This window comes from Eucalyptus grandis, chromosome 3 (genome assembly GCF_016545825.1).
Source record: "Eucalyptus grandis isolate ANBG69807.140 chromosome 3, ASM1654582v1, whole genome shotgun sequence".
NCBI classification, from domain to species: domain Eukaryota; kingdom Viridiplantae; phylum Streptophyta; class Magnoliopsida; order Myrtales; family Myrtaceae; genus Eucalyptus; species Eucalyptus grandis.
Genome location: NC_052614.1, coordinates 43,199,526 through 43,343,704, shown reverse-complemented (window position 1 = coordinate 43,343,704; position 144,179 = coordinate 43,199,526). Strand labels below are relative to the sequence as shown.

Sequence of the window (144,179 nt, the reverse complement as noted above, 5' to 3'; positions counted from 1 at the left end):
TTCTAAGAATTTGTTCCTTTCGATCCAATATTTGTACCGGCTCTTCAATGTACCTCACTTTCTCATCCACTTTGTTGGCTTCATGATCGAGTATGTGACTAGGATCCGGCTGGTACTTCCTCAACATCGATACATGAAACACATCATGCAAATTTCCCAACTTAGGAGGTAGCGCTAAGCGATAAGCTACATCCCCTATCTTTTCGAGTATTTCAAAAGGTCCTACAAATCTAGGGCTTAACTTACCCTTCATCCCAAATCAAGATATCCCTTTCATTGGAGATACCTTAAGGAATACATGGTCTCCCACACTAAATTCCAAAGACCTTCTACGCCTATCTGCGTAGTCTTTGTGCTTACTCTAAGCTGTTTTAAGTCTTGTCCTGATAATTTCAACAGCTTCAGTGGTAACTTGTGCCAGTTTAGGTCCTGTCAATTTCCTTTCACCTACTTCATTCCAACAGACAAGAGTCCTACATCTCCTTCCATATAATGCTTCATAGAGAGCCATGCCTATACTTTTCTGAAAACTATTATTATAGGCAAATTCCACCAAATGCAACATTTCATCCCAATTTCCTTTGAAATCAATTACACAAGCCCTCAATATATCCTTTAATGTCTGGATTACTCTTTCTGATTGTCCATCTGTCTGGGGATGAAAAGCAGTACTAAACTGAAGCTTAGTCCCAAATGCAATTTGAAGATTTCGCCAAAAGTTTGAAGTAAATCTTGAATCCCGATCTGAGGTAATAGTCACTAGAACACCAATGCAGGCGTACTACTTGACCTACATATATATCCGCATATTTATCCATCGGATAATCTACGCGAACTACTAGGACATGGGCAGACTTAGTCAAGCGGTCTACTATCACCTAGATAGAGTCGTGACCACTTAATGTCCTTGGTAATCCTTGCACAAAATCCATCATCACATGATCTCATTTCCATTCTGGTATATCTAACGATCTCAATCGAACACACCATTTAGCCGAATTATCCCTATACCTTTGTCACCATCAATTCAAGCCTAGAACCATCAAAATCGACACCATTAACAACTCATTTGGTTCAGTCCAACAAAGGCATTCACTACGCTTTCACTGCAACATAGATTCAAGCCTAAAATATAGCATCATTCATTCGATTCAAATATTGATAGTCCACCAAGACTTATTCAATTTCAAAGATCGACAATCCTCCAAATTAAAACTTGTCTAGTTTCCATCGAGTATATCTCATGTCTCATCCTAAAGGATCATCACTTAGACTAATCACTCATCAAATCCACAATTTGAACTTCCACCATTTCACCTTGGAAAGACTATAACCACAAATGATCATATCCAATAATTCCACCAAACCTTTTCAAACTGAGATCATCACCTAAAATTAAAAGTTGACCACTACCGATTAAACCTATTATTCCGACATATAAACCACAAATAATTTCATGTCTCATATGACCACTCAAACTCATGACTTCCATGATCATTCTATTCATACTAAATGCTTCCATGTAATGCATCAAGACTCCCAATGAGATCCTCTAATAGGAAGTCATTACTTAGCTCAAACGATCATAACTTAATCCTTAAATTCATAACTCACTCTCCATAATTCACTTCTTAAGCCTTGTTTGCAGCACTACGCTTAGATGCTGTGCATGTTCTTCAGGTCCTTTAGAATATATCAAGATATCATCAAATGAAGACAATCACAATTTAATCCAAATAAGGCCTAAATATCCTATTCATTAAATCCATGAATGCAGCTAAGGCATTCGTCAATTCAAATAGCATAACTAGGAACTCATAGTGTCCATAGCGATTCCTAAATGCGATCTTAGGAATGTCTTCTTTCTTAATCCTTAACTGATGGTATCCTGACCTTAAGTCAATTTTAGAAAAGACTGAACTTCCTTGCAACTAATCAAATAAATCATCAATTCTAAGTAATGAGTACTTACTCTTAACAATTACATGATTCAATTGCCTATTATCAATGCACAAATGCATCGACCTGTCATTCTTTTTCACAAACAAGAGTTCTACAAGCTTAACCATGCTTCCGCTGCACCACTATGATAAAATTATCCCAAAAACACTACCTTCCCAGTTCAATTCATAGTTCGGTTCATTCCTGCCCTCTTTTTGCCATCCTAGAAGCCTGCCAGGAGCCGCTCCATGTTCAGGTCCTCTGACCTCGGCGTCCACTCCTCACCCTCATCAGATCGGGTTGTTACAGGTACACCAGCTTTTGCCTGGTTCGAACCCAAACTATACATCCATTGAAGGGTCTTGTTTTGATAGGGACTAACTTACAAAGATATTATCCACTTTGGCCTATCACATTCTTAGCCTCACGGTCTTATCCTTAGCGCATGGGTAAGTACTATCTTAGGAGATCATTCATCCTAGTCCATTGCTTACGGAGCTAGTCCATTCCTATGATGACATCAAAGTCATACATAACTATCACTATCAAGTCCATTTCTAGATCTCATTCCCCTAGGATCTCACAAGCTAACATAGCTAACAACATGTCTTTCAGTGATGTAGAAATATGAAGAGGCATATCTAAAAATTCGGTTCCTACTTCTCACAATCATCTATATTTTACAGACCAAATAAATGCGTGTCACTCATATCAAATAACGCATATGCCTTCTTATCCATCTATCGAAATCGTTCCTGAGATAACGCTTTCAGAAGCTTTCGCCTCCTCTTGGGTGATCGCATACACCCTTTCTTGTGCTGGTAGCCTCTGTGGACTCCTTGGTAGGTTTGGTTTAGCAGTGCGTTGTTGCACTTGTTGCACAGAGTTGACATTCGACTGCGACCCATTGCGTGGACAATTTCTCTTAAAGTGTCCTATTTGCCCACATCCATTACATCTCAGTTGGTTATTACAAGGTCCTGGCCCATGTTGTCTACCACATCTCTGGCAAAAATTACCCTGGTAGGGTGCTCTTCCTAAAATCGGGTCATTCCAAGCTCTTCTAAAATTTCCAAAGTAACTCTTTTTCTTAACATCCCAGGTTTGACCTTGATCAGAATAGGGTCTCTTACCTCTCCTCACATCATTAAAGTTCAGCGGTTTCTTAAACTCTGACCGCTCTCTTAACATTTCCTGCTCCACTAACTGTGCCCTTTCATAAATCTCATTATAATCTCTTATGTTCAAAGGCACTAGTTGCTTTCTAATATCAGTTCTCAGCCCTTTCAGGAATCTCTTAGCATTTTCTTCCTAATCCTCAATCAGTCTAGGAGCATATCTAGACAGTTCAGAAAATCTAGCCTCATACTGGTCCACTGTCAGCTCCTTTTGTTCTAGTTGGACAAATTCTGTAATCTTCCTATCCTTAGCACAGTCAGAAAAATGATTTCTATTGAAAGCCCTCACAAACTCCTCCCAGTTAACATCAATACCTGTTGGAAAGATTATGTCCTTCGAAGTTCTCCACCAAAACTTTGCATTTCCCTCCAGCTAAAAATTTCCGCCAAAGTTATTTTCTCAGCATTATTGCAGTGCAACAGCTGAAAAATTCGTTCCATCCCATCAATCCATTGTTCCGCCTCCTCAGGACTTCCCATTCCATTGAACTTAGGTGGCTTCAGCTTCAGAAATTGCTCCACCAATCCTTGAGTACGGCGTTCTGCTCCAGGTTGCTGTTGCGCTTGCCTTTCCATCAGATTTCCACTATTGGCTAATGCCTGCAGGATGTCTTCCATTCGGGGTTCAGCCCTTGTAGCAGAGGCTTCAGCCCTCGATGGATGAGCACTTTCAGCTCGCACCATGACTTTCCTGCAATTTCCAAGCATTGCCTCAGGAATAATCTGAGACTCATTGCCTCCATTCAAAGCAACTACTACTACCACATAAGTAACATATACATCTTACTGGTACCTAAAGATAACTTGAAATAAACCACTAAGGATCTACGAGTGAATACTCATCACCCGTTATTCAATTATTTCATTTTATATCCTATGGTGTGCATTGTCATCATGTTCCTCAATTTCCAAATGAGGCTCCTTATCACTCCACCTATAACCACTCGCTCTGATACTAAAAACAAGGATATGGCACCCCTCGACGGCCCCCTAATTCGATTAGGGTCGCCACAGTTTGCTTACCATTCACTTTTCCTAATAACATGTCGCTTTGATACCAAAAAGGGGCGTTGTGACACCCCAAGCCACCTAGGGTCGCCACAGGCACCTAACATTACACCTAATGGAACACTAACTACTTCTTTTAGAAGAAGCATTGAAGTTCGTAGACTTTTTTTTTTAAAGCGGTCCTAGCACGACTCATTAGCAGAAGCAAAATACAATATCTCTATCTCTCCCTCCAACAACCATGATACAATTGCACACCACTAATCATCATGAGAAAAGACAAAGCCACGACACTTTATTTACATATTTTCAAGATGGGTTTCCTTGGGTCGGTACATCAAAAGAAGGGCCAGGACATGAAGCTACACTTGGCCATAACCCAAAAAGAAACACTCGACCCACTACAACTAACGTGCAAGATCCCCCATCACTAGTGTCGGCTAACCATCCCAAAAAGTTTTAGCTCCTACTTGACACGCACGGGCCCTCACACCCATCCCGGTGCATCAGGCAGTGGCGGCGGCAACATCCCACGCATCGCTCTATCTCGACGAACATGGACAGATATGAACTCCTGGACAACAGGGCTCCCAGCTAGGCCCACATCATACATAACTAAACAGCACACTCGGATGAAAGTCAATCTAGGAATGGTGGGACGGTCGATCTCCACACACTCGACCTCTATATCGGAAGGTAGGCCGTAAAATACGCCCTGCGTGACAGCAGGGAGCGGCATCCTGCTAATCTCTAGACCGATGAGAACGACGGCGCACGGCGGACGAACGGACGGGCGGTGTGCGGCGGCGACGGGCAACTCCTCCTCCCTCTCGGCCTCACTCTCTCCGTCTCTCGCACGATTCTCTCTCTCTTTCTCTCACTTGGCCGAACAACACAACCGGCCACCCTCTCTCTCTCTCCTCTTCCTTTTATTTTCCCCAATTTCTCATCATTAGCAATCATCACCATGCCACTCAAATTGGCCAATGCATGCAAGTCCTCCTTGCCACTTGGCAAGGCCCATGCAATGGGCTTGGGCTTGGAAGAAGTGGGCCGGCCACTCCTTCCCCCCCTTGGTTGACGGCCACCTTTCCTTGGGCCTAATTGGGCTGGCCATTCGGCCCACCAAAGGCTCAAGCTATTGGGCCTAAGGCCCAACCTAATTCAAATCAATTTTACCCATTTTTCTATCCTTTATTTTAAGAATTAAATTACTAAATTCTACATGGCCAAAATCTTGTAACATTTTATTTATAGAAACTTAGTCTATAAAGTGCATAGCCAAGCATAGATTATTAAAATCTCATGAACACAAGCATATATCACTTAGCCTTAAGAAAACTAATGGCTAAAGCATAAACCATAGGTAATTTCATTACCTAATTATGAGTCTTAATACACCTTAGAGCTTGTCTTGAATTTTTGGGATGCCACAGTTTTGTCCAATCATTTGGTTTTGGTTGGTCCTGTGGAGATGAAGGTCCTGTAGAATCTTTTCAATTCTATCTCTGGCAGTCTATTGGGGAACTGGTGCTGGTTGGCAAACTATAACTACTCTCATAGGGGAAGGATTTTGGTTGGTTGGGATCCTTTAGTTGTGTCGTTCAAAGCTTTCTTTATGACAGACCAGGTAGTTCATGGGAATCTTAAGTGTTTGGTTTCGGGGGTTGTTTACTGTGTCACTATTGTTTATGCTAAGCACACCTTCACTTCCCGAAGACATCTTTGGGAGGACCTTATGCTTAGGAGTTCCTTTTTACAGAATGTGCATTGGCGTGTTATGGGAGACTTCAATGCTATAAAGGACCCCTCGGACATGTTAGGTGGTTTTGACAATTGGTTGCTGTGCTTTAACGATTTCTGCCATTGCTTAGATCACTCAGAGCTAAAGGACCTCAGGTATGTGGGCTTTAGGTACACCTGGTCTACATCTACTGAAACTTCTTGTAAGGCAAGGAAAATTGATAGGGTACTGGTGAATTTTTGTTGGAGCCAAACTTTTTCCTTCTCGGAAGTGTCCTTCCTAGCGCCTGGGATTTCGGATCACTCACCTATGGTGGTTAAGGTGGTGAACCCGGTGCCTAGGAGGAAGCCTTTTAAATTTTTTTGATTTTTGGATGAAGCATCCGGATTTTAAGGCAATCGTTAATCAAATTTGGGAGGATCCGTGGGAGGGTGTGCCCATGTACAAGCTTGTTTGCAAACTTAAATCCCTTAAAAGTCAGCTCAAGCAGTTGAATAGGGAGTCATTCTCCAACATCTCCGCCAGGACTTCAGAAGCGAGAGGAGCTTTAAAGATGACTCAGGCTAGCCTCTAGCCGGATCCTACCAATGTTGAGCTTGCTGAGGTGGAGAAGATTTGGCGCCGAACCTTCTTGGACCTTCGCTCTAAAGAGGAGTCGTTTTTTAGAAAGAAAGCTAGAATCAAATGGCTTAAGGAGGGGGATTGTAATATAAGGTTCTTCCACCATTATGTCAAGAAGAGACAGATGAGAAACAGAATCCTCTCTCGTTGTGGATACCTTGGGCAATTAAATCTCGATCCTTAGTTGGTCTAGCAGCATTTTGTCGAGTATTTCCAACCTCCTCACGTCTTAGGTGGTGCAAGGAACACCTTGGGTTGGAGAGATTCGGGAGGTTATCCGCTCTCCGTTAAATGAAGACTAGATCACCTCTCTTGCGCAGCCTGTCTCTAATCTAGAGATTTGGGACACTCTCTTTTCTTTAGCTTGGGGTAAGGCCTTGAGACTGGATAGTTTCATGGTTGAATTCTTCAAGGAGAACTGGGGGATTGGGGGATGGTTGGATAGCTTGTCACGGTAGCCGCGAGAGATTTCTTCACCACGGGGAGACTCTTGAGGGAGATCAACAATACCATTTTGGTTTTGGTGCCGGGGGTTCCCAATGCGACTTTTGTCAATGATTATAAGCTAATTACCAAAGTCTTAGCGAATCGGGTTGCTGTGGTACTGAAAGATCTTGTGAGCTCTTCTCAAATAACGTTTGTTAAGGGGAGGCGGATAAAGGACAATATCCTTTTGGTTCAGGAACTCTTCTCTAGCTTCCACTTGGAGCCTTATTCACCTAAGTGTGAAATCAAGATCGACTTCAGGAAAGCCTATGACACAGTCAATTGGCACTTTCTTGAGAGTGTTCTTCTTGCTTTTCAATTCCATGATCACCCGGTGCAGCTCATTATGACCTGTGTGAGGACACTGAGGTTTTCCATCACTTTGAATGGAGAGCTACATGGCTTCTTTCCTAGTGGACGAGGCCTTCGACAAGGGGATCCCATGTCTCCGTACTTATTTACATTGGTTATGGAGGTGCTCTCCGGGATCCTAGTAAAGTGCTTCTTGCAGTCGGAGTTTAGGTTCTTTTGGAGATGCAAGGCCACCAACCTCTCGCATTTGTTCTTTGCGGATGATGTATTCCTATTTTGTGAAGCAAACTTGCCTTCTATGACGCTCCTCAAAGAAGGCCTTCATATGATCTCAGCTTGGAGTGGTTTACACCCAAATATGAGGAAAATCAAGGTGTTCTTGTCTGGGGGCTCACCATCCTTAAGGAATCAAATCCCGGTTGGCCTAGGCTTCATGGAAGGGAACCTCCCGGTCTGTTATCTAGGGGTGCCTATCATGTCAAGGCTAGGGAAGGTGGATTGTGCGGCTCTCATTAGTCACATCATGGCGAGGGTTCAATCTTGGACACATCGTTTTATTTCCTTTGCTGACCATCTTCAGTTGATTAGGTCAGTGCTTCATGCTATCCAGGCTTATTGGACGAGTGTTTCTTTTCTTCCTACGGCTGTGTTGGACTAGATTGAGCATATCCTTAGACAATTCCTTTGAAAAGACCCAGAGTTGGGCAGAGGGGGCGCCAAGGTGACCTGGGATGATGTTTGCCTCCCAAAAGAGGAGGGAGGCCTTGGTATCTGGAGACTTCGTGATTGTAACAAGGCTGCTATGTTGAAGCATATCTGAATCTTGTTTTCAAACAAGGAGTCACTGTGGTGCAAGTGGATCCACTTGACCTTCTTAAAAAGGAGAAATTTCTGGGTCATGAAGAAGCCAACTTGCTGTTCCTGGGTGTGGAAGAAGATACTACAACTCAGGATGGAAATCCAACATAGCTTATGTTAGAGAATAGGGGATGGCCTATCTTTGTCACTTTGGTTTGATAATTGGTACCCTAAAGACCCGTTGAACTTATTTTTCTCAAATTTGCTCATCTATAGTTCCAGTCTTTCTAGGCAGGCTACAGTGGCAAACCTCTTTTCGAATGAAGGCTAGGCTATCAAGGCGGTGTTGGAGTCATGGGAGCACCCCCTTCCCTCCCTATCTCCGAACCAAGATTGCTTTTATTGAAGGGAAAACTCAATGGGCAAGTTCACGGTTGCGACGACTTGGGAGGCCATTAGGCAGAAGAAGTCCCGAGTTTTTTGGCATCCGTTTGTTTGGAACAACACCATCACTTCTCGGTACCAATTTGACCTTTGGCTCATCACTAAGCATAGGCTTCCCACCCAAGCTCTTCTTCTATTTTATGGTAGGATAGATCTTGGTTCTTGCCCTTTTTGCAATGATTTGCCTAACTCTATTGATAATCTATTTTTTGAGTGTCGCATTATGGCTAGTATTGCTTTCTTTTGGGCTGCCAAATGCAATCTTTCTTGGCGAAACAGATCTTGGGGTGAGAATCTATATTGGGCCATAACCTTGTTCTCAGGCAAAGATTTTTATAAGTGCATTGCTCAGTTTTCGTTTGGTGCACTTTGCCATATTATTTGGAAGAACATAAACAATATACTCTTCAAAGAGGAGCTGCTCATCGTCTCGGCCATGAAGAAGCGTCTTCTTAAAGTTGTAAAAGATAAGGCTCTCGCCTTCAAAAATGTTGAGGACACTACTAGGATTAGAAGGTTACAGCACAGCTGGGACATTGACCCGCTCGTTTTCGCATCTGTAAATCTATCACTCTAATCTGCCCGATGACCGTTGGCTCTTGCTTTTCCTGTACCTCACTTTAAGGTTGTTAGATCTTGCAATGGGAGGCGGATGATTCTTGCCTCTTCTGTTTTGCTTTTGTGTTGGTTGTTTCTGGTTGGCGATTGTTCATGCCGTTCTTGTGCTTTCTTGTTTTTCGAGTTTTCTTGTTTTAGCCTATTAGCTTTTCCTCCCGGCTTCCTTCCACTCTTAATGACCCGTTCATCTAGAGTGCAAGTTTTTTTAAGCCATGTGCGTCTGTACAGTTTGGCATTTTCCCCAATATATTGCTTACTTTTACCAAAAAAAAAAAGAAAAAAGAAATCCCTTACCGTATTGTGTGGCTATGGTCAACGGAGACAATTAAAGCAAAACGCCCATCCTTCTATTTTTCTTTTCCCTTAAAAAAAAAAAAATCCTCCGACCTCAAGAAACCCTCTAACCCACTACTCTCTCTCTCTCTACTCTTTTACTCGTATTTAAAAATTTATGGCCTTGATCGGTCAAACCCTTGAGTAATAAGTCGCCAACAACTTTTCTTGTTGAAGTTCTCTTCTTTATTTGAATCCACCGCCCAAGTAAATTCAAGATTATCTTTTGAAAGAAAGGCAAGAAAAATCAAAGTCCAATTAGGACTCTTTCTCTTACCCTCATCTAATACAGAGCTGTCTATATCCTCTAATTGGATGGGGTCTCGTACATGGCTCAAATTCAAGATATTAATTTAATATTTATCATTAAATAATATAGTGTGTTCCCTTTATTCTTCTTCAATGAATGAAAACGAGCTTTAAGGTTATAATTTTTAAAAAAAAAAAATGTGTCTATCTCGGATTGACCGAGACACACTAGAAATAAACTACATTATTTATTAAGCAAAGTAAATGTACCAAACACTGAACTTACTTTTTAGTGAGTGATTTGACAATTATCAATTGAGTATTGAAATAAACTAATAATGTAATATAATATAATCCTATTCTTGATTATCTAATTAATACTTGCTACATCACTTGATAAGTAAGTTTTAATAAGATGTCTTAGAATATCCGACATTTTTCGTATTTAATCTATCATTTCTAGGGTCACGTATGACATTAGTGCAATTCAAGAGTCCTTTGCACTGGTAATTTCATATGCTATATGATTTGCGAAGTTTGTTCATCACCTACTCCATTTATGTGGAAACTGAAAGATCAACCTTGTATGATAAGAAGTATTAATTATACAATCGGATGTATTCAAGTTGGTCTCACGTTTGTATTCCCATATCCAGTGACCTTGCTCATGTCAATTAGTCTTCTGACTTGGCTTGGGAATGGGCTGTGGGCTTCTAGTACTACGGTGGTGTCCCGGTCCTGGGTCGCCTACCTTTATAGTGATGAGTAGCAGAGGCTCGTCCTCACCTAAATTGAACATTTTGTGATGGGTGCGATACTTTCTTAAGGTAACATCAAGTGGGTATAGTCACCACTACTCGCCCCTCCTTGTCCTCTTGGTTTAGTAAAAACAAAATAGAAGCATCGATTAAGTTTTCTAATGTGCATCAACAGTTGCTCTTTCTACATCTTTTGGTTTTTAGCAAGCGCCTTTCGGTGCTCGTTAACCCGATCCATTTCCAAATAGGCCTTGATTTCCTATATCTAAGCAACATGCCTGTGATTTTGGTCTTAGTCACTATTGGGGAAATCATGAGAGAAGCAACACTGCAATTCATGCAATAGCACTTAATGTGTTTTAAATGTGACTTTTTTTTTATACAGGACAATTATAAAAAACAAAAAAGAATGTTATAAATCTATTACATTTGTGTCAATTCAATCATAAACCTTCCATTATACTAATTTAATTCTAAATCTTTTCAAGTTTTGTTAGTTAAGTTCATCCAGTCAATTTTGATAGGGAATTACTGACATGGATACCAGTCATCTTATATAGCATGATTGGCACAAACCTAATCATTTTTTAATAATATTTTCATATTTTTTTTGAATTTTTTTTTATAGTTTTTATGTTTTTATTATTATTATTTTACTTTACCTTACTTTTCTTTTTCTTTTTTGACCGAGGACCGACAACTCTTGTTGGCATTGGGTGAGGGTGTTGTAGTGCTTATTTGCTCTGGGTAAGGGCCACCACGTCCTCATTGGCCACTATGTGAGGGCTCGTGGGCCCTCATTGTGGCAGGTGAGGGCTAGGCAAGGGTTGAGACGTCCTCATCGGCCAAAGTGAGGGTCTATTGTCCTCGCCCTTGTGGTCGGTGAGAATTGGCTAGAGACTCCTGTGGCCCTAAGTCCCCCCCTCCCCCCCAAAAAGAAGAAACATAACGAAAAGAAAAGAAAACCGATATAATTCAAAATATTTTTAAATATTATTAAAAGTCAAAGCAGAAATAGGGGAAAGAAAATGGCCTCATTGAGAAAGAAGAAAAAGGAGAAAGAAGAAAGAAGGGAGGGGAAAATCTTCGTGCACTTGTTATTCGTATGAATTGCTAAGCTGACTTAAATCCGTTTTGCAACGTTGGTAAGTGATCGAGGCCCCTAATCGTCTATTCAAAGGAATTGTCAAAATTAGGGTTGGAAATTCGGTTTTAGGTCGATTATGACTTGTTGCGTTTCACTGGGGAGTTTTCGGGTGGTGTATTTTTATAGAAATGATATTTTAGGATATTGTGAAGCTATAGCATTTTATGGATCTCAATTTGAGCTTGTGATTTGCCTAGAACAGAATTTTCAAGTTCAGCGTGCATTCTGGACAGAGTTTTGAATAGTAAATTTTGAGCCAAATTTCAATCATTTTCGGCAAGGTCTTGGGGTGGCTAAGTTGGGGTTCTTATAGTATGTCAAAATGGCTTTCAATGGATTATAAGTTCGCTTGAAATGGAATTCTATGGAGGAAGTTATGGTGCAATGAAATTTAACGTGGCTTGCGACAACAATAGGTTTCTGCTAGAGGTAAGCTTTTCGTTGGCGTGTAGGTATCGTTTTATTGACAAATAGGCATAGTATAGTTTGAGTCGTTCATTAGAATATTGTGTTACTTGGTCTTTTGATATTGTTTTTCGGTTATTTGTTAGGAATTTGAGTATGTTGACTCGAGTGATCGCTATGGTTGATTTTCGACTTTCCCAGATGAATGATACTATTTATTCTATGAGTTTGAAAACTCATGTCTTGAAAGTTATGGAGATTTGATGTATCATAAGTAATTGAAAGCATGTTTTGTTGCATAGAATCTGGATCGAGCATTTACTACGATTTGGTACTTGTGAATGATTTGCCAAATGTTTTTGGAAAGTTATTGCGAAAGGTTATATGTGTATATATATATGTTGATTTGTGAACTTGATTTATGAAATGTGCTATGAAAATGTATATGAAATTTATTTCAATTTAAGAAACGAGTTTTGAAATGACATGAGAAATGCTTTACGAAAGTAGTTGTGGTGAATGAGCCGGGTTGTAGAAAGACTATGTGTTTTGATTTGTGAAATCGATTTATGATATATATTTTGTTTTGGCTTTGTGAATTGTGGAGGTTGTTGTGGATCAAGATTGATGTTCAATATCGCTGTGAGCCTGAAGAGGAGAAACATGAAGGAAACGTCAAAATGTAGCGAGTTTGGACGAATCGGTTGTATCGGCTAGGGTGAAAAAAATTGTTTGAAAGTGATGTAGGTGAGTTTTTCTTTTAATAAAATTGAAAAAAAATAAAAAAATAAAGGGATAATATAGTTAATTTAATGTGATAGCGGGCGTCAAGAGCCAATAATAAATGGTGAAAAAGACAAGTGATAATTTTCAATTAAGAGTGGGACTTGCAATGATTAATGTAGTCAATTATAGGAAGTGTCGGGAACCAATAAGGGGGTGGAAATAGGGTGGGCCTAATTTAATAGCTAAATTAATCTATGCATTCATCTTTTAGAATGAGAAATTAAAGCGAGCTTTCCTCCAACGCTAGATCATGCGTAGATGACTAGATCATAAGTTGGCCTAGTCCTTGGTAGTATACATAAATATTAAACCATGTTTTTCTCCGACTATATAACTATTTAAAAAGTAGATAATGGTGCCAAACAATCTTTACAAGGTATGAGAGCATTAGATTCTGACTTCAAATCTTTCCCGGTCCTTAAGGATATAAACACTTGCCTTGATCTGACACCTTAAAATTTCAGAACAGGTGACCATGGTCCTCTAAAATCTTTACGGTCCTTTGTACTAATCTTCATTAATTTAGTGGGAATCAGATACTCAACTACAAGGTTGCCAACTTGCCTTAAAGAGTGCAGGGACCTTAGACTGCAGCTGTTTATGTATTCTCAGCAAAGCTGCTGACTCCATATTTAAGAACTGCGAATCCCATTCCGATGGATTGCCCACTTCGGATTTGGCTCTTAAAGAGATTAATTCGTATAATAAGAATAGAATGGCATGACCATGAAGCGGGCGGTTTCTTTTGCAGCGATCCATTCTCTCGTGATGTGTTGGTCGAGAGCCAAAAGACTACAACCGACTATGTCTTTCGTCTACAGCTTCCACAACTAAGGAAGGACGAATTGAAGGTTGAGATCATCGATGGCGAGTCGCTTTGTATCTCATGCGATCGGAGCGAAGTGGCAAACAATAAGATCCAGATGGTCCTTCCTAAGAATGTTAGGGCTAGCGACTCTACTGTTGCCATGAGCGGAGATGCGCTCACTATCACAGCACCCAAGCAACAATGGTTCCAACTCCGGACCAGAAAGCGTAGCGACAGGATGTCTGTCACGATCTCCATTTGATTTATTCGAAGTATCTGTTGCCCTACTTAAGCCTCATATTTTGTTGCTTCGTGATCGCCTTAACAAGGCTGGACTTGCATGGCGTAGACTACTTTATTTTCGCTCACCTTCTTCTTCTTATTCTTCTTCTTTTTTAGGTCATATGTCACTCCCCGAACTCCAAGTGCGTGCCCATCCCTCTCCGGTTGATCAAATTTGCAACTTCCCAGGACAAGTCGTCGACCATTTTCATTTTAATGCACATGCGGAAGCGAATAATAAATCCCTTGACAGTAATCATCTCGGGATAGAAAAGTAGGACAAAGATTCACAAACAAAACACACGTCATGTACAAGGTCTATAACCAAAATACTACAAAGACTGGCTTTCCAAAAAGAAGCGGTCCTAACTGACCTACACTTCCGATCATCTCCTCTCAGCTCTAGGTCGTCCACTTGACGACCCTAAAAATTTAAGCCCACGACGGGGTGAGATATAAATCTCAGCGAGTTCACGCTCTAAACCCCGATTATGAAGGAAATACGCCAAGAAGCGTCCTGACCACATAATCAAACAAACAATGAGACTTACCTCGTCTCAAATCTACCATGCAGGTCAGTGCAATTCATATCACAAACCAGAGCAACATTCAAGCTTAATTAATTAGAACGCAATACTCAATCTCAAATAAGTACATGGGTCCTGATTATAGGGCTAAATCATTATGACACGTCCCATACCGTGCCACACAATTTTGTCCTATAATCCGACACATTCAACTCAATTTATCATGCGTTCCAAATTTGATCTCGGCATATAGCACGGCCTAATCTCAGTTCGGCGGTCTTCTGACATAGCCAAGTATCGTCACACCCTATTGAGCACAACACGTCTCCATCATACGGCTTTCTCGAAGGAGCATAGAGTCCAAAATCTACCGTGGCCGACTTCCCGTTGTCTAAGGGCATCCCATATAAGGGTTACCGTCCAACTTAACAGCCCAGGACGAGTTCTCTTAACCAACACACGATCACTCAATTATGGCCCAAGCATCGTGCATTACACTCGGATGCCTCAATTAAAATGGTGAACCTGGCATTTTTCTTCATATTAGAAATACATGGTAAAATAGTCGTGTGTGAGTACACAGTCAACTCGAACTAGAAAAATTGATATCATCCAATTTAAAATCCCACTATTTTATATAGTATATAAAACCATTTTTTCAGTGTTAAAATCCAACACCCGGGATTTTCTGAATAAATATTGAAAAGTCATAAATTCTGGAATTAAACACTTAAATTTCCAATCAATACTCAATTTGCGCAATTTAACACTCAATTGCAGAAATTAACCACACCATTGCAATCAGCACGAAATTTCGATTACCAACCTAAGCCAAAATCACTAAATTAAATACCAATACTGGCTCGGAAAATTACCAAACCCTTCTAGATAAATAATACAATTTATCTAGGCCTCGCTTATTCTAATTAAACCACCTAACATGCATAAACGCATAATTAAATCACTAATTTAATCTAACTAACCATCTAATTCCTAATTAAATTAAACTAAACACCCCTTAAATGTCATTAGCCTACTAAGAAGAGTTTAGTGCATAAACTCACCGGTTTATTGTGGAAATTGGTTCACCGCAACAACGATGGGACGACGGCCGAAACCCAAACTTTCAGCGGCGTCAGCAAACACTTGGATCTGGCCAAAAAGCGTTGAAAGCCCACAGCAAATTGCTGGGCTTGGCTTGGGCTTGAGCTGTTTCGCGGGCTTCAAGACTGGGCTGAGATGTGTGCTGGAAATGGGCCGATCTGAATTTGTATGGGCTGAAGACACGGGCTGAAATCCACTAGGCTGAGCAAGAAAAATTCGTGGGCTGGCTTGCGTGAAGATGGGCCGAATTCTGCTAGGTTGGGCTTCAAATGGGCTTGCGGGCTGGATCGCTGAAAATGCGTGGGCTGATGAATTGGGGGAATCAACTTCGTGGCTGCTCGGTTGACAGTGGAAGACGCCTGGCAGCAAGATGCCGCTTCGATGTTGATGTTGGAAGCAAAAAAAAAATCAGTGGAGAGGGTCAACGATGGGGGCTTCTGGTTGCTGCTGGGCTGACTGGATGCGGCAGCGGGACTTCGAGGCCGCGTGAAGCAGCTGCAGGGAAATGAAACGCGGGCGTGGAAACACGTGAAAGAGGAAGATGCAGGGGACGGTTGATTCGGTGGTCTTCGTGGATTGAAGATCAGAGGCAACGTTGGAGAGGGGCTGTTCGGCTGATGGGAACTTCGGTGGATGGTGGCAGGTCTCTTCGAAGGAAACACGTGCAAAGAGAGGAAGCTGCAGGCGTGAGGATGGGTCAACAAATTGACCAAGGGACAAATGATGGTGGGGAGCAGGCAGCTTCGAACGGTGCTGGTGGAGAGAGAGAGGGATGGCCTGCTTCGGTGGTGAGGTGAATGAATCAAAATGAAAAGCAAGGTAGAGACAGAGGAGATAAGGGCAAGCGGATGAGCTGAAGGGGATGATGAAAGCGACGCAAGGCAGTTGGCAAATCTTGGCGAAGAAGCTGCGGTTGAAGGAAGAAAATTCAGCAAGCCTTAGCCATCTAATTAAATGCAATGTTCCCCTAATACTTTCTTGAACTAATTTCCCATAAATAATCCTACTTAAACCAAATGTTGCACCCCCAAATGTCCCCATGTTTATCCTCTTTGTCCCCAATTCTTTCTTGAATTAGAATTTTCCCAATTAATCCAAATTGAAGCCAAAATTCCAGCCCCTTGCCAAAACCGAATTTCATCACTTTAGGTTCCATTTCATCACTCAATTCCCCAAATTAAGGTCCAATTTCAATGAAGAAAAATCCCATACAATTTTCTGCAAGTCCCCAACATTCAAAGGCTTGGCTTGAAGTCCAAATTTCCTTTAATTTGACCTATCCAAATTTTCGTTATTTTTTCGCAACGTCCGAATCAATTATCCGTAAAAATCCTGAAATCTCCAAAAATTCTTCGAAGAATGAGTTGACATTCCTAAACTAAATCGTGACACAACAGAACTTTCAATCTCTGAAATTGAGTTCAATTTCACGGTTAATTTCAATCTGACATGATTTAGCGCGTTCTAATTTACTGGGTAGCTTTTAGGAATTTTTAATGCAATTGACCCATAGTCGATTATTTTCGAGCCACAACGTACATTTTCGACATTAGTGATTTTCGATTGTCGTGAAAATCTCAAGATTTCAAATATGGACACCATGTACAAAAATGATAGAAAAATTGGTCTAGTGCCGTTCGACGAGAATTTTGCAATTAGGTGGAATTACCCACACACTAATCACATCTCTCCATCAAATCGACGTATCTCTGGTCTTTGATCGATTTTTGACGGTGCCGTAATGACCCTTGCAGATTAACACAGTCAAGCGGTTGATTCCTAGTCAAATTCTCAAGTCCATTACATTTAGATTCCTTAATTGCTTCTTCAGATAGTCAAGTTATCTCGTGAGTGATCAGCTCAAAGAATAGCACTATTGGTGTGTCAATAAATGCCCCATTTATTTAATTGAAAACAAATTCTGAAAATTCTTCTTTTCACCATAAAGGTCCTTTAGAGCTTTTAAAGCCTCATTTGCCGTAAGCTCTTCTTGTGTTCTGTTTGATTGCAAGATTATTAGTAGACCCACATCTAGACTTGACATTATAAGAAAGACTCGCTTTACTAAGTCAACTGTACCGTCTGCACTGAAAAACATTACGGATCTCATAGACCAGTTGTCGACGAGAGCAGAAAATTTCATGTGCGAACTTACATGTACGTGTTAGTGTAGCTGCAATTCACAACCCGACTCCACATCAAGTATATGAAATGACACGGCCATCCTACTACTCGAACGACGAATTTGTAGGAAGTTAGTTTCTACGGGAACAGAAACTATGAGTCGCTGATATCTTGGTCCAATGGAGGCTTTTAGTCACTTGATTATTTTCCCAGCCGTGCTGATAAACACTTATGTCAATCAAATATGCGCTTCTTCTGCAGACAGAATTCTGCAGACAGTGTCCTCTGGGAATGAAACAACGGATCCATTCAACACTTATTCAGTTCACTCTCCACTGCAAGCAAATTAAGAACCTGTGATACAGGAAAGGACGCGATCTCATGTATTTCACATTATTCCAATCGGTACCATTGAACCCACAACATAAGCTCATTTATTTCAATTCCTTCTCACTTAGTGATTTTCACGTGCTTTAAGTTCAGAAACAAGAAGAAGCGCTAGAAATTCAAACAAGAAGAGAGCCCCTCATTACAGTTACAGCTTTCCCGCGCAATGACACTCTCTGGTTCTGCTCGTCCAAGTGCACCTTCACTACTCCACCTCTGGGCGATGCCTGCAAGACGTGAAAATGATGATGCCATCGAAAATCATTCATTTACATACCATTTGAGAGACGAGAGAAGCAAAAGACATGGGCATTCACAAGGGCAGAGACATGGGCACAAGCATGTGTGGATGAACACAGAGAGAGAGAGAGAGAGAGAGAGATTACAGCATAGGCAACGAGATCCTTTTTCCCCAGCTTTTCACTCCAATAAGGTGCCAAAGCACAATGTGCACTGCCACATACATGATCCTGGAAAGTAGATCATTCATTCAGAGGTTTGCGGTAAGAGCATAAAATTGGTTGATAGAACACAGCTTTCGACATATGACCAGTGAATCGGACAATTGAATAACTAATTATGATTGATACTTTAAGAAACTTTCCAATGTATGAACTTTAATACCTCATTCAGTCCAAGTTTTGGGTAAAAGAATCGACTGACAAAATCGAATCCCGAGTCTGGCTGAGCTGATCCTGTGATGATAATACCCCTCCCAGGACATCTCTGTATCTCCTCAAACTGGGGCTGAATTTCTTCAACTTCTTTCCCCGACGGGATAACAATCTGCGAAAATAAGCAGAAGAAAGTAGAAATGAAGGAATTAAATACTCTCTTCCTAATGAAAATCAGCTCAATGCCAGCTGCTGCTGTACAAATCCTGGAATCAACAGAATGAAAACGATTGCCTCAAAGAGGAAGCAAGGGGTTCAATGTACTCAAAACAGTATTTATGGGGAAAAGAAAAGATCAGGTCGCAGTTGAGGAATTACGAAATGGTCGCCCTTTGCTGTCTTCTTGATTTCAACAATGGAAGTGCCATTGAGAACTTTGGAGACACATGAAATCCGCTCGGCATCATCTTCAGCGATCGGGACTACAGGAAAATCCAATTCAATCCATACCCCGGGCAAATCACCATCTTGAACCTTCAAAATGTGGGATGACTTCGTTTCGGGAACCCTTTTGGCAGTCAGAATTCCGGATAATGTCATAAACTCGATGGTGTCAGAATCTACCATCCCAGATGTGAAGAGAGTGTGCGCAGCAGCTAGAGTCGCATGACCGCAGAGATCAAACTGAAAGGTCAAGTTTGTGATTAGATAATATGAACACAGAGGTTAACCTAAAAGGAGATTCGTATTTATATGGTATCCAGGTGCCACCATCCAATGATTTGCATGAAAATTGCGAAAATTCAACTTGATATTGACGAGTAAAGGGAGCTATCCAATTGTTTCGATCCCAATCAGATCGATAAACGACTCAGAAAACTGGAGAACGATGCGTTTATTCCGCGCTCAAAGACGCTAGAATCCACCAATACACTTAAACAGCCTAATCTCATGTGAGCGAGCCGATCTTCTTCATGCTGTTACCAATCTCATACAAAGAATTAATTACTGAAAAAGGGGAAAGAAGACTTTCCAAGCAGCAGAAATTTATTGTGTGCCTGAAAATATGGATATTTTTTCCCATATTGATTACTCAATATGCGCCAAGAAACTTTAAGTCAAAAAATGACTAAAAACATTTTTTTTCCCACATAAGTAATCTACATACTTTTATGAAATTACAATTTTTTTAATAGTTTGTAAAACTTACTAATTTTCATTTGCATAAGCTACCAATCGTCTAAGTTTACTAACTCTTGTATAAAATTACCAATCCACGTTGAAGTGACTTCCCAAACTTTTGTTGGATTAAATTACCAACTTTGTGACTTCCCAACTTCTCCGAACTTTTGTCAAATTATTCTGACAAAAAAGAAAAACACTTTTGTCATATTAAATTAGCAACTAATATTCGAATGCTGACTCTCATATGAGTAACTTATCAACATTTAATAGTTTTCTTCTAACATATTTTTGTATTGAGCTATGAATTTTCGTTTGCCATATTTTTTTAATTTGCCAAAAAGATTTCCAATCCATTGGGGAAAACAATACTATATTCAGGCAATAATTTTTGGAAAGCTAAACAAGTGAAAACATATACAGTCACGTGCTTTTGGGCAATGAGGGAGGGACCATCCAGGCGTTTGAAAAGTACCGAGCAAGTCCATCATGCTGATAAGCGGACAGAGATTCGGAACTCACCTCGGTGACGGGAGAGAACCATCTGAGGCGGAACCTCGGGCTCGAGTCCTCCGTCCCCGAGGCAGCTACTTTAGTCAGGAAGCAAGTTATGGAGATGTTGAACTCCCTGGCCACTGCCTGTAGCCACTCCACGTCCTTCTCTTCATCCTCCTCCAGGAAGCACACCGCCGCGGGGTTCCCCTTGAACACGGTCTCAGTGAATGCGTCGACCTGCAAAAGGGATCGACAATGAGCTACGGACGAGTAAACGATGCCACCTCAATCCCGGAAGAGCTGATCTTCACGACCACAACCGTAAGCCTCACGTTCAATCGACGTTCATCTCTATAGACTGACAGAAACCATATGAGAGAGAGAGAGAGAGAGAGAGAGAGAGAGAGAGAGAGAGAAGATATGTCGATACCACTACGTAGTGCACGAGCTTCTTTGCCATGGGAGAAAGAGCGAGAGCGAGAGCTGGAGGTGCGAGCCCAAGCAAGGAGATGAGAGGAAGACGGGAGGAGAAGATCGAAAGATCGACCAACACCGAGTCCCAGCTGAAAGTCAACCTCCAGCCTCCCCGCTGTGATGGTGGGGACGCCTTGCATGGGTCCTCCCAGCTAGCCAACCGCGGGCCCACCGTAGATCAGGTGAGGTCCATGTGAATCTGGCTTCGGTCGATCAACGGCGCATGTGAATTGGGCTCGCGTGTACTCGCAACAGGCGATAGTCTCTCTTGCCAATCGAGGCCGGAGAAAATCAGCTAAACGACGGGAAGCCAAACAACCACCGCGGACCTCCCACGTGGTTACTGTGCCTGCGCGTACCACTTTACTTTCCTCTATTTTACTACTTTGTCCCGACGTATGTTAGGAATCTCTAGACTTTTAACTCAAATAAGGGATGAGATGTGTACTGTGTAGCGACCATGCATCTGATTCGTATAATTGTGGAGCCCAGTCGACCAAAGTATGTTCTAACTAGTGACAAGACAACTTGGGACAAGGATGACTCCTTTCTTTCATGTGAGGACACTGAATTTTTGTTGCATATGCAATTTGACATCTAAAATTTTGTCTACTTTATCGATTTGATCAATAAAAAATCGAAAAATATTCATATTATATTTATGTTAAAAGAGAGTAATAAAGGCATTGGAGGCCTTTAAAATGTTTCAAATTGTTCAATAAGATCTTTTAACATTTTCTTGTGAGCACTAAGATCCCTAAATATTATGTTTTTATTTCTAATTCATTCTATCCTAACATTGCTGTTAAAATACTGTTAAGTGTCTTGCTAGCATCCCATGTCACATCCTATTTGGCCAACATAATCTTGAAAAGCAAAACAAGTACTTTTTTATGATAAAAGATAAGGGCTTGAATAAAAAAATGAAAATCTGAAAGAAGAACAATAAGAAAGCTTGGGAGGAAGAAGACCATTGAATCGCAAAAAAGTTGAGCAACCTGAAGTAAAATAGTGGGAGGAAGAAGACCACTAATTGAGAGATTTACGTAATTCAATCCCAATGTCGATACCTATTTCACAAGGAAAGTCGGAAGTAAATAATCCACGAATCAATCGGACAAGTATAGAGTTACAATTACTCACACATTTCACTTGAGTGTTGCCTATTATCCAAACCCATAATCTTTAGCCTCACATAGAATTATCTCACTGCTCAAAATACTTACGTTTTCACAAAGAAAATGCCATATCATTTGCACAAATCATCATTCGAAACTTCCTTATGAGCAGCTCAAAGAAATCCCCTACTGTATTGTATGGCTATGGCCGATGGAGACAATAAGGGCGTGTTTGGTAATGCTCCTGTTATCGGGAGCAATTTCTTATCGAAATTATTCTTTTTTATTTTGTTCACGAGAAGAATTTCTAAGCATTTTAAGCCTTTTGGTAAGTGTCCAAAATTTCAATTCCCGAATAAAATTGCATTTGGTATCGTGCTCAAAATTTCTACTCCAAATCATTTTTAAAATTTTTAAATAATTTTATTACTTTTTTTCCTTTTTATTTATTTTTTCTTCTTTTCTTTTTTTCCTTTCTTTCTCCTATTCTTCTTCTTCAAGTGGTCGATTGCTGGCCTTGGGATGATCGGCGACCGGCCGACGAGGGCCGACGACCTCACCGGAGCATCGCTGGCCGAGCCTCGCGATGAGGGGCTAGGCGAGGCCGCCCGGTCACCGGTGAGATTGGGTGAGCCTCACCGGTGGTTGGGCTTGCCTCCGGCGAGCTCACGGACCTCGCCCTAGCCTAGCAAGCCTCGGCGAGCTCACGCACCGATTGCCAACGACCGATGCCGGTGGGCGACGGATGGCGGATGGCGGCGGACGGCAATTGCGGCGATGGTAGTAGATGAAGAAGAAGGAAAAAAAAGAAGAGAAAATATGGGCTTGATTTTAGAATTGTTCCGAGAACAAGAATCAACTTTTTTTTTCTTTTTATTCTTGATTTTATTCCAAATCTACTTTCGGGAACAAAAAAATAGAAATTTGTCCCCAGGAATAAAATTTTACCAAACACGATTATGTTCCAAAACTATTCCTAGGAACAAAATAATAGAAAATTTTATTATTTGGTCAGTTACCAAATAGGGCCTAAAAGCAAAACTTCCATGCTTGTATTTCTCTTTTCCCTTAAAAAAAAAAATCCTCCGACCTCAAGTAACCCTCTAACCCACTACTCTCTCTCTCTCTACTCCTTTAATGTATGAAAAATTTCTAGCCTTGATCGGTCAAAACCTTGAGTAATAAGTCGCCAACAACTTTTCTTGTTTAAGTTCTCTTCTTTATTTGAATCCACCGCCCAAGTAAATTCAAGATTATCTTTTGAAAGAAAGGCAAGAAAAATCAAAGTCCAATTAGGACTCTTTCTCTTACACCTCATCTAATATAGAGCGGTCTATATCCTCCAATTGGATGGGGTCTCATACATGGCTCAAATTCAAGATATTAATTTAATAGTTATCATTAAATAATATAGTGTGTTCCCTTTATTCTTCTTCTTGTCTTTACTCTTTCTACCAATTTTTGCCAGAGAAGTAACCTTTAAATTTCGGTTGATGGGGGTTCACTGAAAGAAAACGAGCTTTAAGATTATAAAAAAAAATTTCAAAAAAATGTGTCTATCTGGATTGACCGAGACACACTAGAAATAAACTACATTATTTATTAAGCAAAGTAAATGTACCAAACACGGAACTTACTTTTTAGTGAGTGATTCGACAATTATCAATTGTGTATTGAAAGAAACTAATAATGTAATATAATATAATCCTATTCCTTATTATCTAATTAATACTTGCTACATCACTTGATAAGAAAATTTTAATAAGATGTCTTAGAATATCCGACATTTTTCGTATTTAATCTATCATTTCTAGGTCCGTGTATGACATTAGTGCAATTCAAGAGTCCTTTGTCCAGGTAATTTCATATGCTATATGATTTGCGAAGTTTGTTCATCACCTACTCCGTTTATGTGGAAACTGAAAGATCAACCTTGTATGATAAAAAGTATTAATTATACCATCGGATGTATTCAAGTTGGTCTCGCGCTTGTATTCCCATATCTAGTGACCTTGCTCGTGTCGATTAGTCTTCTAACTTGGCTTGGGAATGGGCTTTGGGCTTCTAGTACTACAGTGGTGTCCCGAATCTCGGGTCGCCTACCTTTATAGTGTTGAGTACAGAGGCTCGTCCTCACCTAAATTGAACATTTTGTGATGGGTGCGATACTTTCTTAAGGTAACATCAAGTGGGTATAGTCACCGCTACTCGCCCCTCCTTGTCCTCTTGGTTCGGCAAAAACAAAAAAGAAGTATCGAATAATTTTTCTAATGTGCATCGACAATTGCTCTTTCTACATCTTTTGGTTTTTAGCAAGCGCCTTTCGGCGCTCGTTAACCCGATCCATTTCCAAATATGCCTTGATTTCCTAAAGATAAATAGCATGCCTGTGATTTTGGTCTTAGTCACTATTCGGGAAATCATGAGAGAAGCAACAATGCAATCCGTGCAATAGCACTTAATGTGTTTTAAATGTGACTGTTTTTATACGGGACAATTATAGAAAAATGTTATAAATCTATTACGTTTGTGTGAATTCAATCATAAACCTTCAATTATACTAATTTAGTTCTAAATATTTTCAAGTTTTGTCAGTTAAGTTCATCGAGTCAATTTTGATAGAGAATTACTGACATAGACACTAACCATCCTATATAGCACGATTGGCACAGACCTAAACATTTTTAAATGATATTTTCATTTTTTTGAATTTTTTATAGTTTTTATGGTTTTTTTTTTTTAAATTATTTTACTTTACCTTACTTTTCTTTTTCTTTTTTGACCGAGGGCCGACAACCCTTGTTGGCATTGGGTGAGGGCGTTGCAGTGCTTATCTGCTCTGGGCAAGGGCCACGACCTCCTCATTGGCCACTATGTGAGGGCTCGTGGGCCCTCATTGTGGCAGGTGAGGGCTAGGCAAGGGTTGAGACGTCCTCATCGGCCAAACCGAGGGTGTGCGGTCCTCGCCCTTGTGGTTAGTGAGAATTGGCTAGAGACTCTTGTGGCCCTAAGTCCCCCCCCCAAAAAAAAAAAAAAAAGAAAACATAACGAAAAGAAAAAAAAAAAAACTGATATAATTCAAAATATTTTTTAAAAATTATTAAAAGTCGAATTAGAAACAAGGGAAAGAAAAGGGGCTCATTGAGAAAGAAGAAAGATGGAAGGGGAAAATTGTGGCATCCGAAAATTTTGACAACCCTTGGATATGTGACGGCCGCTAATCGATCGATGGAGGTATCGTTGGACTGTGTCATCGATATCATGTATGGACATTGTTTTGTTACCACCATCGGACCGATGAGTCACGATTAGAAATGGTTCGACCGTGAGTGAGTTATAGCTTCATTCCTATGTACCATTACTAGCAAGGTCGAGGTTTATTCCGAGTAACGTGCTGACAAGATATTTCCTATACTAAATTTGGCCATCTAGTTGTTGATGGGAGAACGGTAACAATTCGAACAATATCGAATCAACGCAGCGGAATAAAATAATCTCCCCTCTTGTGTAAACCTAATAGGAATCGATATAGTAGAGTAAAATAAATACCAAGCACGCGAACACAAGACAATTTTTTACGTGGAAAACCTCATCGATGTGAGGAGATAAAAAACCACGGGACCGGAGTCCACCCGAAAATCTTTATTTTCAACAAAATTGTTCTTCTCTAGCAAATACTAGAGGTGCATAGCAGCAAAGACCTCAAGAACATAATTATTGGCAATACACATAAACTTCACAAGAGATCAAAGATAAATCTGACCAAAAACGCAGGTTTTCATCAATCCACGAAAAACCTGATGTATGGAGCTTCAAACAAAAATTAAACCATTTAGATTCGATAAAATTGCGCCACGAACATGCTGACAAAATTTCAGCTCAATCGGACCACGAATCGACCTCCGACGCCAGCTTGATGTAAATTAGATATTGCCCCAAACCCCAGATTTTCTGCTTTCTCTTTTTCTCTTGTTATTGTTTCCTTTTTTTGCGGCTACCTCTTTATATAGATAGTGAGAAACCCTATTTCCTCATATAACTTATTATATGGGCTCAAGCTCTTTTTTTGGGCTTACAACTCATTGGGTCTCCTCCACATAGGAGTGAATCTAGCTAACAACTCATTCGGTCGATCGACGGCGCATGTGAATTGGGCTCGCGTGTACTTGCAACAGGCGATAGTCTCTCTTGCCAATCGAGGCCGGAGAAAATCAGCTAAACGACGGGAAGCCAAACAACCACCGCGGACCGCCCACGTGGTTACTGTGCCTGCGTGTACCACTTTACTTTCCTCTATTTTACTACTTTGTCCCGACGTATGTTAGGAATCTCTAGACTTTTAACTCAAATAAGGGATGAGATGTGTACTGTGTAGCGACCATGCATCTGATTCGTATAATTGTGGAGCCCAGTCGACCAAAGTACGTTCTAACTAGTGACAAGACAACTTGGGACAAGGATGACTCCTTTCTTTCATGTGAGGACACTGAATTTTTGTTGTATATGCAATTTGACATCCAAAATTTTGTCTACTTTATCGATTTGATCAATAAAAAATCGAAAAATATTCATATTATGTTTATGTTAAAAGAGAGGAATAAAGGCATTGGAGGCCTTTATAATGTTTCAAATTGTTCAATAAGATCTTTTAACATTTTCTTGTGAGCACTAAGATCCCTAAATATTATGTTTTTATTTCTAATTCATTCTATCCTAACGTTGCTGTTAAAATACTGTTAAGTGTCTTGCTAGCATCCCATGTCACATCCTATTTGGCCAACATAATCTTGAAAAACAAAACAAGTGCTTTTTTATGATAAAAGATAAGGGCTTGAATAAAAAAATGAAAATCTAAAAGAAGAACAATAAGAAAGCTTGGGAGGAAGAAGACCATTGAATCGCAAAAAAGTTGAGCAACCTGAAGTAAAATGGTGGGAGGAAGAAGACCACTAATTGAGAGATTTACGTAATTCAATCCCAATGTCGATACCTATTTCACAGGGAAAGTCAGCAGTAAATAATCCACGAATCAATCGGACAAGTACAGAGTTACAATTACTCACACATTTCACTTGAGTGTTGCCTATTATCCAAACCCATAATCTTTAGCCTCACATAGAATTATCTCATTGCTCAAAATACTTACGTTTTCACAAAGAAAATGCCATATCATTTGCACAAATCACCATTCGAAACTTCCTTATGAGCAGCTCAAAGAAATCCCCTACTGTATTGTATGGCTATGGCCGATGGAGACAATAAGGACGTGTTTGGTAATACTTCTGTTATCAGGAGCAATTTCTGATCAGAAATTATTCTTTTTTATTCTATTCCCGAGAAGAATTTCTAAGCATTTTAAGCTGTTTGGTAAGTGTCCAAAATTTCAATTCCCAGAATAGAATTGTGTTTGGTATCGTGCTCAAAATTTCTACTCCAAATCATTTTTTTAAAATTTTTAAATAATTTTATTACTTTTTTCCTTTATTTATTTATTTTTTCTTCTTTTCTTTTTTTCCTTTCTTTCTCCTATTCTTCTTCTTCAAGGGGTCGATTGTTGGCCTTGGGATGACCGATGACTGGCCGGATGAGGGCCGACGACCTCACGGAGCGTCGCTGGCCGAGCCTCGGCGGGGGCTAGGCGAGGCCCGCCGGTCACCGGTGAGACCGGGTGAGCCTCACCGGTGGCCGGGCTTGCCTCCGGCGAGCTCGCCGGACCTCGCCCGGCCTAGCAAGCCTCGGTGAGCTCACCGGACCGAATGCCAATGACCGACGCCGGTGGGTGATGGATGGTGGATGGCGGCGGACGGCAATTGTGGCGATGGTAGTAGATGAAGAAGAACAAAAGGGAAGAAGAACAAAAAAAAAAGAAAGAGAAAATATGGGCTTGATTTTAGAATTGTTCTCGAGAACAAGAATCAACTTTTTTTTTTTTTTATTCTTGATTCTATTCCAAATCTACTTTTGGGAACAAAAAAATAGAAATTTGTTCTCGGAAACAAAAATTTTACCAAACATGATTATGTTCCAAAACTATTCCTAGGAACAAATGTGACACCCCGAACCCTTCGCAGTCGTCACCGGCGCCGATGTTACACCTTATTACCTTTCTTTCTTTGGAAGAAGTGTCCTAATTCGCGGACACATTTTTTTTTCTTTTTAAAACAATCGGTCCCAATGCAACTCATTAGCGGAAGCAAATTAAAATATCACCGTCTCTCCCCCTACCAACCATGATACAAATACACACCACTAATTCACCATCATTTTATAAACAAGCCTCGACACTTTACTTACATACATATATAACAAGATGGGATTCCCTTCGGGTCGGTACAACAAAAAGGAAAAGCTAAGACTCAGCCACGTCCAGCCTAAAACCTCAAAAAGAAACCCTCGACCCTCAACATCATACGAGCATAAACCCCCCATCAAAAGTGTCGGCTATCTACATCAAAAAGATTCGGCTCCTACTTATCGTGCGCACGGGTCTCACACCCAACCCGGTGCATCGGGTGGTGGCGGCGGCAACATCCCTCGCATCGCTCCATCCCAACGAACGTGCACAGAAATGAACTCCTGAATGACAAGGCCCCCAGCCAGGCCTATGTCGTACATCACTAGACAGCGTACTCGAATAAAAGTCGATGGGAACAAAGGGACAGTCTATCTTAGCACACTCGACCTCTACATCGGATGGTAAACTATAAAATACACCACGCGTGACGGCAGGAAGCGGCATAATGGCTAATCTGAAATGTTATCTCCAAAAGGGGTGAGTACAACCACTCAGCAGATAGGGAAATCCAATAACAACTCAATGCATCAGGCAGATCATACATGCATTGCAGGCGTTACCCATTTACCTTGAAGCCATGCATCATTATATCAATTCTATCATGCATCATTATATCAATTCATAACACATTCATGTGTATCATCATTGTAACATATACATGTCATGGCATCATTACATCATCACATTACACATGTCATATCATATATCATTATCATTATCATCACCATGCATATCATCATGCATATCATATCATGGGTGATCATCATATCACATCACATATCATCATCATCATCATCATCATCATCATCATATCATCATGCATATCATATCATGGGTGATCATCATATCACATCACATATCATCATCATCATCATTTTGATCTCATTTTAACATGGCATATGATTCACACATGCATCACAATTCATGGTCATACATACACCAATGTCTTATCATACATACAACAATGCATAATTATTTAGTAATAAATTCAATGGAATTTATGGCCAATAAAATAATCCCTTTTATTTTTTATTATTATTATTATTATTATTATTTAATTTTATTATCATATTTATTTATTTTCATAAATAAATATTAAACTCAATATCTATAATTTCCCAAAATCACAAAATTCAAGCAATCATCAAAAAACCAATAGAATGGCAATTTCATGCAAAATTCATGGCCAACTTGAATTTCACACAATTTCACAATTTCCACAAAATAGCACATAATATTCGGATAATGACCAGAATACACAGTTTCTGAGTAAATTCGATTAAAATATCCATATTGCCTCCAAAAATTATTAAATTTTGCAGAGTGATAGCCAAGACATTTTCGCACAACTTTCATGAAGAACTCCAAGCCAGATTCTTTTTTATTATTTTATACAACCTCACGAAGCTTCTGGATCCATTACCGCATCGTCCAGTAAACACATCTCCGAAATATTGAGATTTCACCTAGCTATTCTCTTTCGTTTCCTCTGAAATTTAGATATGTTATACATCAAGGTATCCTCTACAAGTTTCATGAAGAGATCCAAGTCAAATAACCAGAGTATAGTCATCATTTAGGTCCTTGAAGTCTCGGGTATCTCAAAATACACCACCAGAATCATTTTCTTCAAGATCTAGTCGATTCACTAGGATATACTTGTTCATTTCACTTCAAATTTGAGTATGTTGCATTTTAAGATGTCTCCTACAACTTTCATGAAGAAATAAAAGTGAGATTCTCAACAAAAACCAACATGCAACCACGAATCCAACAAGAGGTCAGTAAAAACTCTCCAGATCTGAGGTCTCCGTAGAACAAGACTTTAACCCCTCAAATCTCCATAATTTTTCACTAAATTTCAGTATGTTATAGTAAAGATGTTAGCTACAACTTTCATGAAGACATCGAAGCCAAAATCGGACTCCAAACACACATGCAAGCTCAAACAAGTTACGGACTCACACAACCCGAGCAAGAACAGTCACACGACTTAAGAACAAGCCAACCTTACCTCGGTTTTTCTCACTTAAAACACCCAAAATCTAACAAACAAACAATATACAAGCATGCAAGAGAAGTTAGAGGACTCCACTTGCCTCTAGGATGAATAAATGATGGCGTACGGCGGACGGACACGGCGGCGACGGTGACTTCCTCCTTCCTCTCTCTCTCGGCCTCTCCCTCTTTCTCTCGAAATCTCTCTCTCTCTCGCACCCTCTCTCTCGGCCAAAAGAAATCCGGCCACCTTCTCTCTCTCCTCTCCTCTTATACCCCCTAGAGCCCATCATTGCTAATGATTACATGCCACTTAATTGGACCAATGCATGGCATCCTAGTCTAGGCCAATGCATGAGGGCCTTGTGCCACTTGTCCAATTGAATTTTGAATTTGGGCTTCTTGGGCTTGGGCCATCTATGGCCGGCGACTACTCCTCTCTTGGGCCTCTATTGGGCCGGCTAGCTTGGCCCATCAAGCTTAGGCCAAATGGGTTTAAGGCCCATTCGAAAATTAACCCCTTTTTCCCTTTTTTTTTTTTTTTTTTAATTCCTTTCTATAATTATTTCCAAATTCAAATTCTATCTTGGCCAAAGTCTTGGGGCATTTTATTTATTGAAATTTAATTTTTAAAGCACATGGCCAAGCATAAATTATTAATCTATCGAATTTGAATTTTCACAACCATAAGCACAAATCACCCAATTAAAAGACTAATGGCTAAAACATAAGCCATGGAAATTCTATCACCTAATTAAAGACTTTAACACACCTTATGGCTTGGCTTTGAATTTTGGGATGCCACAACAAAATAATAGAAAATTTTATTATTTGGTCAGTTACCAAATAGGGCCTAAAAGCAAAACTTCCATGCTTGTATTTTTCTTTTCCCTTAAAAAAAAAAAAATCCTCCGACCTCAAGTAACCCTCTAACCCACTACTCTCTCTCTCTCTACTCCTTTAATGTATGAAAAATTTCTAGCCTTGATCGGTCAAAACCGTGAGTAATAAGTCGCCAACAACTTTTCTTGTTTAAGTTCACTTCTTTATTTGAATCCACTGCCCAAGTAAATTCAAGATTATCTTTTGAAAGAAAGGCAAGAAAAATCAAAGTCCAATTAGGACTCTTTCTCTTACACCTCATCTAATATAGAGCGGTCTATATCCTCTAATTGGATGGGGTCTCATACATGGCTCAAATTCAAGATATTAATTTAATTGTTATCATTAAATAATATAGTGTGTTCCCTTTATTCTTCTTCTTGTCTTTACTCTTTCTACCAATTTTTGCCAGAGAAGTAACCTTTAAATTTCGGTTGATGGGGGTTCAATGAATGAAAACGAGCTTTAAGATTATAATTTTTTTTTTCAAAAAAATGTGTCTGTCTGGATTGACCGAGACACACTAGAAATAACCTACATTATTTATTAAGCAAAGTAAATGTACCAAACACGGAACTTACTTTTTAGTGAGTGATTCGACAATTATCAATCGTGTATTGAAAGAAACTAATAATGTAATATAATATAATCCTATTCCTTATTATCTAATTAATACTTGCTACATCACTTGTAAGTAAATTTTAATAAGATGTCTTAGAATATCCGACATTTTTCGTATTTAATCTATCATTTCTAGGTCCGTGTATGACATTAGTGCAATTCAAGAGTCCTTTGTCCAGGTAATTTCATATGCTATATGATTTGCGAAGTTTGTTCATCACCTACTCCATTTATGTGGAAACTGAAAGATCAACCTTGTATGATAAAAAGTATTAATTATACCATCGGATGTATTCAAGTTGGTCTCGCGCTTGTATTCCCATATCTAGTGACCTTGCTCGTGTCGATTAGTCTTCTAACTTGGCTTGGGAATGGGCTTTGGGCTTCTAGTACTACAAGTGGTGTCCCGAATCTGGGTCGCCTACCTTTATAGTGTTGAGTACCAGAGGCTCGTCCTCACCTAAATTGAACATTTTGTGATGGGTGCGATACTTTCTTAAGGTAACATCAAGTGGGTATAGTCACCGCTACTCGCCCCTCCTTGTCCTCTTGGTTCGGCAAAAACAAAAAAAAAGTATCGATTAAGTTTTCTAATGTGCATCGACAGTTGCTCTTTCTACATCTTTTGGTTTTTAGCAAGCGCCTTTTGGCGCTCGTTAACCCGATCCATTTCCAAATATGCCTTGATTTTGGTCTTAGTCACTATTCGGGAAATCATGAGAGAAGCAACATTGCAATCTGTGCAATAGCACTTAATGTGTTTTAAATGTGACTGTTTTTATACGGGACAAATATAGAAAAATGTTATAAATCTATTACGTCTGTGTGAATTCAATCATAAACCTTCAATTATACTAATATAGTTCTAAATATTTTCAAGTTTTGTCTGTTAAGTTCATCCAATCAATTTTGATAGAGAATTACTGACATAGACACTAACCATCCTATATAGCACGGTTGGCACAAACCTAAACAATTTTAAATGATATTTTCATTTTTTTTTTTTGAATTTTTTAATAGTTTTTATGGTTTTTTTATTAAATTATTTTACTTTACCTTACTTTTCTTTTTCTTTTTTGACCGAGGGCCGACAACCCTTATTGGCATTGAGTGAGGGCGTTGCAGTGCTTATTTGCTCTGGGCAAGGGCCACGACCTCCTCATTGGCCACTATGTGAGGGCTCGTGGGCCCTCATTGTGGCAGGTGAGGGCTAGGCAAGGGTTGAGTCATCCTCATCGGCCAAACCCAGGGTGTGCGGTCCTCACCCTTGTGGTTAGTGAGAATTGGCTAGAGACTCTTGTGGCCCTAAGTACCCCCCCTCCAAAAAAAGAAAACATAATGAAAAGAAAAGAAAAAACAAACCGATATAATTCAAAATATTTTTTTAAATATTATTAAAAGTCGAAGTAGAAACAAGGGAAAGAAAAGGGGCTCATTGAGAAAGAAGAAAGAAGGAAGGGGAAAATTGTGGCATCCGAAAATTTTGACAACCCTTGGATATGTGACGGCCGCGATTGATCGACGGAGGTATCGTTGGACTGTGTCATCGGCATCATGTACGGACATTGTTTTGTTACCACCATCGGACCGATGAGTCACGATTAGAAATGGTTCGACCGTGAGTGAGTTATAGCTTCGTTCCTATGTACCATTACTAGCAAGGCCGAGGTTTATTCCGAGTAATGTGCTGACAAGATATTTCCTATACTAAATTTGGCCGTCTAGTTGTGTACTCTACAAACTAAATCTCCCATGTACATTGTTGCGACCCCGTGCAGCCACGTAAGTAATTATTTTTCAGCACTTGCACAAGCTGAAGTCAAGAGTCGAATTTTTGAGGAATTAATCCGTGCGTAAGGATCATGCACGTTTCTTTACATGCGCGACCATACATTCACGTAAGAATTTCTCCGAGTCCATTGACCTACCATGCACGGCCATACGGTGTCGAAGCCAGTCAATAAGAAGAAAAAGAAAGCTCGACCTATGCAGCCCCTTCTTTCCGCACGTGAAGAATCGTGCAACCGGTCAACCATTGAAGGAATTGTTGACTAAAAGGCCACGTGGCTTCCCCACTTGATTGCCAGCGAAGAAGAAGCCCACGGAGAAGTTGTGTTGGCTCGGCAAGAGGGGAGATCCGCATGCAGGAGGCCACGTACACCCCAGCTGTCTTCGGTTCCTGCAGCCACCGAAAGAAGCCCCATGCAGTTGACTAAATTGTCAACAAAGTGAGGAACAAAGGGTGGATTAGTCGAGAGAGTGAGGGAGAGCTTCGTACGAAACCAGTGAGAGGGGAGAGAGAGAGATCAACGAGCGGGTGAGTGCAGTGAGTGAACGAGAGAGTTCGCAAGCGTGCAGCGAGCAAGAGTGAGGGGGGGGTGGAGAAGGAGACCGCCCTCTGTCTGTACGGGTGTGCTGCCGCCGTCGACGCCGCTCGTCTTGGCCGCTATTGAGCCGTGCCCGAGACCCACGAGCCCTCTGTTTTGCTTGCTGATCGAGCTTAGGAGTGAGGCAAGTAGAAGTTCATTAATCTATGTGATGCATGCTGTGATTATCTGGTAAAGTGCTGGTAGATTTGAGAAAATGCTGAAATGGAAACTGCATGTTGGGTTTTTGGATGATTGAGATGAAGATTGAATGCCGATCTGTGGAGGATTAAATGGGATATTGCTGTTTAGTGTTGGATTGAGCTAGATGAATACTAGATTGAAGCTACCAGTCATTGCATGTTGCATTAGGTCTTGCATGTCTCGAAAATTGAGTGTAGGAGGCTGTGTTGGTCGAGCAAGGTGTAGTGGTGGCTGTCGAGTGAGGTATGTTGCGGTAGGTGAGCCGAAGTGTGAATATTTGCCTTGTATCGAACTGTGGAAGGTTTTTATAAGAGTAAAAACCTACTGTGGTTAACCTTAGATGCTGTGGAAGAGTATTAAGTCGCTGTAAAAGAAATTGGTAGAGAAAACGTGTTGGTAAGAGTATTTACCTCGAACCAGTAAGCTGTACTGTAGAAGACAGCATGACCTTTGATGATTTCACGAATTTTCTGTAATTTTATAGAAAGAACTGGACTTTGAACCCTTAATGAAAGTTGTAGGACACATCCTTAGGAATAACATATCAAAATTTGGGAACAAACGGAAAATATTTAGTTGGTGAAACGAATTTTCTTCTGTAGGTACTGAATCTAAAAGTTACTGCAGAATTTTGAAGGAAACAGCAAACTATTACTCTTTATACACAACGAATCTGACTTAGTGTCCTCCATGAAATTTCTTCCTTTAGGTCTTATGTATAACATATAAAAATTTCAAAGCTTTCTGAGTTCATTTAGGAGTTATTTAGAAATTTTCATTAAAGCTGCACATTTTGGTTTTTAAGCTGTTTTACTTCGACTTTGCTCAATTGATTTGAAAAGTGAATGCATCTTGGGTTGTTATGTGACATGATGATATTGGCCTTGACATATCATGCAATATTGAGATGTGATGAGACTCAAGAGACATTTTGTCATTGCATTGAAAAGTGTTTTTGGAAATTAAGATGTTAATTGTTGCCGTTGGACCCTCGGGTCAACGATGCCCCGGGAGTCGGGATGCCCAGAGGTTCGAATGAGTCGATGCCCTTCGGATGCCTGGTTGTATTTTGAATACATGCCCAGAGGTTTTTCCCCGGGAGTTTCGGGATGCCCGGTGGTATATCGGTACGTAATTCCGGGGGATGCCCGGTGGTATGTCGGTACGTAATTCCGGAGGATGCCCGGTGGTATGTCGGTACGTAATTCCCGGAAGGCAGAGGTAACCATTTTCATGGCGAGCCCCGGCGATTCCTCGTGATGCCAGGTGGGGTGCGAGATGCTCGGAGGTGTGTGCCAGAAGCTTCCGTGATGCTAGGGTTGGGTGTGGAATCCCATAAGGATGCAAACATTGGTCCTCTGGGGGGATGAAACCTTTTGAATGTTAAAAATGATGGTTCTACTAAGAGTGCGCGTGGTCTGGTTATGGGACTAAACTGCATGCCAGGGAATGGGATGTGTCATTAGAGTTTGGCCCTATGATCGGAACTGGTGTAACTGGACATGAGCATCTGAATCTTTTGAAATTGCATTCGCCATTGCATTAAAGGATTTCATGATTTTGATGTAAATTGATCCATCGACTACCTGATTTTGTCTATCCCTGCATGAGTCTAGATATTGATGGTACTGCTTGATATAGTTTGATGAATCTTTTACTGCTGAGTGGTTGTACTCACCTTGTTTGGGGACTAACATTTCAGACTAGATAAGATGCCTCTCGCTGTCACCGCTACCAGCAAATGGACCGAATGGTTGGATATGACCACGAGGAGGAGGACAGCAAACGAAGGAACTTTTGGACGCCGACATTGATCGATGGACTTTAAGTATACAACTGTTGCAAAAGATGTCGGTCATCTTTTGAAGTATAGCTGAGTATAGAAGACTACGTCATTTTGGTGTACGGACTAAAAATGTCCATCTAGTTTTATGTAAATAAAAGTGTTCGGCTTTAACTTATAAAAGTTTTAGTTGGTGTGCGTCGCTTTAATTTCAGGACGGGGAGTTAATGGATACGCTTCCGCCATATTTCTACGCAGGGACCAATCTAAAAGATATAAACCCCCAGGAGTTATGGACCTATTATGATTCTATGGTATCGTAGCGAGATATTATCGGGACATGAGAAAGGTAAGCGCACTATGGCGACCCCAACGGATCGGGGGCCGTTCGAGGGGTGCCACAAAAATTTTCGTGTGCTTATGATTCATATCAATTGCTAAGCTGACTTAAATATGTTTTGCAATGTTAGTAAGTGATTGAGGCCCCTAATCATCTATACGAAGGAATTGTCAAAATTAGGGTTGGAAATTCGGTTTTAGGCCAATTATGACTTGTTGCGTTGACTGGGGAGTTTTCGGGTGGTGTATTTTTTTTTTATAGAAATGATCGTTTAGGATATTGTGAAGTTATAGCATTTTTACGGATCTCAATTTGAGCTTGTGATTTGCCTAGAACGGAATTTTCAAGTTTAGCGTGCATTCTGGACAAAGTTTCAAATAATAAATTTTGAGCCGAATTTCAGTCATTTCAGGCAAGGTCTTGGGGCGGCTAAGTTGGGGTTCTTATAGTATGTCAAAATGGCTTTTTAAGGATTATAAGTTTGCTTGAAACGGAATTATATGGAGGAAGTTATGGCGGGATGAAATTTAACGTGGCTCGCGAACAACAATAGGTTTCCGCTAGAGGCAAGTTTTTGTTGGCGTGTAGGTATCGTTTTATCGACAAATAGGCATAGTATAGTTGAGCCGTTCATTAGAATATCGTGTTACTTAGTCGTTTGACATTGTTTTTTAGTTATTTGTTAGGAATTTGAGTGTGTCGACTCGAGTGATCGATGTGGTTGACTTTCGGCTTTCTTAGGTGAGTGATACTATTTCTTCTATGAGTTTGAAAACTCATGTCTTGAAAGTTATGGAGATTTGATGTATCATAAGTAATTGAAAGCATGGTTTGTTGCATAGAATCTGGATCGAGCATTTACTACAATTTGGTACTTGTGAATGATTTGCCAAATGTTTTTGGAAAGTTATTGCGAAAGGTTATATGTATATATATATGTTGATTTGTGAACTTGGTTTATGAAATGTGTTGCGAAAATGTATATGAAATTTATTTCAGTTTAAGAAACAAGTTTTCAAATGACATGAGAAATGCTTTACAAAAAGTATTTGTGGTGAATGAGCCGAGTTGCAGAAAAACTATGTGTTTTGATTTGTGATATCGATTTATGATATATATTTTGATTTGACTTTGTGAATTGTGGAGGTTGTTATGGATTGGGATTGATGCTCAATATCGCTGTGAGCCTGAAGACAAGAAACATGAAGGAAACGTTGAAATGTAGCGAGTGTGGATGAATCGGCTTAATCGGCTAGGGTGAAAAAACATTGTTTGAAAGTGATGTGGGTGAGTTTTTCTTTTAATAAAATTGAAAAAAAAAATAAAGAAATAAAGGGATAATGTAGTTAATTTAATGTGATAGCGGGTGTCAAGAGCCAATAATAAAGGGTGAAAAAGACAAGTAATAATAATTAATCAAGAATGGGTCCCGCAATGATTAATGTAGTCAATTGTAGGAAGTGTCGGGAGCCAATAAGGGGGTGGAAATAGGGTGGGCCTAATTTAATAGCTAAATTGATGTATGTGTTCATCTCTTAGAATGAGAAATTAAAGCAAGCTTTCCTTCAATGCGAGATCATGCGTAGATGACTAGATCATAAGTTGGCCTAGTCCTTGGTAGTATATACATAAATATTAAACCATGTTTTTCTCCGACTATATAACTATTTAAAAAGTAGATAATGGTGCCAAACAATCTTTACAAGGTATGAGAGCATTAGATTCTGACTTCAAATCTTTCCCGGTCCTTAAAGATATAAACACGCGCCTTGATATGACGCCTTAAAATTTCAGAAGAGGTGGCCATGGTCCTCTAAAATCTTTACGGTCCTTTGTACTAATCTTCATTAATTTAGTGGGAATCAGATACTCAACTACAAGGTTGCCAACTTGCCTTAAAGAGTGCAGGGGCCTTAGACTGCAGCTATGTATGTATTCTCTGTTACGAAATCGTACGTCGATTCCAGAAAAATAACGCTCATAAACAATTCACCAAACAGAATATAGTAATAAAAGAACAGAATCAGATGAACACGCCGGAAAATTTGTTATCGAAGTTCACGCAAACCTGGGCTAAGTCTCCGCGCAGAGGCACTCTGCGAATCCACTAGATTTCGAAAAAGTTGGAATACAACAACAATCTTCTCTCAAGATCAGGGCACAGAGATTGAGAACCCTCATCAAGAAAAAAACTCACTTTTTTCTTCTCTATTTTTCTTGCCTCTCTATTTCCTTTTTCATCATCTTGACGGCTAGGGTTTTTCCATCGCTAATATAAAGATACCACTTTTAACCTAAAAGGAAATCTAATAGAAAAGACAAAAAAACCCATAAAAACAAATATTTGGCTTCATCTATAACAATCTCCCACTTGAAGACAAATATACCCAAGCACCAAGTAACTTTGTATCCATCTTCTTCAAAAAAATAGTAGTTGAAAAACTTGTGCCTCTGCGATACTCCTCATCAATCAGCATGGAGTAATACCAATGGTAGTAGTACAGAAAATATGCTTCTCTCTGTCTATTATCTTGGTCATCATGTCAGTTGGATTCTTCGAGCCATCAATCTTCTGTAGCTTTAACTCATTATCTTTTAATGCTAACTCTATAAAGTGATAACGCTTGTTAATATGTCTAGTCCTTGAGTGATAAGCTGCATTCTTTGCTAAGTGCACTGCACTTTGACTATCACTCCAAAGTGTACTGACTGGCTGTTTTCAATGTAACTCCTCCATATAATCTTGTTACCACATGATTTCCTTAGAGGCTTCTGTAATCGCTACATATTCTGCCTCTGTCGTCGATAAAGCCACTACCTTTTGTAGTTGAGATACCCAACTCACTGCTGTACCTCCGGCGAAAGACATATCCAAAGTGGTACTCTTACCACTATCTCGATCACCCAAATGATCTGCATCTACATAACCCTGCAACTATAGAGATGTACCACCATAACAAAGTGAGTAATTGGAAGTACCTACTAGATATCTCAATATCCATTTTATTGCATTCCAATGCTCTCTGCCTGGGTTTTGCATATATCGACTCACAACTCCCACTGCATGTGCAATGTCTGGTCTCGTGCTCACCATGGCATACATCAAACTCCCTACTACTGATGCATATGGAACTACCGCCATCTCATCTTTCAAAGCCTGAGTGCTTGGACACATATCCTTAGAAAGTTTGAAGTGACTCACTAGAGGAGTTGCAACCGGTTTTGCTTTGTTCATGTTAAATCTCTTTAACACCTTGTTCACATAGTCTTCCCTGCGACAACCATAATTTCTTATTTTTCCTATCCCTGATGATTTTCATGCCTAAAATATTCTTGGCCTCTCCCAAGTCTTTCATAGCAAACTGTGATGATAACATCTTTTTCACTTCTACGATTCTCTTCATATTGGAACTAGCCACCAGCATGTCATCCACATATAAAGATAGATACACAATGTCACCATCATCATATTTGCGAAAATAAACACAGTGATCAGACTCACAGTGTGCAAATCTTTTTTCTTGCATGAAACCATCAAATTTTAGGTACCATTGCTGCGGAGCTTGTTTCAAGCCATACAAGCTTTTCTTCAAGCGACATATCATGTGCTCCTTACCTTTGACTTCAAAACCTTTAGGTTGTGCCACGTATAGTTCTTCATCTAAGTCACCGTGTAAAAACGCTGTTTTTATGTCTAACAGCTCAAGATAAAGATCCTCCACTGCAACTATACTCAGCAGAACTCTAATTGATGTCATTTTCACTACAGGTGAAAATATCTCGGAGTAGTCGATCCCTTCTTTTTGAGAAAAGCCCTTGACTACAAGTTTCGCCTTGTATCCAATACTAGTATCTGCTTCACTCTTAACCCTGTACATCCATTTGTTTAATAAAGCTTTTTTTTTACTGTGGGCAACTTGGTCAACTCCCAAGTTTTGTTTAGAAGTAACGAGCTCATCTCGTCTTTCATAGCACACTCCCACTGCAAGTGAGATGTGTTTGCCTTTGCCTCATCGTAAGTCTCCGGTTCTCCCGAATCTGTATATAAGACATGGCTCAGAATAGTATTAGCTGATGGATCAAAAATTACCTTTGGCTTTCTCACACGTGTAGACCTTCTCAAGACAGGTACTTCAGGGTCATTCGTTTGCTCTGAATCACTACGTTCTTCTTGAACTACCTTTTCACTGATAATAGGCTCATCTTGAACCTCTCTTTCAGGTGAACTTTGATCTACTAGAAACATCTTCACGGGCATTGTGTCTAATTCAACATATTCTGGTTGTACTACATTCTCATGCTCTATCTCTGTTTGACGATCCTTGTACATATTTTCTTCATGGAATACAACATTGCGACTGCGGATGACTTTGTTATTCTCATAATCCCAAAGCCTATAGCCATACTCGTCGCCACTGTATCCGATAAAGACGCACTTCTGGGACTTAGCATCAAGCTTTTTCCCATCCTCCCTGTCAATCAAAGCATATGCAATACAACCAAACACCTTTAGATGTGAATAATTAATCTTTTACCCGACCAGCGCTCTTGTGGTGTTTCTCCATTCAACGCACTAGATGGACTTTGTTGATAAGATAAACAGCTGCATCAAGCGTGACGGCCCATAAGTGTAGCGGGAGACCCGTGTGTAGTCTCATGCATCTCGCACGTTCTAGAATAGTCATGTTCATTCTTTCAGCTACACCGTTCTCTTGAGGAGTTCTAGAAACAGTCTTTAGCCCGTGTATGCCTTCTCGACTCAGATATTCAGCAAATTCCTTACTTGTGTATTCACCACCATTATCAGATTTCAGAGCTTTAATCGATAACTTTTGTCTCTTTTCTACCATGGTCTTCCACATTCTGAACATCCCAAATACTTCTGATTTTTCTTTAAGAGCATAGACCCAAGTCTTCCTTGTTACATCATCAATGAAGGTGACAAAATATCTCTTACCACCATAAGAGAGTTCCCCGAGCAGGTCCCCATACATCAGTATGAACCAACTCTAGCTTCTGGCCTTTATTTTATCGTCCATTCAATTGAAAACTAACAGCCTTCTGTTTTTCATAAATGCAACTCTCACAAAAATCTAACTCAACTTTTTGTAAACCCGGAAGTAATTTTCTCTAGTGTAACTGCTTTACACCTTTTTTCACCAAGATGTCCCAAATGATAATGCCAAAGAGTAGATAAATTACCTGTAGCCATTGTAATTGCAACCATATCACTGATATTGTCTCCTTGGAGAAGGTAAAGTGTACCCGTACGCTTTCCTTTGCTACTACTCTTACCCCGAGGTTATCTTCCACTCTCCGCAGCCAAAGGTTATTACCAAACCTTCTTAGTCAAGTTTACTGGTTGAAATCAGATTTTTCTTTAATTCCGGAATATGCCTAGTTTCACGCAAAACTAGACGTCCTCCAGCTGAGATGTTCACAGTCACAGTTCCTTTCCCAACAATTGGACACATGTGGCCGTTTCCCACAACCACTTGTCCAAAATCTCCACTCGCATAATCATCAAATATGTCTCGAGGTGCAATGAAAAGAAACGCCAGAATCAATAAACCATTTATCTGTTGTCGAGTCAAACCCTGCAGACAAACGCAAGTTATCTAGCAAAGATTCATCATTAACTACATTAGCACCTTGATTCTCATCTTGCTGCTTCTTTTTGTAGGCTTCACACTGAAACCTCCGGTGTCCGGTTTTGTGACAAAACCAACACTCATCTTTGCAACCTGTCTCTTACCCCTTGATTGTGATCTGCCACGACCGCTGAAATTTCCTCTACTTTTACTTCTTCCACGGTTCTCCACTGCAAGTGCCGTTGAAGATGTAGATGCAAAAAAATTATCTCCACCTGAGACTTTCCTTCGCATCTCTTCATCCATGATATTACTCACAGCATCATGAAGAGTTAAATCATCCTTCATGGTGCTCGAAATTCCCTACACTGCGGTATTATAGCTTTCTAGAAGAGAACATAAAAATAATAAAGCTTGAAGCATCATATCTAAATTTATGCCTGCGGATTTCAATTGACCCGTGACTTACGTGAAACTATTAATATGCTCTGCCACAGAACCTCTATCAGATAACTTCATATTAACCAGTTTCTTCAGCAAAAATACCTAATTTGATGTGGACGGCTTCTCATAAATATTCGTTAGAATATCCATGGCTTCTTTTGCAATTTTTGCTTTCGTGATGTGGTACCCTGTCTTTTTTCGTCAACCCTAGACGAATCGCACCCGATGCCTTTCGATCAAGAATTTTCCATTCGGCTTCTGCTGTCGGATCCACTTCCGCCATCTCGGGTTTCCAACCCTCAAGTGGTGCATAAAGATCTTTTTTATAAAGATAATCCTCTATTTCTAATTTCCACCATCCGAAATCCTCTCCATTGAACTTATCGATTATGATTTTATCTTCTGCCATACTGTTTGCTTTCAATCGAATGTCACTGAAAAACCCTCGATGTTCTCGATTAGCCAACCCATGCTCTGATATCAGTTGTTACGAAATCGCACGTCGATTCCAGAAAAATAACGCCGCAAACAATTCACCAAACATAATATAGTAATAAAAGAACAGAATCATATGAACACGCCAGAAAGGTCCTTTAGAGCTTTTAAAGCCTCATTTGCCGTCAGCTCTTCTTGTGTTCTATTTGATTGCAAGATTATCAGTAGACTCACATCTAGACTTGCCATTAGAAGAAAGACTCGCTTTACTAAGTCAACTGTACCGTCTGCACTGAAAAACATTACGGATCTCATAGACCAGTTGTCGATGAGAGCAGAAAATTTCATGTGCGAACTTACATGTACGTGTTAGTGTAGCTGCAATTCACAACCCGACTCCACATCAAGTATAGGAAATGACACGGCCATCCTACTACTCGAAGGCGAATTTGTAGGAAGTTAGTTTCTACGGGAACAGAAACTGTGTGTCGCTGATGTCTTAGTCCAATGGAGGCTTTTAGTCACTTGTTTATTTTCCCAACCGTGCTGATAAACACTTATGTCAATCAAATATGCACTTCTTCTGCAGATAGAATTCTTCAGACAGAGTCCTCTGGGAATGAAACAATGGATCCGTTCTACACTTATTCAGTTCACTCTCCACTGCAAGCAAATTAAGAACCTGTCATACAGGAAAGAGGACGCGATCTCATGTATTTCACATTACTCCATCGGTACCACCGAACCCACAACATAAGCTCATTTATTTCAATTCCTTCTCACGTAGTGATTTTCACGTGCTTTAAGTTCAGAAACAAGAAGAAGCGCTAGAAATTCAAACAAGAAGAGAGCCCCTCATTACAGTTACAGCTTTCCCGCGCAATGACACTCTCTGGTTCTGCTCATCCAAGTGCACCTTCACTACTCCACCTCTGGGCGATGCCTGCAAGACGTGAAAATGATGAGGCCATCGAAAATCATTCATTTACATACCATTTGAGAGACGAGAGAAGCAAAACACATGGGCATTCACAAGGGCAGAGACATGGGCACAAGAATGTGTGGATGAGCGCAGAGAGAGAGAGAGAGAGAGAGAGAGAGAGATTACAGCATAGGCAACGAGATCCTTTTTCCCCAGCTTTTCACTCCAATAAGGTGCCAAAGCACAATGTGCACTGCCACATACATGATCCTGGAAAGTAGATCATTCATTCAGAGGTTTGCGGTAAGAGCATAAAATTGGTTGATAGAACACAGCTTTCGACATATGACCAGTGAATCGGACAATTGAATAACTAATTATGATTGATACTTTAAGAAACTTTCCAAGGTATGAACTTTAATACCTCATTCAGTCCAAGTTTTGGGTAAAAGAATCGACTGACAAAATCGAATCCCGAGTCTGGCTGAGCTGATCCTGTGATGATAATACCCTCCCAGGACATCTCTGTATCTCCTCAAACTGGGGCTGAATTTCTTCAACTTCTTTCCCCGACGGGATAACAATCTGCGAAAATAAGCAGAAGAAATTAGAAATGAAGGAATTAAATACTCTCTTCCTAATGAAAATCAGCTCAATGCCAGCTGCTGCTGTACAAATCCTGGAATCAACAGAATGAAAACGATTGCCTCAAAGAGGAAGCAAGGGGTTCAATGTACTCAAAACAGTATTTATGGGGAAAAGAAAAAGATCAGGTCGCAGTTGAGGAATTACGAAATGGTCGCCCTTTGCTGTCTTCTTGATTTCAACAATGGAAGTGCCATTGAGAACTTTGGAGACACATGAAATCCGCTCGGCATCATCTTCAGCGATCGGGACTACAGGAAAATCCAATTCAATCCATACCCCGGGCAAATCACCATCTTGAACCTTCAAAATGTGGGATGACTTCGTTTCGGGAACCCTTTTGGCAGTCAGAATTCCGGATAATGTCATAAACTCGATGGTGTCAGAATCTACCATCCCAGATGTGAAGAGAGTGTGCGCAGCAGCTAGAGTCGCATGACCGCAGAGATCAAACTGAAAGGTCAAGTTTGTGATTAGATAATATGAACACAGAGGTTAACCTAAAGGGAGATTCGTATTCAAGTTGGTCTCGCGCTTGTATTCCCATATCCAGTGACCTTGCTCGTGTCGATTAGTCTTCTAACTTGGCTTGGGAATGGGCTTTGGGCTTCTAGTACTACAGTGGTGTCCCGAATCTGGGTCGCTTACCTTTATAGTGTTGAGTACCAGAGGCTCGTCCTCACCTAAATTGAACATTTTGTGATGGGTGCGATACTTTCTTAAGGTAACATCAAGTGGGTATAGTCACCACTACTCGCCCCTCCTTGTCCTCTTGGTTCGGCAAAAACAAAAAAGAAGTATCGAATAAGTTTTCTAATGTGCATCGACAGTTGCTCTTTCTACATCTTTTGGTTTTTAGCAAGCGCCTTTCGGCGCTCGTTAACCCGATCCATTTCCAAATATGCCTTGATTTCCTAAATCTAAATAGCATGCCTGTGATTTTGGTCTTAGTCACTATTCGGGAAATCATGAGAGAAGCAGCATTGCAATCCGTGCAATAGCACTTAATGTGTTTTAAATGTGACTGTCTTTTTACGGGACAATTATAGAAAAATGTTATAAATCTATTACGTCTGTGTGAATTCAATCATAAACCTTCAATTATACTAATTTAGTTCTAAATATTTTCAAGTTTTGTCAGTTAAGTTCATCCAGTCAATTTTGATAGAGAATTACTGACATAGACACTAACCATCCTATATAGCACGATTGGCACAGACCTAAACATTTTTAAATGATATTTTCATATTTTTTTGAATTTTTTTATAGTTTTTATGGTTTTTTTTAATTATTTTACTTTACCTTACTTTTCTTTTTCTTTTTTGACCGAGGGCCGACAACCCTTGTTGGCATTGGGTGAGGGCGTTGCGGTGCTTATCTGCTCGGGCAAGGGCCACGACCTCCTCATTGGCCACTATGTGAGGGCTCGTGGGCCCTCATTGTGGCAGGTGAGGGCTAGGCAAGGGTTGAGTCGTCCTCATCGGCCAAACCGAGGGTGTGCGGTCCTCGCCCTTGTGGTTAGTGAGAATTGGCTAGAGACTCTTGTGGCCCTAAGTCCCCCCCAAAAAAAAAAAGAAAACATAACGAAAAGAAAAAAAAAAACTGATATAATTCAAAATATTTTTTTAAAAATTATTAAAAGTCGAAGTAGAAACAAGGGAAAGAAAAGGGGCTCATTGAGAAAGAAGAAAGAAGGAAGGGGAAAATTGTGGCATCTGAAAATTTTGACAACCCTTGGATATGTAACGGCCGCTACCGATCGACGAGGTATCGTTGGACTGTGTCATTGATATCATGTATGGACATTGTTTTGTTACCACCATCGGATCGATGAGTCACGATTATAAATGGTTCGACCGTGAGTGAGTTATAGCTTCGTTCCTATGTACTATTACTAGCAAGGTCGAGGTTTATTCCGAGTAATGTGTTGACAAGATATTTCCTATACTAAATTTGGCCATCTAGTTGTTGATGGGAGAACGGTAACAATTCGAACAATATCGAATCAATGCAGCGGAATAAAATAATCTCCCCTCTTGTGTAAACCTAATAAGAATCGATATAGTAAAGTAAAATAAATACCAAGCACGCGAACACAAGACAATCTTTTACGTGGAAAACCTCCTCGATGTGAGGAGATCAAAAACCACGGGACCGGAGTCCACCCGAAAATCTTTATTATCAACAAAATTGTTCTTCTCTAGCAAATACTAGAGGTGCATAGCAGCAAAGATCTCAAGAACATAATTCTTGGCAATACACATAAACTTCAGAAGAGATCAAGGATAAATCTGACCAAAAACGCAGGTTTTGATCAATCCACGAAAAGCCTGATGTATGGAGCTTCAAACAAAAATTAAACCGTTTAGATTCCATAAAATTGCGCCACGAACATGCTGACAAAATTTCAGCTCAATCGGACCACGAATCAACCTCCGACGCCAGCTTGATGTAAATCAAATATTGCCCCAAACCCTAGATTTTCTGCTTTCTCTTTTTCTCTTGTTGTTGTTTCTTTTTTTTGCGGCTACCTCTTTATATAGATAGTGAGAAACCCTATTTCCTCATATAACTTATTATATGGGCTCAAGCTCTTTTTTTGGGCTTACAACTCATTGGGTCTCCTCCACATAGGAGTGAACCCAGCTAACAAATCTCCCCCTCACGACAATGTGGAGGGATTCACCATCCCTACTATCAATCGGCAATGTTCAAGCTTCTCTCTTGGTAGAGTCTTCATCATGATATCGGAGCCATTATGATCCGTATGAATTTTCTCAAGTTCCAACAACTTTTCATCTAAAACATCCCTTATCCAATGATATCTAACATCAATATGTTTCGATCTAGAATGAAAATGTGAATTCTTGCCAAGATGAATTGCGTTTTGATTATCACAAAATAACACATACCTCTTTTGCTTGAACCTAAGTTCTTCTAAGAACTTCTTCATCCAAAGCATCTCTTTACTAGCTTCAGTCGCTGCAATAAATTCAGCTTCGATTGTAGAAAGTGCAACACACTTCTGCAATCTTGACTTCCATGACACAGCTCCACCCGCAAAAGAAATCAAATAACCAGAAGTAGATTTACAAGTATCAATATCTCCTACCAAGTCGGAATCTGTGTATCCAACTAACTCAAGTTTCCCGGTCTCGAAACTGAGTTTCAACTTTGAAGTTCCCTGAAGATACCTCATAATCCACTTCACTGCATTCCAGTGCTCTCTGCTTGGATTTGACAAATAGCGACTAACAACGCCAACTGCGTGCGCCAAGTCTGGGCGTGTACATACCATCGCATACATTAACCTTCCTACAGCTGAAGCATATGGAACACTTTCCATATCTTTCTTTTCTTTATCAGTGGTAGGACTTTGCTTCATATTTAACTTAAAGTAGGTAGCAAGAGGAGTACTGACCACTTTAGCCTTGTCCATGTAAAATTTCTGAAGGATCTTCTCGATATATTTCTCTTGCGACAAAAATAACTTCTTAGCATCTCTGTCTCGGGTAATTCTAATGCCAAGAATCTGCTTTGCCGAGCCTAAGTCTTTCATGGCAAAAGACTTATTCAACTGCTTCTTCAATAACTCAATTCTTGAAGCATTCTTACCAACAATCAGCATATCATCAACATAAAGCAAGAGAATAATAAAGTCATCATTAGAAAATTTTTGGACAAACACACAGTTATTCGAGGAAGCCTTCTTATAGCCTTGTTCTATCATAATTGACGCAAATTTCTTATACCACTGCCTCGGTGCTTGTTTTAGGCCATAGAGACTTTTCTTCAATTTGCACTTATAATCCTCTTTCCCTTTCACTTTGAAACCCTCAGGTTGTTCCATGTATATCTCTTCCTCCAAGTCACCATGTAGAAATGTTGTTTTAACATCCATTTGCTCAATTTTCAAATCTAGGCTAGCTGCCAAGCCTAGTACCACACGGATAGAAGACATTTTCACTACCGGAGAAAATATATCATCAAAATCAATACCCTTTCTCTGACCAAATCCCTTAACAACCAATCTAGCTTTGTACCGTGGTTGTAAAGTATGTTCATCTTGCTTCAACTTATATACCCACTTGTTCTTCAAAGCTCTTTTACCTTTAGGTAACTTCACCAATTCAAAAGTATGATTATCATAAAGTGACTGCATCTCATCTCGCATAGCATTGAACCAATTGCTTTTGTACTCATCTTCTATTGCTTCTGCATAGCACTCTGGTTCACCTGCATCAGTCAATAATACATACTCATCTTCAGAATACCTGGTGGAAGGTCGTCAGTTTCTAATGGATCTCCAGACTGGAACATCCAGTGGAACATCTAATTGAGCCTCTGGTTCAGGAATAGTATTATCTATTTCAACATGTTCAGGAACATGTGCGTTATTTGGAACATTGACTTCCTGCTGCTCTTCATCAACCTGTGTACGAATATTTGTAAGAGGAACTGGATCCAAATCAACCAAATTATCACTAACATGTGGTGGTGAAATCATCTCTATTTTCTCAATATCCTCTATTGTTTGATCTTCCATAAACACAACGTCTCTGCTTCTTACAATTTTCTTTTCAAGCGGATCATAAAATTTGTAGCCAAGCATATCCTGTCCATAACCAATAAATATGCACTGTTGTGTTTTCACATCAAGTTTAGACCTCTCATCTTTGGGAATATGCACAAATGCTTTGCACCTAAAGACACGCAAATAATCATAAGAAATGTCTTTGCCTGTCCAAACTTTATTAAGAACATCAAACTCTAAAGGAACGCATGGAGTAAGATTTAATACATGCACAATTGTACTTAAAGCCTCACCCCAAAAGGATCCAGGTAGCTTTGACTGTGAAAGTAAGCATCTTACCCTTTCAACCAATGTTCTGTTCATTCTCTCGGCTAAGCCATTTAACTGAGGCGTCTTGGGAGGTGTCTTTTGATGTCGAATACCTTGTTGTTTGCAGTATTCATCAAAAGGTCCAATATACTCTCCCCCATTATCAGTTCTGATGCATTTCAATTTCTTTCAAGTCTGTCTCTCAACTGAAGCCTGAAATTGCTTAAAAGCATCTAACACTTGATTTTTAGTTTTCAAGGTATAAATCCAAATTTTCCTTGAAAAATCATCTATGAAGGTAACAAAATAAAGAGAGCCACCAAGTGATTTTGTTTTCATAGGACCGCAAACATCATAATGCACTAAATCTAGTATACCTGACTTTCTTGAAGGAGGGGAGCTTTTAAATGCAACTTTGTTCTGTTTTTCGCTAAAACGGTGAGCATACTTCTTTAGAGCTGAACTTTTCAATCCTGAAAGGAGCTTCTTCTTGGCCAATATTGACAAACCCTTTCTAATGTGACCGAGCCTCTTATGCCACAATTCAGCTGCATCTTCACTATCTACTGCATTAATTTTGTCTGTGGACAACTTTGCCTGCATAATGTATAACGAAGAATATTTTTCACCTCTAGCCACAACAAGAGAACCTTTGGTGAGCTTCCATTGACCATTACTGAAGGTGCTGCAATACCCCTCATCATCCAACTTGCCCGTAGAAATCAAATTCAAGCGGATATCAGGTATATGTTTAACATTATTCAATACTAACCTCGTGCCATTGCTAGTTTCTAGGCACACATCACCAATGCCTACAGCTTGAGCTAGTCCATTGTTTCCCATCTTCACAGATCCGAAGTCACCTGACCTGTATGATGTAAAGAAATCCCTACGAGACGTAGCATGAACGGATGCACCACTATCAATTACCCAACTGGTCTCATGAGATACAAAATTCACCACATCACCATCAAAAATAGTGAGAAAGTCTTCTTTAAGTGCAGCGACATGATTGTCATCACTGTCATTATCACTTTTCTTCTCTTTACCTTTCTCCTTTTGTTTCTCTATTTTTAACTGGCGACAAAACCTCTGAATATGTCTCTTCTGATAACAATAATGGCACTCAACATTAGCAAATTTATTATACTTACCTCTTCTTTTATCTCGACTTTTATCTCTATTTCTCGGACCTCGAGACTCACTTCTCCCCTTTTCTCAACAACCAAGGCATCGAATGTGAAGAGGACGATCCTTGTGTCTTCCTTCTCATCTCTTCATTCAAAATACTACTCTTGACCAAATCCATGGTAATTGTACCATCTGGGGCAGAATTAGACAAAGATGTTCAGAACGTCTCCCATGAGTCCAGCAAAGTACCAAGCAACCATAGTGCTTGTATCTCATCATCAAACTTGATTCCCATCGCAGCCAACTGATTTATAATTCCTTGAAAAGAATTTAAATGATCAGTCAAACGAGTACCATCATGATATCTCAGAGCCATCATCTGTTTTATCAAAAATAACTTATTATTTCCAGTCTTTCGAGCATATAACTGTTCGAGCTTATCCCATAAACTGTGTGCATGTGTTTCCTCAATAATATGGTTCAAAACATTATCATCTATCCACTGCTGATATAACCACACACTTGACGATGAAATATAGACCATTCAACATAAGTTTTATTCTCCGGTTTCTCCTTGGCAAATACGGGCAAATAAAAATCTTTCACATATAAAAGATCTTCCATTTTCCCTTTCCAAATATGATAATTCAAACCATTCAAGTGTAATCATTCTACTCATATTCATTTCCATTGTTTAACACAAGGCAGAAAAATCAAGCAATAACTAGATGCTCGCTACCACTCGATGGGAGAACGGTAACAATTCGAACAATATTGAATCAACGCAGTGAAATAAAATAATCTCCCCTCTTGTGTAAATCTAATTGGAATCGATATAACATAGTAAAATAAATACCAAGCACGCGAACACAAGACAATTTTTACATGGAAAACCTCCTCGATGTGAGGAGATAAAAAACCACGGGACCGAAGTCCACCCGAAAATCTTCACTATCAACAAAATTGTTCTTCTCTAGCAAATACTAGAGGTACATAGCAGCAAAGACCTCAAGAACATAATTCTTGGCAATACACATAAACTTCACAAAAGATCAAGGATAAATCTCATAAAAAACGCAGGTTTTGATCAATCTACGAAAAGCCTGATGTATGGACCTTCAAACGAAAATCAAACCGTTTAAATTTGATAAAATTGCGCCACGAACATGCTGACAAAATTTCAACTCAATCGGACCACGAATCGACCTTCGATGCCAGCTTGATGTAAATCAGATATTGTCCCAAACCCCAGATTTTCTGCTTTCTATTTTTTCTCTTGTTACTGTTTCCTTTTTTGTAACTACCTCTTTATATAGATAGTGAGAAACCCTATTTCCTCATATAACTTATTATATGGGCTCAAGCCCTTTTTTTGGGCTTACAACTCATTGGGTTTCCTCCACATAGGAGTGAACCCAACTAACAGTTGTGTACCCTACAAACTAAATCTCCCATGTACATTGTTGCAACCCCGTGCAGCCACGTAAGTAATTATTTTTCAGCACTTGCACAAGCTGAAGTTAAGAGTCGAATTTTTGAGGAATTAATTCGTGTGTAAGGATCATGCACGGTTCTTTACATGCGCGACCATACATTCACGTAAGAATTTCTCCAAGTCCATTGACCTACCATGCACGGCCATACGGTGTCGAAGTCAGTCAATAAGAAGAAAAAGAAAGCTCGACCTATGCAGCCCCTTCTTTCCGCACGTGAAGAATCGTGCAACCGGTCAACCATTGAAGGAATTGTTGACTAAAAGGCCACGTGGCTTCCCACTTGATTGCCAGCGAAGAAGAAGCCCACAGAGAAGTTGTGTTGGCTCGGCAAGAGGGGAGATCCGCATGCAGGAGGCCACGTACACCCCAGCTGTCTTCGGTTCCTGCAGCCACCGAAAGAAGCCCCATGCAGTTGACTAAATTGTCAACAAAGTGAGGAACAAAAGGGCGGATTAGTCGAGAGAGTGAGGGAGAGCTTCGTACGAAACCAGTGAGAGGGAGAGAGAGAGATCAACGAGCGGGTGAGTGCAGTGAGTGAACGAGAGAGTTCGCAAGCGTGCAGCGAGCAAGAGTGAGGGGGGGGGCGAAGGAGACCGCCCTCTGTCTGTACGGGTGTGCTGCCGCTGTTGACGCCGCTCGTCTTCGCCACCATTGAGCTGCGCCCGAGACCCACGAGCCCTCTGTTTTGCTTGCTGATCGAGCTTAGGAGTGAGGCAAGTAGAAGTTCATTAATCTATGTGATGCATGCTGTGATTATCTGGTAAAGTGCTGGTAGATTTGAGAAAATGCTGAAATGGAAACTGCATGTTGGGTTTTTGGATGATTGAGATGAAGATTGAATGCCGATCTGTGGAGGATTAAATGGGATATTGCTGTTTAGTGTTGGATTGAGCTAGATGAATACTAGATTGAAGCTACCAGTCATTGCATGTTGCATTAGGGTCTTGCATGTCTCGAAAATTGAGTGTAAGATGGCTGTGTTGGTCGAGCAAGGTGTAGTGGTGGTTGTCGAGTGAGGTATGTTGTGGTAGGTGAGCCGAAGTGTGAATATTTGCCGTGTATCGAACTGTGGAAGGTTTTTATAAGAGTAAAAACCTACTGTGGTTAACCTTAGATGCTGTGGAAGAGTATTAAGTCGCTGTAAAAGAAATTGGTAGAGAAAACGTGTTCGTAAGAGTATTTACCTTGAACCAGTAAGCTGTACTGTAGAAGACAGCATGACCTTTGATGATTTCACGAATTTTCTGTAATTTTATAGAAAGAATTGGACTTTGAACCCTTAATTAAAGTTGTAGGACACATCCTTAGGAATAACATATCAAAATTTGGGAACAAGCGGACAAGATTTAGTTGGTGAAACGAATTTTCTTCTGTAGGTATTGAATCTAAAAGTTACTGCAGAATTTTGAAGGAAACAGCAAACTATTACTCTTTATACACAACGAATCTAACTTAGTGTCCTTCATGAAATTTCTTCCTTTAGGTCTTATGTATAACATATCAAAATTTCAAAGCTTTCTGAGTTCATTTAGGAGTTATTTCGAAATTTTCATTAAAGCTGCACATTTTGGTTTTTAAGCTGTTTTACTTCGACTTTGCTCCATTGATTTCAAAAGTGAATGCATCTTGGCTTGTTATGTGACATGATGATACTGGCATTGACATATCATGCAATATTGAGATGTGATGAGACTCAAGAGACATTTTTTCATTGCATTGAAAAGTGTTTTTGGAAATTAAGATGTTAATTGTCGCCGTTGGACCCTCAGGTCAACGATGCCCTGGGAGTCGGGATGCCTTGAGGTTTGAATGAGTCGATGCCCTTTGAATGCCTGGTTGTATTTTGAATACATGCCCAGAGGTTTTTCCCTGGGAGTTTCGGGATACTCGGTGGTATATCGGTACGTAACTTCGGGGGATGCCCGGTGGTATGTCGGTACGTAATTTCGAGGGATGCCCGGTGGTATGTCGGTACATAATTCCGGAAGGCAGGGGTAACCATTTTCATGGTGAGCCCCGGCGATTCCTCGTGATGCCAAGTGGGGTGCGAGATGCCCGGAGGTGTGTGCCGGATGCTCGGAGGTGTGTGCCGGAGGCTTCCGCGATGCCAGGGTTGGGTGCGGAATCCCATAAGGATGCAAACATTGGTCTTCTGGGGGGATGAAACCTTTTGAATGTTAAAAAAGATGGTTCTACTAAGAGTGTGTATGGTCTGGTTATGGGACTAAACTGCATGCCAGGGAATAGGATGTGTCATAACAGTTTGGCCCTATGATCGGGATTGGTGTAACTGGACATGATGCATATGAATCTTTTGAAATTGCATTCGCCATTGCATTAAAGGATTTCATGATTTTGATGTAAATTGATCCATCGACTACCTGATTTTGTCTATCTTGCATGAGTGTAGATATTGATGGTACCGTTTGATATAGCTTGATGAATCTTTTACTGCTGAGTGGTTGTACTCACCCTATTTTGGGACTAACATTTCAGACTAGATAAGATGCCCTCGCTATCACCGCTACCAGCAAATGGACCGAATGGTTGGATATGACCGCGAGGAGGAGGACAGCAAAGGAAAGAACTTTTGGACGCCGACATTGATCGATGGACTTTAAGTATACAATCTGTTGCAAAAGATGTCGGTCATCTTTTGAAGTATAGCCGAGTATAGAAGACTACGTCATTTTGGTGTACCGACTAAAATGTCCATCTAGTTTTATGTAAATAAAAGTGTTCGACTTTAACTTATAAAAGTTTTAGTTGGTGTGCATCGCTTTAATTTCAGGACGGGGAGTTGATGGATACGCTTCCGCCATATTTCTACGCAGGAACCGATCTAAAAGATATAGACCCCCGGGAGTTATGGACCTATCATGATTCTATGGTATCAAAGCGAGATATTATCAGGACATGAGAAAGGTAAGCGCACTGTGGCGACCCCAACGGATCGGGGGCCGTTCGAGGGGTGCCACAAAAATTTTCATGTGGTTATGATTCATATGAATCGCTAAGCTGACTTAAATATGTTTTGCAATGTTGGTAAATGATTGAGGCCCCTAATCATCTATTCGAAGGAATTGTCAAAATTAGGGTTGGAAATTCGGTTCTAGGTCAATTATGACTTGTTGCGTTGATTGGGGAGTTTTCGGGTGGTGTATTTTTTATAGAAATGATAGTTTAGGATATTGTGAAGTTATAGCATTTTACGGATCTCAATTTGAGCTTGTGATTTGCCTAGAACGGAATTTTCAAGTTTAGCGTGCATTCTGGATAGAGTTTCAAATAGTAAATTTTGAGCCGAATTTCAGTCATTTCAGATAAGGTCTTGGGGTGGCTAAGTTGGGGTTCTTATAGTATGTCAAAATGGCTTTTTAAAGATTATAAGTTTGCTTGAAACGAAATTATATGGAGGAAGTTATGGCGAGATGAAATTTAACGCGGCTCGCGAACAACAATAGGTTTCCGCTAGAGGCAAGTTTTTTGTTGGCGTGTAGGTATTGTTTTATCGACAAATAGGCATAGTATAGTTGAGCCGTTCATTAGAATATCGTGTTACTTAGTCGTTTGATATTTTTTTTTGGTTATTTGTTAGGAATTTGAGTGTGTCAACTCGAGTGATCGTTGTGGTTGACTTTCGGCTTTCTCAGGTGAGTGATACTATTTCTTCTATGAGTTTGAAAACTCATGTCTTGAAAGTTATGGAGATTTGATGTATCATAAGTAATTGAAAGCATGGTTTGTTGCATAGAATCTGGATCGAGCATTTACTACGATTTGGTACTTGTGAATGATTTGCCAAATGTTTTTGGAAAGTTATTGCGAAAGGTTATATGTATATATATGTTGATTTGTGAACTTGGTTTATGAAATGTGTTGTGAAAATGTATATGAAATTTATTTCAGTTTAAGAAACGAGTTTTGAAATGACATGAGAAATGCTTTACAAAAAGTATTTGTGGTGAATGAGCCGAGTTGCAGAAAAACTATGTGTTTTGATTTGTGAAATCAATTTATGATATATATTTTGATTTGACTTTGTGAATTGTGGAGGTTGTTATGAATTGGGATTGATGCTCAATATCGATGTGAGCTTGAAGAGGAGAAACATGAAGGAAACGTTGAAATGTGTTGTGAAAATGTATATGAAATTTATTTCAGTTTAAGAAACGAGTTTTGAAATGACATGAGAAATGCTTTACAAAAAGTATTTGTGGTGAATGAGCCGAGTTGCAGAAAAACTATGTGTTTTGATTTGTGAAATCGATTTATGATATATATTTTGATTTGACTTTGTGAATTGTGGAGGTTGTTATGAATTGGGATTGATGCTCAATATCGATGTGAGCTTGAAGAGGAGAAACATGAAGGAAACGTTGAAATGTAGCGAGTGTGGATGAATCGGCTTAATCAGCTAGGGTGAAAAAAAATTGTTTGAAAGTGATGTGGGTGAGTTTTTCTTTTAATAAAATTGAAAAAATAAATAAAGGGATAATGTAGTTAATTTAATGTGATAGCGGGTGTCAAGAGCCAATAATAAAGGGTGAAAAAGACAAGTAATAATAATTAATCAAGAATGGGTCCCGCAATGATTAATGTAGTCAATTATAGGAAGTGTCGGGAGCCAATAAGGGGGTGGAAATAGGGTGGGCCTAATTTAATAGCTAAATTGATCTATGTGTTCTTCTCTTAGAATGAGAAATTAAAGCAAGCTTTCCTTCAATGCGAGATCATGCGTAGATGACTAGATCATAAGTTGGCCTAGTCCTTGGTAGTATATACATAAATATTAAACCATGTTTTTCTCCGACTATATAACTATTAAAAAAGTAGATAATGGTGCCAAACAATCTTTACAAGGTATGAGAGCATTAGATTCTGACTTCAAATCTTTCCTGGTCCTTAAAGATATAAACACTCGCCTTGATCTGACGCCTTAAAATTTCATAAGAGGTGGCCATGGTCCTCTAAAATCTTTACGGTCCTTTGTACTAATCTTCATTAATTTAGTGGGAATCAGATACTCAACTACAAGGTTGCCAACTTGCCTTAAAGAGTGCAGGGGCCTTAAACTGCAGCTATGTATGTATTCTCAACAAAGCTGCTGACTCCATATTGAAGAACTGCGAATCCCATTCCGATGGATTGCCCACTTCGAATCCGGCTCTTAAAGAGATTAATTCATATCATAAGAATGGAATGGCATGACCATGAAGCGAGCGCTTTCCTTACAGCGATCCATTCTCTCCTGATGAGTCGGTCGAGAGCCAAAAGACTGCGACCGAATATGTCATTCGCCCACAGCTTCTACAACTGAGGAAGGACGAATTGAAGGTTGAGATCATCGATGGCGAGTCGCTTTGTATCTCATGCGACCGAAGCGAAGTGGCAAACAATAAGATCCAAATGGTCCTTCCTAAGAATGTTAGGGCTAGCAACTCTACTGTCGCCATGAGCGGAGATGCGCTCACTATCACAGCACCCAAGCAACAATGGTTCCAACTCTGGACCAAAAAGCGTAGCGGCAGGATGTCTGTCATGATCTCCATTTGATTTATTCGAAGTTTCTATTGCCCTGCTTAAGCCTCATATTTTGTTGCTTCGTGATCGCCTTAACAAGGCTGGACTTGTGTGGCATAGACTACTTTATTTTTGCCTACCTTCTTCTTCTTCTTTTTTAGGCCATATGTCACGCCCCGAACCCCGAGTGCATGCCCATCCCTCTCTGGTCGATAAAATTTGTGACTTCCTAGGATGAGTCGTAGACCCTTTTCATTTTAATGCACATGCGGAAGCAAATAATAAATCCCCTGACAGTAATCATCTCGAGATAGAAAAGTAGGACAACAGATTCACAAACAAAACAACATTTATACACACACTGAGTCATGTACAAGGTCTATGACCAAAATACTATAGAGACTGACTTTCCAAAAAGAAGCGGTCCTAACTGACCTACACTTCTGATCACCTCCTCTCGGCTCTAGGTCCTCCACTTGACGACCCTAAAAATTTAAGCCCACGACGGGGTGAGATATAAATCTCAGCAAGTTCACGCTCTAAACCTCGACTATGAGGAAAATACGCCAAGAATCATCCTAACCACACAATCAAACAAACAAGGAGACTTACCTCGTCTCAGATCCATCCTGCAGGTTAGTGCAATTCATATCACAAACCAGAGCAACATTCAAGCTCAATTAATTGGAACGCAATACTCAATCTCAAATAAGTACATGGGTCCTGATTATAAGGCCAAATCATTATGACACGTCCCATACTGTGCCACATAATTTTGTCCCTTAATCCGACACATTCAACTCAATTTATCATGCGTTCCTAGTTTAATCTCAGCATATAGCACGGCCTACTCTCAGTTTTGCGGTCTTCTGGCAGAGCCAGGTATCGTCTCACCCTATTGAGCACACGTCTCCATCGATGGCTTTTTCAAGGAGCATAGGGTTCAGAATCTACTGCGACCGACTTCCCATTGTCTAGGAGTGTCCCATATAAGGGTTATCGTCCAGCTTAACAGCCCGAGACGAGTTCTCTTAATCAACACACGATCACTCAATTATGGTCTAGGGCACCATACATTGCACTCAAATGCCTCAATTAAAATGGTAAACCTAGCATTTTTCTTCGTATTAGAAATACATAGTAAAATAGTCGTATGTGAGTACACGGTCAACTCGAACTAGAAAAATTGATATATTCCAATTTAAAATCCCATTATTTTATATAGTATATAAAACCATTTTCAATGTTAAAATCCAACACCCAGGATTTTCTGAATAAATATTGAAAATTCATAAATTCTAGAATTAAACACTCAAATTTCCAATCACCACTCAATTTGCACAATTTAACACTCAATTGTAGAAATTAACCACACCATTGCAATTAGCACAAAATTCCGGTCACCGGCCATCCTGGCCTAATTTTTGGAAAAATAATTAATAATTAATTAATTTATAAAATTAATTAAATAATTCAATTTAAATTCTAAAAATACCAACCTAGGCCAAAATCACTAAATTAAATACCGATACGGGCCCGGAAAATTACCGAACCCTTCTAGATAAATAATACAATTTATCTAGTCATCACTTAATCTAATCTAACCACCTAACATGCATAAATGTATAATTAAATCACTCATTTAATCTAACTAACCACCTAATTCCTAATTAAATTAAACTAAACACCACTTAAACATCATTAGCCTACTAAGAAGAGTTTGTTGCATAAACTCACCGGTTTATTGCGGAAACCTGGTTCACCGCAACGACGATGGGACGACGGCCGAAACCCAAACTTTGGTGGCGTCGGCGAACACTGGATTGGGCCTAAAAGCCTTGTAAGCCCACAACAAATTGCTGGGCTTGGCTTGGGCTTGAGTTGCTTCGCGGGCTTCAAGACTGGGCTGAGATGTGTGCTGGAAATGGGCCAAGCTGAATTCGTATGGGCTGAAGACACGGGCTGAAATCCACTAGGCTGAGCAAGAAAAATTCGTGGGCTGGCTTGCGTGAAGATGGGCCAAATTCTGCTAGGTTGGGCTTCAAATGGGCTTGCGGGCCGGATCGCTGAAAATGCGTGGGCTGATGAATTGGGGAATCAATTTCGTGGCTGCTCGGTTGACGGTGGAAGACGCCTGGCAGCAAGATGCCGCTTCGATGTTGATGTTGGAAGCAAAAAAAATCAGTGGAGAGGGTCAACGATGGGGGCTTCTGGTTGCTGCTGGGCTGACTGGATGCGGCAGCGGGACTTCGAGGCCGCGTGAAGCAGCTGCAGGGAAATGAAACGCGGGCGTGGAGACACGTGAAAGAGGAAGATGCAGGGGACGGTTGATTCGGTGGTCTTCGTGGATTGAAGATCAGAGGCAACGTTGGAGAGGGGCTGTTCGGCTGATGGGAACTTCGGTGGATGGTGGCAGGTCTCTTCGAAGGAAACACGTGCAAAGAGAGGAAGCTGCAGGCGTGAGGATGGGTCAACAAATTGACCAAGGGACAAATGATGGTGGGGAGCAGGCAGCTTCGAACGGTGCTGGTGGAGAGAGAGAGGGATGGCCTGCTTCGGTGGTGAGGTGAATGAATCAAAATGAAAAGCAAGACAGAGACAGAGGAGATAAGGGCAAGTGGATGAGCCGAAGGGGATGATGAAAGCGACGCAAGGCAGTTGGCAAATCTTGCCGAAGAAGCTGCGGTTGAAGGAAGAAAATTCAGCAAGCCTTAGCCATCTAATTAAATGCAATATTCCCCTAATACTTTCTTGAACTAATTTCCCATAAATAATCCTACTTAAACCAAATGTTGCACCCCGCAAATGTCCCCATGTTTATCCTCTTTGTCCCCAATTCTTTCTTGAATTAGAATTTTCCCAATTAATCCAAATTGAAGCCAAAAATTCCAGCCCCTTGCCAAAACCGAATTTCATCACTTTAGGTTCCATTTCATCACTCAATTCTCCAAATTAAGGTCCAATTTCAATGAAGAAAAATCCCATACAATTTTCTGCAAGTCCCCAACATTCAAAGGCTCGGCTTGGAAGTCCAAATTTCCTTTAATTTGACTTATCCGAATTTTCGTTATTTTTTCGCAACGTCCGAATCAATTATCCGTAAAAATCCTGAAATCTCCAAAAATTCTTCGAAGAATGAGTTGACATTCCTAAACTAAATCGTGACACAACAGAACTTTCAATCTCTGAAATTGAACTCAATTTCACGGTTAATTTCAATCTGACGTGATTTAGCGCATTCTAATTTACCGGGTAGCTTTTAGGAATTTTTAATGCAATTGACCCATAGTCGATTATTTTCGAGCCACAACGTACATTTTCGACACATTAGTGATTTTCGATTGTCGTGAAAATATCAAGATTTCAAATATGGACACCATGTACAGAAATGATAGAAAAATTGGTCTAGTGCCGTTCGACGAAAATTTTGCAATTAGGTGGAATTACCCACACACTAATCACATCTCTCCATCGAATCGGCGTATCTTTGGTCTTTGATCGATTTTTGACGGTGCCGTAATGACCCTTGCAGATTAACACAGTCAAGCGGTTGACTCCTAGTCAAATTCTCAAGTCCATTACATTTAGATTCCTTAATTGTTTCTTCAGATAGTCAAGTTATCTCGTGAGTGATCAGCTCAAAAAATAGCACTATTGGTGTGTCAATAAATGCCCCATTTATTTAATTGAAAGCAAATTCTGAAAATTCAACCTATCACACCATAAAGGTCCTTTAGAGCTTTTAAAGCCTCATTTGCCATCAGCTCTTCTTGTGTTCTGTTTGATTGCAAGATTATCAGTAGAGTCACATCTAGACTCGCCATAATAAGAAAGACTCGCTTTACTAATTCAATTGTACCATCTCCATTGAAAAACATTACGGATCTCATAGACCAGTTGTCGATAAGAGTAGAAACTTTCATGTGCAAACTTACATGTACATGTTAGTGTAGCTGCAATTCACAACCCGACTCCACATCAAGTATAGGAAATGACACGGCCATCCTACTACTCGAACGACGAATTTGTAGGAAGTTAGTTTCTACGGGAACAGAAACTATGAGTCGCTGATATCTTGGTCCAATGGAGGCTTTTAGTCACTTGTTTATTTTCCCAGCCGTGCTGATAAACACTTATGTCAATCAAATATGCGCTTCTTCTGCAGACAGAATTCTGCAGACAGTGTCCTCTGGGAATGAAACAACGGATCCATTCAACACTTATTCAGTTCACTCTCCACTGCAAGCAAATTAAGAACCTGTCATACAGGAAAGGACGCGATCTCATGTATTTCAAATTATTCCAATCGGTACCATCAAACCCACAACATAAGCTCATTTATTTCAATTCCTTCTCACTTAGTGATTTTCACGTGCTTTAAGTTCAGAAACAAGAAGAAGCGCTAGAAATTCAAACAAGAAGAGAGCCCCTCATTACAGTTACAGCTTTCCCGCGCAATGACACTCTCTGGTTCTGCTCGTCCAAGTGCACCTTCACTACTCCACCTCTGGGCGATGCCTGCAAGACGTGAAAATGATGATGCCATCAAAAATCATTCATTTACATACCATTTGAGAGACGAGAGAAGCAAAACACATGGGCATTCACAAGGGCAGAGACATGGGCACAAGCATGTGTGGATGACACAGAGAGAGAGAGAGAGAGAGAGAGAGATTACAGCATAGGCAACGAGATCTTTTTCCCCAGCTTTTCACTCCAATAAGGTGCCAAAGCACAATGTGAACTGCCACATACAGGATCCTGGAAAGTAGCTCATTCATTCAGAGGTTTGCGGTAAGAGCATAAAATTGGTATAGAACACAGCTTTCAACATATGACCAGCTAATCGGACAATTGAATAACTAATTACGATTGATACTTCAAGAAACTTTCCAAGGTATGAACTTTAATACCTCATTGAGTCCAACTTTTGGGGCAAAGAATCGACTGACAAAATCGAATCCCGAGTCTGGCTGAGCTGATCCAGTGATGATAATACCCCTCCCAGGACATCTCTTTATCTCATCAAACTGGGGCTGAAATTCTTCAACTTCTTTCCATGATGGGATAACAATCTTCGAAAATAAGCAGAAGAAAGTAGAAATGAAGGAATTAAATACTCTCTTCCTAATGAAAATCAGCTCAATGCCAGCTGCTGCTGTACAAATCCTGGAATCAACAGAATGAAACCGATTGCCTCAAAGAGGAAGCAAGGGGTTCAATGTACTCAAAACTAGAGGTGTAGAAAAGAACCGGGACCCGCCCGGATCGTCTGGAACCGGACCGGAACTGCCCAAAATCGGTGGTTCTTAAGGGAACCGGTCCAGTTCCCGGTTCCAATTTATGGGAACTAGTGGGTACCGGTCTGGTTCCTAGTTCCGTTGGCGGATCTGCCTATCCGTCTACCTGCACCAGACCGGTTATATTATAATAATATATTCATTTTTAATATTTAAAAATATAATCAGGTCGCAGTTGAGGAATTACGAAATAGTCGCCCTTTGCTGTCTTCTTGATTTCAACAATGGAAGTGCCATTGAGAACTTTGGAGACACATGAAATCCGCTCGGCATCATCTTCAGCGATCGGGACTACAGGAAAATCCAATTCAATCCATATCCCGGGCACATCACCATCTTTTATCTTCAAAATGTGGGATGACTTCGTTTCGGGAACCCTTTTGGCAGTCAGAATTCCGGATAATGTCATAAACTCGATGGTGTCAGAATCTACCATCCCAGATGTGAAGAGAGTGTGCGCAGCAGCTAGCGTCGCATGACCGCAGAGGTCAACCTGAAAGGTCAAGTTTGTGATTAGATGATATGACAACCAGTTTCCCGTGGCATTTCTTCCATACTGAAATGTGACACACTTCATCAAACTGATTGATCATCAACATCGATGTTTACTGCCACTATCGAAAAGCAGGCACCAGAGCAACCACATAGATTAGTCTGGTGGAGATGGATTATTATGACAACAAAGCAGGTATCTCTCAAGTACATCAGAGACTCGGTGTCGGACTTGGAGTTCAATCGAACAACATCAACATGATTCATAGTCCTACACAGGTAATGCATAGAATTTCATCTAATACAAGCACAATTAGCAAATTAACTGGTAGTCCAAAGTAATGAGATGAAACAGATGGCGAAGGACAAATAGAAATCGAATTTTTGATGAATTTTTCATCGAGCCATCCATGGTTGATTATATGCGGCCAAACTCAGAAAATGCGAATTATCACAAATTAAAAGAATCATAACAAAACCAGGACGTTAACCCTGACAGAAAATTGCCATTTCTGTTGGCTATGATAAAGAAAGAAAGTTACCAAAAATCACGCAAGCAAAGTTTAGCAATTCGCGTGGGGAGCGGACGAAAGAGCTTTCAGTCATTTATTATCCACACGCTCTGTATATCCTGCACTTGCCGAATTAAAGCAAGCAACGCTGGGAACATGGAATTCCGAAACTCACTCACCTCCTTAACTGGAGTGAACCACCTGAGCTGAAACCTCGGGCTCGATCCCCCGTTGGCCGAGCCGGCGAGTTCTGAGCTCGAGGCACCGGTCAGGTAACAGGTCTGCGAGAAGTTGAACTCCCTGGCTACCGCCTGCAGCCACTCTTCGTCCCTCTCTTCTTCCAAGATACACACCGCCGCCGGGTTCCCCTTGAAGGCCGTGTCGGTGAATGCGTCCACCTACAAAAACAACACCACGCACAAGCCCATGTCATGGTCGATGCAGAAGAGTTCAAGGAAGTTTTCGCAAGAGATCTCCATCTCTGGTAGGGAATGAAACGGAAGAGAAAGAGGCTGTATTGATACCACCGAGTACTGCACGAGTTTCTTTTCCATAGAGAGCGACGGAGAGGGTGAGAGAGAGAGAGAGAGAGAGAGATGGCTAATGGAGAAGAAGCAATGAAATCAGGCGATGTCTATTGAGAAGAACGCGATAGTCCAGTTCCTCGTAAATCGTTCGGGGCAGGTCTGCCCTCGATCCGCAGGAAACATATTTTAGTCTACTTTGCCGGCCCTCCCTGTCTTTCATACATCATTCTATGCGTCATCTAAGAGTTGTGTTTATTTCTTGACAAGTCAAAAGTAACCAGCGCATCTACCAAAGGCTACGAAGCACTAACACTTTCAAGAAGTTTTTGTGTTCTGTCGGACACTGGACACAGCACATGTCCGACACTTTTCTACTTGATTAATGCGTGTAACAAAATATGATACCTGATCAACTTTCCCAGCATTCTTCGATACTTGAGTTCAAAATTCTGACGTGTGAGTTCAGAACTCCGACATGTAATTCCAATATTTGATCAACTCTTCCAACACTCTCTAATACTTGATTTTGGAATTTTGACATGCAAGTTTAAAATTCTAACATGCATCGGGTCAATTTTTAAAATTTTTAATAAAAGATGGGTCAAAATATAAATATGTAAAAATAATAAAAATAATAAAAATAATAAAGGGGGAAAGAAGAAAACCTGTCTTCTTTTCTCTTCTAACTCTTATTTCTTGTGATACGCAATACTCTCCAAGTTTATTTTTCTTTTCTCTTCCAACATACTTTGACATATGAGTCTAAAATGTTGATTGTTTATTTTTTTTTTTTCCTACAAGTTTTATAAATTATTGGAATAGAGTTAAATTTGTCAAATTAAAACAATGAATGATATTAACAAATTGTGGATTGATGTTTTTAGTGTAATATCATTCTAAGCTCTTTTATTATTATTTATTTATTTGTGAATTTGAATTAAATTAATTTGATTAAAAATCATAAAAATGATAATTTATTGTGTATGTATATATATATATATATATATATATATATATATATATTTAATATACAATGTGTCTCGACGTGTCGGAATTCTCTATTTTTTAGAAATGACATGTCGGCATATTGTATTGTGTCATGTTCATGTCGTGTATTGGTGTTAGTGCTACTTATACAAAATATGCAATGTCATGATGGTCCCACGTCCATTATTGAATGTTCCACCAGAGTTATAATTATTCAATTCACTTGTTATTGTATTAGCTGGTATTAGTTTTTTTCATTAACGTGCCGGAAATTTAGAGATTTCCTTATGAGATAGTAATAAAAAATCGCTCATGAGATACCTCGAATTGATGAATTGAGAACTTGTGGAAAAGAATGCGACCCTTTTACCAATAGACTTACCTATCGATGGTATCTACGAGTAGTGATGTTATTGACACGTGTTTTTACACATGTTTAGAAGTTATGGAAAAGTGTTTGTTCTTTTTCAATAAGACTAATCATATGAAAAAGAAATGTCATATCGTACTCAATTAAAGTGCTCTAAAATCCCTTTAGATTCGTCCTTCAATAGGTGGAAAATATATATTGCGTTACTTTCAAACGAATTTTTTTGTCTAGTTACTTGTCTATATGTTTTCCCATGACATTAACCCTTGCTATTGTACTTTGGGATCGAGTGTTGTGGACCAGCTATAGTTTAGCCATCGAGCGATCCTGTAACCCGTGTTCCTGTTCCTTTCTCGGCACCTGAACAACGGTGTTGTTTGGAAACTGTCCATTATGGTTTGCCGCTTAATGTTTGTCCTAGCCGCGACTGTTATAAATGATGGATCAGGAGCTTTCTTAGAAGTCTCTGACATAATTCGAGTGGCCTAATGCAAGGTCAACAGGAAACTGATACAAGTAACCGGTTCTTCGCGTAGGATCACGTGATCATCTTTCCTGTGGCTGAGAGTTGGTAAGAGCTTACAGAAGCCGACGTGCGAGTTCCTAAATGGGAATGAGATTCGACCCCTTCAAATGGTCAACCAGGATCATAAGCAACTCGACCATCTCGTGTTCTTCGACATGGGACTCCTCAACTCGAGTCTTGACCTGTGCACATTCTCCGAGAAACTCGACCAACAACAAGGGATATTATTAACTGTATGAGCAGCAATACAGAGATAGCACATAAACGAGACAAAGTGGTTGATGCACTATCCCTCAAATACATAAAAGCAAGAACGAGATAAATGGTTGTTCAGTCGTCTCTTTGATTATGCTACATAGGCTACAGCTCCAAGCATACTGCGAATCTCAGCTATGGTCTGCAGCATTAAACAACTGACAATCTCAATTCATGCCATCAGAATACTTATTCCATCTCGCCCTGTGCCTTGTTTACAAGACGAATCTTGCTTGCTCGAAGTATTTTTAAACAAGAATAGAACCCGTCATTACAGTTACAGCTTTCCCACGCAGCGTGACTCTCTGGTTTTGCTCGTCCAGGCACACGTTCACGACTCCTCCTCTAGGCGATGCCTACTCAACACATGCACAAAGCTGATTAAGGAAATGCGTGAAATTCTATTGAAATGGACTAATAAGAAGTTGAGCAACCACAGATGCACTGCTCACAAATAAGCGCCTGGGCGTGCAGATGAAGAGAGGGAGAGGGAGAGAGAGATAGAGATAGAGAGAGAGAGAGAGAGAGAGAGATTACAGCATAAACAACGAAATCATTTTTTCTGAGCTTTTTGCTCCAATAAGGCGCCAGAAAACAGTTTGCACTCCCGCACACGTGATCCTGGAAAATTCATTTGTCAGTTAGCATTTTGCATCATGGGCGTGTATCGACAATGAGATAGCCTTGGCACTTTGATCCGGATAGCTATCTCAGTCTTGTCAATACATGAACGAATCATGGACAAAACAATAAGTGAACAAGAACTAGGAAACTGGTAATTCCTTCTTGCAGGTCACTTGACAGCCGATTAATTAGATACGTCAATACCTCGTTCACCCCAAGTTTTGGACTGAAGAACCGATTGACATAATCAAATCCCGAGTCCGGTTGAGCAAGTCCTGTTATGATAATGCCCCTTCCTGCACAACTTCGTATCTTATCTGTCACAAAACTGATTAGAGAACCCGCAGCAAGTAGAAAGAGAGAAAGAAGGAAGAGAGAAGAAATAGAGAGGAGGAGAAAGAGAACGTAAAAGAAAGAAAGAGAGGGCTATATTTTCTGTAATCACAGAAACCCTACACCCATTGTATTTATATTGAATATAAATTGTATATAACAATAATATCCTTATGTAAGTAAAAAAAGGAAATAAAACTCTGATAATAAAGGAAACTTAATAAAGTAACTTAACATTATCGAATTGTGGCTGCAAGTCTTCAACTGCTTTTCCTGATGAGAAAACGACCTTCGAAAAGCAATCGAAGTTGACAAGAAAAAGAAGCAAAATTAATCACCAGGCTATTCCCAGTCAAATCAGCTCAATGTCACGGTCGAAAACTTTCATCAACCCAAGAAGGAAAATAGGACTCTGAAAACCCTAAAGCATCATTTTAATGAAGAGAAACCGAGGTTTTCAGTAAGCTGCAACAAAACAAAAGTTGAAGGATTCGACCATGGTTAGGAATTTACAAGAAGGTCATCTTTTGCCGTCTTCTTGACTTCGACTATGGAAGCACCATCGAATACTCTGGAGAGGGATGACGCACTCTCGCTGTCGCATTCTGAAATCGGGGCAACAGGAAAAACCAATTCGATGAAGAATCCTGTCTCGATTTCGGACACCCTTTTAGCGGTTAGAGTTCCTGACGAGGTGACGTATTGGATAGTATCTGAATCCACCTTCCCAGAGGTAATAAGGGCGTGTGTAGCAGCTAGTGTTCCATGACCACAGAGGTTAAGCTGAAAGGAGATTCGTATTTATATGGTATCCACGTGCCATCATCCAATGATTTGCATGAAAATTGCGAAAATTCAACTCAATATTGACGAGTAAAGGGAGCTATCCAGTTGTTTCGATCCCAATCAAATCGATAAACGACTCAGAAAATTGAAGAACGATGCGTATATTCCGCGCTCAAAGAGGCTGGAATCCACCAATACACTTAAACAGCCTAATCTCATGTGAGCTAGCCGATCTTCTTGCCGCCGTTGCTTAATTACTGAAAAAAAGGGAAAGAAGACTTTCCAAGCAGCATAAATTTATTGTGTGCCAGAAAATATGGATATTTTTTTCCATATTGATTACTCAATATGCGCCAAGAAACTTTAAGTCAAAAAATGACCAGAAACATTTTTTTTCCCACATAAGTAATCTACATACTTTTATGAAATTACTAAAAGTTTTTTAATAGTTTGTAAAACTTTCTAATTTTCATTTACATAAGCTACCAATCGTTTGGGTTACTAACTCTTGTGTAAAATTGCCAATCCTCGTTAGAGTGACTTCCCAACTTCTCGCAACTTTTGTCAAATTATTCTGACAAAAAAAAAAAAAAAACAAAAAAACGTTTGTTATATAAAATTACCAACTAATATTCAAATGCTGACTCTCATATGAGTAACTCACCAACATTTAATCGTTTTGTTCTAACATATTTTTGTATTGAGCTATGAATTTTCGTTTGCCATATTTTTTAATTTACCAAAAAGATTTCCAATCCAACGGGGGGAAAACAATACTATATTCAGGCAATAATTTTTGGAAAGCTAAACAAGTAAAAACATATATAGTCATGTGCTTTTGGGCAATGAGGGAGGGACCATCCAGGCGTTTCCATTCATGCCAATTCTGAGATAAGATGAGAAAAGTACCGAGCAAGTCCATCATGCCGATAAGCCGACAGAGATTCGGAACTCACCTCAGTGATGGGAGTGAACCATCTGAGGCGGAACCTCGGGCTCGAGTCCTCCGTCCCCGAGGCAGCTACTCGAGCCAGGAAGCAAGTTATGGAGATGTTGAACTCCCTAGCCACTGCCTGTAGCCACTCCACGTCCTTCTCTTCATCCTCCTCCAGGAAGCACACCGCCGCGGGGTTCCCCTTGAACACGGTCTCAGTGAATGCGTCGACCTGCAAAAGGGATCAATGATGAGCCAGGGACGAGTAAACGATGCCACCTCAATCCCGGAAGAGCTGATCTTCACGACCACAACCGTAAGCCTCACGTTCAATCGACGTTCATCACTATAGACTTACAGAAACCATATGAGAGAGAGAGAGAGAGAGAGAGAGAGAGAGATATGTCGATACCACTACGTAGTGAACGAGTTTCTTTGCCATGGGAGAAAGAGCGAGAGCGAGAGCTGGAGGTGCGAGCCAAAGCAAGGAGATGAGAGGAAGACGGGAGGAGAAGATCGAAAGATCGGCCAACACCGAGTCCCAGCTGAAAGTCAACCTCCAGCCTCCCCGCTGTGATGGTGGGGACGCCTTGCATGGGTCCTCACAGCGAGCCAACCGCGGGCCCACAGTAGATCGGGTGGGGTCCATGTGAACCCGTCTTCGGCGTGTGAATTGGGCTCACGTGTACTCGGAACAGGCAGATAGTCTCTATTGCCAATGGAGGCAGGAGGAAAACAGCAAAAACGACTAGAAGCCAAATAATCACCTCGGACCGCCCACGTGGTTACTGTACCTGCGCGTAATACTTTACTTTCCTCTATTTTGCTACTTTGTCCCGACGTATGTTAGGAATCTCTAAGCTTTTTAACTCAAATAAGGGATGAGATGTGTACTGTGTAGCGACCATGCATCTGATTCTTATAATTGTGGAGCCCAGTCGACCAAGTATGTTCTAACTAGTGACAAGACAACTAGGGGCAAGGATGACTCCTTTCTTTCATGTGAGGACACTGAATTTTTGTTGTACAAGCAATTTGACATCTAAAATTTGTCTACTTTATAAATGTTGACCTTGAATTTCAAATTTATTCGATTTGATCATTAAAAATCAAAAAAATTCATATTATGTTTATGTTAAAAGAGAGGAATAAAGGCATTGGAGGTTCTTGAATTGTTTCAAATTGTTCAACAAGATCTTTTAATCTTTTCTTGTGAGCACTAAGATCCCTAAATATTATGTTTTTATTTCTAGTTCATCCTATCCTAACGTTGCTGTTAAAATACTGTTAATTGTCTTGCTAGCATCCCATGTGACATCCTTTATGGCCAACATAATCTTGGAAAGCAAAACAAGTGCTTTTTTATGATACAAGATAAGGTTTTGAATAAAAGAATGAAAATCTAAAAGAAGAATGATGAGAAAGCCTGGGAGGAAGAAGACCATTGAATCGCAAAAAATGTTGAAGAACCCGAAGTAAAATGGTGGGAGGAAGAAGACTACTAATTGAGAAATTTACGTGATTCAATCCGAGTGTCAGTACTTATTTCACAGGAAGAGCTGGCAGTAAATAATCCATGAATTAATCGAATAATTACAGAGTTACAATTACTCACACACTTGAGTGTTTCCTATACCTAAATTATACCCAAACCCATAGTCTTTAGCCTCACATAGAATTATCTCACTGCTCGAAATACTTACGTTTTCATAAAGAAAATGCCATAATTTAGATGTAGAATCATTTGCACAAATCACCATTCAAAACTTCCTTATGAGCAGCTCAAAGAAATCCCCTACCGTATTGAGTGGCTAGGGCCAACAGAGACAATAAAAGCAAAACTCACGTCCTTCTATTTTTCTTTCCCTGAAAAAAAAAAAAAAATCCTCCGACCTCAATAAACCCTCTAACCCCGCTACTCTCTCTCTCTCTCTACTCTTTTACTGTATGAAAAATTTCAATCCTTGATCGGTCAAACTCTTGGGTAATAAGTCACCAACAACTTTTCTTGTTTAAGTTTTCTTCTTTATTTGAATCCAACGCCCAAGTAAATTCAACATTATCTTTTGGAAGAAAGGCAAGAACAATCAAAGTCCAATTAGGACTCTTTCTCTTAAACCTCATCTAATACAAAGCGGTCTACATCCTCCAATCGGATGGGGTCTCATACATGGCTCAAATTCAAGATATTAATTTAATAGTTATCATTAAATAATTCAGTGTGCTTCCCTTTATTCTTCTTCTTGTCTTTACTCTTTCTACCAATTTTTGCCAGAGAAGTAACCTTGAAATTTCGGTTGATGGGGGTTCAATGAATGAAAGCGAGCTTTAAGGTTATACATATATATATATATATATATATATATATATATATTATATGTATGGATTGACCGAGACACCCTACATTATTTATTAAGCAAAGTAAATGTACCAAATACTGAAATTACTTTTTAGTGAGTGATTTGACAATTATCAATTTTGTATTGAAAGAAACTAATCATGAAATATAATATAATATAATCCCATTTCTTATTATCTAATTAATACTTGCCACATCACTTGATAAGTAAGTTTTAATAAGATGTCTTAGAATATCCAACATTTTTCATATTTAACCTATTATTTCTAGGTCCACGCGCTACATTAGTACAATTCATGCCCTGATAATTTCATATGCTATATGATTTGCAAAGTTTGTTCATCGCCTACTCCGTCTATGTGGAAACTGAAAGATCAACGTTGTATGATAAGAAGTATTAGTTATACCATTAGACGTATTCAAGTTGGTCTCGCGCTTGTATTCCCATATCTAGTGACCTTGCTCGAGTTAATTAGTCTTATGACTTGGCTTGGGAATGGGCTGTGGACTTGTAGTACTACGATGGTGTCCAGGTCCTGGGTCGCCTACCTTTATGGTGTTGAGTAGCAGAGGCTCGTCGTCACCTAAATTGAACATTTTGTGATGGGTGCAATACTTTCTTAAGATAACATCGGGAGGGGATAGTCACTGCTTCTCACCCCTCCTTGTCCTTTTGGTTCGGCAAAAACAAAAAAGAAATATCGATTAAGTTTTCTAATGTGCATTAACAGTTGCTCTTTCTACATCTTTTGGTTTTTAGCAAGTGCCTTTCGGCGCTTGTTAACCCGATCTGTTTCCAATATGCCTGTGATTTTGGTCTTAGTCACTACTCAGGAAATCATGAGAGAAGCAACACTGCAATTCCTGCAATAGCACTTAATGTGTTCTAATTGTGACTGTTTCGATATGGGACAATTATGAAAAAAAAAATGTTATAAATCTATTACGTTTGTGTCAATTTAATCATAAATCTTCAATTGTGCCAATTTAGCTCTAACATTTTTAAGTTTTGTCAGTTAAGTTCATTAACTCAATTTTGATAGGGAATTGTTGACATGGACACCGGCCTTCCTACATAGCATGATCGGTACAGGGAGACCTAAATATTTTTTAATAATATTTTCATTTTTAATAGTTTTTATGTTTTTTTTTTTTTTAATTTTACTTTACTTTACCTTACTTTACTTTTTTTTTTTGACTGAAGGCCGGCAATCCTTGTTGGCATTGGGTGAGGGTGTTGCAATGCTTATCTACTTTGGGCAAGGGCCGCCATGCCCTCATTAGCCACTACTCAAGGGCTTGTGGGCCCTCATCATGGCAGGTGAGGGCTAGGCAGGGTTGAGATGTCCTCATCGGCCAAAGTGAGGGTGTGCGGTCCTTGCCGTTGTGGTCAACGAGAATTGGCTAGAAACTCTTGTGGCCCTAAGTCCCCTCCCCCCCAACAAAAAAAATAAAAAAAAAAAAGAAAAGAAAAAGGAAACCGATATAATTCAAAATATTTTAAAATATTATTAAAAATGTCCTTTTAATGACAATCATATCACAAACGATGGCTGATGTCTACATTAATGATTCTCGGTTAAAATTGGCAAAATAAAATCAATTGATAAAATGTGAAAAGATTTAGAATTAAATTGGCACGATTGAAATATATATTATTAACTTAACATAATTGCATTAAGTTTATGAATTTTTTGATATTTTTTCCCAATATGATAATGTGTATTTGGAGGACATCTAGTCAGTAGGTGCGGACTTAGATTGAACATACTAGAGGCGATGCGGCAATGCCCTCCACACATTTTTCAAAAGATTTAAGACAATTCACGGTTTTTGCTCACTTCTATATAATTTTAGCCTAAAAATAGATTTTTCCCCATTTAAGCTCTAAATGATCTACAAATCACTTTATGTAATAACAAGCCCAATAAAAGCCCAAACAACCCCTGTCTCTTAAAAGCCAAGCCCAACTCTCTTTCTCTCTTCTCATTTGAGTTTGTGCAATGAAGCACAACAGGAGAAGAAGTCGAAGAAAAAACAAAGGAAAGAAGAGGAGCTCACTGAGAAAGAGAAAAATGAGAAAGAAGAAAGAAGAAAGAAGGAAGGCGAAAATTTTCTTGTGCTTATGATCCATATGACTCGCTAAGCTGACTTATATCCATTTTGCAATGTTGGTAAGTGATCGAGGCCCCTAATCGTCTATTTGAAGGAATTGTCAAAATTAGAGCTGGAAATTCGATTTTAGGTTGATTATGACTTGCTGCGTTTGATTAGGGAGTTGTCAGGCAGTGTATTTTTATAGAATTGATAGTTTAGGATATTGTGAAGCTATAGTATTTTACGGATCTCAATTTAAGCTTATGATTTGCCTGGAACGGAATTTTCAAGTTTGGCGTGCATTTTTGATAAAGTTACGAATAGTAACTTTTGAGCCGAATTTCAGTCATTTTTGGCAAGGGCTTGGGGCAGCTAAGTTGGGGTTCTTATAGTATGTCTAAATGGCTTTCTAAGGATTATAAGTCGGCTTGAAACGGAATTCTATGGAGGAAGTTATGGTGTGATGAAATTGAACGCGGCTCATGGACAACAATAGGATTCTGCTAGAGGCAAGCTTTTCGTTGGCATGTAGGTATCGTTTTATCGACAAATATGCGTAGTATAGTTGAGTCGTTCATTAGAATATCGTGTTACTTGGTCTTTTGATATTGTTTTTCGGTTATTTGTTAGGAATTTGAGTATGTCAACTCGAGTGATCGTTGTGGTTGATTTTCGACTATCCCAATTAAGTGATACTATTTCTTCTATGAGTTTGAAAACTCGTGTCTTGAAAGTTATGGAGATTTGATGCATCATAAATAATTGAAAGCATGTTTTATTGCATAGAATTTGGATTGAGCATTTACTAAGATTTGATATTTGTGAATGATTTGCTAAATGTTTTTGGAAAGTTGTTGCGAAAGATTATACGTATATATGTTGATTTGTGAACTTGGTTTATGAAATGTGTTGTGAAAATGTATATGGAATTTATTTCGGTTTAAGAAACAAGTTTTGAAATGACATGAGAAATGCTTTATGAAAAGCATTTATAGTGAATGAGCCAGGTTGTAGAAAGATTATGTGTTTTGATTTGTGAAATTGATTTATGATATATACTTTGGTTTGGCTTTGTGAATTGTGGAGGCTATCATGGATCGGGATTGATGCTTAGGATCGCTATGAGCCTGGCGAGAGGCTTGTGGGTATGCGCGTACTACTCTAGGATATTTTTGTGGGCTGCACCATCAACTAAAAACAGGTGGAGACCTAACCTGTCACGCCCCGATCTTTCGAGCACGTGCCCATCTCTCGGTGGTTGATTAAATTGTGACGTTCCAGGCCGACCCATTCATTTTAATGCGCATGTCGAAGTGAATAATTAAATCCCCAAACAATACAAAGATGGGATAGAAAAAAGTAGAGCCACAGTTTTGGAAAACCACATCACACCTTTATACATATCAGACTAAGTCATATACAATACTAGCCGATATAAACAAGTCTACAAAAAGGTAGAGGGGCTACAGATCCTCTAAGCATTCGAACTCTCAACCAAATACTCTGGGGCCTTTGGCTCCGGGGAACTCGGGTCTATCACTAAGCCACTAGGAGGGTCAGTCGTACCCTTGCCAAAAGTGATCTCCAAAGACCGACCTAGGAATCTCATACTCTAAAAGGAGGCCTTCTTTGGGTCCATCTCGCCCGTAACGATACCACGATCTGAATTGATCGGGTACCTTCCAAGATAGACCCGCACTAACCCAGACAATGGATCTCATGAGTTCGTAGACCCAGGCTCCTTGGCTCTTAGGGAGGGGAATTTGAGGAATTTGAGGAATTTGAGAGATTTGCTTGGTGACATTCTTCGGCTGGCCAAAACGCTTAGGAGGTACAACCATCTAAAGACCTGTAAATGTTAGCCCACGACGGGGTGAGACAACGTCTCAGCAAGTCCACTCCCTAAACTCCGATTAGAAAGGAAATACACTTAAAGGCTACTTATGCACACAAGAGATAGGTGACTCACCTTAGCCTTAGTTCCTTCTTGTAAGTCAGTAAAGTTCATAAACCTCAACGAATCAATCATTCAATACCAACGATTGTCCAATCCAACAATCGATCAATCCAAGCAATACTATCTATCAATTCAATACTATCTATCCAGTACCATCAACACCGACCATGCTCACACAAGCTGAAGATGATAGATAGTAGCTTGCACAAGCTGATATAGATAGATAGTAGCTCCCACAAGTTGATATACGGATTGTTGCTCTCACAAGCTGATAAGTGATCATTGTTCACACAAGTTGATAAAGTATACTGCTCTCACAAGCTAAAATCACAATGCTCACACAAGTTGAACTACGATAAACCAATTCCGGCCAAGAACTTTGTGCCTTGTACACCAATTCCTCAATTAAATAACACACTTGGCCCAATTTCATCACGTTAAAATATACCATTTGAAAATAATCGTGCGAGGGTACACGGTTGGCCTGAGCCAAAACACAATATCTTTCTTTTAGAAAATCTCACTATTTAATATAGTGCATAAATACATTTTTGGCGTTGTAAACCAACCGCTCGGTATTTTCTAATTAAATACAAAAATTACTTAATTGTAGAATAAATACCCAAAATTATAATTCTCACTCAATTTGCACAAATCAACACTCAATTAAATAAACCACTCATACCATTGCAATTAGCACAAAATTTTGGTCACCGACTATCCCGGTATAATTTCCAAAAAATAATAAATAATTAAATAATTACCAAAATTAATTAAATAAATACAATTAAATGACATAAATGCAAACTTAGGCCGAAAATGCCTAATTAAATACCGAAATAGGCCCGGAAAATTTTCAAACCAATCTAGATAAATACTACAACTTATCTGGTCTCTAATTACGCTACTCTAATCACCTAACATGCATAAATGAATAATTAAATTGCTAATTCGTTCTAACTAACCACCTAAACCATACTTAGCCTAAACTAATCAACCCTTAAGCATAATTAACTCATTAAGTGGAGATTAGTGAGTAAACTCATTGGTTTTGAAATCCGATGAGTTCACGGTGATGGCAAGGCGGAGACGGGCGATAAACTCCAAAGCAGCGATGCACTACAAGGTCTGGAAGTGGTCCAAAGTGGGCTAAACAGTACATGGTTGGGCTAAGGGGGTTCGGTTCTATTCCTTGGGCCAAGAGGGCCGAATGAAGGCCGGTTGGTGCAGAAATAGTGAGAGGCGAGTGGATGGGCTGCAGCGGGTGATGACGGCGCTTGATGGCGACTTTGGCAACTACGATGGCGACGCACGATGGCCTGGCGAGCTACTGGACGGTTGTACGGCACTGGATGACGATGAGCAGGGCGTGGACGCGAGCAGGGCCTCGCGGGCTTGGGCGCATGAGCGAGTAGCTTTGACGGCTAGCAGTGGCGATCCGATAGGGTTGGTGACAGCAAAGGAAGGGCTGGCCGGTTTCTTCTGCACTTTCAAAGCTTCTAAGGGTCTGAAAATGGGGAAAGTAGGGCTGAGGGAGGAAGAAAGGGGACAACCAAGCTTGGAGGGTCCCTCAAGTCTCACTTCTATCCCTTTGTCCTCCTTGAAGAGGTCCCACCAACATAGGCTGGCTTCCTTAGCCATTTGCAGCTGCCAAGGCTTCCTTGTCAAGCTTCCTAAGGGTACAAAAGTTGCACACCATGGGGGGATACGAATTTGTGCATTGTCCATTGTCGCGACCAAATTTTCGGGTGTGAACCACCTAAGGTTTGGCTAATGGATTGTTAAGCCTAAACTTAACTCGGGCTCTCCCAAGCCCATACCAATTTGCAACTTTCAGTTCAAGTTCTTAACATGCAAATTTTTAATTAGGAGTCGCCACTAATCTATTTTTTGGTGGGTCGATTAGAAACCCAAGTAAAGTAACGGGAGATTTACTTTACTCCTACGAACCAGAGATTTATGAGTTTGGGGACTTGATTACGCTAGATTTCTCTAACGCCCTTTCGGTACCTTTCTTTTTATTTTGAAAAATGTTTAGCAAGCAGTTTGGATTGATTTTAAATTTATTTCCCTAACATGTGAGGTGATCATGTGGGTGCGCAATCCACCAATTTAACACGCAGATAAGCAATAAATAAATTGTAAAAACTTACCTCAAAGCAACGAGAGCATCTTCAATATTAATTAAAATTCACATTAACAACCTTAGATATGGTTTCTAATTAACACGCAATTTCTTTTTTTGTTTTCACTTAATTAATGAAAATCATGCAATATGCAATGCAATATTAACTAAATGACCTAATTCTAATGTCATGCAATTTCTAATTAAATGGACCTAGCAACAATTATCAAATCTAATTCTATATGACATGCAATGACATTTTTTTGTGTTTTTTATAAAAAAAATTCGTAATTCAAAATCTAACTAAAGTGAGATATTATCTATCTTAAGTTAGGAAATGGACTAATATGAATCCTATCTTAATCTAGAAAATTATCTCGTCATACAATTCAATCCAAAAATATTATCTAACCTAGATACCATCTAAACATGCATTTTAAAAAAAAAACTATTCTATCTTACAACCTTATCTAGGAAAACAACCCTAATCTACATGCAAATGCAATTTTTTTTTGTATTTTCGGGATAAATAGAACAATTATGAGATAAACATCAAACCATCCATGATCATCAAAAATATTATCCATCACTCAATTTGAAATTCAAACTTGACTATCTCGCTAATAAAATCAATAAATTGATCTTAAGCCTTAAAGATCAAGATATCAATTTTACTCCCACGTGAATAATTATTCCATCTAAAGCCTTATAAATAGAATAAAAATTCGTGCGGTTGCGATTTGGATGCTACATCAGAGAATTTCAATCATGCATTGGAAAATACTTCAAACAAAGAGATAAAATACTCAAAAACTGAAACAAGATAAACAGATCTACCTAAGAAATTAAATCTACTAAATGTACCTAATAGATCCATACCTTAATTTGAATTTTTCCAGGAAACCAATCGGTAGAATGGACCAACGGTAGGCGCGACACGGCTAAGGACAGGGCTCGATGTTAGGTCAACCAAGGGCTCCGGTGAGGATGATGGGCACGGTCGTCGGGAGTGCACGGCTGATCCCCACTCTTACGGCAGAGACTTCACGTGGCTGAAAATTAGTTTGCAGATTTCGTTCCGAATTCACAACCGCAGCCAACGATGGCGGTCTTGGTGGGATTGACGGTGAGAGGTCACGGGTTTCAGCTGAAGATCCGTTAAAGATCCTGCAAAACAGAAGCCAAGAGGGCGTGGACGGTGGGTCACGTCGCAAACTGGGTCTCCAACGCTTGCACAGAGACAACGGCACGTTGGACACCGTTGTTTCTGTTTGCCAATCACCGGATGAGCTGCTGGACGTTAAGGCTATCGGGCACGTGTTGGGCAGCAGATATGGACAGCAGCAGCTTCGAACGGGCGCAGAAGGGTGTTACAATTATTGAACACCCGGACTCCTCGACGATCGCCAACGATTTTTGGTGTTTTTGTTGGACCAAGTAATCTCAACTGAGAACTCCGAAGTCGCGATCGTCTCTTGCCCTTGACCCCACTTATATTTCTTCCTCAAGAATTCACGAGCAATTCTCCAAAATTCACCATGCAATATGAGACAACTTCCACCGCTTTGACCAAAAGCCAAAACAAATCTCGATGTTTGAAGGTGTACTCGTCGATGATGAGGTGGGAGGCTGGAAACTTCTAGCTGCACCCGGACGACGGCGGTTCGGCAGATGGTAGCCGAGGCGACGGTGCTTCTTGGAATTGCTTGAAGACTCGCCTGGTCTGAAGCGTGAACAGCTGTTGAGCGCGACGACAAGGCTTCACGAGAGCTACTAAGCAATCGTCGGCGGTTGGTTTGCTGCGGACTGATCTGGACTCCACCCTGACGAAAGAAAGAAAGAAACAAAAGGCTCTCTCTTTTCCTTGCGGCCGTGTATTCAATATATGTGGCCCCCTTTTTTCTGTACCCCATCACACCTTTTATAGGGTAAAAAAAAATTGAATCTTTATTGCATATTTCGTTTCCAATTTTGCTCGTGCAATATTCTCTTTTGCATTTTCCGCATATTCCATCCAAAAATAATTCCATTTTCAGGCAAAATACACCCCCCAGTGTATATTACTTGAATATGTGAAAAATTTGAACGGAATATGTAGAAAATCCTCGTTTCACCGGCGGCCTAAAATAAAACAAAATAAAAATGAAATGTTTCTAAACTATATGCCATGTGTGTGTGTGTGTGTGTGTGTTTTTTTTTATAGTAAAAATTAACCCTAAAAATTATGCAAAAATTTAGGTGTCAACATCCACTAAATTGGATTCAATTCCCTACCAATTCTCCTTCAAATTAATTCAACTCGAAGTTCATATATCCCACCAAGTTGTCCATGATTAAATTGACATTTTTCCTTGCCAAGAGAACCAACTTGCATTCCAAAAACATGATAAAAAATAGTCCCTTGAATTTTGTGGAAAAAAACGGCCCCATTTTGAATTTCGACAAAAATCTCGGTTATAGAAAATCTTCGGAGGATGAATCAACGGTCCTAAAATAAATCAAGATATGACAAAACTTTCAATTTCTGAAATCGGGTTCAAATTCGCGGTTAATTTCAATTTGGCACGATTTTAGCATAACCTAACTTATCGGGTAGCTTCTAGAAATTTTTAGTACAATTGACCCTTGGTTGATTATTTTCAAGCCATAACGTACATTTTCGACACAGTTGTTGTGAAAATCTCGAGGTTTCAAATGCAGACACAGGGTACCAAAACGACAGAAAAATCAGTCTATTACCGATTGACGAAAATTTTGCAATTTGGTGGAATCACCCACACTTAGTCATATATCTAAGTCGAATCGACTTATTTCTAATCTATGATCGATTTTTAACTGTGCCGTAGTGATCTCTGCAAATGAGCACAGTTGAGCAGTCGATTCCTAGTTATCTATTGAGTGATCAGCTCAGAGAATAGAACTATAGGCGCGTCGATGAAAGGCCCGATTCATTTAATTGAAAACAAAACTGGAATTTCAGGATGTCATATAACCAAGGGGGGAATATTAGTCGTCTTGTCACGGGCGTTATGAGTGACCATGGTTTGATATTGAACAAAAGATTGGTTGATGTATAGACCATCGACATGTAGTTTCATATTAGATGGACCAATGTGATAGACCATTGATGTGTAACATGAGATTAACCAATGGAATGGATCATTGACGTGTGTTTTTATGAGATTGGTCAATGGAATAGACTATTGACATGTATTTTTATGAGATCGACCAATGGGTTGGATCATTGGTGTATGTTTGTTATTATCTTGAATATTTTTTCTTTGAACATATTATAATAAAGTAAGAAATATTACATTATTTTCATCTTGAAGGTTTGTTAAATTATGGTTTTAGTAAAAGTGTGTTATATTTGTATTTTAAATGTGCATAGTGATTGCTTGATTGCTTAAAAGAAATATATTACTTACTGAGCTGTGGTAGCTCATTCTTTTTTCTTAATATGTTTTTTAGGTGCCTTAGTTAGTAATCGATAAACTAAGCCTTATCGTGAGAACTATTGGGAGCTAGATATTTGGGATATAATTTGAGACTGCGTCCTTTACAAAAGGACAGTTGTGTTACCCCTTCACCCCTATAGGATTTGAGGTGCGACACTTTAAAATTGTCCCAACAGATTAGCAAAGCTTAGTAAACAAGTCCCTTTTTTTTATCGAAAGAAAATTGTATCCATTACTCAAAAGCATATATATGAGAAAGAATACTCAAAAGCAAAGTCAAATCCAAGAAATAGGGAGGATCAATGGAAAACCAGCAAAGTTAAGCACATACTTATTCCATAAGAATTTGTCAAGCAAAATAATCGGTGGCCAATAATTGGATCTTGTGTTTTTGTTAGTGAGGAGCACACGCCAAAAATTCATTCTCCAATAATTACAATGTTACTAGTTGGTGGTGCGTCCCTAGGTTCGGCTTCCTCTACACCTTTGTTGTATGGAGACAACCAAAATAGGTTGAACAAACACATATTTAACATCTGGAGGAACAATCTTTGTGATTCAATGAGACACAAAAGTTTCTGCTATCATCATTGAAGTTGAAGAGAGAGAACTCGTACACAGAGAATAGAGGGTATCGAATCCCCAAAAGTATATTTATTAAACTCTTAGATTCAGATCAGCGGAGGATAGCACCTGTATATAAAATTAGATTGGAAGAGTTCAAACTCTCAAGTTGAGATTTAGACTGGGAGAAGATAACTGTCAAATCTAAATCCAGAGAGAAGAAAAAGTAAGAAAAAAACAATAAAATGCAAAGAAAATCAACAAAAGAGGAGGGAGGGTGAGATTAGTTCAAACACTCCATATGGATGAAGGTTGAAGTAGATGTTGAAGAGAAAAGAGGGAGAAAGGAGAGAGAAAAGACTTTTTGGCTTGAAAACAATTCTTAGATTAAGAACATGTAGTTGCAAATATATGAAAACCCACTACGACAAACAAGAGTTAAGGGGGGAATTAACTATATATATATATATATATATAATGACATCTTGGCAAGCTAAATAGAAAGACGATTATGTGAAATGAACAGATAAACGAGGTCGCATTGTTTTCATTCAGTGATGCTATGTGGTAAATAACAAAAACATGATTTTTTTTTTTGGTCAGTCTTACTCTACTCCTATTCTAACTCTCACTCTCAAACTTTTGCCCTCCCTCCTTGCAGAGCGTGGGAGTCGAAACCCACTCTTGAAATTAATTCGTCCCCACCCTAACCTCCCTTGAGAAGGTGGGGATTCGAACCCCCCACCTCCCCCTTCCATGTTAAAATGGATAAGAGAAGATGAGTAGGATAGTAGCACAAATGGTCAATGAACTTTGGTTTAATGTGTAATGTAATCCCTGAACTTTTAATTTATGCAATGTGATCTTTAAACTTTGGCTTAATTCGTAACGTCGTCCTTGAACTTTTAATTATTCAACGTGATTCCTAAGCTATTGGCAAATGTTCAATATAGTCCTTAGACTATATGAACATGGTTTAGGAACTATATTGAACAAATTAAAATTTTAGGGACGACATTGCACATTGGACTAAAATTCAAAGATCACATTAAACAAATTGAAAGTTTAGGGATGACATTGTACATTAAACAAATTGAAAGTTTAGGGATGACATTGTACATTAAAAAAAAGTTCATGGATCATTTATGTCATTTTTTTAAAGATGAGTCAAGTACATACTTAGGTTTTTCCATCCATGTCTAGTCCTCTCTCCTGAACCTAGTAGCCTTGTAATCTTCTAAGGTTGAACCATGCCAGTAAAGTAAGTATGGGCCCGTTTGGTTCGGCTTTTGGGAAATGCATTTGCAGAAATGCAAATACCTTTGGGTAAAGGGGGTTTTCCGAAATGCAAATGTCGTTTGGTAAAATTTGCATTGAGAAACAACTTTGGCCAAAATACCGTTTGGTAAAATTTACATTTGTAATTAACTTTTATTAAATTAAAAAGCAAAAATATGTTTATATTTTTTATATAAACATATTTTTATATAAAAAATATAAACATATAAACATAAAATATATTTATTAAACATAAAAATATATAAAATAGATATGTTTATATAAATATATATTTATATAAAAGCAATCGGAGAAAAAATAGATATGTTTATATTTATAAATATATTTATTTATTTATTAAACATAAAATGTATTTATATAAAAAATGGATATGTTTATATCTATATAAAATATATAAAAATATATTTTATATAAATATATATTATATTTTTATAAATATATATTTATTAAACATAAAATATAAAAAATAGATATGTTTTTATTTTTTATATAAAAATAAAACATAAAATATATGTTTATATATTTATACCGGACCGTCGATTCGGCGGCCGAACCGCCTGAATAAAAATATGTTTATGTTTTTTATATAAACATATTTTTATATAAAAAATATAAAAATATAAACATAAAATATATTTATTAAACATAAAATATATATCAAAATAGATATGCTTATATTTATAAATATATATATATATATATATTAAACATAAAATGTATTTATATAAAAAAAATGGATATGTTTATATCCATATAAAATATATATAAACATAAAATATAAAAAAAAATAGATATGTTTATATATTTATATCAAATATAAAATATATATATTTATATAAAATATAAAATATATATTTTTATATAAAAATATAAACATATTTATTTTTATATTTATTTTTATTTAGGCGGCCGATTGGCTTCTCCACCGGAGAGATGAACAATACCGGAAGTTGCATTCCAAAGATGCAACTTGCCAAAGGATCTCAAGAGCTGCATTGGGCTAAAGGCCCTTTGAGCCACTTGGAGATACAATTGCATCTCGCCAAAGTCGCACAAAAATGAACCAAACAGCTTTGCATTTGGTCAAGGGACTTTAGAGCCCAAATAAGCATTTCAAATGCTGAACCAAACAGGGCCTATATTGGGAATGACAAAGGGGAAAATAACATCACAAGTGCTATAAATATTTTTTCGACCACTTGAGTGCCATAACTTATATACGGCACTCAATAGAGCCCTAAGCCTTTTGGGTTGGTTGTTGATCGTGTGTTAAACATCCTATTTAGTTAATTGAACTCTAAGCCTTATTGGAAAAGATGTAATTCCGTCCTAATTCCCTGCTAAATTAACTCATTGCAAAATCATGTCATTTTAGTTTTTCACAAAATTAATTGTTTTTTTTAATAATAATCAAGAATAAATCACATAAAGTTCTCTAACCATGGATCAATAAGATTCATATGCTTTATCTCTCATGTGGTTAAAATGATGATTCATTTCATAGTAATCTTTAAGAGTAGAGCTGTCCAGTCACTAAAGGTCATTGACAAAGATATTAGTACTTAATTGTATTTTTGTCAAAACATTTAGAACTCAATCGACTGAAAACAAAGTATTTAGGACTTAATTAATCAACCATCCAAACATTAGGGCTTTTATTGCACTCATTCTCACACAACCAGTGCCATTAACTAAAAGAAAAAGAGTAACTCTCCACTTGCACTATGTGTAATCAATTCCATTGCAATTCCCTCGCTTGTTTTGTTCTAATTCTATTAGATAACTTTGAAAAATACAAATAAATTGGGCTAAGGAAACTATAGTTCCAATTTCAATTTCACTATAATGGCAAGTTTGATCTAGCTATAAATGACATAAATCGTAGTCCAATGTCATGCGTTTGTAATGCGAAATATAATTCTACAACATTCGTTTTATAATTTTCAAAAGGAGAAAAAAAGTTAAACAAATATATTGATTTTTTGTTAGTCTGGCAAAGTTCTCTTTCTTTTATTTTTCAGAGTTGGAAAGATTTTTTTTTTCTTTTGGGTCGTATGAAGGGGTTGAAAAATGCATGTCCGGACCATCAATCATCAATTTGTGACATCAGTTTATGCAAATCACATTATATCAAGTATTTCCAACTTTGTAACATTCTTTCAAAGCATATATAGTAACAAAGCTTGACTTTTGATTATTGTTTAGGATATATCTACGTAATAATATAAACAAGAGGGTAATTCACACACCATATATTCTATTTCCCTTGCTTTAAATTAAAGGTATTAGGACCCTACCAATCAAAGAAGTTAGCGTAAAAGGGGGGAAAAGCCTGGATGCAGCCGCCCACAAAGACCTAGATAATTTTCGTTGGTTTGGAGGGGCTACGTACAGTGAGCATCATCAGACCCCACTTGTATGTATCATTGCATAACTTGAAGAACATGTAAATTCTCATTTTACACCTAACATTTTCATGGTTTGACCAAATTGACCTGGGACCTAACTTGTTCCAAAATTTGATGGACGATATAAGAGGATGCAATATGGGGAGAGCTTTCAGATGATACCAATTTATTGAAACGTGATGATTGCATCTCGAGAACTCATTCCACCAAATCTCGGCCATCCAGTATTGATGATATCAAGAGTTACGTAATTTTCTCAATCAGATGGCGTTAGTCGAGACTAGGAGCTACGAGTTTTATATATCATCAATAATCACCTCGATTGGATCTGAAACATATAAGATATCACGAGTCAAAATTGGCAATAAGAAGAAATTAGAGACAAAAGACGGCAGGTCTCTCCACCCAGACAAAATTCTGAATCGATTTTGATCTTAAACTGGACTAAAGCCGAGCTGGCCATGCTAAGTTCACTTCAGTTTCAGTCTGAAGGGGATTGATTTGAGTTTGTTTGGCACAAGAAACAGTGATATCAAAGATCCAATCTGATGACGCTGTCGGCAATTGACACGGCAATCTTTCTGTCGCCAGAGAATTGCGATAATCTTGAGCTATTAGACCACTCGGACGATTTTTAGGAGCGTTCTCATGAATCTCCAATTGAGGTCATGGTCAATCGGCGTGCATTAGTGAAAAACATTCAAGTGACAAAATTAGGTGTCTGCACCTGAACTATTTAAATGTAATGCTGCGGCAAATGTCATGCTTTTCCAACTCTATGTGCAACAAGCAGTACTCGAACTATTTAGAGTCCAGTCGACAAAACACTTTCGATGTTAACTGAGGACAAGGTTCAAGCAAATAAAATGTTCACGACAAGAAATACCACGCGGATGGTACATGGGGGTCGGCGTGTAAAGTCCACTAATTTCGGGCAGAACAAAGAAACCAACTGCCGCTGCGCAAAAGTCCGTCGTCTCATTCTAACAAAGTAAGCCACTATCATTTCGAAAGGGAAAAAAGAGAGAAAATTAGCCCTACCACTATCAATTTTCTAATAACCCGTGCGATTCGACACCCCGAAAGTCTCCCAAAAATTAAACTTGAGAACTGATCAGCTGAGGAGAACCAATCAACCCCCGCTCTTTCTTTGACTAAACGACGGAAATTTCCCCACTAAAAGAGAGGAATAAAGGCATCGGAGGCCTTTGAAATGTTTTAAATTGTTCAATAAGATCTTTTAACAATTTGTGAGCACTAAGATCCCTAAATACTATGTTTTTATTTCTAGTTCATCCTATCCTAACGTTGCTGTTAAAATACTGTTAAGTGTCTTGCTAGCATCCCATGTCACATCCTATTTGGCCAACATAATCTTGAAAAAGTGCTTTTTTATGATAAAAGATAAGGGCTTGAATAAAAAAAAATTAAAATCTAAAAGAAGAACAATGAGAAAGCCTGGGAGGAAGAAGACCATTGAATCGCAAAAAAGTTGAGCAACCTGAAGTAAAATGGTGAGAGGAAGAAGATCACTAATTGAGAGATTTACATGATTCAATCCGAGTGTCGGTACCTATTTCACAGGGAGAGTCAGCAGTAAATAATCCACGAATCAATCGGACAAGTACAGAGTTACAATTACTCACACACTTTACTTGAGTGTTTCCTATATCTATATTATATCCAAACCCATAATCCTTAGCCTCGCATAGAATTATCTCACTGCTCGAAATACTTACATTTTCACAAAGAAAACGCCATATCATTTGCACAAATTACCATTGGAAACTTCCTTATGAGCAGCTCAAAGAAGTCCCCTACTTGGGGTTGGCCATTTGTGCATTCTCGGTATACTATTCACATCTTCTCTCTAGGGTGCGATTTTCTCCCTGTTCATCCCGTCTGGTTTCCAGCTCATCTTGGCTTTGGTAGCCGTTGGTTCGGCTCGAATTTTGGAGGGCTCCTTCTGGCTTCCCTCTGGAACCTCACCGAGTGGATTGCTCTGTTTTGCCCCAAAAGAGGAGATTGAAGTCACCCTAGTTCTCGGCCGTTCCACTGCTGGTTTTCTCCCTTGGTTCTGTTCATGCGGGGTGCCAGTGCTGTGCTGAAGAATTAGCGGTGGTTGTGTTGACTCCTAAGCACCCGTCCTCATCCTGTAATAGCCTCTGCCTTGGTATGGCTTCTTTCGCTGCAAAGTCTGTACTGTAGGAGGCGTTTTGGGCTGTGGGAGGTTTCTTTTGCTTTATGGCATCCACTTCGCCGATGGGGGTGGCCTCTCAAATGAGGCCTAGCCTAATGTTGGTAAGGTTAAGGGTCTTAGCCCCTCCTCTTGCAATGCGTTAGTGCGACCTGCTGCTCTGAATCAGGCCATATCTCCCGAAGTGGCACCCAACACTGTCGCTATTGAGAACAAACAAGGGCTGCGGTCCAAGCCTGCGCGCAAAGGGTGCTCTCGAGACTGAAGTCGTGCTCATGCTCCTTCCAAACACTTTCAAGGCTTGGGCCAGCTGCCCAGTAGCTCCAGGCCTCCCCAAGCCCACTCTTGGGCCAATGTGGTGCGCCTCGCAGCAAAGGGATATGAACTCGTGGCCAAAGGATATATGCAAGAAAAAGGGATAGACTATGATGAAACTTACGTACCGGTAGTAAGGTTAGAAGCAATTAGATTATTACTTACTTTTACTTGTTATAAGAATTTCAGGTTATTCCAAATGGACATCAAAAGTGTATTCCTGAATGGATTTATCCAAGAGGAAGTCTATGTGGAACAACCTTCTGGTTTTGAAGACCTGAGGAAACTAGACTCTGTATTCAGATTGAAAAATGCGCTATATGGTTTAAAGCAAGTACCTCGAGCTTGGTACGACATGTTAAGTAAGTTTTTAATCCAAAATGGCTTTGTTAAAGGTCAAGTGGACACTACTCTGTTTATTAAAAGAGAAAGTAAAAACTTTTTACTTATTCAAATCTATGTTGATGATATTATTTTTGGATCACCTAACGAAAATCCGTGCAATAAATTCTCTAAGTCTATGCAGGATGAATTCGAGATGAGCATGATGGGTGAACTATCATTCTTTCTCGGACTACAAGTGAAACAATTGAAGGACGGAATTTTCATTCACCAAGAAAAATATGCTAAAGAACTTGTTAAAAAGTTCGGTTTGGAGAACGCAAAAAGACCGATATACCAATGTCAAGTTCTTCAAAGCTGGACAAAGATGAAGGAGGAAATAAAGTTGACTAGAAGTTGTACAGGAGTATCATTGGTTCACTTCTTTATCTTATTGTCTCTAGACCTGACATTTTGTTTAGTGTTTGCATTTGTGCCAGATTTTAATCAGATCCCAAATAATCTCATCTAAGTGCTGTGAAACGCATCATCAAATATGTTGCAACAACCTCTAAGTTAGGTCTATGGTATCCTAAAGAAGGAGACTTTACTCTTCTTGGATACTCAGACGCAAATCTAGCAGGATGCAGAGTTGATAGAAAGAGCACCTCGGGCACTTGTCAATTGCTTGGTAATATGACGGTATCTTAGTTTTCAAGGAAGCAAAGTATTGTAGCTCTCTCAATAGCAAAAGCAGAGTATGTGACTCTTGGAAGTTGTTGTTCTCAAATCCTATGGATAAAACAACAACTAAGAGACTTTGGAATTGAAGACTCATGCACTGAGATCAAGTGTGACAACACCAGCGCGATTAATCTCACCAAGAATCCAATTCTTCATTCAAGAGTAAAGCATATAGAGATTCGACATTATTTTATTAGAGACCATGTTCAAAATGGAGAAGTCTTGATTCAATTCATTAACTCGAATTAGCTGGCGAACATTTTTACAAAGCCATTGGAGAAAAGCATATTTGAGTCTATTCGTTCCAGACTTAATATCTTAAAGTCTGAAGAAGTTCGGACTCAAGGATAAAAAGTCTAAAGATGCTCAGACTCAGAAGATCAAGAATCACGACTATAAGTCATTTCAGTTCTAGCAATTTATCTTTCGAATAAAATCTCGAAAAGGTACGATTGCTTATTTATCTACAATTGATTGATGTTATCTTCCCAAGTTTTTGAAATTGTAGCAATTATTCTTTTTCAAAAAGGAAGTTATCTTTTTGAGATGACAGTTATCTATTTTCAAAAATGCAGTTATTTTTTAAAAGGCATTTTTTATCCTTCCTTTTATGACGATCTGTATACCTCGTTTCGATTGCTTTATATACTGTTTTTTTCTTCTTTTTACTCACAAACCCTAGAAGCACAGAACATCACCTTCTTACTTTTTCTCTCTAGTTTAATCCTTAAAGTTTTCATTTTTCTCGCGAATCGAGTTCAGAAATTCTCTCAAAGACTGTGATAATGTCTTCCCAAAGAAAGTCCTCAAGGATTGCAAGCAGGGGACCACAGCATATGTGTGAGGGTCCTACGCATTTTGACCTGACCGAGGAAGAAGAATCTCCAAGGCAACAGCAGAGTCCACAACATTCTCAACCGCGCCATTCTCCTCAGGCTAGACCACAGAATGTTCAGCAACAACAGGCGGAGGAAGAAATTATTGAGGATGCCGAACTTGTAAGGACTCTTAAGCCTACTTTTACTTTCAAGCTCTACTTTGCCTTAAAGGATGGAGGCTCTCCAATGACCTTTATTGAAGAATTTTTGAAAGAAAAGGGGTACCGAAATGAAACCTATTTTTTACAAACAATGGAACGTTTGGGGATTGCTCCTATTGGCTCGGCATAAAGGGCTTTTGCGAATTTCCCAAGTGATCCACGTGTTGGAGGATTTAGTCAACCTGATGGAAATGACGATGAAAAGATATTCACTCATTTTAAGCCTAGAATTGTTGTTGCTGCGAACATTCGAGGAAGAAGAACCGATTTGTTTCGTTTTGAGGAACATAAGTGAGCTTACTTTAAGTTGCTGAAGTGAGGGGTGATGAACCCAAGGAGTGTGGATTTTGATTTTCTTGACTTTTTGAACGTGAAGTTATGGGAGAAATTTACTTTACTTCAACTTGAATGATTTTGCTTTGAGACAACAGTAGCTCATCCAGAATTTACTCAGTATTTTTATTCCAATCTAAGCTTTTTGGATGCGAATAGATTTTTTTTCAGTGTTAGAAACCAGGATTATGTGGTTGATATGGACACTCAGACTGATGTGATTGGAGTAGAGAGAGGGATGTTCCAATCAATTAGTGTGTCTATTGATCGTGCGACTGTGGAACTTGTTCGAGATGGAAAGGCAGAAGGACGAATTTCGTATTTGAGGATGAGTGCCTCAAATATCTTGCTTCATAAGATTGTGATTAATTATCTTAGACCCAAATCCACATCAAAGACTGACGTCTCTAATTCAGAAGCAAAGCTGATGTATGCTATCAATGCTGGTCAAAAGTTCTCTCTGCCACACACTATCATGTTTCACATGTATAGATCAATGGTAAAGGACAAGGGCCAACTTCCTTATTCAGCACTTGTTACTCAGCTATTCAGACATTTTAAAATTCAGCCTCCCAAAATTCTGTGTGTTCGAACCTGTGATCAAATGGTGGTGGGACTGAAGATGGTTTCAAAGATACGTCTGAAGGAGCTAAACAAGGCTTTAGAGAGATTTAAGGAGAAGACTCCTGTCAAGACTCGTCAAGACTCTGTGGCTGCAACGCAAGGAGCCCATGACAGCTCCATCTAAAAGAAGGAGAGCACTCATCTTGTAGGATGAAGAAGATGAGGATGACATCACCATTTCCGCTTTTGCCTTAAGGAACTTACAGCGTCTTGTTCCAGAGACAGAGGATAGAGAGAACCAAGATAGAGAGGAAACAGAGTAGAGGAGTGAAGAGAGGGAATTGATGAGGAAAGAAGCAGAGGAAGGAAGAACTGCAGAATAAGAGCAAAGCAGAGAACAAGGTCATCGTGTCATTGAAGAAGAGACATAGCATGAAGAGTACTTCTCTCCACCTGAAGGCACTGAAACAGGGGGAGCTGCTGATAAAAGAGGTACTCATTCACTTGCTTTTACTAGTGATGATGTCAGTCGTTCTCGTGCCGATCCAGAAGATGTATATGCCTCTCAATTTTGAAGAAGGTAATGAGGTTTCATCTCCAAGTCTGGGTGCTCATGCTGAAGTGCCATCATCTACCAATACTCCACAAACTGATCATGCTGAAGCAAACACTCAAACTGACAACTCAGGAGACCTTAGAAGGTTGCTTGATGTTCTTATGGAGATGAGAGGTCAGATTTATGCTTTGAGATGCGAATTTCAAAATATGCAGAATGCTAATCAAGCCTCTTCAGTTTCATTGCACAATCAAGTTCAGGCCCTTAATGTTCAAGTTCAAGCAACTGCCAAGGGTGAGGAAGTAGCGCAACTGAAGGAGGATCTGAGAAAGCTGGAGGAGATTGTCAAGTTGATGGGAGATTTCCAGATCGTTCGCATTCCAAAACAATCTTAATTTTATCCAATTCTCTTTTTCATCTTTACCTTTTTAATGCTAACAAAAAGGAGCAGAAGTTGGTACATATTTGAATTGATTTTTAGATTTGACTTTGATTTTTATTTGGTTGTGATTGATTTGAATTGTGTTTTAAGATTGTGTTTTGATCGTTTAAATGCTTGCAGTATCTTAAGCATTATTGGCAAAGATAATTGTTTTTACAGGACTAACTCATTTCCTGTGGATGCAGATTCGATACTATCTTTATCCTAACTCATTTATCTTTTATGAGATATCCTTGTTTGCTTGAGTATTGTCTTGCAGGTCAAAAATATCCAAATCTGCAAGAAAGTTTTGTCACCATAAAAAAGGGAGAGATTGTTGGAGAAAACTTCCTTACTTGTTTTGAAGCTAACAAAACGTTTCCATCAGTTTAGTCTGAAGACTGGCAGACTCTCTCGTCAAAGTCTGAAGACCGCCAGACTCAAGATTTAAAGTCTGCCCTCATTGACAGTTTTTAGACCGACGGAGAAGACTTATCCAGAATCGAGTATTACTTTAAGGTTTTGATTCGAGCGGCTAAAGAAGTTCTCACGGCTGGAGATAGCATCTCAAGATCTATTATTTGTTTTGAAATCAATACGAGTAATTTGGATCCATTGATTGGTGAAGTATACTTGGAAGGTTCTACTTATGGAAACCTAGATCCTGATTGTATGGGCGATCAAGATTGGTGGGCTATCATCACATTCCTTAAGTAACTCGAGATCTCCCTAATTGATTCTGTCCAACGGGTAGATTGGAAGAACTCTTTTGGAAGGTGCCAACGGTTATGAAGGCATGGAGGAGTATATAAGGAAGACGCTCTAGTTATTCGAGTGTGTGCGCAATAGATAAATTCCAAAGTCTGAAACTCCTTGTTCTTTATTGATTCAATTGTTGAGCGTAAACTTGTACTCAAAAGAGAGTTTAGATATTTGTGAGGCCTTGTGGAAGTGTAGTAGAGTCTCTACATTGTGGAATCAAGGACGTGATACTGTAACGACTCTTTTGATTCTTAGTGAAATCCAGCCAGTGGGTTTTTAGTGCGGGAGAGTGGACGTAGGCTTAGATTAAGCCGAACCACTATAAACCTTGTGTTCTTATTCTTTTCGTTGAACTCGTTTATTTTGTTTGTAACTCTATTTAATTGTTAAAGTCTGATTTCCTCTACAAAGTCTATTGTCAACCAGACTCAGGTTAAAAGTAAAGTTTTACACTATATTTTGTAAAATTTATTTTTGCACCTATTCACCCCCCTCTAGGTGCTCATACTAGCACTTTCACACTTGGGGCCCAAAACTTGTGGAAGTTTTGGCCGATGATCAAGGTTTATTCTATTTTCATGTTTCGGATCCCTTGTTTCATAGAAAGATCTTGGAAGAGGGGCCTCTAACGGTGGCAAGGGTCCCCCTCACATTACAACAATGGAAGCCTCTTTTGGAGCTAAAGAAAGACAACCAATCTTTTGTCTTGGTATGGATTAGACTTAAGAATCTCCTCTTTGATCTATGGTTGGCGCTGACCATAAGTGCCATCACTAGTACCATTAGCAAACCCCTCTATGTGGACCAACACACAGAGAAAATGAGGATGATTTCTTTTGCGAGGGTGTGTGTAGAGATCCAAGCAAATCAACCGAGGTGTTCGTCGGTTGAAGTGGTGGTGAATGGAGTAGCGAGGGCTATAGCTATTGAATATGAATGGAAGCCGATTGAATGCCTCAAGTGTGGCGTTTTTGGCCATAAGCATGACGTTTCCCCAGTCTCCACCAACTTGGAGAAGACGGCTCAGCAGACCCAGGCTTCCCCCACTCCGTCAATCCCTGTTCAGCTCCCCGCCCCTGCTTTGCAAGTCCCTGCAGAATCAGATCAGGCGTGGAAGCAAGTCAAGGGAAAGAAGAAGAAACCGCCTCCTCCTATGAAAGGAAATTCGACTATCCAGGTTAGTTCTAGTGATGAGGGGCGATCTCTGATTCCAAAGGCTGGTTTTGTGGAGAAGGGACTCCCCTCCACCTCAACTCGAAAGGCCCAGAGGGGTCTCAAAATCCTGTCGAAGTAGGTTGAAACTATCCCTATCTTCGCGGAGAATATGGCCGACCCAATGGAGCCTTTTGTTCCTGGTTTGCCTAGCCCTGGTGAGGAGGTAGAGGGCTTGGATAATCTGTGTAGATCAGATGATGACCTGCTATCCTCGTGTCCTTCACCAAAGGCTTCGGTTGCTAGTAGGAGGGTAGAGACAATGCAAGACAAGTTGCTCACTCCGGCTTTGGACCTGCCCCCTACTTCGGCCTATGCTGCTCCGCCCCCTACATGGCGTAGTTCCTCTAAAAGGAGGTAACCCCATCTTCTTCACCTCTTTTTGCTTATATTTATTTATTTATGTACATAGGGTGCTGGAACATTAGGTGCCTTGTTAACCCCATTAGGCAAGTTGAGGTTCAAAAGTTTGTTTTGTCCAATCATTGGTTTTGGTTGGTCTTGTGGAGACGAATGTCTCGTAGAATCTTTTCAATTCTATCTCTAGCAGTCTGTTGGGGAACTGGTGCTGGTTGGCAAACTATGACTACTCTCATAGGGGAAGGATTTTGGTTGGTTGGGATCCTTTAGTTGTTCGAAGCTTTCTCTATGACGGACCAGGCGGTTCATGAGAATCTTAAGTGTTTAGTTTCGGGGGTTGTTTGCTGTGTCACTATTGTTTATGTTGACTACACTTTCACTTCCCGGAGACCTCTTTGGGAGGACTTTATGCTTAGGAGTTCTTTTTTACAGAATGTGCCTTGGCGTGTTATGGGGGGCTTCAATGCTATAAAGGACCCCTTGGACATGTTAGGTGGTTCTGACAATTGGTTGCTGTGCTTTGACGATTTTGGCCATTGCTTAGATCACTCAGAGCTGAAGGACCTCAGGTATGTGGGCTTTAGGTACACCCGGTCTACATCTTCTAGAACTTCTTGTAAGGCAAGTAAGATTGATAGGGGTTGGTAAATTTTTGTTGGAGCCAAACTTTTTCCTTCTCGGAAGTGTCCTTCCTAGCGCCTGGGATTTCGGATCACTCACATATGATGGTTAAGGTGGTGAACTCGGTGCCTAGGAGGAAGCCTTTTAAATTTTTTGATTTTTGGATGAAGCATCCGGACTTTGAGGCAATTGTTAATCAAATTTGGGAAGATCCGTGGGAAGGTGTGCCCATGTACAAGCTTGTTTGCAAACTTAAATTCCTTAAAAGTCGGCTCAAGCAGTTGAATAGGGAGTCCTTCTCCAACATCTTTGCCAGGACTTCAGAAGCGAGAGAAGCTTTAAAGATGACTCAGGTTGGTCTCCAGCAGGATCCTACCAATGTTGAGCTTGCTGAGGTGGAGAAGATTCGGCGCCAAACCTTCTTGGACCTTCGCTCTAAAGAGGAGTTGTTTGTTAGACAAAAAGCTAGAATCAGATGGCTTAAGGAAGGGGATCGTAATACAAAGTTCTTCCACCATTATGTCAAGAAGAGACAGATGAGAAACAGAATCCTCTCTGTTGTGGATACCTTGGGCAATTAAATCTCTAATCCTCAGTTGGTCCAGCAGCGTTTTGTCGAGTATTTCCAGAACCTCCTCATGCCTCAGGTGGTGCAGGGAACGCCTTCAGTTGGGGAGATCCGAGAGGTTATACTATCTATGTTAAATGAAGACCATATCACCTCTCTTGCGTAGCCTGTCTATGATCTAGAGATTTGGGACACTCTCTTTTCTTTAGCTCGGGGTAAGGCCCCGGGACCAAATAGTTTCACGGTTGAATTCTTCAAGGAGAACTAGGGGATTGGGGGATGGTTGGACAACTTGTCATGGTAGCCGCGAGAGATTTCTTCACCACGGGGAGATTCTTGAGGGAGATCAACAATACCATTTTGGTTTTGGTGCCAGAGGTTCCCAATGCGACTTCTGTCGATGATTATAGGCATATAGCCTGTTGTAATACCATTTACAAGCTAATTACCAAAGTCTTAGCAAATCAGGTTGCCGTGGTACTAAAAGATCTAGTGAGCTCTTCTCAAACAACGTTTGTTAAGGGGAGGCGAATAAAGGACAATATCCTTTTGGCTTAGGAACTCCTCTTTAGCTTCCACTTGGAGCCTTATTCACCTAAGTGTGCAATCAAGGTCGACTTCAGGAAAGCCTATGACACAGTCGATTGGCACTTTCTTGAGAGTGTTATCCTTGCTTTTCAATTTCCTGATCACTTGGAGCAGCTCATTATGACCTGTGTGAGGATGCCAAGGTTTTCCATCGCTTTGAATCGAGAGCTACATGGCTTCTTTCCTAGTGGGCGAGGCCTTCAACGGGGGGATCCCATGTCTCCCTACTTATTTACATTGGTTATGGAGGTGCTCTCCGGGATCCTAGTAAAGTGCTCCTTGTAGCCGGAGCTTAGGTTCTTTTGGAGATGTAGGGCCACCAACCTCTCGCATTTGTTCTTTGCGGATGATGGATTCCTATTTTTTGAAGCAGACTTGCCTTCTGTGACGCTCCTCAAAGAAGGCCTTCATATGATCTCAGCTTGGAGTGGTTTACACCAAAATATGAGGATAAGCAAGGTGTTCTTGTTTGGGGGCTCGCCATCCTTAAGGAATCAAATCCTGGTTGGCCTAGGCTTCGTGGAAGGGAACCTCCCAGTCCGTTACTTAGGGGTGCCTATCATTATGTCAAGGCTAGGGAAGGTGGATTGTGCGGCTCTCGTTAGTCGCATCATGGCAAGGGTTCAATCTTGGATGCATCATTTTCTTTCCTTTGCTAGCCGTCTTCAGTTGATCATGTCAGTGCTTCATGCTATCCAGGCTTATTGGGCAATTGTTTTTTTTCTTCCTGCGGCTGTGTTGGACTAGATTGAGCGTATCCTTAAACAATTCCTTTGGAAAGACCCGGAGTTGGGCAGAGGGGGCGCCAAGGTGGCTTGGGATGATGTTTGCCTCCCAAAAGAGGAGGGAGGCCTTGGTATCTGGAGACTCCGTGATTGTAACAAGGCTGTTATGTTGAAGCATATCTGAATCTTGTTTTCAGGCAAGGAGTCACTGTGGTGCAAGTGGATCCACTCGACCTTCTTAAAAAGGAGAAATTTCTAGGTCGTGAAGAAGCCAACTTGCTGTTCTTGGGTGTGGAAGAAGATACTACAACTCAGGGTGGAAATCCAACATAGCTTATGTTGGAGAATAGGGGATGGCCTATCTATGTCACTTTGGTTTGATAATCGGTACCCTAAAAGCCCGTTGAATTTATTTTTCTTAGATTTGCTCATCTATAGTTCCGGTCTTTCTAGGCAGGCTACGGTGGCAAACCTCTTTTCGAATGAAGGCCAGGCTATCAAGGCAGTGTTGAAGTTGTGGGAGCACCCCCCTCCCTCCCTATCTCCGAACCAAGATTGTTTTTATTGAAGGGAGAACTCAACGGGCAAGTTCACGGTTGCGACGACTTGGGAGGCCATTAGGCGGAAGATGTCCCGGGTTTTTTGGCATCCGTTTGTTTAGAACAACACCATCATGCCTCGGTACCAATTTCACCTTTGGCTCATCACTAAGCGTAGGCTTCCCACCCAAGCTCTTCTTCTATCTTATGGTAGGACAGATACTGGTTCTTGCCCTTTTTGCAATGATTTGCCTGACTCTATTGATCATCTGTTTTTTGAGTGTTGCATTACGGCTAGCATTGCTTTCTTTTGAGCTGCCAAATGCATTCTTTCTTGGTGAAACATATCTTGGGGTGAGAATCTACGTTGGGCCATAACCTTGCTGTCGGGCAAAGATTTTTATAAGTGCATTGCTTGGTTTTCATTTGGTGCACTTTGCCATATTATTTGGAAGAACATAAACAATATACTCTTCAGAGAGGAGCCGCTCATCGTCTCGGCCATGAAGAAGCATCTTCTTAAAGTTGTAAAAGATAAGGCTCTCGCTTTCAGAAATGTTGAGGACACTGCTAGGAATATAAGGTTCGAGCGCAGCTGGGACATTGACTAGCTCATTTTCGCATCTATAGATCCGTCACTCTAATCTACCTGGTGACCATTGGCTCATGCTTTTCCTGTACCTCACTCTGAGGTTGCTGCATCTTGCGGTGGGAGGTGGATGATTCTTGCCTCTTCTGTTTTGCTTTTGTGTTGGTTGTTTCTAGTTGGTGGTTGTTCATGCCGTTCTTGTGTTTTCTTGTTTTACGGGTTTTCTTGTTTTGGCCTATTAGCTTTTCCTCCCGGCTTCCTTCCACTCTTAATGACCCGTTCATCTAGAGTGCAAGTTTTTTTAAGCCGTGTGCGTCTGTACAATTTGGCATTTTCCCCAATATATTGCTTACTTTTACCAAAAAAAAAAAGAAAAAGAAATCCCCTACCGTATTGTGTGGCTATGGTCGGCGGAGACAATTAAAGCAAAAGTCACGTTCTCTAAAAAAAAAAAAAATCCTCTTACGTCAAGAAACCCTCTAACCCAGTACTCTCTCTCTCTCTCTCTCTCTCTCTCTCTCTCTCTCTCTCTCTCTCTACTCTTTTACCGTATGAAAAATTTCAAGCCTTGATCAGTCAAACCTTGAGTAATAAGTCGCCAACAACTTTTCTTGTTTAAGTTCTCTTCTTTATTTGAATCAACTGCCCAAGTAAATTCAAGATTATCTTTTGAAAGAAAGGCAAGAAAAATCAAAGTCCAATTAGGACCCTTTCTCTTACACCTCATCTAATACAGAGCGGTCTATATCCTCTAATTGGATGGGGTCTCATACATGGCTCAAATTCAAAATATTAATATAATAGTTATCATTAAATAATATAGTGTGCTTCTCTTTATTCTTTTTCTTGTCTTTACTCTTTCTACCAATTTTTGCCAGAGAAGTAAACTTTAAATTTCGGTTGATGGGGGTTCAATGAATGAAAAAGAGCTTTAAGGTTATCATTTTTTTTTTTTTAAATGTGTCTATCTAGATTGACCGAGACACACTTGAAATAAACTACATTATTTATTAAGCAAAGTAAATGTACCAAACACTGAACTTACTTTTTAGTGAGTGATTTGACAATTATCAATTGTGTATTGAAAGAAACTAATAATGTAATATAATATAATCATATTCCTTATTATCTAATTAATACTTGCTACATCACTTGATAAGTAAGTTTTAATAAGATGTCTTAGAATATCTGACATTTTTCATATTTAATCTATCATTTCTAGGTCCACGTATGACATTAGTGTGCGAGAAGTACACTATCAGTGCCATAACTTGTGTACGGCGCTCACTTTGGTGCCAAAAGTTTCTGTCGGATCACTTAAGTGCCAAAAAGTTTGAAAAATGCTCACTTTGGTGCCAACTCCGATCCGGTTGGCCGAAAATCCGACGTGAAACTTTTTTATTAGTTTTTTAAGCTGAGGTGGCTCGCCGGAGAGTATAGTCAGCATTTAAACAAAAAAACGATGCTGTTTTGTGTCTTTCCCCTAAATTCAAAACCCTAAATCCCCAAACAACGCCGTTTTGTGTCGTCTTCTTCCTTGAAGACTGGTTCTTCCCCGAAGAACTACACTGGCAACACCGAAGAACAGCACCAGCAACACCAGCAGCGCACCAACACAACACCAGTAGTTTTCCTAAAAAGAAATCACGCACTCACCTCCGCCCTCCCCCAATAGTTTTCCCCTATTTTCAATCACCTTGTTGACCTTTCAAATCCCTGAATCTCAGCCCCACCACCGCATTTTCCCAAATAATATTGTCGGGTGCAGAGGAAGCGCGAGCTCGAAGAATCTCCAGAAGCATGAGCGATATGGCCAATGGTAGCCGCGAAGATCTGGAACGCCATGGAGGTCGTCGGTGAAGCTAGCTGCGACGACAGCGGCGGCCATGGCCTTGCCATCCCCTCCTCCACCCTCGCCGTCTACACCTCCCACTCCCATGGGATTTTCTGTTCGTTTTTTTTTTGTCTTGCTGTGGCAAGCAACTACGATGGAGGTCGAGGGACGGCGGCCAAGCGACGGTGGCCGAGGGACGGCAGCCGGGCCAAGCGACGGTGGCCGAGGGTGGCCGAGGGACGGCGGCCGGGCCAAGCGACGGTGGCCGAGGGATGGCGGCCGCGAGCGACGGTGGACGAGCAACAGCGGACAAAAAAACCCTAATTTTAATCAAAAAAAAAAATCCCCAAATTAGTTAAATGGCGTCGTTTTTGTGAGGCCATCCATGTAGGATAGCAAAACGACGTTTTCTTAAGGAGGACCGAAAACGACATCGTTTAAGGCCTTGTCGATTTTTATTTTTTTAAAGCCACGTAATCATTTTGGTCGGAATCTTTCGCCGGTGGCACCAAAGTGATCGTTTTTCCTCCGATTTGGCACTTAAGTGATCCAATGGAAACTTTTGGTATCAAAGTGAGTGCCGTACACAATTTATGGCACTGATAGTGTACTTCTCCCCATTAGTGCAATTCAAGAGTCCTTTGCCTCGGTAATTTCATATGCTACATGATTTGCGAAGTTTGTTCATCACCTACTCTGTTTATGTGGAAACTGAAAGATTAACCTTGTATGATAAGAAGTATTAATTATCCCATCGGACGTATTCAAGTTGGTCTCGTGCTTGTATTCCCATATCTAGTGACCTTGCTCATGTCGATTAGTCTTCTGACTTGGCTTGGGAATGGGCTGTGGACTTCTAGTACTACGGCGGTGTCCTGGTCTTGGGTCACCTACCTTTATAGTGTTGAGTAGCAGAGGCTCGTCCTCACCTAAATTGAACATTTTGTGATGGGTGCGATACTTTCTTAAAGTAACATCGAGAGGTTATAGTCACCACTACTCGCCCCTCATTGTCCTCTTGGTTCGGCAAAAACTAAAAAGAAGTATCGATTTTATTTTCTAATGTGCATCGACAGTTGCTCTGTCTACATCTTTTGGTTTTTAGCAAGCGCCTTTCGGTGCTTGTTAACCCGATCCATTTCCAAATATGCCTTGATTTCCTAAATCTAAATAGCATGCCTGTGATTTTGGTCTTAGTCACTATTCGAGAAATCATGAGAGAAGCAACACTGCAATTCGTGCAATAGCACTTAATGTGTTTTAAATGTGACTGTTTTTATATGGGACAATTATAAAAAAAAAAATGTTATAAATCTATTACGTTTGTGTCAATTCAATCATAAACCTTCAATTATACTAATTAAGTTATAAATATTTTCAAGTTTTGTTAGTTAAGTTCATCCAGACAATTTTGATAGGGAATTACTGACATGGACACCAGTCATCTTATATAGCACGGTCGGCACAGACCTAAACTTTTTAAATAATATTTTCATATGTTTTTTATTTTTTTTATAGTTTTTATGGGTTATTATTATTATTTTACTTTACCTTTCTTTTTCTTTTTTGATTGAGGGCCGACAACCCTTGTTGGCATTAGGTGAGGGTGTTGCAGTGCTTATCTCCGCTCCGGGTAAGGGCCACCACGTCCTCGTGGCCACTATGTGAGCGCTCATGGGCCCTCATTGTGGTAGGTGAGGGCTAGGCAAGGGCTGAGACGTCCTCATCGGCCAAAGTGAGGGGTGTGCAGTCCTCACCCTTGTGGTCAGTGAGAATTGGCTAAAGACTCTTATGGCCCTAAGTACGCCTCCCCCCCCAAAAGAAACATATTGAAAAGAAAAGAAAAAGAAACCGATATAATTCAAAATATTTTTTAAATATTATTAAAAGTCGAAGTAGAAATAGGGGAAAGAAAAGGGGCTCATTGAGGAAGAAGAAAAAGGAGAAAGAAAAAAGAAGGAAGAAGGAAGGGGAAAATTTTCGTGTGCTTATGATTCTATGAATCGCTAAGCTGACTTAATCTATTTTGCAAGGTTGGTAAGTGATCAAGGCCCCTAATCGTCTATTCAAAGGAATTGTCAAAATTAGGGTTGGAAATTCGGTTTTAGGTCGATTATGACTTGTTGCATTTGATTGGGGAGTTTTCGGGTGGTGTGTTTTTATAGAAATGATAGTTTAGGATATTGTGAAACTATAGCATTTTATGGATCTCAATTTGAGCTTGTGATTTGCCTAGAACAGAATTTTCAAGTTCAGCGTTCATTTTGGACAGAGTTTCAAATAGTAAATTTTGAGCCAAATTTCAGTCATTTCCAGCAAGGTCTTGGGGCAGCTAAGTTGGGGTTCTAATAGTATGTCAAAATAAGGATTATAAGTTGGCTTGAAACAGAATTCTATGGAGGAAGTTATGGCGTGATGAAATTTAACGCGGCTTGCAAACAACAATAGGTTTCCGCTAGGGGCAAGCTTTTCGTTAGCATATAGGTATCGTTTTATTGACAAATAGGCATAGTATAGTTGATTCGTTCATTAGAATATCGTGTTACTTAGTCGTTTGATATTGTTTTTTGGTTATTTGTTAGGAATTTTAGTGTGTCAACTCGAGTGATCGCTGTGGTTGATTTTCGGCTTTCTCAGATGAGTGATGCTATTTCTTCTATGAGTTTGAAAACTCATGTCTTGAAAGTTATGGAGATTTGATGTATTATAAGTAATTGAAAGCATGTTTTGTTGCAAAAAATCTGGATCGAGCATTTACTATGATTTGGTACTTGTGAATGATTTGCCAATTTTTTTTGGAAAGTTATTGCGAAAGGTTATATGTATATATATATATGTTGATTTGTGAACTTGGTTTATGAAATGTGTTGTGAAAATGTATATGAAATTTATTTCAGTTTAAGAAACGAGTTTTGAAATGACATGAGAAATGCTTTACAAAAAGTATTTGTGGTGAATGAGCCGAGTTGCAAAAAGACTATGTGTTTTGATTTGTGAAACCGATTTATGATATATATTTTTGTTTGGCTTTGTGAATTATGGAGGTTGTTATAGATTGGGATTGATGCTCAATATCGCTGTGAGCCTTAAGAAGAGAAACATGAAGGAAACGTTGAAATGTAGCAGGTGTGGATTGAATTGGCTAGGGTGAAAAAAAATAGTTTGAAAGTGATGTGGGTGAGTTTTTCTTTTAATAAAATTGAAAAAAATAAAGAAATAAAGGGATAATGTTGTTAATTTAATGTGATAGCGGGTGTCAAGAGCCAATAATAAAGGGTGAAAAAGACAAGTAATAATATTTAATCAAGAGCGGGACCCGCAATGATTAATGTAGTCAATTATAGGAAGTGTCGGGAGCTAATAAGGGGGTGGAAATAGGGTGGGCCTAATTTAATAGATAAATTGATCTATGCGTTCATCTCTTAGAATGAGAAATTAAAGCGAGCTTTCCTCCAATGCTAGATCATGCGTAGATTACTAGATCATAAGTTGGCCTAGTCCTTGGTAGTATACATAAATATTAAACCATGTTTTTCTCTGACTATATAACTATTAAAAATGTAGATAATGGTGCTAAACGATCTTTACAAGGTATGTGTGACATCCTGATTTTCAGGTTTTGTTTTCAATTGAATAAGTTGAGCTTTTCATCAACACGCCTATAGTTCTATTCTCTGAGCTGATCACTCACGAGATAACTAGTCTATATGGTGAAGCCATTAAGGGATTTTAACGCAATAGACTTGAGAATTCGACCAGAAATCGACTGCTCGACCGTGCTAATCTGCAAGGGTCATTACAGCATCGCCGAAATTGATCAGAGGTCGGAGATAGGTCGATTCGACAGATGTATGTGATTAGTGTGTGGGTGATTCCACCTGATTGCAAAATTTCTGTCAAACGACACTAGACCGATTTTTCTATCATTTCTGTACCCTGTGTCCGTATTTGAAATCTCGAGATTTTCACGACAACCGAGAGTCACCAATGTGTCAAAGATGTACAATGTGGTTTGAAAATAATCAATTACGGGTCAATTGCACTAAAAATTCCTAAAAGCTACCAGGTAGGTTAGGTCACGCTAAAATCGTGCCCGGTTGAAATTAACTATGAATTTAAATCCAATTTTAGAAATTGAAAGTTCTATCATGTCACATTCATTTTAGGAACGTCGACTCATCCTCCGAAATTTTTTTGCAAACTCGAGATTTCGGCGAAAAATCAAAGTTGGGTTATTTTGGACCGAAAAATTCGATGGGCCATTTTTGGTCGCATTTTTGTCCTTCAAGTTGGTTCAATTGACGAGGAAAAATTATGAGATGGACGATGGCGCCTTGGCTGGATTTGTGGACTCCAATTTGAACTCAAATGGAGAAGAATTGAAGTGGATTTGGAGGGAATTGGTCCAAAATTCGTAGGACCAAGGGGTAGCAACATTTGGACCATTTGGGGAAGCTTCTACGGGAAGGCTTAGGTGTCAAATGGCTGAGGATGAAGGCTGAGTGGTGGGGGCCTTTGCAATGAGCGAATTGGGATATTTGTGTTGTCTAGAAGGCTTGGTGGTCCCCCTCTCTTTAGCAGGTGGCTTCTTCTTCTCCTTGGACTACTTTCTCCATTGTTGAGTGTTTTGAAAGTTCAAAGTTGTAGAGAAAGCCAACCAAGAGCCAATAGCAGCTGTCCGAGCTCCCTCGCTACTTGTCCGCCTGTCACGTGCCAGTCGCTCGCCCGCGGCCCGTCACCGAGCCCCCGCCGTCCCACCACTTGCTTGCGTCTAGTTGCCATCCCGAGCCATCCTGCTTACCGTCGAGATGGCCTTGGCCACCATACGTCACCGTCTAGCCACCGTTGAGCATCGCCGTCGCCCGCTATAGCCGCCTAGTCCACTACCTTTCCATTTCCATGCCAACCAGCTGCTCAGCCCAGCCCCTTCGGCCCTTGGACAGAGGCCGAATCTCAGCCCAGCCATGAAGCTTCTAGGCTCGTTTTAAGGCCCGTCCGGACCTCCGTTGGTGTCGCCGTAGGCTCGAGTGTCGCTCACCTCTATGTCGCTAACGTCGACTCAGCGGCCTGCTAAACTGGTGAGTTTACTTGCTTAACTCTGATTATGTAGTTAATAACGTTGAATGGATAATTAGTTTAGGCTAATTAGGGATAATGTGGTTAGTTAGTGTAGCTTAGTGATTTAATTATTTAATTGTGCATGTTAGGTGGTTAGAACGGATTGATTAGGACCTAAAAAGGTCATGCTATTTATCTAAATAGGTTCGAAAATTTCTAGGCCCGTTTAGGTGGTTAGATTAGTGTTTCCGGCCTAAGTGAGTATTTATGGTATTTAATTTACATTATTTAATTAATTTTGGTATTTATTTAATTATTTAATATTTTTCGGAAATAAAACCGGGATAGCCGGTGACCAGAATTTCATGCCGATTGCAATGGTGTGCTTAGTTTATACAATTGAGTGTTAATTTGTGCAAATTGAGTGGTGATTGGAAATTTGGTTATTTATTCCAAAATTAAGAGATTTTGATATTTAATTAAAAAATCCCAAGTGTTGGGTTTTGACACCGAAAATAGTTTTAAATACTATATCAAATAGTGGGATTTTCAAAAGAATGGTATCAATTTTTCTGGTTTAAATTGACCGTGTACCCACACATAATTATTTTACCGTGTGTTTTTAATATGAAGAAAATGGGCCAAGTACATTATTTTAATTGGGATATTTGAGTGCAAAGCACGATGTCTTGGCCGGGATTGGATGGATGCATGAATAATATGAGAACCTGTCACAAGCCTTTGGGGCCAAACGATGCTCCTTCGGGAATGCCTCAAGTCAACGAATGCCGGTCGCAGTGGAGGCTGGATCGATGCGCTTATGTGGAATGCCATCTAGATATAGATGTTGCCGTGCTCGATGATATGAGATGACGCCCGGCTATGCCGGAAGACCGCTGACTGTTGAGTCAGCCATGACCGTTGGGTTGTAATCAATTAGGATGCATGATCGATTGATTTGACGCACCTGATTATGTGACAAAATTGTGTGGCATGGTATGGGACGTGTCTTAACGATTTGGCCTTATAATTGGAACCTTTGTGTTTATTGAGATCAAAGTGGTGGCATTTTAATTGGTTGGGGTTGATTACTGCATATGGTTGTGTATTTAAACTATGCTGACCTGCAGGGAGGATCTGAGATGAGGTAAGTCTCTGTGGTTGTGTGATTGTGTGGCTAGGCGTATTTCCTTCTTAGTCAGAGTTTAGGGGGTGAACTTGCTGAGACATTATCTCACCCAGTCGTGGGCTCAATTCTTTTTAGGTCCTTAGATGGCGGCCCCGCCAGTTCGTTATGGTCAGCCTCAGAGGGTTACTGAGCTGGTTATTGACTACCTTATTCCCGGAGGCCATGGGGTCTAGGTTTATGAGCTCGTAGTGACCACGGTTTGGGTCGATGAGGGCCTACCTCAGAGGGTGTCTCCCTAATTTAGGGCGTGGTTTTGCCGCGGGCTCAATGGATACAGAGTGGGTCCCTTCTAGGATTTTGAGGTCCCTGCTGTGGTCGTCGACGCCGCTTTTAGCAATGGTACAACTGACCATCCTGATGGTGCTGTGGGGGACCCGGCGCCCCTCGAGCCTGTGGAGTCTGAAAGGTCGGTGAACGTGTCCGACTAGGGGGTCGTAGGACATTTTCCTTTTTGAGGGCTAATCTTTTTGGTAGACAAACTAGTCTTGTATATAAACCTAGTTTGTGTATAAAAGCATGTTTTGCTTATGAATTTGTTGTCTTGCTTTTCTATCTCATGCTATTAGCTATCAGGGGATTTGTTTATTCGCTTCCGCATGTGCAATAAAATGAATGGGTCGGTGAAGCGTCCTGAGATGTCGCAATTTCATTGACCACTGAGGGATGTGCGCGGGCTCGGAATTCCGAGGCGTGACAGTATGAGAGCATTCGAATCTGACTTCAAATCTTTCCCAATCCTTAAAGATATAAACACTCACCTTCATCTGACACCTTAAAATTTCAGAACAGGTGGCCATGGTCCTCTAAAATCTTTATGGTCCTTTGTATTAATCTTCATTAATTTAGTGGGAATTAGATACTCAACTACAAGGTTGCCAACTTGCCTTAAAGAGTGCAAGGGCCTTAGACTGCAGTTATGTATGTATTCTTAACAAAGCTACTGACTCCATATTGAAGAACTGCGAATCCCATTCCGATGGATTGCCCACTTCGGATTCGGCTCTTAAAGAGATTAATTCGTATCATAAGAATGGAATGGCATGACCATGAAGCAGGAGTTTTCTTTTACAATGATCCATTCTCTCCTGATGAGTTGGTCGAGAGCCAAAAGACTGCGACCAACTATGTCTTTCGCCTACAGCTTCCACAACTGAGGAAGGACGAATTGAAGGTTGAGATCATCGATGGCGAGTCGCTTTGTATCTCATGCGACAGAAGCGAAGTGGCAAACAATAAGATCCAGATGGTTCTTCCTAAGAATGTTAGGGCAAGCGACTCTACTGCTGCCATGAGAGGAGATGCGCTCACTATCACAGTGCCCAAGCAACAATGGTTCCAACTCCGGACCAGAAAGCATAGAGGTATGATGTTTGTCACGATCTCTAGTTGATTTATTCGAAGTTTCTATTGCCCTGCTTAAGCCTCATATTTTGTTGCTTCGTGATTGCCTTAACAAGGTCGGACTGGCATGGTGTAGTGTGACATCCCGAATTTCGACCCCGTCTTGAACACATGAAATGGTTGTTTCGTTGATGCACCTATAGTCATTTTTCTCTAAGTTAGCTCCTCACGAGTTAACTAATCTATTAGGTGAGGCTGTTAAGGGTAGGGGTGATCGGTTCCCGGTTCGGTCCGGTTCCACTCAAGAACCGGGAACCGGACCGAGGACCGGTTCCCACTTTTCTGGACCGTGGACCGAACCGGCTGGTCTTGGAATCGAGAATCGGACCAAACCAACCGGTCCGGTCCGATCTGGTCCGGTTCCAATGAACCATCACTTGTTTCATTTCATAAACCTCAAAGGATTGCCCCCGAATCAATGAATCAATTGGCAATTAAAATTTTCACAACTTGTGGAGAAAGAGAAAATGTACCAATTTTGATGATGGAGAGGCATTTGAGTGTTGAGCAAGGCCGAAGGCAAGGTTGTGAGGGGAAGGTGTTGACGTCAAGGCTTAAGCAACTTGATCGAAGCTAGGCATGAGGCGAGGCTGCGACTACGGAGGCTGCGATTTCATCACATGCTTCGCATGACCTATCAGCAGACCCATTTAGAGACTAAACAACCAAGCAAACTCCAATGAGACCGCCACACCTATATCAAGTGAGATCATACTGAAACAAATGCTCTAAAAAGACAGTGATCTAAAACCGGCGAAAGTGAAGCCGAGAAACGCACCTATGTCAATCAGGAGGCAAACGACACTCCAATGAGCAAGAATGCACAGATCTCAGGCAAAGCATAAGAGGAAGAGAGCCAAGCGTAAATGCGCAGATCTCAGGCGAAGCAAAGGAGGAAGAGAGCCAAGTGTTAGAGCAAGCGAGGCGTCAAGGCGAGGCACTCGCCAAGCATTAGAGCGAGCGAGGCGTCGAGGCGAGGAGCTCGAAGAAGGAAGAGAGCCGAGTGTCCGAGCAAGCGTGGTATGAGGCGAGACCTCGCGGATAGGCGCTCGGAGGAGGAAGAGAGCCGAGCATCAGAGCGAGCGAGGAGTGAAGCGAGGCATCGGGGCAAGGCGCTTGGAGGAGGGAGAGAGCCGAGCATCCCATGGAGCGAGGTGTGAGGCGAGACGTTGCAGCGAGGCACTCGGAGGAGGAAGAGAGCTGAGCGTCCGAGGGAGCAAGGTGTGAGGCGAGACGTTGCGACGAGGCACTTGGAGGAAGAGAGCCGAGCATCGGCACGAGTGAGGCGTGAGGTGAGGCGTTGGGGGCGAGGCGTCCAGCGAGCAAGAGGGGAGGGGTTACGGTTTTGAGAGGGAAAGGCAAAGTGAGAATTGCCGCCGAATTGGATTGCAAAATTTGGGAAAATGGAAGTTGATGTGATGGCTACTGTAGATTAGAGTAGAAACTAAATAAAAGAAGGAGCGGTTAATCTTACGAGAGGGAAAGGGAAAGTGAGAGTTGCAAAATTTGGAAAAGAAAATATGATGTGATGGTTACTGTAGATAGGTTCAGAAACTAAAAAAAAAGGGGAGGAATTAGCTTAAGAGTTACAAGAGGAAAAATGAATATGGTGATGGGTACTGCAGATTAGTTTAGAAACTAAAAATAAATAATATATATAAATGGTCGGTCCGGTCGGTCCGGTTCCGACCCCGAAACCGGGAACCAGACCAATCGGTCACCGGTTCCAAAAATAGGAACCCGAGATCGGACCGAGACCCTCTAGAACCGCTCAAAACCGATTGGTCCGGTCCGGTCCGGTCCGGCCGGTCCGGTCCGGTCCGGTCTGTCCGGTTCCGGTTCGGGCGGTTTCCGTTGCACACCTCTAGTTAAGGGATATAAACACGGCAGACTAGAGAATTCGATCGGAAATCGATCGCTCGACCGTAATAATCGGCAAAGGTTAATACGACACCGTTATAATCAAATAGTGATCGGATATAGGTCGATTCGACAGAAACACATAATTGAATTGTGGGTGATTCTACATGATTTCGAAATTCGCGTTGAACGACACTAACTCGATTTTCTATCGATTTTACACACGGGACACGTGATTGAAACCTTGCGATTTTTACGACAATCGAAGTTGCCTACACGTCGAGATGCACAAACGTGGGTCGAAAATTATCGACCACGGGTTAAATGCGCTAAAATCCCTAAAAGCTACCCGGTAGGTTAGGTTGTACTTAAATTGCGTCTAGTCGATTTTAACCACAAATTTGAATTTGTTTTCGGGAATCGGATGTTCGAGCGTGTCACGATTCATTTTTAGGATGTCATCTCATCTTTCGGCGAATTTTCGTCGAGTCCGAAATTTTGCGAAAAAATCAATTTCGAACAAAACGGAAAAGAAAAAGGGAAATTTGGATCAAGAGGGAAAAAGGGAAAAAGGGATTTTGGCTGCCCAAGATGGTTTATTTTTAAAGAAATAAGAGCAAATTCTTCATTGGAGGGCCACTTGACTTTTGTGGCAAGAGGACTTTTGAGGCATGTGATGATGGTTAGATATTTGCTCAAGGGTTTTGGTTGGTTGATGCTTGGACTTTCATTTTCTCCTTTCTCTCTTCCCTTCCCTCCTTCTTGCGTGAGCACATTCCCTCCCCTTTCAGCAGACCACCATCCTCTTCATTTCAATTCTTCCCTCACGTCCCTCTCCTTCGCCTGGCTCTTTTCTTTTTGTTTTGTTGCCAGAAGCTAGCAATCCCAGCAGCCAGTTCAGCAGGGGCAGCAAGGTCAGCGACCAAGTGGGAGACGTGCAGGAGTTGTTTAGCAATCCCACCAGCCCACACGCCCACAGCCACCGTCCACTCTCCACCGCCCAACTAGTAATCGTCCAGTTGTCCACCATCACAGCCCCGAGCCAACAGCCACCAAACAGACCCCTCCACTCCCAACGTTTAGCACCAAGCGGCCCCGTCTCCACTCCAGCAACACCGCACCACCATTAGCCCACCAAGCCAGTTGAAATCGGCTCAACCACATAACCAAAGCTCTCTTGGGCGTGGGCCTTGTAAGGTTGTTTTCCCTCACCGTTAGGCCTTTGTTGGAGATGTGGTTGCCTCGGGTCTTCACCGTCTTCGCGTTGCCGTCGCTGTGAACCCGCCACCGCCATAATTCGGTGAGTTAACTCCCTAATTCTTGATTAGGTAGTTAATTGCGCTTAGGGGTTATATTAGTGTTAATATAGTTTGGTTAGATTAGCCTTAAAATGGATTAATGTTAATCTAGTTGGTTAGATTAGTATTAATGAGGGTGGTTTAGCTTGGTTTAGTGGATTTCTCTCCAGTTCAGTTTACTAGACATTCGCCGTTTGCTATTTTCGTGGATGGAAATATGCTGCGATTTTGAGGTTACTTCATTCTTGAAAAATGTTCTAGATATCTTCAGCTATGACATATATTTTACTCAAGATTTTAGGGATTTAAAAGAATAATATTTCAGCCTTGTCATTTGCAAAACAAAATTTCGAGTTGGTGCTGGAACTTGTGACCTTTTGTCGTTCAAAGGATTTTTATCAACTCTTAGGGTCCGATTTTCGAAAGAGTTTATTCACAAATTTTTTTCATTACATCTTATATTTTAACATATTCAAATTTTAGATCAAACGGACATGTTTTGGACCTCAAGAAAAACTAATTTTGGAAAACAGAATTTCTGGATACGGACACAGTTTTGGTAACGGTTTGAGCGATTTACTGCTCTTAATCTAGTAAGATATGGGTCAAGGTGTCTTGATGAAAAGTGTTTTTTTAAGTGTCCTTTATGACATATTAAATTTGAGAATTTAATGAACTTTTTTAATTATTTTTTCTAGAATTAATCTTGGAGACGCGCGAGTGGACCTAGTTTCTGCTGGTTAGGGCCGATTGTGGTTTTGTGGTTATTCTTGGTGTTGTGCTTGCTGGATAATGTATATTTGGTGATGTGGTTGACTTTTGACATACTTATAACATATGCGTGATAATATGTGAATGGTTGTTTTATGGTGAGTGTATATTGTCATTGCAAAAGATGGCCTTATGGGCAATTTATTAGAAAAATAATGAGGTGTTGGGTTGGACACCAAAATTTATTTGCTCAATAAAACAATGAGGTTTTAAACTAGGTGTGTGCAAATTTTGGTGGATTAATTTTGAGTACGTGAACACCTAGGAATTTCTTTCCAAAAGCTTTGAACAAAAAAAATGGGGGGATTACCCTAAGTTTAGTTACAAAAAGGGGTGGTTGGGAAAGAAAATAGAAAATAAATGAGATGTCGGGTTTGGACGCCGAATTTTATGTGCTCAATAAAACAAGGAGGTTTTATAATAGGAGTATACCAAGTTTGATGGTTCGATTCTGAATATTTAACCATGCAAGATTATTTTTACCAGGAATTTTAATACGAAGAAAAGTGACCAAGTTCATTATTTGAAAATGAGGTATTTGTGACATCCAGATTTTCGAGTTCTAATTTCGACTGGATAATAGGGCCGCTTTTGTTCGCTTGAAGCCAAGGATTGTGAAATTGGGATGCAAGTAGGGCTACATTGGTAAGGAAAAATACCAATTGGAATGAAGAGGTGTTGCATAAATTAATGGGGGTCAATTTGATTTAATTCAAGAGGAATTAAGGCCAATTGGAAAGAAAACCTAGCAAATTTGTATGCCACACATACCCCCACATTTTGGCCTACCTAAATGCTTCTAGAAGGGGCAAAGTTGTCAAGAAATGGTGGGTGGAAGGTGACATCACATGATGTCATGGTGGCCCATGTGTGATGACCTAAGAGAGAGCGTGTGTGAGAGGAAGAGGGGAAATTGAATTTTTCTTCCTCCCCTCTCTCCTCCGTCGACGGATCCTCCCCCATCTTCTCATTTTTCTTCAAAACTCCATGGGAGTCGAAGACCACCGAAGAACGAGCTGTTGTCGCTGCTTCTCGCCGCCATCGTCGCCCGCCCGCAAGCCACCGGAGTTGCTCGTGCGCACCCAAGCTCGCCGTCGAGCTGCCGTCCGCACGCCTTCGCCCCCTCTCCTCCATCTAGTTCGAATGTAACGGACCAGCGAAAGTAGAAGCAAAGTGATCGGCGTCGCTTGAAGGAGCTTCAACCGCGCCGGAGTTGCCGTCGCCGTCGTCGAGCATTGCCGCCGCCCCGTCCGCTTCACGCTCGCCCGCCGTACGCCGTCTACCTTGGTCCGATCGAGCTGCTGTCCAGCCCTGTTTCACTTCTGCCCGGTCTCGTTCGGCCACCTCCGGCCGCCACCTGACCACCTCCGGCCACCGTCGACCCCGCCGAAGCTCCGCCTCGCCCTCAGCCGCCCTTGGCCGCCTCAACCGACGCCGGAACCACCTCAACCAGCCGTGCACAGAGAAGTCAGAAAATGGGTATCGCAGAGGGTTTTGGCCCGTTTTGGCCGCCTTCCCGAGCCCGGATGCTCAGCCCGCTTTGAGGAAAGTCGATCCTCGCGTCGAGCCCGTCGTTTTGAGTGAGTTTTACTCACTAATGCCTTCTTAGTTTGCTAATTATACTTAAAGGTTGATTAGTGTTGATTAAGTGTAATTAGGTTGTTAGATTAGAATTGATTAGTGATTATTAGTTAATTTCTTTGCATATTAGTTGTGTGATTAGTGTAATTAGATAGAGAATTGCCTGTAATATTTATTGGATGTTTCGTGGGATTTTTCCCGACCCTTATCGGGTGTTAATTAGGCAATTCAGGCATAAGTGAGATTTTTGGTATTTTAATATTATTTTTCGGAATTAAATTAATTAATTATTTATTTTCGGAAATTAAGGTTGGGATGGCCAGTGTCCAAAATTTTATGCTGATGATCGTGGTGCGGTCCGTTTATTTAATTGAGCTTTATATTATGCTAAATCAAATTTATTGTATGTATTTATTTAATTTTCGAAATTAACTGTTTAATTATTTATTTTCCAAAAAATTCAACTGGGATGGCCAGCGACCGGAATTTGGTGCTGATTGTCGTGGGTACGTTCATTTATTTGATTGAGCTTTATTTTGTGCTGAATTGAATTATTTGTGAAATTGGGAATTATTCTTTCATGGAATAATATTTGATTATTAATTGGAAAATAACCGGGTGTCGATTAACAGCACCAAAAGTGTTTTGGTGGACTACAGATAATGGTGGGATTTGTGGAAAGGAAATTTTATTATTTTGGCTAAGGCCGACCGTGTGCCCACGCACGGGTATTTTATTAGAAAGGATAAAAATGGTGATTTGATTAAATGATTATTCCGGCATACTATAAAGGTATGGTTGGCAACTTCTTGTGAGAATTGGAGGTATACTATATCGGCCTTCGGGCGATATGTCAGCTTTGGGTGAGCAGTATACCAGTATACTATATCGACCTACGGGCGATATGTCAGCTTTGGGTGAGCAGTATACTTTATTATCAGCTTTGGGTGAGCATATGGTATACTATATCGGCCTTCGGGCGATATGTCGCCTTTGGGTGAGCAGTATATCAAGATAGTATATCGACCTACGGGCGATATGTCACTGGGGTGAGCAAGTATACTTTATTATCAGCTTTGAAGCGAGTTATACTATCTAATTGTCGGCTTTGGGTGAGCAAATTCCGATTTGATAGGACTTTATAGATAGTATGGAATGTGCCGACCAAGTGTGGGTCGTGATGACATGTAATCGACTAGGTCGATTGATCGATTATTCGATCTGAGTGTGACTTGATGTGATGCATTGCCTTGGTTTGATGTTGTGAATAGAATGATTGAAGGGAGATGATCGTGAGTGGTCTTCCTGATGTGAAATCGACTAAGTCGATTAGATCGATGCTTCGATCTGTGATGTAATTGCTGGTGTGCCTATTTGATATGTGCTAACATGCAAGGTGGAATCTAAGGCCAAGGTAAGTCTTCGACTCATGTTGTGCGTAGGCAGCCCTAAGGTGTATTAGTTTACTAATCGGGTCTTAGGGGTAGAACTTGCCGAGACGTTGTCTCAATGGTTATTGAATAACCATTTCGGGACCTGGATGAGGAGCCCGAGGAGCATGAATCTCGAGGAGGAGATCTCTCGTTGAGGAACCCAAAGAGGAGTACGTGGAGGAGGACCCCGAGTATGACATCGAGTACGACTCGGATGAGGATCGAAATCCTATCCTGTCTTGTCAGACCTTGTTTGCACGTAAAAAGTTGTAGTTGTGAATTTTCAGTATGAAAATGTATGGCCTGCTTTTCTATCCCATTGCTTTATTGTCTGGGGAATTATAACTGCTTCCGCATGTGCATATATAAAAGAAAGGGTCGGCGATACATAATCCTAGGATATCGCATTTTAAAATCGACCAAAAGTAAGGGATGTGTGCGTGCCTGAGGGTCGGGGCGTGACATCCCCTTTTTGTGGTATCAGAGCAATGGTTAGGTATTGGAGTGATAAGGTGCGATGACCTATGGGATAGTCATAGGAAAGGCCTTTAAATTCATGACTGGTGCATGTGTTTGATAGTTGATTGGTAGAATTGTTTGTCATGTGTGAATCGCTTGCTTTTAATCGTTGTGGATTCGGAAGGCAGAGTGTTGACTCTGGCCAGCTTGAGCGTAAGAATGCCACCGCAGGTTGGTATTAGTGTAGCAGCGTTGATTGATCCTATGCCCGATATGATTGATTTGATGCAAGTGTTTCTTGGGATCTGGATGAGCCAGTAAGATTAGAATCAAGTTGTTGTTGTTGCTACCTTTGTTGAGGTCCAACCTGGAAGGATGATCAGGGAATATATTTCGATATCTGAGTCAAGATTCAGTGCAAGCAGACTGGGAATTCGGTCAGGGGAAAAGACTGATGTTGAGGGAAGAATATTCTATTCCACCCAATAGGAGGGGTGGCATAGGCAGGTCAGCCTTCAAATAAATGGAACATGTTGTTCTATGGAAGATGGTATGAATCATTCTCGTGTATTTTGAGGACAGGAAATTGTGGTAAGCGTCGTTAGTACGGATAGTGATTTATGGTGTATCCGCATAAGAAGATGGAATCTTGACAACGGTTACTGCTGTCACTGTTGGTAGAACAGTTCAGGAGAAGTGCGCCATAGAACGCACTGTGGAATTTCTGGGATAGGTCTCTGGTATAAGAAATAGTGCATCCTAGCAGTCTCTGGTACAAGAAATAGTGCATCCTAGCACTTGACAAGAGATAGAAGACTCACTAGATAGGTGAGGAAATTGTGGAAGAAAACCTGGATGAATTCAGTATCCAGGTATGGTGAGAAGATCAGAAATGGAACCGACCTGGCATTAGACAGAGGAAGAATGTTTTGGGGAAAATTCTATCAGAGTATCGTAGCAGAGTTTTGATGAAGTTTGGGGAACTTCGGTTTATTGAAATAAGTGGAAGAAAAGGGGAATCACTAGTTATTGTTGTTTGAATTGATAGAACCGAAGGTACGGATGTGAAGATTGATGAATGAGGAATTCATACATATTAGTGCATCGCTTTAAGGCACATCAATTTTGTGGAAAGAGAAATGAAGATGGTTCATTGCAATCATGCATCAACCATTGTCAACTTAATTGGGTGACTTGTTATAAAGAGTGTTGATGTCTTCAAGGATCGACTTGAGGACAAGTTATTGTCAGTTAAGAACCAGGAATGAGGTTATACTGAAGACAACATTTCGCACTTGATTTAACCCTTGTGAGAATATTGTAAAGCCATTTGATATAACGAACGCTCTAGCCGTTGTCATAAATTTGACAAATTGAGTGTTCAAAGAATATCTAGATCAATGGTGATCGTGTGGTGTAGCGACATTATAGGGTGTTCACTAAGTGTTGAGAATCACGAGATGCCCCTAAGAATGGTCGTGTGGTTACAGGTAAAGGAATCTTCATGGACCCAGCCAAGATAGAATCAGTTGTTAATGGACCGAGACCGACATCAATGTTAGAGATCAGAAGTTGTGGGGATTGGAGAGATTACTACGGAAGGTTTGTGAAAGAATTTTCAGCATCAGTATCATCATGGGCTTGACCTCTTAAGAAAGAAGAGAAATTCATCAGCATAGACAAGTACGAGGATAGTTTCCAAAGCTTAAGTAAGAACTAACTATCGTACTTGTGCTAAACTTTTCATTGGCTCTGGAAAGCACGGAATCTTTAGTGATGTGTCTTGCAGAGGACAGGGTATGCATTGATACAACATGAGAAGATTGTTGTATCACCGTTCCGCCGCTGAGACCCAATCGTGGAATACGAAGCGGTGTCGTGAACCAGAATTTTGCAGTAACTATAATAGTGATATTGGGTATCACCTTGGAGGAACGAAATGAGTCATTAATGTGTTGAGTTGAGAGTCTTCAATTGTGCATAGACTGGCTAAAATGTAGACTTTACTTGAAAAGACTTCGAAGCTTGGTTTTCAAATTTGAGGTAGGCTACCTTTTGAATTTTATAGCCACCCTCAAGATTGAACCAAATGTTCAAGTTAGAATCGGCGCCTAGTTGGCAGATAAAGATGTTCAGAAGATCTTATAAGAGGATACTGGTATGAAGGAATCTGACTTTAAGATTTATGAGAATGGAAAGTTCAGGTTCCATGAGGAATTGAGTGCACTTGACATTGTAGCACTCATGGAAAAGATTTTGTCGGAAGTTCACTATGGTATCGCAGTTTTGACTAGATGGTGCAAGTAAGTCGAATCGATGTCAGCTAGATTGGTAGGCCGAGATGAAGACAGATATCGCCAGCACGTTGCAAGTGTCGAGGTGTCGGTAAGCAAGTGGAAGTTCGCAATGCTAATCTGAAAGATTTTACCATCACTTGAGAGTCCCAAATGGAAATGGAAATATATCACAATAGAACATTGTGATAGGCTTACTAAGGATTCAGGGGATTACTGATACCATTTGAGAATAGTGGTGGATCGATAGATGGAGTTGGTCCACTTTGGTACAGTATTTAATAGATCTTGTTTTGAGTGTGTAACATCCAGATTTTGGGCTCGATTTCGATTAGATAAATTGGGCATTTCATCGACGCGGGACATGTGTTTTTCTCTGAGTTGGCCACTCATGAGATAACTAGACTAGCTGGGTGAGTTATTAAGGACCTTAAGGCAAATAGACTTGAGAATTTGACCATGGATCGACTTCTCGACCGTGCTCATCCTTAGAGATCATTGTGGCACAGTATAAAACCGATTTGAAATCAGAGATAGATCGGTTCGACTAAGATGAATGACCGATCGTGGGTGACTCCACTAAATTGGAAAATTCTCATCGACCGACACTAATTTGATGTTTCTATCGTTTTGGTACCTTGTGTCTGTATTTGAACCTTGAGATCTTCACGACAATCGAGAGTCGCCAATGTGTCGAGTGAGTTTATTGTGGTTCGAAGAAAATCGACCACGGGTCATTTGTCCTAAAAAGTTCTGAAAACTACCTGGTAGCCTAGGTCACACTAAAAGCATGTCGAAGTGAAATTAACCACCAATCTAATTTCGATTTTAGAAATTGAAGATTCTGTCTTGTCACGGAGTGGGTATACTGAAGTGTGTGTGCATCAGATAATTCGCTAGCATGGAGGCCGGGATGAATTATATTTTGAATCTAGATCGAGATTATAAGTTTGGCGAGTTTTCAGAGGGTTCTTTCTTAGCGGTGTTATAGAAGAGGGTGCAATTTCGGTGGTGAAAAGAAAGTGAAGAAGATTTCAGGCCAAAGTCAAGAGTGGTCATGATTGCGTTGCCAAGATCGGTGCCGAGTTATATTAGATCTTGACCGTAGGTTCCCCGTTTTCAGACGACCGCCGATAGTTTCCTTTTAATCGTGCGAGCAAAGTGTACGGGATTTCGCCGGTTGGGATGAGATCAGAAATCAGAAAATCGCAAGTCCAAAGTCAGCTCGTAAATCGGTGTTTACGGTTGTCGATCAATGTCGAGTAAAGATCGCTCGAACCGCGTAAAGCTTGAATCGTTGAGGTTCGAAGGTTCATTAGGAGTCGAGAAGAAGAGATCGATGTGAATGATGGAGTGTCAAATATGAGAAGCATAGTTCAGTTGTTGGTTCAGAAAGAGCAGAGTTTGTGTACCAAGATGATCTACTTAGTCAAAATGGTCGGACAACGCCACGAGACCGAATGATCAGCGTGAAAAAGTGAGACTCGATGAGACGACTATACCCCCACCTTTCGTTTAAGGATTGGTAAAGGTTTAAATTTCGAGGACGAAATTTTTATAAGAGGGGAAGAGTTGTGACATCCAGATTTTCGAGTTCTAATTTCGACTGGATAATAGGGCCGCTTTTGTTCGCTTGAAGCCAAGGATTGTGAAATGGGATGCAAGTAGGGCTACATTGGTAAGGAAAAAATAACAATTGGAATGAAGAGGTGTTGCATAAATTAATGGGGTCAATTTGATTTAATTCAAGAGGAATTAAGGCCAATTGGAAAGAAAACCTAGCAAATTCGTATGCCACACATACCCCACACTTTGGCCTACCTAAATGCTTCTAGAAGGGGTAGAATTGTCAAGAAATTGTGAGTGGAAGGTGACATCACATGATGTCATGGTGGCCCATGTGTGATGACCTAAGAGAGAGAGTGTGTGAGAGGAAGAGGGGAAATTGAATTTTTCTTCCTCCCCCTCTCTCCTCCGTCGACGGATCCTCCCCCATCTTCTCATTTTTCTTCAAAACTCCATGGGAGTCGAAGACCACCGAAGATCAAGCTGTCGTCGCCGCTTCTCGCCGCCGTCGTCGCACGCCCGCAAGCCATCGGAGTTGCTCGCGCGCACCCAAGCTCGTCGTCGAGCTGCCGTCCGCACGCCTTCGCCCCCTCTCCTCCCTCTGGTTCGAACAGAACGGACCAGCAGAAGCAGAAGCAGTGATCGGCGTCACTTGAAGGAGCTTCAACCGCGCCGGAGTTGCCGTCGCCGTCGTCGAGCACTACCGCCGCCCCGTCCGCTTCACGCTCGCCCGCCGTACACCGTCTACCTTGGTCCGATCGAGCTGCTGTCCAGCCCCGTTTCACTTCCCGCCGGCCTCGTTCGGCCACCTCCGCCGCCACCCGACCACCTCCGGCCACCGTCGACCCCGCCAAGCTCCGCCTCGCCCTCGCCCGCCCCTTGGCCGCCTCAACCGACGCCGGGAACCACCTCAACCAGCCATGCACAGAGAAGTCAAAAATGGGTATCGCAGGGTTTTGGCCCGTTTTGGCCGCCTTCCCGAGCTCCGGATGCTCGCCCGCTTTGAGGAAAGTCGATCCTCGCGCCGAGCCCGTCGTTTTGAGTGAGTTTTACTCACTAATGCCTTCTTAGTTTGCTAATTATACTTAAAGGTTGATTAGTGTTGATTAAGTGTAATTAGGTTGTTAGATTAGAATTGATTAGTGATTATTAGTTAATTTCTTTGCATATTAGTTGTGTGATTAGTGTAATTAGATAGAGAATTGCCCGTAGTATTTATTGGATGTTTTGTGGATTTTTCCCGACCCTTATCGGGTGTTAATTAGGCAATTCGAGGCATAAGTGAGATTTTTGGTATTTTAATATTATTTTTCGGAATTAAATTAATTAATTATTTATTTTCGGAAATTAAGGTTGGGATGGCCAAAGGACCGAAATTTTATGCTGATGATCGTGGTGCAGTCCGTTTATTTAATTGAGCTTTATATTATGCTAAATCAAATTTATTGTATATATTTATTTAATTTTCGAAATTAACTGTTTAATTATTTATTTTCCAAAAAAATTCAACTGGGATGGCTAGCGACCGGAATTTGGTGCTGATTGTCGTGGCGCAGTTCATTTATTTGATTGAGCTTTATTTTGTGCTGAATTGAATTATTTGTGAAATTGGGAATTATTCTTTCATGGAATAATATTTGATTATTAATTGGAAAATAACCGGTGTCGGTTAAAGCACCAAAAGTGTTTTGGTGGACTACGAGATAATTGTGGGATTTGTGGAAAGGAAATTTTATTATTTTGGCTAAGGCCACCGTGTGCCTACGCACGGGTATTTTATTAGAAAGGATAAAAATGGTGATTTGATTAAATGATTATTCCGGCATACTATAAAGGTATGGTTGGCAACTTCTGGTGAGAATTGGAGGTATACTATATCGGCCTTCGGGCGATATGTCAGCTTTGGGTGAGCAAAAGATACCAAGATACTATATCGACCTACGGGCGATATGTCGCCTTTGGGTGAGAAGTATACTTTATTATCAGCTTTGGGTGAGCATATGGTATACTATATCGGCCTTCGGGCGATATGTCAGCTTTGGGTGAGCAGTATACCAGTATAGTATATCGACCTACGGGCGATATGTCAGCTTTGGGTGAGCAGTATACTTTATTATCAGCTTTGAGCGAGTTATACTATCTAATTGTCAGCTTTGGGTGAGCAGTCCTGATTTGATAGGACTTTATAGATAGTATGGAATGTGCCGACCAAGTGTGGGTCGTGATGACATGTAATCGACTAGGTCGATTGATCGATTATTCGATCTGAGTGTGACTTGATGTGATGCATTGCCTTGGTTTGATGTTGTGAATTGAATGATTGAAGGGAGATGATCGTGAGTGGTCTTCCCGATGTGAAATCGACTAAGTCAATTAGATCGATGCTTCGATCCGTGATGTAATTGCTGGTGTGCCTATTTGATATGTGCTAACATGCAGGTGGAATCTAAGGCCAAGGTAAGTCTTCGACTCATGTTGTGCGTAGGCAGCCCTAAGGTGTATTAGTTTACTAATCGGGTCTTAGGGGGTAGAACTTGCTGAGACGTTGTCTCAATGGTTATTGAATAACCATTTCAGGACCTGGATGAGGAGCCTGAGGAGCATGAATCTGAGGAGGAGATCTCTGTTGAGGAACCCAAAGAGGAGTACGTGGAGGAGGACCCCGAGTATGACATCGAGTACGACCCGGATGAGGACCGAAATCCTATCCTGTCTTGTCAGACCTTGTTTGCATGTAAAAAGTTGTAGTTGTGAATTTTCAGTATGAAAAATGTATGGTCTACTTTTCTATCCCATTGTTTTATTGTCTGGGGAATTATAACTGCTTCCGCATGTGCATATATAAAAGAAAGGGTCGGCGATACATAATCCTGGGATATCGCATTTTAAAATCGACCAAAAGTAAGGGATGTGTGCGTGCCTGAGGGTCGGGGCGTGACAGTATTTGAACGCAAAGCAAGGCCAAGTATGTGCTCGTGTGGTCACTAAGTGAACCCATTCTAATGTGTATGATTATGCGGGATGATGCTCCTGTGTGGAATGCCGTCTAGGCGGAGGATGTTAGATGTTGTCGTTTGCGAATGGATTTCAAAACGAAGCTCCTATGTGGAATGCCGTCTAGGCAGAGGATGTTAGATGTTGCCGTTTGCGAATGGATTTCAAAACGAAGCTCCTGTGTGGAATGCCGTCTAGGCGGCGATTCTAGACGATGCAATGCCCGATGGGGCAGGACGATGCCCAGTTACGCTAGATGACCACCGACTGTTGAGTTGGCTGTGGCCGATGGGTTGTAATAATTGGAACACGCCTGAATGGTTGTGATAGTTGCGCTTGATTGTAGGACAAAATTGTGTGGCACGGTTTGAGACATGTTATAACAGTTTGGTCTTATAATCGAGACCCATATGATTGAAATGATGTGTTCCGGTTATTAAACTGCGCTTGCTACACTGATGATGGTATATATGTTGAGCTAATGTGTAGGGACATGCCGAGGCGAGATGAGTTTGTTTGTGGTGCTTGTTTAGGCTGCCTCTGGGCGAATTTGCATCCTAATCAGGGCTTAGGGTTTGACTCGCTAAGATTTTATCTCACTCCGTCGTGGGCTAACATTTTTCAGGGTCGTAGAGTGGAGATCTATTGAGTGCGGATGTGGTGGGGGCGAGATGCGACACCTTTTGGCTGGCCCTACCGTTAGCGAAGTTTAGGGTGACCCTGATCCTTGAGGTTTTTGAGAGGGTCGGTTGGAAGTTGCTAGTGTAAGGACTTGTAAATCATTAAACTTCCTAGGGACAACAATGGATAAATAAGTCGTGGTTTTTATGGGAAAATCGCGATCGTGTTTTACTATCCATATATTTGTTTATTGGCCAGGTGTTCATTTAATTCGCTTCCGCATATGCTTAACTGAAAGAAAAAAAAAAAGGAATGGGTCGGCGACGCATCCTAAGACGTTGTATTTTTAATCGACCGCCGATGGTTCTACGCGTGCCTGGGGTTTGGGACGTGATACGTAGACTACTTTATTTTCGCTCACCTTCTTCTTCTTTTTTCTTCTTCTTGGCCGGGTGTTTATTTAATTCGCTTCCGCATATGCTTAACTGAAAGAAAAAAGGAATGGGTCGGCAACGCATCCTAAGACGTTGTATTTTTAATCGACCACCGAGGGTTGTGCACGTTAATCGACCGCCGAGGGTTGTACACGTGTCTGGGGTTCGGACGTGATACGTAGACTACCGCCGAGGGTTGTGCGCGCACTGACCGCCTAGGGTTGTGCGTGTGCCTGGGGTTCGGGACGTGATACGTAGACTACTTTATTTTCGCTTCATTTTTTGTTCAGGCCATAAAGGTCCTTTAGAGCTTTTAAAGCCTCATTTGCCGTCAGCTCTTCTTGTGTTCTGTTTGATTGCAAGATTATCAGTAGACTCACATCTAGACTTGCCATAATAAGAAAGACTCGCTTTACTAATTCAATTGTACCGTCTGCAGTGAAAAACATTACGGATCTCATAGACCAGTTGTCGATGAGAGCAGAAAATTTCATGTGCGAACTTACATGTACGTGTTAGTGTAGCTGCAATTCACAACCCGACTCCACATCAAGTATAGGAAATGACACGGCCATCCTACTACTCGAAGGCGAATTTGTAGGAAGTTAGTTTCTACGGGAACAGAAACGTGGCCGCTGATGTCTTAGTCCAATGGAGGCTTTTAGCCACTTGTTTATTTTCCCAGCCGTGCTGATAAACACTTATGTCAATCAAATATGCACTTCTTCTGCAGACAGAATTCTGCAGACAGTATCCTCTGGGAATGAAACAACGGATCCATTCAACACTTATTCAGTTCACTATCCATTGCAAGCAAATTAAGAACCTGTCAAACAGGAAAGGGCGCTATCTCATGTATTTCACATTATTCCAATCGGTACCATCGAACCCACGACATAAGCTCATTTATTTCATTCCTTCTCACGTAGTGATTTTCACGTGCTTTAAGTTCAGAAACAAGAAGAAGCGCTAGAAATTCAAACAAGAAGAGAGCCCTCATTACGCTTACAGCTTTCCCACAAGCAATGACACTCTCTCGGTTCTGTTCGTCCAAGTGCACCTTCACTACTCCACTTCGGGCGATGCTTGTAAGATGTGAAAATGATGAGGCCATCGAAAATCATTCATTTACATACCATTTGAGAGACGAGAGAAGCAAAACACATGGGCATTCACAAGGGCAGAGACATGGGCACAAGCATGTGTGGATGAACACAGACAGAGAGAAAGAGAGAGAGAGAGAGAGAGAGAGAGAGAGAGAGAGAGATTACAGCATAGGCAACGAGATCTTTTTTCCCAGCTTTTCACTCCAATAAGGTGCCAAAGCACAATGTGAACTGCCACATACAGGATCCTGGAAAGTAGATCATTCATTCGTAGGTTTGCGGTAAGAGCATAAAATTGGTTGATAGAACACAGCTTTCGACATATGACCAGCTAATCGGACAATTGAATAACTAATTACGATTGATACTTCAAGAAACTTTCCAAGGTATGAACTTTAATTGTCACGCCCCGGACCTCAAGTGCGTGTCCATCCCTATCTGGTCGATAATAATTTGCGACTTCCCAGGACGAGTCGCCGACCCTTTCCATTTTATTGCACATGCGGAAGCGAAAAGAAATCCCCTGACAGTAATCATCTCGGGATAGAAAAGCAAGATAATAGATTCACAAACAAACATGCTTTTATATATACACCGAGTCATGAACACAGTCTATGGCCAAAGACTACAAAAGACGGCCTTTCAAAAAGAAGCGGTCCTAACCGACCTACGCTTCCGATCACCTCCTCTCGCCTTCGGGTCCTCCACTCGACGACCCCGAAAATGTTGTCCCACAACGGGGTGAGATATCATCTCGCCGAGTCCGAGCTCTAAACCCCAATTAGAGGGAAATACGCCAAGAAGCGCCCTAAGCACGCAATCACACAATCAAGAGACTTACCTTGTCTCGCACCCACCCTGTGTCGGCATAATTTATCTCACAAACAACATGAGAGCATGAGCAACAAATAAGCTCCAATAACTGAAACGCCACACTCAATTAATCATGCGTTCTTAGTTTTGATCTCGGCATATAGCACGGCCTACTCTCAGTTCGGCGGTCTTCGGGCATTGCCAGCTTCGTCTCACCCCATTGAGCACGGCACGTCTCTTAATCGACGGCTTTCCCGAAGGAGCATAGGGTCCGAGAATCAATGCGACCGCTTCCCGTTGTCCGGGGTATCCCACATAGGGATAACGTCCAGCTCAACAGCCCGGGAGGATTTCTCATAACCATCACACGATCACTCAAATATGGCCCAGACACCATGCATTGCACTCAAATGCTTCAATTAAAATGGTGAGCCCGGGCCTTTTTCTTCGTATTAGAAATTCACATGAAATTACTCGTGTGTGGGTACACGGTCAACTTGATCCGAAAAATTGATATTCTTCCTTTTTGAAATCCCACTATTTCATATAGTACTAAAAACCATTTTCGGTATCAAAACCCGACACCTGGGATTTTCTGAATAAATATTGGAAATTCACAATTTTGGAATTAAATACCAAAAATCCAATCAGCACTCAATTTGCATAACTTAGCACTCAATTGCAGAAATTAACCACACCATTGCAATCAGCATGAAATTCCGGTCACTGGCTATCCCGGTCTAATTTCCGGAAAAATAATTAATAATTAAATAATTACTGAAATCAATTAAATAAATCAATTTAAATTCTACAAATAATAACCTAGGCCAAAATCATTGAATTAATAACCAATACGGACTCGGAGAAATTCCCGAACCCTTCTAGATAAACAGTACAATTTATTTAGGCCTTAGCTAAACCATGCTAACCACCTAACATGCTCAATTAAATAATTCAATTTCTAATTTAATCTAACTAACCACCTAATTCCTAATAAAATAAATCTAACACCCTTAAACGTCATTAACCTACTAAGCGAGTTTAGAGTATAAACTCACCGGTGTATCGCGAAAACCGGTTCACCGCGACGACGACGCGACGGCGGCCGAAATCTTAATTTTCGGCGGCGTCAATGAACTCTCGGACCGGGCCTAAAACTTGGCCCAACAAATCTCAGCCCAAATCTGAGATTTGCTTTTGAAGTTGAACTGGGCTTGAGATGCTTCGCGGGCTTCAATTAATGCGGGCTTGGAAAAGGCTGAATTGGGCTTGAATTCAGGTGGGCCTTAAGCTTGCAATGGAATTGGGCCCGAGCTTGAATCACTTGGGCTTTGCTGGTTGAACAAAATGGGCTTCTCTGGTTTCTTGGACGGGCCCAACTGCTGGGCCGATCTTGGAAGTGGGCTGCTGGCTTTGCTGGCGTCGAGCTGAAGGTGACGCTGGCGAAGCTTCGAGCGAGGAGATGGGGCGAGCTGGCAGCTGCAAGGAGAAATCGCGTGGCTTCGGTGGGACGTTGAGCGAAAGACTCGGACGCGGCAACTGCAATTCGTGGTCGCGTGGAGGAAGATTATAGTGGAAATTCGGCTTCGGTGGTCTTCAACGTAGGTTGATGACCGTGAAGACGCGTGCCACGAAGCTGAAGACGAAAGCTGCTGGGGAAAAGACCCCGTGGCCGCGTGGGTGGAGAAGCGGCAAAGAGAAGAAGTAGCTTCGGTGGAGATCTTCGGCTTCGCTGGTGTGTAGACAACGCTGCTGGCAGGAGATGGGCTCGGTCCAGCTGGCGTGAGTGAAGGAAAGAAGATGGGAGCAAGCGGCGTTGATTCGGTGGTTTGTGGCTTTGTTTGCTGCACTCGGTGGTAAACTAAAGAGAGGGAGAGCTTGGGTTGTTGACCGATGATGGGGCTTCGCTGGCAGCTGAATTCCCGTGGAGCTCGAAGATGCGGCGTCAAATGGAGCAGCTTCGGTGAAGAAGCGACATTGCAGAGGAAAATGAAAATGAAAGTTGAGCTTCGTCGAATGAAAAAGGGGATGAGAAGCAACGAAGAAAGAGAGAGGGAATGGACAGGGGAGTCGGCCAGCTTGCAAGAGAAGACAAGGGAAAGAAAGTCCACAAGGGTTATCCATCTACTTAAATGCATTGTCCCCCATTACTTTCTTATAAAATAATTCCACCAATAATCAAATTTTGAAGCCCAAATTACTGCCCTCTTTTAGTTCCGAATTTCACTCATTTTTGGTCTTTAATTTCTTTATCAAATTTCCCAAATTTGATATCCATTGCTGTAGAAGAAAAGGCCATATCATTTCTGCAAGTGCCCATCACCCAATAGCTCGGTTTGGAAGTCAAAACTCCATTAAATTCGGCCCATCCGAATTTCCGCTAATTTTCCGCGGCATCCGATTCGATTTTCCGTAAAAATCTCGGAATCTCTGAAAATTTCTCGGAGGATGAGTCGACGTTCCTAAAATAGCTTGTGACACCTCAGAACTTTCAATTTCTGAAATCGGGTTCAAATTCACGGTTATTTTCAATCCGGCGCGCTTAGCGTGACCAGTCTACCGGATAACTTTTAGGAATTTTTGGTGCAATTGACCCGTGATCGATTTATCTCGAGTCACAAAGTTCATCTTCGACCCATTAGCAACTCTCAGTTGTCGTGAAAATCTCAAGGTTTCAATTACGGGTACCGGGTACCAAAACGACAAAAAATCAATTTAGTACCGATCGATGAGAATTTTTCAATCAAGTGGAATCACCCATAATTTGATCACATATCTCAGTCGAATCGACCTATCTTTGATTTCTTATCGATCTCTGACGGTGCCGTAATGGCCCTTGCAGATCAACACGGTTGAGCAGTCGATTCTTGGTCGAATTCTCAAGTCCAATTGCATTTAGATTCCCTAATTGTTTCCGGATAGTCCAAGTTATAAAGTGAGTGATCAGCCGTAGAGAAAGCACTATTAGCGTTTCGATGAAAGGCCCAATTTATTTAATCGAAAACGAATTCTGAAAATTCAGGATGTCACATTAATACCTCATTGAGTCCAACTTTTGGGGCAAAGAATCGACTGACAAAATCGAATCCCAAGTCTGGCTGAGCTGATCCAGTGATGATAATACCCCTCCCAGGACATCTCTTTATCTCATCAAACTGGGGCTGAAATTCTTCAACTTCTTTCCATGATGGGATAACAATCTTCGAAAATAAGCAAAAGAAAGTAGAAATGAAGGAATTAAATACTCTCTTCCTAATGAAAATCAGCTCAATGCCAGCTGCTGCTGTACAAATCCTGGAATCAACAGAATGAAAACGATTGCCTCAAAGAGGAAGCAAGGGGTTCAATGTACTCAAAACTAGAGGTGTGTAAAAGAACCAGGACCCACCGTTTGGAACCGGACCGGAACTGCCCAAAATCGGTGGTTCTTAAGGGAACCGCTCCGATTCCCGGTTCCAATTTATGGGAACTAGTGGGTACTGGTCCGGTTCCCAGTTCCATGGGCGGATCCGCCCATCCGTCCACCTGCATCGAACCGGTTATATTATAATAATATATTTATTTTTAATATTTAAAAATATGATCAGGTTGCAGTTGAGGAATTACGAAATAGTCGTCCTTTGCTGTCTTCTTGATTTCAACAATGGAAGTGCCATTGAGAACTTTGGAGACACATGAAATCCGCTCGGCATCATCTTCAGCGATCGGGACTACAGGAAAATCCAATTCAATCCATATCCCGGGCACATCACCATCTTTTATCTTCAAAATGTGGGATGACTTCGTTTCGGGAACCCTTTTGGCAGTCAGAATTCCGGATAATGTCATAAACTCGATGGTGTCAGAATCTACCATCCCAGATGTGAAGAGAGTGTGCGCAGCAGCTAGCGTCGCATGACCGCAGAGGTCAACCTGAAAGGTCAAGTTTGTGATTAGATGATATGACAACCAGTTTCCCGTGGCATTTCTTCCATACTGAAATGTGACACACTTCATCAAACTGATTGATCATCAACATCGATGTTTACTGCCACTATCGAAAAGCAGGCACCAGAGCAACCACATAGATTAGTCTGGTGGAGATGGATTATTATGACAACAAAGCAGGTATCTCTCAAGTACATCAGAGACTCGGTGTCGGACTTGGAGTTCAATCGAACAACATCAACATGATTCATAGTCCTACACAGGTAATGCATAGAATTTCATCTAATACAAGCACAATTAGCAAATTAACTGGTAGTCCAAAGTAATGAGATGAAACAGACGGCGAAGGACAAATATAAATCGAATTTTTGATGAATTTTTCATCGAGCCATCCATGGTTGATTATATGCGGCCGAACTCAGAAAATGCGAATTATCACAAATTAAAAGAATCATAACAAAACCAGGACGTTAACCCTGACAGAAAATTGCCATTTCTGTTGGCTATGATAAAGAAAGAAAGTTACCAAAAAGCACGCAAGCAAAGTTTAGCAATTCGCGTGGGGAGCGGACAAAAGAGCTTTCAGTCATTTATTATCCACACGCTCTGTATATCCTGCACTTGCCGAATTAAAGCAAGCAACGCTGGGAACATGGAATTCCGAAACTCACTCACCTCCTTAACTGGAGTGAACCACCTGAGCTGAAACCTCAGGCTCGATCCCCCGTTGGCCGAGCCGGCGAGTTCTGAGCTCGAGGCACCGGTCAGGTAACAGGTCTGCGAGAAGTTGAACTCCCTGGCTACCGCCTGCAGCCACTCTTCGTCCCTCTCTTCTTCCAAGATACACACCGCCGCCGGGTTCCCCTTGAAGGCCGTGTCGGTGAATGCGTCCACCTACAAAAACAACACCACGCACAAGCCCATGTCATGGTCGATGCAGAAGAGTTCAAGGAAGTTTTCGCAAGAGATCTCCATCTCTGGTAGGGGAATGAAACGGAAGAGAAAGAGGCTGTATTGATACCACCGAGTACTGCACGAGTTTCTTTTCCATAGAGAGCGACGGAGAGGGTGAGAGAGAGAGAGAGAGAGATGGCTAATGGAGAAGAAGCAAAATGAAATCAGGCCACGTCTAATGGAGAAGAACGCGATAGTCCAGCTCCTTATAAATCGTTCGGGGCAGGTCTGCCCCTGATCCGTACGGAACATATTTTAATCTACTTTGCTGGCCTTCCCTGTTTTTCATACCTCATTCTAAGCATCATCTAAGAGTTCTGTTTATTTCTTGACAAGTCAAAAGTAACCAGCGCATCTACCATAGGCTAGGAAGCACTGGCACTTTCAAAAAGTCTTTGTGTCGTGTTGGATAGGACACATATCTAACACTTTTATACACTTTGTCAATATACGTAGAAAAATACGATATCTGGTCAACTTTCCCACTACTCTTCGATACTCAAACTGAAATTCTGATGTTTGAGTTTAGAACTCCGACACGTAATTCCAACACCTGATCAATTCTCCCGTGTTCTTGTTCCTTTCTCGGCACCCAAACAACGGTGTTGTTCGGAAACTGTCAACTATGGTTCGTCGCTTAATGTTTGTCCAAGCCGCGACTGTTATAAATGATGGATCAGGAGCTTTCTTAGAAGTCTCTGAAATAATTCGAGTGGCCTAATGCAAGGTCAACAGGAAACTGATACAAGTAACCGGTTCTTCGTGTAGGATCACGTGATCATCTTTCTTGTGGATGAGAGTTGGTAAGAGCATACAGAAGCCGACGTGCGAGCTCCTAAATGGGAATGAGATTCAACCCGTCAATTGGTGAACCAGGGTCATAAGCAACACAGCCATCTCGTCGTTGTTCGACATGGGACTCCTCAACTCGAGTCTTGACCTGTGCACATTCTCCGAGAAACTCGACCAACAACAAGGGATATTATCTCTTTTAAGTTAAAGGAGGGAAAGACCAAAGAGATTAGAAGTAGCTTCCAGGCATTTGTATGAGCAGCAATACAGGGATAGCACATAACGAGACAAAGTGGTTGATGCACTGTCCCTCAAATACATAAAAGCAAGAACGAGATAAATGGTTGTTCGGTCGTCTCTTTGATTATGCTACGTAGGGCTACAGCTCCAAGCATACTGAGAATCTCAGCTATGGTCTGCAGCATTAAACAACTAACAATCTCGAATTTATGCCATCAGAATACTTATTCCATCTCGCCCAATGACTTGTTTACAAGACGAATCTTGTGTTATAGATGAAGCCAAATATTTGTTTTTTGGGGCTTTTTTTGTCTTTTCTATTAGATTTCCTTTTAAGTTAAAAGTAGTATCTTTATATTAGCGATGGCAAGACCTAGCCTAGAGACAAGAAAAAGAGAGAAGAAAAAGTGAGTTTTTTTTCTTGATGAGGGTTCTCAATCTCTTTGTGCCATGATCTTGAGAGAAGATCATCGTTGTATTCCAACTTTTGAAATCTAGTGGATTCGCAGAGTGCCTCTGCGCGGAGACGTAGCCCAAGTTTGGGTGAACTTCGATAACAAATTTTCTGGCGTGTTCATCTGATTCTGTTATTTTATTATTATATTCTGCTTGGTGAATTATTTGCGAACGTTATTTTTCTGAAATCGACGTACGATTTTCGAACAACGGTATCGAGCCTGGGTTGGCTAATTAAGAACATCGAGGGTTTTTCAGTGACGTTCGATTGAAAGCAAACAGTATGGCAGAAGATAAAATCAGAATCGATAAGTTCAATGGAGAGGATTTCGGATGGTGGAAACTACAAATAGAGGATTATATTTATCAAAAAGATCTCTATGCACCACTTGAGGGTTGGAAACCCGAGATGGCGGAAGTGGATCCGACAGCAGAAGCCGGATGGAAAATTCTTGATCGAAAGGCATTAGGTGCGATTCGTCTAGGGTTGACGAAAAAGACAGGGTACCACATCGTGAAAGCAAAAACTACAAAAGAAGCCATGGATATTCTAACGAATATTTATGAGAAGCCGTCCACATCAAATCAGGTATTTTTGCTGAAGAAACTGGTTAATATGAAGTTATCTGATAGAGATTCTGTGGCAGAGCATATTAATAATTTCACGTAGGTCATGAGTCAATTGGAATCCGTAGGCATAAATTTAGATATGAAGCTTCAAGCTTTATTATTTTTATGTTCTCTTCCAGAAAGCTATAATACCGCAATGCAGGGAATTTCGAGCACCATGAAGGATGATTTAACTCTTGATGATGCTGTGAGTAGTATCATGGATGAAAAGATGCGAAGGAAAGTCTCGGTGGAGATGATGAGGGTTCTTAATCTCTCTTTGTGCCCTGATCTTGAGAGAAGATCGTCGTTGTATTCCAACTTTTCGAAATCTAGTGGATTCGCAGAGTGCCTCTGTGCGAAGACGTAGCCAGGTTTAGGTGAACTTCGATAACAAAATTTATGGCGTGTTAATCTGATTCTGTTATTTTATTATTATATTCTGCTTAGTGAATTGTTTGCAAACGTTATTTTTCTGGAATCGACGTACGATTTCGTAACATCTTGCTTGCTCAAGTATTTTTAAACAAGAATAGAACCCGTCATTACAGTTACAGCTTTCCCACGCAGCATGACTCTCTGGTTTTGCTCGCCCTGTGCACACGTTCACGGCTCCTCCTCTAGGCGATGCCTACTCAACACATGCACAAAGCTTATTAGGGAACCATGTGAAATTCTATTGAAATGGAGTAATAAGAAGTTGAGGAACCACATATGCACTGCTCACAAATAAGCGCCCGGGCGTGCGAATGGGAGAGAGAGAGAGAGAGAGAGAGAGAAGATATGTCGATACCACTACGTACTGCACGAGCTTCTTTGCCATCGGAGAAAGAGCGAGAGCGAGAGCTGGAGGTGAAGATCGAAAGATCGGCCAAAACCGAGCCCCAGCTGAAAGTCAACCTCCAGCCTCCCCGTTGTGATGGTGGGGACGCCTTGCATGGTTCTTCCCAGCGAGCCAACCGCGGGCCCACCATAGATCAGGTGGGGTCCATGTGAACCCGTCTTCGGCATTTGAATTGGGCTCACATGTACTCGGAACAGGCAGATATCTTTTAATCTTTTCTTGTGAGCACTAAGATCCTAAATATTATGTTTTTATTTCTAGTCCATCCTATCCTAACGTTGCTGTTAAAATACTGTTGAGTGTCTTCCTAGCATCCCATGTCACATCCTATATGGCCAACATAATGTTGAAAAGCAAAACAAGTGCTTTTTTGTGATAAAAGATAAGGGCTTGAATAAAAAATTGAAAATCTAAAACAAGAACAATGAGAAAGCCTAGGAGGAAGAAGACCATTGAATCGCAAAAAAGTTGAAGAACCTGAAGTAAAATGGTGGGACGAAGAAGACTACTAATTGAGAGATTTACATGATTCAATTTGAGTGTCAGTACCTATTTTACAAGAAGAGCCAGCAGTAAATAATCCACGAATTAATCTGATAATTACAGAGTTACAATTAGTCACACACTTGAGTGTTTCCTATACCTAAATTATACCCAAAACCCATAGTCTTTAGCCTCATATTGAATTATCTCACTGCTTGAAATACTTACGTTTCACAAAGAAAACGTCATAATTTAGATGTAGAATCATTTGCACAAATCACCATTTGAAACTTCCTTATGAGCAGCTCAAAGAAATCCCCTACCGTATTGAGTGGCTATGTCTGGCGGAGACAATAAAAGCAAAACTCACATCCTTCTATTTTTCTTTTCCCTAAAAAAAAAAGAGAAGAAAATCCTCCGACCTCAATAAACCCTCTAAGCCCGCTACTCTCTCTCTCTCTCTACTCTTTTACTATATGAAAAATTTCAATCTTTGATCGGTCAAACCCTTGGGTAATAAGTCGCCAACAACTTTTCTTGTTTAAGTTTTCTTCTTTATTTGAATCCACCGCCCAAGTAAATTCAAGATTATCTTTTGAAAGAAAGGCAAGCAAAGTCAAAGTCCAATTAGGACTCTTTCTCTTACACCTCATCTAAGACAGAGCGGTCTACATCCTCTAATCGGATGGATCTTATACATGGCTCAAATTCTAGATATTAATTTAATAGTTATCATTAAATAATTCAGTGTGCTTCCCATTATTCTTCTTCTTGTCTTTACTCTTTCTACCAATTTTTGCCCGAGAAGTAACCTCTAAATTTTGGTTGATGGGAGTTCAATGAATGAAAGCAAGCTTTAAGGTTATATATATATATATAAAAGTGTCTATCTGGATTGACCGAGACGCACTAAAAATAAACTATATTATTTATTAAGCAAAGTAAATGTACCAAACACTGAACTTAGTTTTTAGTGAGTGATTGGACAATTATCAATTGTGTATTGAAAGAAACTAATCATGTAATATTATATAATCCCATTTCTTATTATCTAATTAATCCTTGCCACATCACTTGATAAGTAAGTTTTAATAAGATGTCTTAGAATATCCGACATTTTTCGTATTTAATCTATCATTTCTAGGTCCGCGTACTACATTAGTGCAATTCATGCCCTGGTAATTTCATATGCTATATGATTTGCAAAGTTTGTTCATCACCTACTCCGTCTATGTGGAAACTGAAAGATCAACGTTGTATGATAAGAAGTATTAATTATACCATCGGACGTATTCAAATTGGTCCCGCGCTTGTATTCCCATATCTAGTGACCTTGCTCGGGTCAATTAGTCTTCTGACTTGGCTTGGGAATGGGCTGTGGACTTGTAGTACTATGGTAGTGTCCAGTCCCGGGTCGCCTACCTTTATGGTGTCGAGTAGTCGAGGCTTGTCCTCACCTAAATTATACATTTTGTGATGGGTGCGATACTTTCTTAAGATAACATCGGGAGGGGATAGTCACTGCTACTCGCCCCTCCTTGTCCTTTTGGTTCGGCAAAAACAAAAAAAGAAATATCAATTAAGTTTTCTAATGTGCATTAACAATTGCTCATTCTACATCTTTTGGTTTTAGCAAGCGCCTTTCGGCGCTCGTTAACCCATTTCATTTCCAAATATGCCTTGATTTCCTAAATCTAAACGGTATGCCTGTGATTTTGGTCTTAGTTCCTACTCGTCGGGAAATCATGAGAGAAGCAACGCTACAATTCGTGCAATAGCACTTAATGTGTTCTAAATGTGACTGTTTCGATACAGGACAATTATGAAAAAAAATGTTATAAATCTATTACGTTTGTATCAATTCAATCATAAATATTCAATTGTGCCAATTTAGCTCTAACCTTTTTAAGTTTTGTCATTTAAATTCATCAACTCAATTTTGATAGGGAATTGCTGACATGGACACCGGCCATCCTACATAGCACGGTCGGTACAGACCAAAACATTTTTGAATAATATTTTCATACTTTTTCAAAAAAAATTTATAGTTTTTCTGTTTTTTTTTTTTTAATTTACTTTACCTTACTTTACTTTTTCTTTTTTGACCGAAGGCCGGCATCCTTGTTGGCATTGGGTGAGGGTGTTGCAGTGTTTATCTACTTTGGGCAAGGGCTGCCATGCCCTCATTGGCCACTACTCTTTGGCATTATCGTTTGAGACATCTTGGTGAAAAATGTGTAAAACAGTTACACTCGAGAAAATTACTCCCAGGTTTGCAAAAAGTTGAGTTAGATTTTTGTGAGAGTTGTATTTATGGAAAACAGAAGGCTATTAGTTTTCAAATGAATGGGCGACAAAATAAAGGCCAGAAGCTAGAGTTGGTTCATACTGATGTATGGGGACCTGCTTAGGAACTCTCTTATGGCGGTAAGAGATATTTTATCACTTTCATTGATGATGCAACAAGGAAGACTTGGGTCTATGCTTTTAAAGAAAAATCAGAAATATTCGGGATGTTCAGAATGTGGAAGACCATGGTAGAAAAAGAAACAGGTTATCAAATTAAAGCTCTGAAGTCTTATAATGGTGGTGAATACACAAGTAAAGAATTTGCAGATTATCTGAGTCGAGAAGGCATACACGGGTTAAAGACTGTTCTTAGAACTCCTCAAGAGAACGGTGTAGCTGAAAGAATGAACAGGACTATTCTAGAACGTGCGAGATGCATGAGGCTACACGCGGGTCTCCTACACTTATGGGCTGCCACGCTTGATGCAGCTGTTTATCTTATCAACAAAAGTCCATCTAGTGCATTAGATGGCGAAATACCACAAGAGCGGTGGTCAGGTAAAAAGATTAAGTATTCACATCTAAAGGTGTTTGGTTGTATTGCATATGTTTTAATTGACAGGGAGGATAGGAAAAAGCTTGATGCTAAGTCCCAGAAGTGCGTCTTTATCGGATACGGTGGCGACGAGTATGGCTATAGGCTTTGGGATTATGAGAATAACAAAGTCATCCGCAATCGCAATGCGGTATTCCATGAAGAAAAGATGTACAAAGATCGTCAGACAGAGCATGAGAAGGTAGTAGAACCATAATATGTTGAATTAGACACAATGCCCGTGAAGATGTTTCAAGTAGATCAAAGTGCACTTGAAAGAGAGGTTCAAGATGAGCCTATTATCAGTGAAGAGGTAGCTCAAGAGGAACACAATGATTCGGAGCATATTAACAACCCTGATGTACCCATCTTGAGGAGGTCTACACATGTGAGAAAGCCAAAGGTAATTTTTGATCTATCAGCTAATACTGTTCTGAGCCATGTCTTATATACAGATTCAGGGGAACCGGAGACTTACGATAAGGCAAAGGTAGACACGTCTCACTTGCAGTGGGAGTGTGCTATAAAAGACGAGATGAGCTCGTTACTTCAGAACAAAACTTGGGAGTTGACCAAGTTGCCCACAAGTAAAAAAAATTTATTAAACAAATGGGTGTATAGGATAAAGAATGAAGCAGACGGTAGCATTAGATACAAGGCGAGACTTGTAGTCAAGGGCTTTTCTCAAAAAGAAGGGATCGACTACTCTGAGATATTTTAACCTGTAGTGAAAATGACATCAATTAGAGTTCTGCTGGGTATAGTTGTGCAGTGGAGGATCTTCATCTTGAGCAGCTAGACGAAAATAGCGTTTTTACACCGGTGACTTAGATGAAGAACTATACATGGCACAACCTAAAGGTTTTGAAGTCAAAGGTAAGGAGCACATGGTATGTTGCTTGAAGAAAAGTTTGTATGGCTTGAAACAAGCTCCGTGGCAATGGTACCTAAAATTTGATGGTTCCATGCAAGAAAAAGGATTTGCACATCGTGAGTCTGATCACTGTATTTATTTTCGCAAATATGATGATGGTGACATTGTGTATCTATCTTTATATGTGGATGACATGCTGGTGGCTAGTTCCAATATGAAGAGAATCGTAGAAGTGAAGAAGATGTTATCATCACAGTTTGCTATGAAAGACTTGGGAGAGGCCAAGAATATTTTAGGCATGAAAATTATCAAGGACAGGAAAAATAAGAAATTATGGTTGTCGCAGGAAGACTATGTGAATAAGGTGTGAAAGAGATTTAACATGGACAAGGCAAGACTGGTTGCAACTCCTCTAGCGTGTCACTTCAAACTTTCCAAGGATATGTGTCAAAGCACTCAGGTTTTGAAAGATGAGATGGCGGTAGTTCCATATGCATCAGCAGTGGGGAGTTTTATGTATGCCATGGTGAGCACGAGAGCAGACATTGCACATGCAGTGAGAGTTGTGAGTCGATATATGCAAACCCAGACAGAGCATTGAATGCAGTGAAATAGATATTGAGATATCTAGCAGTACTTCCAATTACTCACTTTGTTATGGTGGTACATCTCTAGAGTTGCAGGGTTATGTAGATGCGATCATTCGGTGATCGAAATAGTGGTAAGAGTACCACCGGATATGTCTTTACAGTTGCAAGTGTACAGCAGTGAGTTGGGCGTCTCAATTACAAAAGTAGTGGCTTTATTGACAACAGAGGCAGAATACGTGGCGATCACGTAAGCCTCCAAGGAAATCATATGGTTACAAGATTATATGGAGGAGTTACATCAAAACAGCAAATAAGACACTTTGGAGTGATAGTCAAAGTGCAGTGCACTTAGCAAAGAATGCAGCTTATCACTCAAGGACTAGACATATCAAGAAGCGTTATCACTTTATCAGGTCAGCATTGAAAGATAATGAGTTAATGCTACAGAAGATTGATGGCTCGAAGAATCCAGCTGACATGATGACCAAGGTAGTAGACAGAGAGAAGCATATTTTCTGTACTACTACCATTGGTATTACTCCATGTTGATTGATAGGAGTATTGCAGAGGCACAAGTTTTTTGAAGAAGATGGATACAAAGTTGCTTGGTGCTTGGGTATATTTGTCTTCAAGTGGGAGATTGTTATAGATGAAGCCAAATATTTGTTTTTGGGGGCTTTTTTGTCTTTCTATTAGATTTCCTTTTAGGTTAAAAGTGGTATCTTTATATTAGCGATGTCAAGACCCTAGCCAAGACGCTGAAAAAGGAAATAGAGAGGCAATAAAAGAGAGAAGAAAAAAGTGAGTTTGTTCGTGATGAGGGTTCTCAATCTCTTTTGTGCCCCGATCTTGAGAGAAGATCGTCGTTGTATTCCAACTTTTTCGAAATCTAGTGGATTCGCAGAGTGCCTTTGCGCGGAGACGTAGCCCAGGTTTGGGTGAACTTCGATAACAAATTTTCTGGCGTGTTCATCTAATTCTGTTATTTTATTATTATATTCTGCTTAGTGAATTGTTTGCAAACGTTATTTTTCTGGAATCAACGTTCGATTTCGTAACATGTTGCTTGCTCGAAGTATTTTTAAACAAGAATAGAACCCGTCATTACAGTTACAGCTTTCCCACGCAGCATGACTCTCTAGTTTTGCTCATCCAGGCACACGTTCACGACTCCTCCTCTAGGCGATGCCTACTCAACAAATGCACAAAGCTGATTAGGGAACCGCGTGAAATTCTATTGAAATGGTGTAATAAGAAGTTGAGCAACCACAGATGCACTGCTCACAAATAAGCGCCTGGGCGTGTGAATGGAGAGAGAGAGAGAGAGAGAGAGAGAGAGAAAGAGAGAGAGAGAGAGAGAGAGAGAGAGAGAGAGAAAAGATATGTCGATACCACTACGTAGTGCACGAGCTTCTTTGCCATCGGAGAAAGAGTGAGAGCGAGAGCTGGAGGTGAAGATCGAAAGATCGGCCAAAACCGAGCCCCAGCTGATAGTCAACCTCCAGCCTCCCCGCTGTGATGGTGGGGACGCCTTTGCATGGTTCCTCCCAGCGAGCCAACCGTTGGCCCACCGTAGATCAGGTGGGGTCCATGTGAACCCGTCTTCGTCATGTGAATTGGGCTCACGTGTACTGAACAGCAAATATCTTTTAATCTTTTCTTGTGAGCACTAAGATCCTAAATATTATGTTTTTATTTCTAGTCCATCCTATCCTAACGTTGCTGTTAAAATACTGTTGAGTGTCTTCCTAGCATCCCATGTCACATCCTATATAGCCAACATAATGTTGAAAAGCAAAACAAGTGCTTTTTTGTGATAAAAGATAAGGGCTTGAATAAAAATTGAAAATCTAAAACAAGAACAATGAGAAAGCCTAGGAGGAAGAAGACCATTGAATCACAAAAAAGTTGAAGAACCTGAAGTAAAATGGTGGGAGGAAGAAGACTACTAATTGAGAGATTTACATTATTCAATCTGAGTGTCAGTACCTATTTTACAAGAAGAGCCAGCAGTAAATAATCCACGAATTAATCGGATAATTACAGAGTTACAATTATTCACACACTTGAGTGTTTCCTATACCTAAATTATACCCAAACCCATAGTCTTTAGCCTCATATAGAATTATCTCACTGCTTGAAATACTTACGTTTCACAAAGAAAACGTCATAATTTAGATGTAGAATCATTTGCACAAATCACCATTTGAAACTTCCTTATGAGCAGCTCAAAGAAATCCCCTACCGTATTGAGTGGCTATGTCCGGCGGAGACAATAAAAGCAAAACTCATGTCCTTCTATTTTTCTTTTCCCTTAAAAAAAAAAGAATAAAATCCTCTGACCTCAATAAACCCTCTAAGCCCGCTACTCTCTCTCTCTCTCTCTACTCTTTTACTATATGAAAAATTCCAATCCTTGATCGGTCAAACCCTTGGGTAATAAGTCGCCAACAACTTTTCTTGTTTAAGTTTTCTTCTTTATTTGAATCCACCGCCCAAGTAAATTCAAGATTATCTTTTGAAAGAAAGGCAAGCAAAGTCAAAGTCCAATTAGGACTCTTTCTTACACCTCATCTAAGACAGAGCGGTCTACATCCTCTAATCGGATGGATCTTATACATGGCTCAAATTCTAGATATTAATTTAATAGTTATCATTAAATAATTCAGTGTGCTTCCCATTATTCTTCTTCTTGTCTTTACTCTTTCTACCAATTTTTGCCTGAGAAGTAACCTCTAAATTTTGGTTGATGGGAGTTCAATGAATGAAAGCAAGCTTTAAGGTTATATATATATATAAAAGTGTCTATCTGGATTGACCGAGACGCACTAAAAATAAACTATATTATTTATTAAGCAAAGTAAATGTACCAAACACTGAACTTAGTTTTTAGTGAGTGATTGGACAATTATCAATTGTGTATTGAAAGAAACTAATCATGTAATATTATATAATCCCATTTCTTATTATCTAATTAATCATTGCCACATCACTTGATAAGTAAGTTTTAATAAGATGTCTTAGAATATGCGACATTTTTCGTATTTAATCTATCATTTCTAGGGTCTGCGTACTACATTAGTGCAATTCATGCCCTGGTAATTTCATATGCTATATGATTTGCAAAGTTTGTTCATCACCTACTCCGTCTATGTGGAAACGGAAAGATCAACGTTGTATGATAAGAAGTATTAATTATACCATCAGACGTATTCAAATTGGTCCCACGCTTGTATTCCCATATCTAGTGACCTTGCTCGGGTCAATTAGTCTTCCGACTTGGCTTGGGAATGGGCTGTGGACTTGTAGTACTATGGTGGTGTCCAGTCCGGGTCGCCTACCTTTATGGTGTTGAGTAGTAGAGGCTTGTCCTCACCTAAATTGAACATTTTGTGATGGGTGCGATACTTTCTTAAGATAACATCGGGAGGGGATAGTCACTCGCTACTCGCCCCCTCCTTGTCCTTTTGGTTCGGCAAAAGCAAAAATGAAATATCGATTAAGTTTTCTAATGTGCATTAACAATTGCTCATTCTACATCTTTTGGTTTTTAGCAAGTGCCTTTCGGCGCTCGTTAACCGGTTTCATTTCCAAATATGACTTGATTTCCTAAATCTAAACAAGATGCCTGTGATTTTGGTCTTAGTCGCTACTCGTCGGAAATCATGAGAGAAGCTAACGCTGCAATTCCGTGCAATAGCACTTAATGTGTTCTAAATGTGACTGCTTCGATTCGATGGAAGCTTATGAAAAAAAAAAATGTTATAAATCTATTACGTTTGTATCAATTCAGTCATAAATCTTCAATTGTGCCAATTTAGCTCTAACATTTTTAAGTTTTGTCATTTAAATTCATCAACTCAATTTTGATAGGGAATTGCCGACATGGACACCGGCCATCCTACATAGCACGGCTTCTGAGACCTCAAGCATTTTTGAATAATATTTTCATACTTTTTAAAATATATATATATATATATTTATGTTTTTTTAATTTACTTTACCTTACTTTACTTTTTATTTTTTGACCGAAGGCCAGCATCCTTGTTGGCATTGGGTGAGGGTGTTGCAGTGCTTATCCTCTGGCAAGGGCCGCCATGCCCTCATTGGCCACTACTCGAGGGGGCTCGTGGGCCCCTCATCGTGGCAGGTGAGGGCTAGGCAAGGGTTGAGATGTCCTCATCGGCCAAAGCAAGGGTGTGCAGTCCTCGCCGTTGTGCTCAACGAGAATTGGCTAGAGACTCTTGTGGCTCTAACTCCCCCCTCCCCAAAAAAAACGAAAACATTAAAAAAGAAAAGAAAAAGAAACCGATATAATTCAAAGTATTTATTAATATTATTAAAAATGTCCAGTTAATGTCGATCATATCACGAACAACTACTGATGTCTACATTAATGATTCCCGGTTAAAATTGGCAAAATAGACTCAATTGATAAAATATGAAAAGATTTACAATTAAATTAGCACAATTGAAAAATATATTATTGAATTAACATAATTGCAATAAGTTTATGAATTTTTTGATATTTTTTCCCAATCTGATAATTTGTATTGGAGGACATGCAGCTGCGTGTGCGGACTTAGATTGAACATAGTGGAGGCGATGCGGCAATGCCCTCCACACATTTTCAAAAAGATTTAAGACAGTTCACGGTTTTTGCTCACTTCTATATAATTTTAGCCTAAAAATAGATTTTTCCCCATTTAAGTTCTAAATGATCTACAACTCACTTTATGTAATAAAAGCCCAATAAAAGCCCAAACAACCCCTGTCTCTTAAAAGCCAAGCCCAAGCCCAACTCTCTTTTCTCTTCTCATTTGAGTTTGTGCAATGAAGCACAAGAGGAGAAGAAGTCGAAGCGAAAACAAAGGAAAGAAAAGGAGCTCACCGAGAAAGAAGAAAGAAGGAAGGAGAAAATTTTTGTCTCGTTTTTTGATCCATATGACTCGCTAGTTAACTTATATCCATTTTGCAATGTTGGTAAGTGATCGAGGCCCCTAATCATCTATTTGAAGGAATTGTCAAAATTAGGGCTGGAAATTCGGTTTTAGGTCGATTATGACTTGCTGTGTTTGATTGGGGAGTTTTCAGGCGGTATATTTTTATAGAATTGATAATTTAGGATATTGTGAAGCTATTGTATTTTACGGATCTCAATTTAAGCTTATGATTTGCCTGGATTGGAATTTTCAAGTTTGGTGTGCATTTTTGATAGAGTTACGAGTAGTAACTTTTGAGCCGAATTTCAATCATTTCTGGCATGAGCTTGGAGCAACTAAATTGAGGTTCTTATAGTATGTCAAAATGGCTTTCTAAGGACTATAAGTCGGCTTGAAACATAATTCTATGGAGGAAGTTATGGTGTGATAAAATTTAACGTGGCTCATGGACAACAATAGGTTTTTGCTAGAGGCAAGCTTTTCGCTAAGGCATGTAGGTATCTTTTTATCAACAAATATGCATAGTATAGTTGAGTCGTTCATTAGAATATTGTGTTACTTGGTATTTTGATATTGTTTTTCGGTTATTTGTTAGAAATCGAGTATGTTGACTCGAGTGATCGCTATGGTTGATTTTCGACTTTCCTAAGTGAATGATACTATTTCTTCTATGAGTTTGAAAATCATGTCTTGAAAGTTATGGAGATTTGATGTATCATAAGTAAATTGAAAGCATGTTTTGTTGCATAGAACTGGATCGAGCATTTACTACGATTTGATATTTGTGAATGATTTGCTAAATGTTTTTGGAAAGTTGTTGTGAAAGATTATATGTATATATGTTGATTTGTGAACTTGTGTGACAGCCTGAATTTTCAAATTTCGCTTTTCGATTAAATAAATCGGTCATTCGTTGACGCGCTAATAGTGCTATTCTCTAAGCGATCACCATGAGATAACCGGACTATCTGGGGAAGCAATTAAGGAATCTAAATGCATGACTTGAGAATTCGACCAGAATCGACTCCCTCGACCGTGCTGGGATCTCCAGGTCATTACGGCACCGGGCCGAAATCGATCGAGACCGGAGATAGGTTGATTTGACCGAGATATGTTATCGTGAGTGTGGGTGATTCCACCGATTGCAAATATTCGTCGATCATCACTAGACCGATTTTTCGATTGTTTGGTACCCTGCTTCGTAATTAAAAACCTTGAGATTTTCACGATAATCGAGAGTCTCCAATGTGTTGAATATGTATATTGTGACTTGAGATGAATCGATCACTGTCAATTGTACCAAAAATTCCTAAAAGTTATCCCAGACTAGGTCACGCTAAAAGCGCGCTACGATCATTGAAAATAACGGCGAATTTGAACCCGATTTCGTAAACCAAAGTTCTTGCGGTGTCACGAGTTATTTTAGGAACGTTGACTCATCCTCCGAAGATATTTCAAAGATTCCGGGATTTTTATGGAAATTCTGATTCGGACGTTGTGGAAAATTGACGGAAATTCGGATGGGCCAAATTAAATGAAATTTGATTTTCAAAGCCGAGCTTTGAATGTCGTGACTACAGAAAATTATACAAGATTTTTCTTCACAAAATTGACCTCAATTTGGGAAATTGAGTGAAGAAATTGAACCTAAAGAGTGAAATTCGGAATTATGGCATGGGCCATAATTATGACATTTAAATTGGCTCAATTATGAATTGCTTTTCAAGAAAGAATTAGGAGGGGACATGCCATCAATGGAGAGGATAAGTTGTGGACTTTAAGCCTTTTTTTTTCAAGCTTCTCGTGCAAGCTACCTTGCCGACTTCATCTCCATCGATCTCTGCCCTGCTTTCATTTTTATTTCATCCAAAACTCAGCTCAGCCTCTGCCTTTCTTCCTTCTTATTTTCTCTGCAACCGGCCAGCCACCATCTTTGTCCTATTGCCGTTTGTCGACCAAGAAATCTTCAACGCCGCACACCTGCACATCGCCAGCTCAACTCCACCATCCTTCGTGTCTTCTTTTCCCTGCCCCAGAACGTC

General features: G+C 40.4%; 4 protein-coding genes and 1 pseudogene across 6 annotated transcripts; all 5 read right to left on the bottom strand.

Moving 5' to 3' along the window:
• Positions 1-18,033: 18,033 nt before the first annotated feature.
• On the bottom strand, positions 18,034-20,938 carry LOC120291334 (uncharacterized isomerase BH0283-like). Its single transcript, XM_039308562.1, has 6 exons — positions 20,782-20,938; positions 20,379-20,588; positions 19,053-19,358; positions 18,685-18,846; positions 18,447-18,530; positions 18,034-18,287 (listed from the first exon to the last, which is right to left on the bottom strand). The coding sequence occupies exons 1-6, from the start codon at positions 20,809-20,811 to the stop codon at positions 18,180-18,182; spliced, it is 900 nt and encodes a 299-aa protein (XP_039164496.1). The 5' UTR covers positions 20,812-20,938; the 3' UTR covers positions 18,034-18,179.
• A 22,699-nt stretch (positions 20,939-43,637) lies between these two features.
• Positions 43,638-44,937, bottom strand: LOC120291864 (annotated as a pseudogene).
• Positions 44,938-61,753: 16,816 nt separating this feature from the next.
• LOC104436731 (uncharacterized isomerase BH0283) lies at positions 61,754-64,438 on the bottom strand. Its single transcript, XM_039310179.1, is given in 7 exon segments — positions 61,754-61,980; positions 62,141-62,160; positions 62,163-62,223; positions 62,376-62,537; positions 62,950-63,255; positions 63,946-64,164; positions 64,291-64,438. Coding segments are annotated over 7 exon segments (906 nt in total). The 5' UTR covers positions 64,321-64,438; the 3' UTR covers positions 61,754-61,872.
• Positions 64,439-66,437: 1,999 nt separating this feature from the next.
• Positions 66,438-138,629, bottom strand: LOC104436730 (uncharacterized isomerase BH0283). Of its 2 annotated transcripts, none has more exons than XM_039310180.1 (7): positions 138,587-138,629; positions 69,131-69,340; positions 67,902-68,171; positions 67,624-67,677; positions 67,260-67,367; positions 66,969-67,052; positions 66,438-66,787 (listed from the first exon to the last, which is right to left on the bottom strand). In XM_039310180.1, the coding sequence occupies exons 1-7, from the start codon at positions 138,614-138,616 to the stop codon at positions 66,680-66,682; spliced, it is 864 nt and encodes a 287-aa protein (XP_039166114.1). In that variant the 5' UTR covers positions 138,617-138,629; the 3' UTR covers positions 66,438-66,679. The 2 variants fall into 2 exon arrangements, with proteins under 2 accessions (XP_039166114.1, XP_010047895.1); XM_010049593.3 differs by lacking the exon at positions 138,587-138,629 and adding an exon at positions 69,521-69,668.
• On the bottom strand, positions 127,723-129,597 carry LOC104437466 (phenazine biosynthesis-like domain-containing protein 1). 2 transcript variants are annotated; one of them, XM_039310182.1, is made up of 4 exons: positions 129,490-129,597; positions 129,144-129,362; positions 128,148-128,453; positions 127,723-127,835 (listed from the first exon to the last, which is right to left on the bottom strand). In XM_039310182.1, the coding sequence occupies exons 1-4, from the start codon at positions 129,517-129,519 to the stop codon at positions 127,809-127,811; spliced, it is 582 nt and encodes a 193-aa protein (XP_039166116.1). In that variant the 5' UTR covers positions 129,520-129,597; the 3' UTR covers positions 127,723-127,808. The 2 variants fall into 2 exon arrangements, with proteins under 2 accessions (XP_039166116.1, XP_039166115.1); XM_039310181.1 differs by lacking the exon at positions 127,723-127,835 and having other exon boundaries at positions 128,040-128,453.
• Positions 138,630-144,179: the final 5,550 nt, after the last annotated feature.

Bases quoted from the DNA above. Each gene is read 5' to 3' on its own strand.
- LOC120291334 (XM_039308562.1), bottom strand. From the start codon at position 20,811: ATGGCAAAGAAGCTCGTGCACTACGTAGTG. The intron at 20,589-20,781 runs GTATCGACATAT...TCCCTTTTGCAG, and splicing joins AGCTCGTGCACTACGTAGTG to GTCGACGCATTCACTGAGAC. The intron at 18,288-18,446 runs GTAATCTCTCTC...CACGTCTTGCAG, and splicing joins AGGATCTCGTTGCCTATGCT to GCATCGCCCAGAGGTGGAGT.
- LOC104437466 (XM_039310181.1), bottom strand. From the start codon at position 129,519: ATGGAAAAGAAACTCGTGCAGTACTCGGTG. The intron at 129,363-129,489 runs GTATCAATACAG...TTGTTTTTGTAG, and splicing joins AACTCGTGCAGTACTCGGTG to GTGGACGCATTCACCGACAC. The intron at 128,454-129,143 runs GTGAGTGAGTTT...TTGACCTTTCAG, and splicing joins GGTTCACTCCAGTTAAGGAG to GTTGACCTCTGCGGTCATGC.
- LOC104436730 (XM_039310180.1), bottom strand. From the start codon at position 138,616: ATGGCAAAGAAGCTCGTGCACTACGTAGTG. The intron at 69,341-138,586 runs GTATCGACATAT...TCCCTTTTGCAG, and splicing joins AGCTCGTGCACTACGTAGTG to GTCGACGCATTCACTGAGAC. The intron at 67,368-67,623 runs GTTAAGTTACTT...GTGACAGATAAG, and splicing joins TGCAGCCACAATTCGATAAT to ATACGAAGTTGTGCAGGAAG.